Source organism: Pleurodeles waltl, chromosome 12 (assembly GCF_031143425.1).
Source record: "Pleurodeles waltl isolate 20211129_DDA chromosome 12, aPleWal1.hap1.20221129, whole genome shotgun sequence".
NCBI classification, from domain to species: domain Eukaryota; kingdom Metazoa; phylum Chordata; class Amphibia; order Caudata; family Salamandridae; genus Pleurodeles; species Pleurodeles waltl.
Window position 1 is genome coordinate 231,466,707 of NC_090451.1, and position 144,179 is coordinate 231,610,885.

The window sequence follows — 144,179 nt, forward strand, 5'->3', positions numbered from 1 at the left end:
TGCTATTTGGGTGAACGGGTGTAAGATCCAGACGCCTAATTCCGGGGCATAACGGGTGTGGCCTAGTAGCTGCAGACAACCCTTTCCCAAATGCTGCCCATCATGCGAATCGGGAACAGGAAAGTGTTGGGGACCCTGCGCCCCACATTAACAACCTACCCAGCTGGTATCCATAATGCGTGGTCTCAAACAGGGATCTCTCCCAGTTTGGTTCCGCCTCCAACCAGTGGACTGCATTCTGTTGAGCTGCAAAATAATACAGTTCTAGGTCTGGGCCCCTATTCCACCCCTTGCCCCATTCTCTCTTTAACACCTTAAAGCTTACCCTGCATCTAGTGCCCGCCTAGAGAAATGTACCAACAAAGAGTCTATTTCCTGAAACACTTCTTGAGGGATCTTGTACATCGAGCCCTACAGGGTGAATACGTATTTGGGGAGAACCACCATTTTAATTAGAGCTGTGTTCCCCATCAAGGACAATTTACGGGTGTTCCAGAATTTGATAAAATGGTGCAGGTTATGAATCACTCTTCCCAGGTTGAGGTCAAATACTTGTTGTTCTGTATTGGTAACATATACGCCCAGGTGTTTAATTGTGTCTAGCGTCCATGGCAGGTCCACCTAGGGAAGCTGCAGGGTCACCAGGCCCAGCAAGCGACCCACTGGGTACAGGAGAGACTTGGCATTATTAAAGTGGAGCCCTGAACAGTCCCCAAATTCATGCATGACATTGTGTAATAGCGGAACAGTGATGCCTGGCTGACGAAGATATACCATTGCGTCATCAGAATGTGACAAGACAATATGTGAAGAGTTACCTATTTGCATGCCTTATCCATGAAGGGTCTGTGGCAGACAACAGGCAAGTGGTTCTATCATGTTAGCAAAAATCAGCGGAGACAGGCGACAGCCCTGCTGGGTGCCCGCTGCAATTCATTAATGCCTGACACATATTGTCCCGTTCTCACTCTAGCCAAGTCCCATCCTATCTAACACCTGCTACACATAATCCCAACGCACCAAATTGAAAGTCTGTTCTATATCCAAGAATGCCAGCGCATATGGGTCCACCTGCTACTCAGATGCGAGTAGGACATGAGCAAGATGCCACAAGTTATGTAGCATGTTTTTCTGTGGGATAAAGACTGATTGGTTTGCATGTATGAGGCACGGGAGATATGGGAGCAGTCTCTTTGCCAGAATATGGCTCAGGTTTTTCTGATCCACATTTAACATAGAAAGTAGTCTATATGAAGACATCTCTAAGGGGTCCCAGTCCAGCTTAGGAATCATAGCCAGTTCTCAGGACCGCATCCTACACTGGCAGTAATTTATCAAGCAAAAGGCCTATTAAGGATTTACAAAATTCAGCAGGGAGACTGTTATTTCCAGGTGCCTTGGCCGCCTTCAGGTCAGTTACCACGGCAAGGAGTTCCTGCTTGGATTGGGGGGCGGAGGAGGGGCAAGTCCTCGCCATCTGATGGGGCTAAGTGCTGAAAGGGCAAGGTAGTCAAATATTCAGAGAGGGGGCATCCATCAGACCAGTATAAGCATCAAGATAGACTTGTTATAAATGAGTTGCAAATGCCTCATTAATTGCTTGTTGCATGAACCCGGAGCGCTAAAATTGGCTGAGGCACAGATTTGGATCAAATCAGTCGGGCCAGCATTCGCCTGCCTTGTAGTATGCTTTTCAAGTTGATCTAATTAATTTTATGCCTATGTGTACCCCAGGCACCTACCTATTTTAGGTCAGTTAACAGGGCTTTCTTAAGCACCAGCAACTCTTCTTCACTCTTAGCGAAGTCCCTTCTTAGCGCCTCGCGTATGCCGGCCATCGTGGACAGGCACACCCCACGAATCACCCCTTTCATTGCGTCCTACTCTGTTGTCCTGTTATTTGTACTATTCCAATTTTGTTTAAAGTATTGAGATAAGGCATCAGCAAGCGAACGACTAAAATACCTGGTCAGTTAATGAATCAGCGTTAAGGCGCCACAGCGGTATTTTTGGCCAGTGTTGGTCCAAGAAATAATTAAGTTGGGTAGGTGAGTGTTCTGATATGTCACGTGCTAGATATTGTATGTCTAGTAGCCTGTGAGTTGCAGATGTGTGTACAAAGAAGTAATCCAACCGGCTGTGGGTAGCCTCTGCTGGTGTATAACAGGAGTAGGTAAGCATGTGCTGGTGTCCAGGATCTGAGTTCGCTGTGTAATAATATCCATCTTTGTCGCCAAAGCATCGCAGACATCTTGAATCCCTTTCTGGAAAATCAAGTGGCTCAACTTAATGAAACAGTGGAGAAACATACAAATGATATTGAAGTATTAAAGATAACGGGAAAGCAGAATACTGAGCGTCTCGTACTGTTAGAAAACAACGCCAGGAGGAACAACATTAAAATAAGGAATGCCCCGGAGGGAGTTGAGGGGGACAACATTAAAATGTTTGTGGTAGGTCTTCTGAGTCAATGTGGGGTGTGGGAAGGGCCCGATGATTTGCTATCCCAAGATAAACAGAGGGTCCATAGGGACCCTTTTCGGAAATCACCAAATGCCGCTAAGCCAAGAAGGATACTGGTGAATTTTCTCACCTATGTTATTAAGGAAAAGATCCACTCTAGGGCGTTGAAAACCGGAACTTTGAATGCGAGTGGTTTCTCTTTTGAAGTAAGATCTGATGTATCGCGGATGACCTCCAACCGACAATGGGAACTTGGTAAGAGGTTGGAGGAGTTTAGGAAACTGGGGGCCATGGCCCAGTTAAAATTCCCTGCAACTTTGAGAGTGATGAGAGAAAATCGGATGTATAACTTATGGGATCCCCACGAAGCAGACTTGCTCCTTGAGAAATTTAAGAACAACTAAATCACGATGAGATACTTTTTTCCCTCCTTCTTTTTTTTTTTTTGTACGGTGGGGGTCTAGCAGCGCCAAAAGGCTGGATAGCCAAAAATGGGGGGGTTTACCAGGGAGGTGAGAGGGAGGGTACGGGGGAGGGGGTGGGGAAGGTAGGGGGAAGGGTTTTGACAGGGGTGGGGTGGATTAGGCACTGGGAAAAATGTCCTCATTATGAAATGGTTCGACCCGCAGTATTGTCTATTAGAATGCTCATTACCTCAGAAAAAATATATGAGGGATGGCTGCAGGTAATTTCCAGATTCTCTCATGGAATGTGAACGGATTCAGAGTAAAGGTAAGGAGAAGTTATATCTTGCAGTATATCCAGGATTCCCCCGCACAAATTATAATGATTCAGGAGTCTCACTTGTCATCTGTGGAAGTACATGAGATATTTAAACCTCAGGCTTGGGTTAGTTAAGTGACTTGTTCTAATAATACATTGCATTCGAAGGGAGTGGTAATCCTGGTTAAGAGAGCCGCCAATGCCCTGATCATGTGCACTAAATCAGACACAAAAGGTAGATGGGTTATGCCGGATGTTAAAATTAACCAGGCCATGTATACTTTGGTATCCTATTATGGTCCCAATGTGGACGACACGACCTTTCTACAGGAAATATGTAATGAACTCTTAGAAACCCAGTACCCAATCATAATAGCAGGCGATTTTAATGTGGTCTTAAACTATGTCCCTCAAACAACCCTGGCGGTTGACAGAGAAGCGGCGGTCTTACCGCCAACAGGCTGGCGGTAAAAAGTTTGGAATTATGACCATGGCGGTTACCGCCATGGTCATCCGCCACTTCTCTGATCCGACCGCTGGGCTGGAGACCTGGGTCTCCAGCCCGGGAACGTCACAATACCGCCGGCGGTGTCATGACCCGGCTGACCGCCATGGATTTCATGGGGTTTGGAACCGCCATGAAATCCATGGCAGTGAGCACTATCAGTGCCAGGGAATTCCTTCCCTAGCACTGATAGGGGTCTCCCCCACCCCCACCGAATCTTTCCCCTACACCCCCCACCACCCCTGCCACCCCCAAAGGTGGCAGGACCCCCCTCCCCACCCCTACCCCCAACATTACATTACACATTCACACCCGACACGCACGCAGGCACCATCAACACACATACCCGCACACACACCAACATACATGCCAACAGCCACACACACAGTCATACTCACACACCCACATTCAGACATACATGCACACATCCATACAGGCATACAGACAGACACGCACTCATTTCCAAACACACAACATCCCCGCATGCATACACGCACTCACACACCCCCTCTACATACACACACGCACCCCCCCATGCACGCACACAACACACAACACCCCCCCACCCCCCTCCCCTAACGGACGATCAACTTACCTGGTCCGTTGATCCTCCGGGAGGGGACGGGATCCATGGGGGCTGCTCCACCACACCGTCAACAGATCACCGCCACGCCGAATCACAGAACGTGATTCAGTGGGCGGTGTTCTGTTGACGTGGCGGTGGAGGTGGAGCAACCTCCACTTACCCGCCGCCCGCTAGTATGGCTGCTGGCGGCTCTCCGTCCGAAAAGGGACGGAGGTCTGCCAGCAGTCATAATACGTCGAGCGGAAAACCGCCACCACTGGCAGACTTCAGCACGGTGGTCCCTCAGCGGTCTTGTCAAAAGACCGTCGAGGTCGAAATGACCCCCTATGTGTTAGATAAGTTTTCTGGTAGTAAGGCTTGTGGGTCTCGAAAATCTTTGGCGTATATCAAAGTGATGATGGATCAGTATGCTTTGGTTGACATTTGGAGAGAATTGCACGGTCGCTCACGCAGTTTTACCTTCCATAATAACAAATTCAGGCATCATTCTAGGATAGATTATTTTCTACTAGCTAAGACTCTAAGGGCATGTGTGGTGGATGTACAACATATCCCCGCCCATTTATCTGACCATGCCGCAGTTATGGTGACTCTGAAGGAAGATGTCCCACGGCCAGCAAAGAGGTGGACGTTAGATCGTTCCCTATTAAGCAACATGGAGGTTTTGGAATGTTTGTTGAGGGAAACTAGATGGTTTTTTGAAGATAATTGGAACTCTGCAGCACCTCACGTGGTGTGGGATGCATATAAAGCTTCTATTAGGGGAGTTCTGATTTCCATCTCTGCCCGGAGAAACAGGGAGTACAGGTCAGGCATTCAGGATATTGAGAAAGAATTAGAGAGCTTAGAGAAAAAATTGGTTGAGGCTCATTTGGGTGGGAGAGATGAAGATTCGATTATGTTAGAATTGGTGACTAAGCGAGCAGCACTTTCAGCATTAATAAAGACGCGAGTAAGAGAGAAATGGGAGGCAAGCAAATTCACAAATTTTGAGTATGGGGAATGCACGGAGAAATTATTGGCGTGGAAAACAAAGTCTGATCTAATTAGAAATCAAATTTCAGAGATAAGGGACCCTGGTACAGGGGTGGTTGTAACAGACTCCTTAGCAATTCAAAGAGCATTTCAGTTTTTTAAAAAAGTTTTATATAAAGAAGATTTACCAGAAGTGGTGGAAGAAGAGATGCCAAAGGTAGAAGAACTAATGTCAGAGAGACTTGATGAGGAAGGGGTGTCTCTTTTGGAGAAGGAATTTTTGGAGGAAGAAGTAGTACAGGCTATTGCCAAAGCAAAAAAAGGTGAGGCAGCAGGCCCGGATGGCTTACCTGCGGAGTTTTATGTAAAATTAGGTAGTATTTTATCCCCTCTGCTCAAAGATCTTCTTAATGCAATTTGGAGGAGGGAATCTCAACTACCAGGTTCTTGGAATGAAGCAATAATAACTGTCATATTAAAACCCAGGAAAGGTTCTTCGTTTTGTGAATCATATAGGCCAATTTCCCTATTGAATAATGATTATAAAATATTCACAAGCATACTTGCCAGTAGATTAGGGGAGGGTATCGCGCCCCTGATTCATGAAGATCAAAAGGGGTTTTTAAAAAATAGGCATTTGTATCAATTATCCCACAAATTAATTGGGGCAATTGATATAGCATCAGTATTGGGCCTTCCTTTGGCGGTTATTACCCTTGATGCTACTAAGGCGTGTGACCGAGTGAACTGGGGCTATTTAAATTATATTCTAACACTTCTGAATTTCGGGCCAAGGTTCTTGGGGGCAATTAAAAGTATTTATGCCAATCCATCGGCAAGAGTTTTGATAAATGGGAGCTTAACCTCTCTGTTTTCTATTACTCGAGGCACCAGACAGGGCTGTCCTCTCTCCCCTCTGCTCTTTGATGTGTATATAGAGCCGCTTGCCTGTATGATTAAAAAGGATGCTCTAATAAAAGATTTTATATGGGGTGGGAGAAAAAGGTATCCATGTATGCGGATGACATTATCATTTATACTACAGACCTCCCTGCGGCGTTAGATAGAGTGGAAGAGATAACACAAAATTTTGGCCAGATATCAGGGTATCAAATTAATATGTCAAAGACGGAAATCATGACATGGAATATGAATATTCATCATAACCTAATAAAGGAAGAGATAAGATACCTTGGAGTTAAGATACCACAAGATTTGGAGAAAACATCGTTGGTAAACCTGAAATTTTTGATACATCAGATAGATAAACTGTTATTAAGCTGGGTACATCTCCCTTTAACTCTATATGAGAGGGCGAACTTAGTTAAAATGTTTATTCTTCCGAAGCTCACTTTTCTCTTCAACATGATCCCGCTGGAATTTGTGGAAAAACGAATACAGGATATACAATCAAAGATAGATAGTTTTATTTGGGCTCATAAGGGAATTAGGATTGCCAGGAAGAAGCTACGTAGAAGTTATTTTAAGGGAGGGATTGCCCTCCCGGATATCCAGTTATATGTATGGGCATTCCAGTTAAAGAATGTTAAAGATTTATTAGTAGCAGAGGAGGTCTCCCCACAAAAGAAGTCTATGCTCAGTGGCAAAGGGGAAGGGGAGCGTAACTTCTTGTATAAATTCGGCCACCTAAAATTCTACAAAAAAGTAAGGCTGAAATCACTAAAGGCGGCGGCCTCTTTGTGGGCAAGAATCAGGAAAATTACTAATTTATCATATTATAGTACCCACGCTCCCATTTGGGACTCCCCCTGAGTGTTTGCAAGATGCCTTGGCTCGCCCTTTGAAGGAGGCAGGCATCATGGAATGGGGACAAGTATTACAGGTGGGGGGATTGAAACCTTGGAGAACATTTGTCACTAGCCAGTGTTCGATGTCTAGTTTTAAATATTATCAATTACATGCATGGGTAAGATCTTTAAGGGTAGCGGAAAAGGAGACCAATGAGTTAGTGGAGTTGTTACATAGGAATCAGCCATGTAAGAAGGAAGCCGCTGCCTATTATAGAATATTCTTGGACTGTTTGGACAACTCAGATGATGAACAGAATTTTCCTGGCTCCTTATGGGAGGAGGTGGTAAATAAAGATGAGATCAATACATTATGGGTAGGCTCCTGGCAACGTCTTTATAGAGTGGTCAAGACTGCTGCTCTTATAAAGAATCATCTATTTGTTTTGCACAGAGCATATTATACTCTAAAGAAGTTAAATAAATTCAACAAAAATGCCCATGCAGCCTGTAAAAAGTGTGGGTTACTGGTGGCAGATGACATTCATATGTTGATGCTATGTTCTCGGGTTTCAAATTTCTGGGGGGATGTGTTTGAGACTCTGTCTTCTGCGATTCAGGTCCCATTGGTGGCCTCCCCAGCTTTAGTTTTATTTGGTGGTACTTTAGAATCGATAAACCTCTCAAGTGCCCATAGGAATTTGTTATTTTATTTAATACTCTTGGCAAGACGGGAGGTTTGTAGGCATTGGATTTCTCCTACTCCCCCAACCTGGTGGGAATGGGTGGATGCAGCAATGAAAATCTGTCAATTAGATCTTTGTAGAACTGGATCCAATGATGTTAAAGAATTATGGCAATCCTGGGTGAATTGGTATTCTCCAAGTACTAATTCTTGAGTAAATTGTCAAATGATTATTTTCAAGGTATGGGTGGCATATAGTTACTCCCACCCTTCTGCTACGAGTCTTCCGGATAAGGTTGGCCTTTCACCTGATCCAAAAGGGATCTGAGTATATATCGGGTCTGGTCATAATGTAAGTACTATAAGAAATATGAGGAGAAAAAAAAGCATGTGCTAGTGTCTTATCCGCCAAATATCAGCAAGAGATAGGGCAACAAGGGATTGTTGTAGTGCTGCCATCATACGAGGTTTGGTGTCAATGTGTGGGGGAGGATCTGTCCAATCTGCCATCAAGCCCACAGTTAAAGTGGCCCACCAGTAGCACCTCCGTAGAAAGATTAATGTGAGCACCCGCCAGTACTTTACCAAACAACTCTCCATCGTCTGTGTTTGTTGCATATATATTAATGAGGCTGAGTTCATGTGCATCCAAAGTACCCTCGAGGATTATATATTGACCCTCCTCGTCAACGGTAGTGCGGGTGTGCTTAAATGAGACCCAGGGGCCGCCCAAATGAGCACTCCATGAGCGTACCCAGAGCATGACGTAGCATAAACTTAGCCTCGCCATCTCTTCTGAAAATATTTAATACAGTCTTCCCAAATATGCGTTTCTTGCAAAAAGGCCACTGCAACACTAGCGCCGCAGATAAGCATATACTCTGTTCCCTTTCACAGGACTATTTAGGCCTTGGACATTCCAGGTCAGCAACTTACACTGGAAACCCAGGAATTGACAAAGACAAGTGTGCAACCTACAGAATGCATGATTCTACAAGAGCCATTGCACTTGGAAGTGTTTCCTAGCCATAAACCCCATTGACAGCAACTAGAAGTAAAAAAATAGTGCATAGCAATATAAACCCCCTTAGTACCATCCCTCATTCCCACCCACAGGCAGATACTGCTATACCCTCCCAGAATAACCAAATACCAAGAGGAAGCAAATCCTGCCCCACTCACCCTCCTAACCCACTTAAGAAGCAACTAAAAAATAACAGTTCCACCACTAGCGTCGCTACAGTTCGGGTGCTAGGCTTGGCGCAGGCCCCAAACTCTGCGCTGGACCAGCTTCCCCCCTTCCCCCCACCAACAAAACCCATCCCCGCCGCAGATGAGAAGTCGTGCCCAATGCAAGAAAACAGACATTTTGAAAAATGCAGGCGGTCCCAACAACCAAATAGGCAGGGAATAGTAGAAGCTGCTTATATTTAGGGAGCCCAGTGGGAAGCCACCACCCCAGTTGTAGAAGCCAAAACAAATAGGCATAGAGATAGTCTCCGCTGCCAAGAATGTTCCACTCAATCCATCTCTGGTCTGCTGTTCTGGTTCTCCTGCACAAGACATAAAGGAGTTTTGGGAGCCCTCTGAGGTTGCTTCAGTTTGTAGTGTGCCTTCTGGGCACTCTAGGATACGATCCACTTTTGTAGCCGCCGTTGGACCCCGTCAGTCCTCTGCTGCGTGACCCCTGTATGGGTTTTCAGTTGTGCCCCGATTAAAATCCTCCGGGTCCCGTTCCATCTGGTCCCCCTGTCCTATCTCCTGAGGGGCCTGGTCAGGGATAGTGTACTGCACAATTTTATTTGATTGTCCTCCCTTCAGTGCCTTTTCCTTCACCACGTTGCTTGCAGTGTTAACAAATGGGCAAATTCCTCTTTCAGTGAGAGGTGGGAATCTTATGACCGCTCAGTGGGCCCCCAGATAGGATGTGCACAGCAGGGTGGTGTCTGACTATTTAAATGCTGTTTACAGATTTAGGGCCGAGGGGGGGGGGGGCAGCCAGAAGCCAATTATGATCCGTTAAGGGTTTAATTTGGATAGGGTCACATTCTTTCCCCACAGTTCCAGCAAGACCAGGGCCTTAGTTAATCTTGGGTGTTACAGCCTCAGGTGAGGCCAGCCTCCCCCATACACAAATTGGGGCACTGCAGAGTCTTTACCCCAAGGTTGCTCGGCAGGAAAATTAATGTTGCAGGTGTTATATTCTGCAGGAGGATTTACTGAGCATGATGTTCAGGCTGGCGAAAATCAGCACATTTTGCTCCCCCAGGGGTCGGCCACTAGCCCCAGCAAGGCCACGGCAGCACACGCCTATTTTGGGTGCAGGGGCCGCTCGATGCAGAAGCTGCTCTCTCTGCGGCCCCCCTCTTGGAGCCGCCAACAGGGGAAGAGGACAAAAGGAAGTCCAGCCCAGCAAAACAGGCACAAAATTGTCCGCAGTGCCCCTTCGTCCCAGCAGTCTTAGCTGCGACAAGGCACGGGCCACCTCCCTCCGCAGGCGCCCCGTAGCACCAATCAGTCCGGTAAGCTGCTTCTAAACCAAGTCCCAGCAGCTCCCAGGCACCTCTGGTCAGTGGCAGCACTTGATCCAAGTTGTTTGGGGAGTCTGAAGCGCTAGGGCTCTGCAGGATTTGGGAGAATTAATTTTAGTGTGGCAGGAGCAGCGTTAGGACACGCCTGGCCGGCTATCTTGCTTGACCATGCCTCTCAACAACACGTAACTTAGGTTTCTGATGGAATGAAGCTTAGGAAACCAACCTAGAAGGACACTTCGTCCTTCTAGAAATATGGAATGTTACCCCGTCTGGGGCGAAAACTCCTGCTGAAATATCCAGAGCCCTGACATCAAACACTCTGGCAAGAATCCAAACACACTAGCATTGCCAACTTACCTGATAATTGTTTCCTGGATAAGTATTTGTTCTGTGGCCAGGATTGAAACTGGCTTGAAACTGTTGAAGAACCTTATTAACATCCCATATGGAGGAATACCTGGGTTCAGGAGGGACCAATAGTCTCACTCCTCTCATCAATTTCCTCACCAGTAGGTGTTTGCCTACTGGAAGACCTTCAATGGGCAAATGGCTGACCAAAAGGTGTTTGCTGACCTGTAAGCCATCCCTTCCAGAACCAGGGATGACAATAAATTCAAGACATGAGCGATTCCTGATTCCAAGGGATCGGTGTATCTTTGCAAACACCAACGTAACCACCAGCCAGAGCAGACTTGCATCTCTTATTTGTCCCATCTGCCCAGGCTTTGGACAGGAGGCCCTGAAACGCCTCCAAAAGTCCTCGGATCTTCCACCTACTCTGGTAATCTTCCATGCCATAAGAGTTAACTGTCCCACCAGAACCATGCAGTGATGATTTCCCTGAGGATCCCTGTCTCTGGGGTAGACGGATTGGAGACTACCAGGAAAGTTCCATCATCACTAAAAACCATGCTTGAGACCTCCACAACGGTGAAATCACCACCAGCAACGCCTTCTTTCTGAGCAGTTGGGTTGTCAACCTCAAGAGCATTGCGAATGGCGGGAATGCTTAGCCTGTCTCCACACTCCAATCCTGCAGGAAGGCATGCATCGCCGCCAATTGCGGTTCCAGCTTCCAACTGGAGAACTGGGTCAGGTGACAGTTGAGACGAGAGTCGAACATGTCCACTGAATAAGGACCCCAAAGCCTCTGAATCATTCTGAATACCTCCAGATGAAGCTACCAGGCACTGAGATCCCGAAGAGGCCTGGAGTGCCAATCAGCTACCTCGTTGGAGAACCCCAGGAGATACTCCACTGTTACCAAAATCTCCCAATCCAGACAGTACTGCTGGAATTGTTTCACCAGTTACCCTACAGCTGACACTTAGTGCATGTTCAGGAGAACTAAACACTTAACTCGGTCCTTTGTTCAACAATGGACTGCAAAGGAACCTGCCAGCAGTTCCAGGCAATTTATGCACATAGACCGTTTGCCTGAAGACCACTTTTCTCCGATGGACACACCTCCACCACCGACTCCCCAATCGGAAAGACTGTCATCGGACTCGATAACCAGGTCAGGATTGGAACCCAAAATGGCTTGCCCAATCCAGGCGTCCATTTGATCTAGACACCACTGCATTTACTCCTTGGCTTCGTCAGTGAGTGGGATCTGAGCGGCAAAGGACAGACCCTCCTATAAGTGGTGTGCCTTCAAACGTTGTAAAGCCCTGCAGTGGAGAGGACCAGGAAAAATAGCTTGAATAAGGATGCCAGCAGTCTTACTAAGCTGGCCAGATTCCTGAGAGAAATCTGATGACGCGCCGAGGTCTTGCGCAGTTTGTGATGAATCTTCATCATTTTCTTGAAAGGAAGACTCAGAGTGGAGGTCCTAGAATCAATAACAAACACGAGGGAGGTTGTCCTGTGCTCCAGACTGAGCATTAACTTCTGTTCGTTGATGAGGAAACCCAGATTCTCATCTTATCAACTTTATTTTGGTTCAAAGTACCGTAAAAGCACAGTAAAACTGATATAAATTTCATATAACATAGTAAATAAAGTACTTAATCTAGTGCAATGTAATTGATTAATCTAATAATAGTAATAAATAGGTCCCATAGCACAACCAATTGATATGTTGGGTGGAGTGCCCCCAAGAAATAATGACCTACTAGGACAAAGAGCCAGTTAAGCAAAACACCTCAAAGGAAGCCTCAATCTGGCTCCAAAATGAGTCAGTCACAGGAGGCAACTCAAACACCCTGTCACTAAAAGGTAAAGTGTAGTGTGCACTAATGAGATCAAATTTGAGATAAAAACAATATATAAAAAACATAACAGGCAGGGTATGCATAGGGAAATTCCTAAAATGCAATCTGTTAAAAAACAAATAAATTAATTAAAACAAGGATACGTTTCAAATATTTAAGGAGTTCCTTCCATAGGAGTATTATGGGTTGCTCTAGCATTGATCACAAATGGACTTGCTCCACCAAATCTAGGCTGCCTGGAGGTATTTTTCAACCGCAAACACCACTATTCCGGAAGTATCAGTTCTTAAGATTCTTGCAGCAACCAAGTAACTCCGAACAACCAGCAACCCGCATAGAGGTAATAGCCAATTTCTCCTCTGGGCATTGTGCGCTAGGCAAAAATAAAAATAAAGGTAAGTTAGGTCTTCTAAGGGTTCTTTACAGCCTGGACACTCAAAACTCTGTTGATACATACTTGTCCACTTACCACAGAAGGACCTGATTGGTATGTCTAGTATCTGAATTGTAAAGACAGTTTCCTGGCCATGGTGGAAGTAATCTCATCAATCGTGTCCTTATAGCTGGGGGCCAACTTAAACTCCAGAACATCCAGGGCCAGGGGGCCTCTGCTTTGCCTATGATCTCTTGATGTATCATCTGTCAATAGGCTGATTTGATCTAGGTTTGAGCTAGATGTAAGAGCTTCGGGTGTTACCCACAAATGTTCCAACCCCAGCTTCCTAAGCATAGACCTAATATTCATGAGCCAGGGTATCCGCTGAATGCCACAGAGAGCAAGCACATCTCTGAGGAGAGATGCTCTATAAGCATTTAAGGCAGGTGAGGACCAGATTCTGTGCTGATACAGTAAAAGTCGAACCTAGACTTTCCAAGACATTGGCCCTCATTATCGCTTTGGCGGTCTTTTCTCAAGACAGCCGAAGCCACAGGCACCAGAAGACTGCCACGACTGGTGGTCTTCCGACCACCATACTACGCGCACTGAAGGATTTCCGCCACAATTTGGGCGGAAACCCTCCAGTAGTTGTGCTGGCGGTCGGAGGCATAGGGGCGGTTCCAGCACCGGCCCTGCCCTGCCAAAAGGACTCCACCAGCCGTATTACGACCTGTAATACGGCCTGGCGGTGTCCTGATGGCGGGGCGCTGCCGGCAGTGGAAGCACCTGTTTGCTGCTGGACGACCACTTTGCCAGACAAGGTAAGACGATCGTCCGACAAACAGGGAGGTGGGGGGGGGGGGGTGGTTGTGTGAGTGGGTGTTGTATGCGTGTGTGAATGTAAGTGTATATGTGTGTGTATGCGTGTGTGAATGGGTGTTTGAATGCATGTGTGTATGGGTGTGTGAATGCGTGTATGAATGATGAAGTTAGTGCTTGTTGGAATGTTTGTGTGAATGCGTGTATGTAAGTGTTGAATGAGTTTATGCGGTGTGTGTGTGCGTGTATGTGGGGTGGGGGGTTCTGGTATGGAAGGGTGAGGGAGGTGCTGGTATGGAAGGGGGTGCTGGTATGGAGGGGGGTAGTGGGGTATTGAAATTGCAGGGGAGGTTTGGGGTAGTCATTTGCCACTGGGAAACCCTGACGGAAAGCCGACTCATGATACCACCGGCAGTCTTCAGTGGACCACTGGGCCAGAGATGCTGCTCTCCGGCCCGGCTGTCCAACTGCCCTGGCGGTACAAGTGGGGGGACTTTATGGTTTGACAGAGGCCAAATGCCACGCTCATAATGTGGCGGTCTTCACTGCTGGCCCGTCGGCGGTGGAACTGCCAGGGTCATAATGAAAGCCATTGTCTTGAATGCCAGGTCTAAGTACAATGGAACTAGAGGAGGTCTCTTTGGAAGTGCGAACAGCTGCCTGAGAAACCTGTTCTTGGAGTGAGATAGGGCGTTACTGTTGGTAATGTATTTTGTATGTACGATGCTCCCAGAACCTTAGTATTATAAATTTCTATCACTGGCGCGGCTTTCTTACAAAAGGTTTTTTTGAGTAATGATAGCAGTCAAGATAAATAGTGCTAAAGTGAGCAGTTGGCCTTGGAGACCTGCATCGACCAGTCTATGGGGGTGATTCTAAGTCTGGCGGGCGGCAGAGGCCGCCCGCCAGACTTCCCCCTCCAAAATACCGCTCCGCGGTCGGAAGACCACTGAGGGTATTCTGGGTTTTGCACTGGGCTGGCGGGCGACCACCAAAAGGCCGCCCGCCAGCCCAGTGCAAAACTACCTTCCCACGAAGACGCCGGCTCCGAATGGAGCCGGCGGAGTGGGAAGGTGCGACGGGTGCAGTGGCACCCGTCGCGAATTTCACTGTCTGCAATGCAGACAGTGAAATTCTTTGTGGGGCCCTCTTACGGGGGCCCCACGACAACCCATACCGCCATCCTGTTCCTGGCGGGCGAACCGCCAGGAACAGGATGGCGGTATGGGCTGTCAGAATCCCCATGGCGGCGCAGCGAGCTGCGCCGCCATGAAGGATTCAAATGGGCAGCGGAAAACCGGCGGGAGACCGCCGGTTTTCCACTTCTGACCGCGGTCAAACCGCCGCGGTCAGAATGCCCAGCGGGGCACCGTCAGCCTGTTGGCGGTGCCCCCGTCATTTTAGCCCTGGCGGTCTTGGACCGCCAGGGTTAGAATGACCCCCTAAGTTAGGTGTTCGCCTTAACCCCTAGATAGTCGAATCTAAATACTTGGTTAATAGGAGCTGTATCAATGACAAGTTTACATTTGTAAGCTTTAGCTCTGGCTGGATTAAAAAATATACATTTAGTTTTTGCTCTGAGTTCCTAACCCCCGCTCCAGACAAAAAGTGTTAAAATTGTCCAACAGCTGCTGCAATCCTCATAGTGATTTGGAGATGAGAATGGTGTCTCCTAGTCTCCACCCTAGGCAAATCACAGACATCCCTGTCCAGCCTTCTCACAACATCAGGGAAGATATCACTAGGGTTTCATCGTTCCTCCCTACGACTCAATTATAAACATTAATCAGCAACATGGTGTTTCCACTACTAAAACCCACTCTTACGGCCAGCATGTCCAGGGAGCTAGTGGGTAAAATCTTAGCTGAACATGGTAAGCCTGTGTGAATATATGTTGCCAAACCTCCTGAGGGCCTGCCTCTGGGTGAACTGCATAGGAACAAAAAGAAGTATACCCATTCCTAGTGACTGGCCCCAAACTCCAGGTTTCCTGACATAGGCGCATGTCGTAATTTTCTAAAAATTTAGCCTAATCGTCATCTACCTACTTAGTGCCAATCCCAGCGTCATTCCATGACAAAATGTTTATTCTAATGGCTTGGTCAACAGTCGAGCATTTCCTGATGCCACCCCTCGATAACCCGCCCCCAAGCCCCATAAATAAGCTCCTGACTACAAGAAGACATGCTGTACCCACATCCCCCACGACTAATTTTTCCAGTGAATACCTTACAGATCTCAGATTGGTCAATCGCTCACTCCATCTCAGGTATCATGCAATTCAGGGGTTCCTCCCCGGTAACTTTGTGCCAGTTCTCAAGGTTACCTACATAACTGTCCCCCTTGGGAAGTATTACTCAGTCAATCAATGTCCTCCAGGCCACTGCCTGTCATGGTCTCCCCGTGAGTCAGAGCTAGGGACATTCTGCAAGTTTGGTCACCCTATACCAGGTAGGGGTGTGACATATTTTGCGGTTATCCATGGACAATCAGGGGTGTGGAATTTATTAAAATATCTACTTGTCCAGTGGACAGGTTGCTTCTCAAATCTACTTGTCCTGTAAAAAGATCTACTTGTCCCTTTGGTGCCATGTAGTGTGGCGACAAATTATGGCAGCAATCTCATTATGTAAGTGCTCTGATAATAGCCTCTCTGATTATGCCAGGGCTACTACCATAGTAGGGCTTAAATACTTGCAGTTTCAATCCCTACTGTAACAATTTCCTTATTTTGCCACCTTTCTGCAGATCTGCATACTGGGGCTGGAGGAAGCAGTAAGCAATAGTTCTAGGGCTGGAATGCCTTTGAGTCTGCAAACCTACTAACCTGCATGTTTTAAAGATTTTTACCAGCTTCTCTCTAATATTTTCCCATAATAAGAAAGGTTGGACATTTACTCCTGACAATGGCAGAATTAGAACTTCTTCCAGGGTTGGGAAGAAAGTGGCTGGAGGGAAAATGCACTTGCAAATGCTAAATAGATTTTTACATGAGCAAATCTACACATCGAATTTACCCATGCTAAAATACAGTTCACAAATATTTTATAGGGTACAACATATACCATGGGTGCACTTTTGTGACTTTCTTTAAGAATTTGGGGCCACATGTAGGTAGGTTCAGATTTGCGACCTGCAAATTGCGAGTCGCAAATCCGAATGTAGGATGGTGTCCCTGACACCATCTGTGATTCGCAAGGGCTTCGCAAATGCCCACCTCATGAATAATCATAAGGTGGGTCGCAATTTGCGACCCCCTCGCGAATGGCGGCCCTCACAGGGATGGTGGCCTGCTGGAGACAGCAGACCACCATGTCTGTGACTGCTTTTCAATAAAGCAGTTTTTTTTTTTGTAATGCAGCCCGTTTTCCTTAAAGGAAAACGAGATGCATAACAAAAATGAAAAATGAAACGTTTTCGTTTCATTTTTTCAGAGCAGGCAGTGGTCCACAGGACCACTGCCTGCTCTGAAAAAATGCTTACAGTGACATTCACAATGGGGAAGGGGTCCCATGTGGATCCCTTCCCTTTTGCGAAAGTGTTAGCACCCATTTGAAATGGGTGCAAACTGCGATTGGTTTGCACCCGCGTTCGCGGTCACAAAACAATCCTACATTGCACTGTGAGTCGCAATTAGGAAGGGAACACCCCTTACTAATTGCGAGTCGCAAACCTGTTTTGCGATTCGGTAACCAGGTTACCGAATCGCAAAACTGGGTTTGTGCATCGCAGTGTGCTTTTTGCATGTCGCAAACAGCGAAAGTCGCTGTTTGCGACATGCAAAAAGCTACCTACATGTGGGTCTTGGTCCCTAATTAGGTCTGGTGTTAACAAAGACATTTTGTTTTTATTAAACTTCTATTTCTCTCTCTTTCGGCCGGCTTTACTGTGAGTGATCGCATTCTGCTCTTCCACAAGGAGCATATTGCCACACAAAGTAGTTTTGTTCAGTGTCAGGAACTACAGTGGCAATCAGTGACGTAACTAAACTGGAGGGTGCCCCTTTGTAAAGAACATGGAGGAGCCCCCTCTCCAGACTCACTCAGGGCAGGTGCTGTGCTGAAGGGGCCCCCTGGAGGGCGGCTGCGGGGCCTTTGTTATGCCGCTGGTGTGCTTTTAGAGAGTTCAAAAACTTTTTTGGGGGGGTTTGCCAGTGTTTGTTACAATGTTGAGGGCCTGGTAGCTCCCACAACAATAAAGTGTTACAAAAGCCATGTCAAAACAAGACACGCATTGATGAAACTAAAAGACTTATAAAAATATGTCAGATCAGTTGGCTTTGTCAGTGTTTGTTTATTTTCATGCTTCCCATAATCGTGTTGAAAATGGTTACACTGATTTTCCATTAGAAATATTTTTGGGAAATACTAGCATGCATCAACACATTTTACTAAATGACACTTCATTTGCATATAATCAGAGAGCATTCTGGGAGCATTATACTTAGCCTCATAGCCTAAACTTTTCAAACATGTGTATACACGTTTTTTTTTTTTTGTACTGGAACCAACGTCAGTAGTGAAGTGTGACCTTAAAACATTTATTTACAGCACTCACCCTAATAATGAAGACTTTCAAATAATGAACCATAAATACAAGTTCGAACAGCATTATCTTTTGGAAACACATTAACTCAACTGCAGAGAGTTCCACTCTCTGTAATCAGGCAGCCAAAGGGTTTGTGCTGCAGGGGGTTGGGCCTACTTGTCCCAAGGACAAAGTAAACATAAAAACTTGTAGCCCTTGACCCCAAACAAGATGTCCCGGGCGTCGGGCGATAGGAATTCCACATCCCTGACAATAAACCGTTGACCAGCCCACAGTCCCTCAGGGACACACTCACTACGTCCACAGACTTGTCTGGAATTTCAGTGCGCTCTGTTCTTGTGATGTCACATCTGGTAACTGAGAAACATCCCTTAACATACCTTAACCTGTGAAAACTTTATTTACGAAAGAATCCTGGTCTTCCATGCTACAGGGTGTCACCTTTGGAACATCTACCAGGTAGAACTGCGCCTGTTTGTGATTATGCTGCTGGGGTCTTGTGCCCACATGGCTCCCTCTATGGTAATAGCATGGTTGTCCTGATCTATACGAGTCGTAAGCGTGCTGGGTTATGGATATATGCCCCCTATTATTAGTTTCATGTAGAACCTCCCCCGGCCCACCCTTGACAGTCCTGAGTTTTGTGTATTGCCCCATCCAATGCCTGTTCCTTCATATTTCTATGCCCCCACCTACATCCCTGGAGCTTTCAGCATTCAAAAGACTATTAGCAGGTGGGCGGAAGACTGGTTGTGGGAGAGTAGCTTGTTGGGATGGTGGGATAACCCATACCAGGGACAAGGGAATGACCTGGGGAAGGGATGGCAGGCACACTTGCTTTACGCATGCTTGCTTGTGAATTGGAGTCTCAGGTCCCCCCTTAGGCGACGTAATCGTGGCAGAGTTTAAAACCCAACTTGTTGGCCTACCCTCGACAATTTTAGCTTCTAGAGCAGTGGTTCCCAACCTGTGGTCCGGGGACCTCTTGGGGTCCGCGAAACCTTCCAGGGGGTCCGTGACTGCTTAAAAAATGAACTATTATTAACAGATCAATAAAGTGCATATAAAAAAGTGGCTAAATGTACAAATGAACATTTTAAAACATATTGTGACTGTCAAGGAATTGGAAATTGGAGGCTAGAAATTAATCACTTCAGATTAAATTCATGGGAGCAGTGCAGGTGCATGAAACAGAATGTAGTGTGGATGATGTATGGTTTTAACTGAAATTAGAAAAGCTACAACCTACCTATTTTTTTTTTGTTTGTTTTTTGTTTGCAAAACAAATGAAATTTTTTTACATTTGTGTATCCGTTTGATGGAATGATTGTTTCTGTATTTTTTTATATTGTTTTGCAGTTCAAATCACCAACACTATGTAGGCCTGGGTCCCTGACTTCCAGTACTGACTCAGTGGGGGGTTCCCGGATTCCAATAATGATTCAGAAAGGGTCCCCGGGTTCCAGTAATGATAAAGTGGGGGTCCACAGAACTGAAAAACTTGGGAACCACTGTTCTAGAGCTTTTACTAGTTTCCGAGGTTATGGTCTTTCAAGGCCATAACCTCGTTCTTAAGCCCCCCCAGTGGCCTCTAATAGTTTTGCCAAATCAACAGATGCCCCCGGAATATTCAGTGTCTGATCCCCCATCTCTTTGGCACTTGTGTTAGTGTCTGAGGGCTTAGGATGGCAAACCTATTTTCGCAAATAATGTTTGGGTATCCTGTGGACACGCCAATGCCCCCTGCTAGAAGAAGTGCATGATTAGGGGGCTGGGAGGAGTCCATGTTGGAATAAGCAGAAGATGAAGCGGGGCTTGCTTTCCTTATTAACATCTCTGGGACTCTCTTCTTAGCCCTTCTTTACTTTGCATGGCAGGCCTGGGATTTGGGTGAAGCATCATTATTAGAACAGACTGGGGTATTTAGAATCTCATCCACTTCCTCCAAAATATAATCTATCTTGTCCATTACACAGTTTGCACTAGTGGAGCTCAGCCTTTTTTGGGGGGGGAATGGGGTCCTTGAAAGCCTCCATAGCCTTCCGCTTCCCCATGACCAGACTAGGGGAGATGCAGAAGGATTGCAACCTCAGTGGCACAGAGTTGCTTGCTCACCCATAGTGCGGAATGTCAAGGATTGTGGTACGTAATAAAATTCTGACAAATATAAATCTTTGATAACAAAAAACTCACAGTAACTTATGCTAGACGTTGAAGGGGTGGACCAGCCCAGCCTCTGACAGGCACGGATGGGCACGCTCTTAGCCCAGGATTCGCCCGGGCGCGTCCCACACACATCTTGCACCGTGTGATTGCAACGTGTGCTTTATAGCATGTCAGATAAAGCCCCACCCCCTTGCAGTGGCTCTGCAAAGGGAGCTCCTTGTGCTGGGACATCTGGAACGACAAGTCATCTGGTGCCTTCTGGGCCTCAGGGGTGAGGTGGAAAAAGCGGAACCCTGAGGGAAGAATCCTTGAGGTCTAGCCGAACTAGCCAATCCTCTGGACATAGAAGTTTTCTCAGAAGATGGATAACCTCCATCTTGAAGTGGCGGTAAACCAGCCCCCTGTTGAAGTCCCTGAGATTGATCACCGGATGCTGACCTCCATCTCTTTTCTCCACCAGGAAAAGGTTGCTTACGAATCTGCTTGGATGAAGGGATGATGGGACAATAGTCCCTTTGTTGATTAGCACCAAACTTTCCTGGTTGATCAAGGTGGTCTGTTCCCCTGAAAATTCCAAAGGGCGATGTCTGACTGTCTGGACAGAGGTACCCACAAACGCCAGACGATACGCCTGGACAGTCTGAACAACCCAACCATTATTTGTCAACTCTCTCCAGTTTCCCTGGAACAGTGCCAACCGACCTCCCGCTTTTAACTGGGAACAATGGAGAGTCCTTAACTTGGGAGGATCTTTGGGGGGTGGCCACGATAGCTGCCTCTGCCTCCCGAGGCTATTGAAAAACCCCAAACCATGCAGGATCTTGCCACTGGTTTTAACAGGAGTCTTCGCCTTTTTGAAAAGAGGTTGAAAAGAAACAGCCCGACCCCTCCAAAACCTTTGGAAGAAAAATCTTCTTAATTGAGGCTTGAGCCTGGTCTAGGGAATTGAAGGTCTCCACAAACATCCCCAACTCCTTAACAAAGGGGTCCCCGAATAACCCCTCTTGTCCCGCAGGTCCTGCCTTAGAAGACGCCAGGTTGCCCAATTTCGGGTCCACTTTGATAAGGAAAGACTGTCTCCTCTGTGCCGATAAGGCTCAATTGGCGTTGCCCAGGCGAATAACTGCATGTTGGACCCAGTCGGAAAGAATTTCGGGTGGGATAAGGGAGCCTGGTTGTTTGAACTCTTAGGCCATGTCAACTATTTTCATAAGGGTACTGTGAGGTCGAAAGCTTATCTTGGCATGAACGCTAAGAGCGGTCAGTGCCCTTCTTCTGGTCCCTGGTATACTTTGCCAAGAAGATATTCATCCTCTCATCAGTTTCTGGCATTTGAGCTACTTTGCCCTCCAGTGACGGCTGCGGATACTCCCTCCGCAGACGAGATCAAACCTCTTTGTCAGGAGGCTTCCTCAAACGATTTGCCACATAGGCTGCCATCCTTAAACTGGGGGAATCACATGTAAGACCGGGGATAAAGCGAATTCTCTGGGTCCAACAAATCTGCCACCAAGATATCTTGCAGGGTCTGAGACGGCTCCATGGAGGAAGGACATCAGGGCCAAGAAGGACTTGATCACCATCAGAATCACCCTGTGAGTCATCTCCATCCTTTGGGGGTCGGGTCTAAAGGGAAAGATCAAGGGGAGTCCGGTTCTGCAACCGAGGTTGCGACTGAAGGAAGGCCCTCTTAAGACGCTTAGAAGTGTCCTTGTCAATGCCCTGCTCCAGTGGGCACTTAGCCACTGAACAAGAAGGCAATGACTGTTCAGGTGATTTTTAGTCCGCCTGTCCATGGGCCTGAGCAAGACAGTCCAATTTCTTTTCTAAAGGAGCCAGCGCTAAGGAGACTGCGTGCTGAATGGAAGCATCCACCTCCTCACAAAACTCCTCATCAAAAGGCATAAAATAGGTTGTTTCCTCTTTGTAGTATGAGGCCTCAATATCCTCCATTGCAGGAATTAATGTGTGGCTAGGGGAACCTAGTGTGAAATGCGAGCCAGGGGCTATGAGGGGACCACGGGAAACATCCTGAACAATGAGGTCTAAACCACTACTTGCCTGAACCACTACTGCCAGACAACTAAAAAGTCTCCACAACTAAGTACTGAACAACTACTGTCTAAACAACAATTGTGCCTGAATAACAATTGCCTGAACAACTAATTTTAAGGTAAGTTTTTGTTTTTTATGGTTTATTAGTTGCTTAGAATTTATATATATATATATATACATATATATATATATGTGTAAAAAGAAGAAATGTCCTGACAAGCGTGTTATGGCGCACTTATTTCTCCGGTGGTGCTGGTTGAAGGCAGGACGTCCGTATTTCAAAAGAAGGAATTTCTCTTTCTACTTTATCAAGAGAAAAAACCGCACTCCGTCGTTGTGCAAATAATGATTAAACTTTTATTCCATTCGTGAGATTACAAAACAAGGTCCGGTGTGACCGAAATGCGTCAGGGGATTCCTGTCTTGTTTGTTTGTAATCTCACGAATGGAATAAAAGTTTAATCATTATTTGCACAACGACGGAGTGTGTTTTTTTCTCTTGACAAAGTAGAAAGAGAAATCCCTTCTTTATATATATATATATTTTTTAATATATATATACGTTGTTTAGAAAGAAAGAAAAAAATATATATATATATATATTTTTAAAAAACAAAAAGAAAACCTTTGGAGATTGAAGGATTCCCCCAGTAGGAATAGGGATGTACCCCCCTCCCCTCAGGGAGGAGGCAAAAAGAGGGTGTAGCCACCCTCCAGGACAGTATAGCCATTGGCTACTGCCCCCCTGACCTAAACACATCCCTAAAATTAATATTTAGGGGCAACCCTGAACCCAGGAAATCAGATTCCTGCAACCTGCAACAACAAGAAGGACTACTGACCTGAAAGCCCCGCTGAGACGACAACTGACTTGGCCCCATCCCTACCAGCCTGTCTCCAGACTCAAAGAACCTGCACAGCGATGCATCCGACAGGGACCAGCGATCTCTGAGGACTCAGAGGACTGCCCTGAAACTCCAGAGAACAGTGGCACTGTTCAAAAACTGCAACAACTTTGCAACTTTCAAAGAACTCTCTCTTCCCGCCAGAAGCGTGAGACTTCTCACTCTGCACCCGACGCCCCCGGCTCGAGCTCCAGAGAACAAACACTACAGAGAGGACTCCCAGACAACTATGACGACGTGAGTACCCTGAGTCGACCCCCCCTGTACACCCACAGCGACGCCTGCAGAGAGTATCCACAGGCTCCTCCTGACCTCGACTTCCTGGTAACAAGGAACCCGACGCCTATACCAAGCACTGCACCTGCAGCCCCCAGGACCGAGAGGAACCACATTCCAGTACAGGAATGACCAGCAGGTGGCCCTCTTCCTAGCCCAGTCGGTGGCTGGCCAGAGAAGCCCCCCCCCGTACCCTGCCTGCATCGCCTAAGTGACCCCCAGGTCCCTCCGTTGCTTTCTATAGCAAACCTGACGCCTACTTTGTCCACTGCAGCCGGCTGCCCCTTTGCCGCTGAGGGAGTGTTTTGTGTGCCTGTTTGTGTCCCCCCCCCACCACAAGTGCTCTACAAAACCTCGCTTTGAAAATAGCGTATTGCCATTTTAACTAAAACTGTGTGCACTACTGCTTTGAATCAAAGTTTTATACTTACCTGTGTGAAGTACCTTGCATTTTATGTACTTACCGCAATTCTTGAATCTTGTGGTTCTAAAATAAATTAAGAAAATATATTTTTCTATATAAAAACTATTGGCCTAGAGTTAAGTCTTTGAGTGTGTGTTCCTCATTCATTACCTGTGTGTGTACAACAAATGCTTAACACTACCTCTGATAAGCCTACTGCTCGACCACACTACCACAATATAGAGCATTAGAATGATCTAATTTTGCCACTATCAACCTCTAAGGGGAACCCTTGGACTCTGTGCACACTATCTCTCACTTTGAAATAGTATATACAAAGCCAATTTCCTACACAGACCTCGAGGGATGTCTAAGCTCCAGGCTGCCATGGGCAAGCCAAGGCTCCACAAGCTTCCTTATGACCCAAATGTATTCTTTTTAAGCGGTATTGGAAGAGAGCTACCAGCTGAGCTGTAAAGTGTGTGTTTTTAAATAACATTCATAAAAACAATTGCACTACATATAGTCTGGGTAGTACTAAAATGTATATTTTAGAAGTTCTTTTTTATCTTAAAACTTTTTACGCATTTTGTAGCAGCCTATCTTCTACTATGTGTGATGCATTCATAAAATAATGACTTATTTTTTCACAGTGCTCTGTCACAGCCTAGGACCTCGTAGCACTAAACATACACAAGCCAGTATTCTCCACTGCACCAACCAGGGTTCAGTTCTGTGGCTTCCTGTTTATAGACAGACCTTTGCAGTCATTTCATGATGTACGATAGTGTGTTTCCCACTGATCAGCTTAAATTGCATTTATTTTTTAATTTAAGTTGTGTGTTATTTTATATGTACTTACCTGGAGGTGAAAGACCAAAATAAGTTACAGAATGTTTTTTTTTGCCACTCCTTTGACCCCTTCCTCCATGCTCACCCTCCCGCCCATTAGTGCGCAGCATCAAAGTTGCTACACTTTTTAGGTTGATCGCGCAAGCGCTTTGACCTATTGTAAGTACTGTGGGCTTTTAACCATGCCCATCACTTTCTTTCGTTCCAGGGCTTGCTTTTCAAAAGTCAATTGATCTCATTGATAAATGCTTTACATTTGTCCCGCCTTGAGGCTGTTTTTGACACCTTGCAGACTGCACATATTACATGGATTATTGCACGATTGCCGATATACTACAGCGTGGACAAACTATTTTTTTTTCCTTTTGTCTCTCCCCTTCATGCTGCATGGCAGCCATGGAGGTCACAGCGTAAACAGGCACAACAGCTTGAACTCGATCAGAGGTATTGGAGCACTGGTAACATTATGCACAGTTACCTAATCAGAGTAATTTTTTGTGGCTCTTCCCTAAGAAATGATCAACACCAACCTCGTTCATTTCAAGGTTGCTGCTGCCTCCGCAGGCAGCAGCTGATGCTGTAGGAACAGTCTCTGAAATTCTTTTTTTTTTTTTTTTTTTTTAAAGTTTTGCTCTTGTATTTCTTTCCCCACACCTAAAAATATTATTTATTTTGTTTTCTTTTAACTATGCACGCAGAACATTGATATCAAACCAGTTAGATTAAACAATTAACTCCTCCTATATGAAGTGGCAAGTAAGACCTCTAACACACAGACTGTGTTTCTGAAAGGCGGAGGCATTCGCTTTTGATTGTGAGTAGTGTGAATTGTAGTTTTTATGTCTCATAGAAATAAGACAAGATCTATGGGATGCGAGAAACTTGCTTTGAGTCGTTGACGCAGTAGAATAAAATGGTCGAAAGAAAACACCATTGCATTTGAAAGAAAAAGCGGACTGGAGTAACAAAACCAATTCTGGTCTTGAATGTTTTCCATTTGTAGATGAATGAACAGCAATATTGGTATTTTAAAGCGTATCGCACAAAATATTCAACAATACGTAAAACACATAACCAAAACTAGGAGGATCCCTTTATATTATCTAAATGATGTGCTGCTGTCATGCACCTTGTCCAAAATTATAATTGAAAACGAAACAAATTGTTGTATTTGTAAGCAGTTTTTAGTTTACATGAACATTTCTGAATTATGCTAGGGATTGTTAAAATTTTTTTTTTACAATATTAGATTTTGTTTGAGACGTTTTATAGCAATTTATTAATATGCTGTTTTATGGGCACCTTTAATAGTTAAAATAACATTCCAGCATGGCCTCCTCTTTCATTCATCTTTGAGGCAACTGCAGCTTCATGCATTGCTCGAGTCCTTTGTGACTGCTATTTTAAATACTTGTTGCTCTTTGAAATAATTTGCCTCTCCTTGTATCGATACTGAATTTTGGTTCTTCTTTCCATTTTGAGAACATGACGTCTTCAATAAATGTGTGTGAAACCACGTACACGACGAAAAATGTTTGCACGACTAGATACCGAGTTTGAATGCACAAGTTAGCCTCTCGACTGCTAGGGTTTTCACCTCCTGGTGTTGACTTTTTTTCAGGTCAAGCTCGCAAATGCTTTTGCCTGCTGTAAATATTGTGGGCTTTTAACCACGCCCATCTCACACCCATCACTTTCATTCGTTCTTGGGCTTGCCTTTCAAAAATCACTTGATGTTATTAGCAAATGCTTTATGTTTGTCCAGCCTTGAGGCTGTTTTTGTCACGCCTTGCAGACAGCCCCTGTTACATGGATTATTGCACGACTGCCAATATACTTCAGGGTGGGCAAACTATTTTTTTTCCTTTTGCCTCTCCCCTTAGTGCTATATGATGGCTGTGGCGCTCATAGTGCAAACAGCCACGAAAGCGTTAATTCCATCAGTGGTTTTGGAGCGCTAGTCACATTGTTCACAGTTAGCTAATCAGTGTCATTTCTTGTGGCTCTCCCCTTAAAACACTGGAAAGTGGTAAATGCTTTATGTAAAACAGAAATCCTTAAAGTGAAATCATTTCTCCTGGCACAGCTGGAGAGCCGATACTACAATGTTCACTGCACTCGGAAAACTCGCCCTATAATGCTTTGCAGGGTATTACTTTTACAAAACACTTTTGCTCATAACTCAACCTGTGGTGGTCTTTGGACAATGGGACCACCTACAAAATGTTCAGCAGAACGTGCTCTTTCTATCTACATCATCTCTGGGTCCCCACACTAGGTTAGTGGGAACCCCTAAATAATAACCCCTCCCATCATTCAGTGTCTTTTTTTTAGCACTCTCGTGGCTGGAACTTTTGTTTTACAGCTGGGAATAGCTTCTGTGCTAAGGGGCTTGTTTGTAATATCATTGCTATAGGCCTGCTGCCCCTGAAAATGTGTAATGCACTACACTCTCTTGGGGATAAATGTGTGGTTACACTGTATTACTTTCTAACATTCTTTTTTAATGTGGATATGCTCTCTAAGGGCTGACTGTATGGTTATATGACCATGTTTCTTCCAGATGCTATTTTTATTGTGTTTTTTAGGGGCTGTTGTGAGCATTGCAGTCAACAAACTATAATAATTGCTGCACAAAAACTCACCACATAATGCCTTGCAGGGCATTACTTTTACAAAACATTTTTGCTCATAACTCAGCCTGTGTTGGTCCTAGGACCACAGAACTACCTTCAAAACGCTCTTTCTGTCTACATCATCTCTGGGTACCCCCACTAGGTTAATGGGGACCCCTAAATTTTTAACCCATCCCACCATTCAGTGACTTTTAAGCTTTTTCGTGGCTAAAACGTTTGTTTTACAGCTGGGAGAAGTTTTGTTTTAAAGGCCTTGTTTGTAATATCATTGCAGTACGCCTGCTAGCCCTTAAAAATGCCCTCTAAGGGGCTAAGTATATGGTGACACTGCATTAATTTCTCCTTTTTTTCATGGGGTTATACCCTCTAAGGGCTAACAATATGGTTACATGACCATGGGCCAGATATGTCAAGCTCCCGGTTTGCATTTCTTAAATAGCTAATTTTAAGAAATCGCTATTTTAGAAATGCAAAATGGGATGTATCAAAATTGCGAGTCGGTAATTGCGATTTCTTAAAATTTGCAAACACAATTTGCGAGTAGCAAATACCGAATCGCAAATCAATAGCTATTCGATATTTGAAAATCGCAAAATGCGAAAACGGCAAACCGGAACAGGCTGATGACATCACAACCAGGAAGTGAGTCAGCCCCTGCTGTTTCCAGGAGCCACACCCACAGGAGCAAACAGGGAGACATAGCCCAGCACCAGGGACCTAGCTCTGTGAGCCTGCCAGGACCAAACTGCAACATGGCAAATGATGGGAAGGTGAAGGACAAGGGAGGCAGGAAGCGCAAGCTCAAATTCAGTGATCAGGAATTGGAGGTGCTCACTGAGGAGGTGGTCAGGAACCATGACAAACTGTTTGGGAAGAACACACTACAGGTACCTGAAAGTGAGAAAAGGAAACTGTGGTTGGAAATCCAGACAAAAATATGTGCAGTGGGTGTTGCACAGCGCTCTGTGGAGGAGATACGCAAGAGATGGTATGACCTGCTTTCCTGTGCCAAAGTAAGGGTAGCCAGCAGGCTAAAGGAGGCAAGGCGCACCGGAGGAGGACCACCCACCCAGACACCATCCACACCAGTGGAAGACATGGTGGAGTCCACACTGCTTCCTGAAGCTGTCAGTGGTGTCACTGACATTGACACCTCAGGGACACCTAGCACCAGCAAAGGTAAGGCCAGCAATGATGTTTATCCCCATATGTTCATGTACAAATGCCCCCTAGGAAAGAGCTATTACTTAGATGCATTGTGAGTAGTAGTCCATGCCACATCTTACATACAACCCAACTATGCCTTATGGGAGTGGTCTTCCACAACCCAAGGTCAAAAAACCACATTAAAAGCAAGTTGGTGTTCAGCCACATAGAGGAGCAACACACATACATTGTTTTTGCAGATGTCCTGGGCCCTGCTGCAGCAGAAGGTGGAAATGTGGGGGATGTTGAAACATAGCCACAGTCTGACTCCAACACAAGTGAGTCTTTCAGTATCGCACCAGTAGACGCAGGACAAGGGTGTTACCTCTCCCAGAGTACAACCTGGACTCAGATGAAATGCCGGATGAAGTCCCCACACCACCCCCAGAGGCTATATCCACAGGAACACAGCAGTCCCTGCCCCAGCGTCAGTCAACTCCCCTCAGAAGGCGTCACGATGCAGGCAGACAGTGCACAGAGGAAAGAGAGGGCCCATCAATCTTTGGCGGCCTTGAAGCTTCCATGCTGAAAGTGCAGCGCCTGCAATGCAAACACATGAGGTCAATGCACAGGCAGTTGGTGTCAATCAATCAGAACATGGGTGCAATGAACAAGCAGTTGGAGTCTCTGAAGGAGGGACAGTAGCCGAAAACACAAAGGAGTTGACAAATGCCATTAGGGACCTCTGCACTGAGATTCAGCAGGAGCGTGTCAGCCACCGTAGGCGCCATCACCAATTTATGGGAAGGTTTGATGGGTTCTGCAGATCGGTCAATCGGCTTGCTAGCTCAACTGCTTTGATTTCACGATGTGCTGTGGGCATACAGGTGGAGATGGCACACTGCAGTCTGGACGTTGCACAGGGATTAGTGCAAATAACCAATGTCCTGGATGCAATGCAGACAGCACTCAGTGATACAAACAGCGAACTTGGTGGTGGGGATAGTGGGGAGTTCTCTGGCCTCAGAAGTCTTACAGCCCCTGTGATGAATCCTAAGCGTCACAGTACCAGACACAGTACTACCAGTGAACCCGCCTCAAGAGGTGCCAGTGGGGCCACTGAGCACTCAATTGGAATGCGTGGACGTAGGAAGTAATGTTTAGGCCTACAGGGGACTACCGTAACATGTAGCTGTACAGTAATACTATGATGCTAATAGTGTGACACTGTTATTTGCACATGTTAGCCTATGGTTCATGGCTATGTCCTATTGACACATAAGTTACCTGAAGTCAAGGTAATAAAGTTGCTAACTACAGAAACACATAATATTGAAGTGGTGTTGTCATTACTTACATCAGAAATGGTTGTGCGTGATGTCAGCACGTCTTTGCCTGCCCTCTGCTGCACTGGTCCTGTTTACTGGGTGATGGGGTGGTAAGGGATCACTATCTTCATCTGAGCCAGGCTCCATTGGTTCAACTAGTATGCCTCTTCTCGTTGCAATGTTGTGCAACATTACACATGTAGCCAGAATTTTGCAGGTCGTCTCTGGGCTGTACTGTAGTGCACCTCCACTCTTATGGATGCACCTGAAGCGGCTATTTAGCAGTCCGAAGGTCTGCTCCACCACACTCCGAGTTGCCCTGTGTGCAACATTGTACCTCCTCTCTGCTGGAGTTGCACGGCTCATGTAGAGCGTCAGTATATAGGTACGCACTGCGTAGGCACTGTCTCCAGGAATGAACAGAGGGTAAAATGAGTACTGTTGAAATCTGACATCATTATAACATCAATGCAACTTTGTCAACTATTACTTTACACAGTAGGTATCCTTCGCCAAACTTTCCAGCTAGCAGTCTTGTGTGAATCCCGCTGTGGCGAAAGATGTACGAGTCATGTGTGCTACCTGGGTATCTGGCCATGAGATCGGTAATGATGTTAGAGGCATTGCTAATCACCTGTATGTTCCTTGAATGTTGATTCTTACGGTTGCGTTACACATACTCGGTGGCCGATGGTGGACATATTGCTACATGTGTCCCATCGATGGCACCTATGACATGTGGGAATTGTGCCATCTGAGAGAAATTGATTTTCGTTTGTTGTAATTCCAGTGGGGTGTTGGGGAATCGTATATGCTCTTGTATTTTGCTCAGCATGGCATTCAGAAATGCATTGAAGAAGCGTGAGAGGGCACTCTGTGAGACCCCTCCAGCCTTGATAGCTGACGCTCGAACTGTTATTAAAGATTTGCGCATCTTTGTCAATATATTTGCAGTTGCGGCTTTTCATTCGGACCAGGGCCCTGCTTTTGCCTCTAAGGCATTCAGGGACACCATGGCTTCGTTGGGGGTCCAACTCCAATTCTCGTCTCCATTTCATCCCGAGGGAAATTCTGTCGTGGAGCGTTTAAATCGTGATTTAAAGCACTCCTTAACGTCCAGAGTTATAGGTACGGGTCGTGGTTGGCTAGCCCACCTATATGGAGTACAGAGAGCACTTAATAACTTGCCTAGAAGGTCACTGGGGGGTCGTACTTCATATGAGTGCCTGTTTGGAACACGAATGTATGTTCCTGATCTAGATGGTCCTGGTGTGGAGGCGGCAGATACGCCTTTTGACATAAATGATCGTGTCACTGTTTTGCAGGATTTACAACTATTCCATGAAGATAACTCTTCTGCCAGTGCTGCCTCCTCAGGAATTAAGGATGAGCCAGTAACATCTACTGGTTGGATACCCAGGATTGGGGATCTAGTGCGTGAAAAGGTCGCAGTTAAAAAATAATTTGGTCCTTCTTATCGAGAACCTGTCCCTGTGTTGGGGGTGTGCGGCACGAGAACTGTGATTTTACCGCCGCTGCGAGGGGCCAAAGGAAATCGCTTTGTTTCCATTGATAATGTCAAGTTACAACATGTGGCCGATTCTGCACAGCAGACCAAGAGGGACACCCAGTAGTTCCGGAATCCCTCTCACTACTGGGGAGGAAGTCCCGCTGCAGGTGATTTTCACCGACTCTGTTTCCTCTCCGAGCTTGGGGATTGTGGATGATGATCTTGCGATTGTTCCACCGACGGCGATTAATATGGAATCTTGTGATCAAATTGCTGTACGTTCTACTGACGTTTCTGAACATGTGGTTTATAGCGTGCCACGGCGAGAGCCTCCATCTGCTTCTTCGTTCACAGTTGCACCTTTTGCTAGAACTGCTTCTGGCTGCTTCAACGACGCTGATAATGATGGGTCCGGCTCCTCGTCCTCGATGTCTTCTGTCCACGGTCCACGACGGCTGCCGGGTTGGCTTAAACGCACATATTTTGTGTTTCCTTGGAACTATTTTTGGCTGTTTTTGGCCATGATGACTATTTTATTATGGTTGGGATTTGTGGTTACTTTTTTTCTGATCATACATGGTCATTTTCTTCCTGATCGATCTGACATTGAGCACGTGGAGACTGTGTTAAAACCGCATTTTTCGTCTCATATGGTTCGAAGAGACTTGTCCACAGTAAACATTTCTGCTATACCAGTTCCGGATGGAATTGTGTGGGATAAAGTAATGTTTGATATATATAGTCCCACTGAATTGATTCAAATACCGTATGTCCTCAAATTATCAATGAATGATATTGTTATACCTGGCATTGTTTCTGATGATTGGGATGTGAAGACAGTAGATTCTATGCTAACGGATTTGCAATATTATACTGTCTATGACGATGAAGATGCTTACCAGTTTAGAGATAATCATGGTGACATGTTTTGTTACAACTATTATGGACACCACTTTATTCATAAAGCTAGTAGCCCTAAGCCCATGTTTAATTATGTGCAATGGGAACATTGCTCGACTCCTCCACAAGGGAGTTCGAAAACGTGTTATGATAAATTTGCATATTTTTCTGGGCATGATCAACGAAATGCTAAGTTCTACTATTTTAAAGTTGCACCGTATTCTAATAAGCAAATGTTATTGACCGATACTAAATTACTGTATTCCAATTTGTTTGTATCTAAACTTTCGGTCGAGGGATATGAATACTGGTTTAAAACTGTTGACTTGAAAAGTGTTTGGGGTTCGAAAAATTGGCACATGCAAGGCAGGGACACGCTATTTAGAGCATGCATTATCCCTGTGCAGATGATTTTCCTCAATGACACAGTACAACAGACTAGCTGTTTGGGCTTAGCGACAATTAGGGAGTTTACTTTGCCAAGTATACCTGTCCCTTCTAAATTAAAAAATTGGCAGCACTATGTGATTGCTACTTTTAGTGACTTTACACATTGGGTCCTGAATGGTACGCTTAACACTTCATCGTTACATCCAGGCGGGTGGTTATTATGGCCTGTGGACACTAATATGTGTCATCAACGTTTTGTCACCTCTTCAGGGGGGTTCAGGACTAGTAGGGCAGACCCTTGTTACGTTTCACCAGAACATGCTGATATTATAACTACATACAGTGTGGGGAAGCTTTGTCAGCAATGGTTGAAGTCATCCACGCTGGATGTAGTTAAGTCACATCTCACGTTACTGTCTAATGATACTGATTTACAAGATTTTTTGTCAGGTCCCAAAGTACCACGAAAGAAAAGGTTCTTATACGAGGTTTATAATGAGATTTGGAAGCTTTCACAACAGGAGGCTGTAGCCCGGTTGAGGCAGATTGATCAAGAAAATCTGATACAGACTTTGTCTGTTGTTGATAATGGCATGCATACCCTTTCTGACCGTGTTTACACGATTGACAGCATTGTTTCCTCTGCCATTGACATTATTAAATCGGACATGTCTTCTTTATATCATGGGCAGAGTCAGACGCGGTCCATCATGCAGCTGGGTTGGACTCTTCAGACCTTGAAGGCGGGTCACGTTCCATGGCAGCACGTTCGTGCCAGAGAGATCTTTATCTCTTTTAATTTGACTCGTCAACAACAACTGATGGCTAAAAAGGAAGCGACATATGTTATGTTAAATATTGAGAAATTAGAGAAACTGCCTTTCACGGTAGCTGAGATTCCGTCAGCTGAATGGTTGATTCATGGGGTTATTAATTTGCCTATCTCTACTTTGCAATTTACTTCGTGTTTGAAACACATTCCGGTGGGAAGATATGAACTATTGGGAGACAGTTACATACACGAGGCGTGGGACCTTCCCTTTCAGTACAGATGTGTTAATGGTTTGAAGGAGGTTTTTCTTAGCGGCAGCGAATGCGAAGCTTCTGTCAGCCATTCAATGGTTTGTAAACAGCTGTCCTTGCACGGGGCATGTAACGCTTCGATTGCTATCTTAGCTTGTTATCTGAAGGGAGTTCCAGTCCCGGTTATTAAAAACACTTTCCAGGTGCTTTCTAACGGCAGTTACATTGTCCTTAACAGCGAACGCTGCTGTGGCATGCATGCCGGAATAGTTTACATCGTCGTTGTCAACAAGGCCGTTACGTGCTGCGGGAATGTGTTGTTTCCCCCCACTCAAATTAGGGAGGTAGCGGACATCTGGCCTCATATTGCTACTTCCAAGGTTGATTTTGACAAATTGAGTCGGCTAAAAGCTTTATTGTTTCAAAAGCATGTGGCCCTTACATCTGCTAGCGAGACCTACGCACTTCAAGTGGCAAGGTCATCTGCGGAGATACAGTCCCTTTTGAATACTAACTTTCCGAATCACTTCGGTGAACTTGTGGGACGTATATTTAATGCATCCAGCACTGCTGGTATTGCACATTTTTTCAAAGTCATTGGTGTTGGTTTCGCTCACACCTTCTCTTCCATATTCGGTTTGATACCTTCGGCTATACATTCTATTTTCGGAAGCATTTTTGGGGGTTTCCCGATTACTTTGGCTTTATTGGCTGGAGTCTTGCTGTTGTTGCTATTTTTTCGCAATGGCTGTCCCGTCACAACGAGATCCTGTATTGCTGCTCCCGTCAGCGCAGCTGTGTCGTGAACGCATGTTGCAGCATTTTGGAGCGACACTCCTGGGACATTTGGAGTGTGACTGGTCTCTGTCATTCAGACCGGTTTTGGATTGTGTGCAACCCGTGTTTCGGTGCCTTTGGTGCTCGTTTGAACATGCACTGGCTCTCTGTCTCTCATTGCAGCGCCCTCCAATGGTCGATACTGATCTGTTGATGTTCCCGATTGGGGCTCATTCCCAGACTTGTGCACTACGGATGCGCTTGCTTCGTGAGGCAGTTTATGAGATTCCCTTCCTGGAGGAAGATGGTATTGTCTCTTTCATAGGCCCTGCACGGGGTGCCGCCCTGAATGGTTTTGGGGCTTTGGATCACACCTGCTCCATGGTGCTTTGTGGCGTGGATCTTCCGATATTGACATATATCGAAGTGGAGGAACTCCTGCGTTCTATTGCTTCTATCTGACGATTGGATTTTTACGAAATTGACACTATATTGAATTTGGCTTTATGGTCACGTATTACCTAAATTTATGACTTTGTTGTCTTCTCACTTTGTCGAAATAATTGTTTTAGGTATTGTTTATATTTGGGGCATCCTTTTATATTATTGGAACCACTTGCTACCGACAAGGGGAGGGTGTAGTGTGGTTAGTTTTACGTATTCATTGCGCTTTAGCTTCAGGCTTTAGGCCTTTGTGCACTTTGCCCTGAATATATTTTATTCATTTGCTGACAGCTTAGAGCCTCTGTGCACTTTGCTCTACATGCTTTTTATTAGGCTTCGTACTGTTATCTTTCAAATAGCCAGTTCTACAGTGTTGTTTTTTTATTCATATCACACTGTTTTGCCTACTTCAGCACTGGAGTTCTCCATAACATATTTACTCTGTGCTTCAGTCAAGGATACAGTCTGGTACATTGCCGATAGACGTGGTAAGAGTTTAGACTTGGCATTCCTGCGTAGGGACATTTTGTGATCACGATGACATGTTAGTTATAAAATCACTTCCTTGTCCCAATACACGCAAGAGGGAGATTCCGACCAGTGAACCACAACTAGACGCTGACTGCCTCGTTGCAGATGCTGAACCAAGATCACAGGTCTTTGCTCAGGTATGAGGGCTGATGTCTCCACAGTGATTCTAATAGGCAAGCTAGAAGCTTAACATGCTGTGCTCTAAATAGAACAAGCAGAGGAAGAGTAGAAACTGTTAGACAATATGATAGCTTTGTTTTTATGTTTTACTCTCCTGGTGACTATTTCAATCCTACTGTGTTGTATTGTTCTGGTTATTGCGGCTCACGCCTTAATATCTAAAATACAGTTGTTTTATTAAAACATTATATAAAACTTATACTGTCTTTGTCATCTGTATATGAGATCATATTGGAAATAAGAGAGTTGGTTTGGATCTGAGTAACCACGACTTCCCTGAGAAGTTCCAAAGATGTCATGCGCTCGGCTGCCAAATCATTCCTTCCACATGGGAGAAATGAGGCACTGCTAGTTAGCCGGAGCAAAAACCGGATTTAGGGTGACAGAGTTCTTTACACGTGGGTCAGACTCAGTCCCCCACACGGTTATAGATCCTGCTACCCAGAAATCCAGTAGTCTCATTTAGAATTATGAGAGCCCACGCAACAGTAGGTGCAGGGAGCATAATACCTGCACATGGGTGGGTATGCTATTGGTCCTGTGTGTGGTGTGCTGCAGTATGGGTTGTAGATCAGCTATCAGGTCAAGTATCATGGCTGAGCTTAACCTGTACTTCTCATAGATTTCCTCCTCTGTCTGGGCAAATAGGATTACGTGCACTCTCAAAATCCGCTCCTGTCTCCTCCTCCCTCTCCTCAAAACTGCCAAGATCCTCATTCTCCTCGTCATCACGTAGAATGCAGCCATTCTGGAAAAGGGACTGAGTCATTCTGGGCCTCTTTATGTAGGTTGCACCTGGTTACCACCTGATTTGAATTTGTGGTAAATTTCATGTGCAAAAGGCCATTCTGCGAATATTCGCAATTTGCGAATTTTTGATGCTTCGCGTTGCGACATGATTTTGTGTGTCGCAATCAGCGTATCGCAAATTGCGCCAGGATTTTGCAGATCGCTATCTGGGAATCGCAAAACTTTGTCGCAGTTTGCATCTCGCAAATAGTGATTCTGCAAATCATGCTATTTGCGATACGCTGTTTGCGACACACAAAACCATGTAATATTCGCTGATTTAGCGATTCTGTATTTTCACACTGCGAATGCCTTTCATACATCGCAGGGGGCATTTTAGCATTCGCAAACGGACAAATTTTGCGATTCGCACTGTTTGCGAATGCAAAAAAGTTTGATACATCTGGCCCCGTGTTTCTTACAAATGATATTTTCGTTATGGTGTCTTCTAGGGGCTGTTTTAAGCATTACATTCTAATGCCAAAGGTTTATTTCTAATAAAGGTTTATATGATAATTGTATGTTTTAATAATCTCTCTTTATTATATTTATGACCATGATTCAGGTCAATTTATCATCCTTATTACACTATGGTGGTCATTACAACCTTGGCGGTCTTTTAAGAAGACCGCCGAGGGACCGCCGTGCGGAAGACCGCCAGTAGTGGCGGTTTGCCGCTCGGCGTATTATGACCGTTGGCTGCCCTCTGTCGTTTTTCTGACGGAGAGCCGCCAACAGCCATACTTGCGGGCGGCGGGGAAGTGGAGCTTGCTCCACCTCCACCGCCACGCCAACAGAACACCGCCCAACTAATCACGTCCTGTGATTCTGCGCGGCGGTGTTCTGTTGGCGGTCTGGTGTCGGCGGAGCTGCCCCCATGGCTCCCGTCCCCTCCCGGCAGATCGACGGAACAGGTAAGTCGATCGTCCGTTAGGGGAGGGGGGTGTGGGGGTGTTGTGTGGGTGCATGGGGGTGTGCGTCTGTGTATGTAGGGGGGGGTGAGTGCGTGTATGCTTGCGGGGGTGTTGCGTGTTTTGGGAATGAGTGCGTGTATGTCTGTAGGTATGTCTGTGTGGATGTGTGCGTGAATGTGTGAATGTGGGTGTACGTGTCTGACTGTGTGTGTGGATGTTGGCATGTATGTCGGTGTGTGTGCGTGTATGTGTGTTGGTGGTGCGTGCGTGTCGGTGTGTATGTGTAAGGTAATGTCGGGTTCGGGTGGGGAGGGGGGCCCTGCCACCTTTGGGGGGGTGGCAGGGGTGGTGGGGGGTGTAGGGGAGGGAGTCGGGGTGGAGGTTGGGGAGACCCCTATCAGTGCCAGGGAAGGAATTCCCTGGCACTGATAGAGCTTACCGCCATGGATTTCATGGCAGTTCCTACCGCTGGAAATCCACAGCGGTAAGCCGGGTCACAATACCGGTGGCGGTATTGTGACGGCCGCCGGCCTGGAGACCCAGGTCTCCAGCCCAGCGGTTGTCTCCACCCTGGCGGGCGGAACAGAGAAGCGGCGGATGACCATGGCGGTAACCGCCATCGTCATAATACTAAAAAAAAAGACCGCCAGCCTGTTGGCGGTCTTACCGCCGCTTTAACACCGTCCGCCAGGGTTGTAATGACCTCCATATGTCTATTGGAACACTCTTCATAGCTCTGGGTGACCCTTCTAGTTTATTTCTCCTCTTTGACAATCAATATTTTCATTTTTACTGCGGAGAGAGGAAGAAGGTAAATGGAAGTGCTTTAGTTATATGCAGGGCCACTGGCGTTACAAGGTAGGAAAAGATTAATTTATGAGGCAGGTTTGACCAATGTATGTGGCAAGAAAAGTCCAGTTATGAATTTGGTAGGAAAAGATGAAATTATGAGGCAGGTTTGACCAATCTATGTGGCAAGAAAAGTCCAGTTATGAATTTACAATGCCACTAGCTCTAACTCAGGCAAATGCGAGACCTATTGCATTGCAAATGCTTGTTTTAATATGCTTCAATCACTGTTCACACCAGTATGCTGACTGGTACAGAATTTCACAACCGCGCACTTCCACAAGGGCAGACATGAACACGTACAGAGACACATGGTCATGTGCAGATGCACACGTATGATCATGCAAGCAAGGCCACTGATCATTGCCCAGGCACACTCACAAAGCAACACATTCAGGTGCCAACATACAGATGAACACACACATGCGTGAAATCCGGACTCCTACATGGACATTGTGACCACTGCGTGCAATACCACAACCACACAAACGCAAGGTGTTTTACAACTTTGGACAACCATAGGAATAGAAATTTGATTAGGTTGACATCCCAGATTACGCACGTGAAACACCTAGAACATGCCAGTTTGAGGAGCAGCACTCCCACTGTTCTCCTTTGTGACCGGCTGGCCGCTCTCGTCATGCGACGCATGAAGTCACCAGTCGGCTCTTGGTGCCCGTAACCTTGGCTCTCTCCAGCCACATCCTGCACCCCCCACCCCCCGTCCCCACCCTTATAAAGGCGCTCTAGCCCTCATTATCAGTCTCAGCCCTGCGCCTTCAGAAGGTTAGTGTCAATAGCTGGTTGGAGGGGTCAGAGGTCAGGGATTAGGACGGGGAGCCGGCCTTGGCGCTTCTCGGCAGTATGCCTTAGCTTAATAGGAATATAAAATAAGATCTGTCTATCTCGTGGAACATCCGAAGCCAGAAATGTCAGCTAGGAGGCTGGACTAGCTCAGATAAGGACGGCAGGGGAGGAGAAGTGGTGGCGGATAATCACGGAGGAGGAGAATGCAGAAAGAAGGGGGGGGGGGGCATAATTTCAATGAGAACATAAGGAATGCGTACAGCCCCGGGGGTGCTTGTGGAGCCGTCCTCACAACTCATTTTTGATCGATAAAGTCATAGGTGCGTTTTAAAGCACTTTTTCGCAATACATTTACTAAAAACTAAAATGGCAAAAAGTTTAGATAAATATGTGCAGCAGGATCTCATGTAACAGCCTGCCACTTCAAGGTCTGTCACAGAACAGGATCCCTTTTGCTTCACGGCATCAAACACGTTTATGTTTACATCAGAAAACTGTATGGCCGGTGGAAAAACAGACTTCGAAATTAGCCTATTTTGTACAGTGAGAACCCCATTGTCGTCTCGTTTTCTTTAATCTTACCCTTGACCATTTATTCCTGTTTAGTTTGTCTTTGAACACGTCCCTGTTCCATATGTTGTCTGGAAATCCTCACACTCGCCACTAGTTACTTTTGTCTATTTTTGGGCTTCGGGCGAAACGTGTCCTACCAAGGATTACTGTCACTGGTTGGGCATTCCCTGAAGTTACAAAAGGTGTTGAGTCTTGAAGGTCATTGCAAGATTTTTCTACGTTTTTTCTTCATTGACCTTCGAAGAGCCCAGTTGCGCCTAGTATTTATTTTGGAAATTTGGGACTCGCCTGAAAGATTCAATAAAAAAGTGTAAATGTATTATACTGTTCATGCTCGTTTTCTCATGTTTAGATAATATAGAAAGCGTACAATTAGATGTTCGCCAATTAACAGACCACTTTCATTTAGGTTCATCCCACTTTTATTTGTCTATTGACATGTCTCGTACTGGAGGACTCTTTTTTTGGTTAAAACTCCTAGGACACAAACTTCCTTCTGGCAAGAACAAGAGTTCTGGTATTCCGGAGAGCTCTAACAACTTATCTTTTCATATTTATAACTGCTATTTAAATTAATCCTATAAATCGGTAGGTATCTGTGTGTTAAGAGCATCTCTTTTCACTCCGTTCATCAACACTTCATGCTTAACTGCACGAGGCTGCTGTACTGTGGCTAAAACACATCTCCAAACCACATGCAACTCCCTTTGTAAACAATGGCATAATTGAATCATGCACTCCAAGAGGGCACTTGGGAATCTAATTCAAATCAGAGTGCTTCGCAGTTGTATTGTAAAATGCAATCCCCTTCCTTTTTTAAACAAATTCTCTTTGTGCTATCAGTCCTATAGCCTGTTTCATTTTCTTTTGAAACCTTAACCCTGTCCATCCATTTATTTCACCCTTTTTGTAATCATTTCCCTTAACCCTTGTAACGTTCCTGTAGTCTATTTATGATTCTAGATTTTATTACACCAGGGATTTTGTACCACAAAGTAGTTACACTGAGAAAAGGGCATGTCACTGTGAGTGACTTCTGAAAGACACTCAAACTATCAGGTACTCTGCCCATCAGTGACTTGCTGATTGTTACTGGGAGCTAAGGACTAAGGGCATGATTCCTCAGGGAATCAAGAGTTTCAGGGGTCTCCCAGGCAAGAATCTGGATCTGTATTCGCTCAGGAATGCAAGGTTTACAACGGTGGCCTGCCGTGATGCCTAAAGGAGTTACGGATGTGATGGTGCAACCTATAATACTGTACGGATAGGTATGCTTTGTCAGTTTTAGACCTCGATATCCACACACAAAAACACAAGTAGTTCTCCTTAAATTCTGCCCCAGCCCAACCAGTCTGCTCTGATTTCTGGGCTAACCGCTATACTGCATACTGCTAAAACTTGAAAGGCTGCACAACGCAATGCAATTGGGAAAGAAAGAATGATTTTCTTTATGGTCACTGTGGAAAAGATATAGACAGGAATTTCCCTAGCTCTATGTAGATGCAATCAATACATGCCATGAGAATACTTGTGTCCCTTACTGATGAGAAGCTGTGTGTTTGGTTTATGAGGAAGAGCTGGCCTCCCTAGCTGCCCCATATACCTTGCTTGAGGACTGGAGGCCATACAACAATGGAGGTGATGTGAACGTAGAGACTAGGTACAGTAGAACACAAGTTATCACCTTCAAAATAATTATAGCATATCCTGCCAGAATTGTTATTTAGTAAGTATAGCACTTTAATAAAACTGTCCTTTAATGACACAATCCTACAATACAGTAAACATACTAAATATCCATAGTGAATGCAAAGTAGCTGTTCTGGGTCCCGAAATTGCAATCAAAATATGTTGTTTGCATTCATCAGGATGATCGCAATCACAGTGCGGTTCGTAATCACGTTGTTGGAGTTACAAAGAGCGTGATCCTTTCACATAGGAACCAAAGAGCAATGTTATTCGAAGGAGATCTGACTACTGCTTCTCCTGCCAAAAAATGTGGATACCGCTGTGCTGCTCTCTATCACTGAATGATTGCAATCACAAATAAAGTTATGATCAAAAACACAATGTAATGAAGGCCGTCTGTGGACAACTTGAACAAGACATTAACACGTTACTGTCATGATTCTAAGGGGTCACATTTAAGAATTTTTGCATTGGATACATGCTTTGTTGCTTGGTTTAGTATCTTCACAGCACTTTAAACTTTGAGTGCCTCGAGACCAAAAGTTCTAACATTACCAGGCCAATGGCTCATTGTCTAGGAACTGCATATCTTGGTATTATAGTGTTGGGGTGTGGAGTCACACAGAGTTCTTATCCTCTGAAAATCTGGGGTTGCAAACCTAGAAGCAGACCGTATACACACGAGCCATGTTGAGCTTTCTTCTATCTCTGGATCCAGTTTGCTAGCAAGCTCACTACGTACTGAACTGCTGCAAAGGCTACCTGGCATACCCACACAGGGTTGGTCGGCAGCAGTAGTGCAGACCGGCACAGATTCAGCAGAGTATTAGGTTTATTCCCAGCCTTGATGAAATGTGCAGTGCTTAACTCTGCATTGAGGTAGCATTATTGCATAGCCTACATCAATCTGTATCGATATAGTGTTCTGCTTTCTTGCTCTTATCTCATAACCGAGCTTACAGAACCTCTCTGGAATGCACTTCTGAGTTTAAAGAAGACATTTATTGTTATTAATTCTCCACCACGAGGTTCCTGAGAGACGAAATTAGTAGATTGGAAGCACACGTTCAAAAGTAGTCGCAGCAATGAAAGCAAAATATATCAAAGTACTTCTCAGTTGCAATGTACACAGCAAATAGATGTGATTATATTATAGCATAACTTCAAAGCAAAGCATAAAAGTCAAAATTCATCACCGTATGGGCAAGGCTGTAGGGCCCATATTCAGCTTCATCTTTCTGGGGTCTGCAAGTTGATGACTCCGGTCAACTGCGAGAAAGAGATTTTCTACCCAAACGGGAGACCGGCAACTGACGTCTCCGTTCCTGTCTGAAGTCAAGCAGATTCAATCTACCCCTGCTGTAGCCCAGAGTCATCCTTAAAAGCAAACTCAATGTGAGAACAGAAGAACCCTGGAGAGTGGCCAATTCTCCCGAGCTCCCTCGCTCTCAGACTGGATTGCGAGGTAAACACAAAATCTACGTGCTCTTATCAGCTAAGGTCTGGTGTGAAGAACACAGCTTGGTCCATCTTGTGGAAAAACACTGCTTAGAAAAACACAGCTCATATGCAATGTCTCAACTGCAATGTCTAACCCCACGTTAAAGCCAATAGGCAGCTAACCTAAATAGCAGATGTAGGCCCTCATTACGAGCCTGGCGGTCTATGACCGCCAGGCCCGCGGTCGGCGGGAGCACCGCCGACAGCCTGGCGGTGCCCCGCAGGGCATTCTGACCGCGGCGCTTTGGCCGCGGTCAGAAGAGGGAAACTGGCGGTCTCCCGCCAGTTTCCCGCTGCCCCATTGAATCCTCCAAGGCGGCGCAGCTTGCTGCGCCGCCGAGGGGATTCTGACACCCCCTACCGCCATCCTGTTCCTGGCGGTTCGCCCGCCAGGAACAGGATGGCGGTAGGGGGTGTCGCGGGGCCCCTGGGGGCCCCTGCAGTGCCCATGCCAATGGCATGGGCACTGCAGGGGCCCCCGTAAGAGGGCCCCGCTCAGTATTTCACTGTCTGCATTGCAGACAGTGAAATACGCGACGGGTGCTACTGCACCCGTCGCACCTTCCCACTCCGCCGGCTCGATTACGAGCCGGCTTCATCGTGGGAAGGTCGTTTTCCCCTGGGCTGGCGGGCGGCCTTTTGGCGGCCGCCCGCCAGCCCAGGGGAAAACTCAAAATACCCGCCGCGGTCTTGCGACCGCGGTACGGTATTTTGGCGGCTCCCGCCAGGCGCGCGGTCACCGCGTCCGGCGGGAGTCGTAATGACCCCCGTAATGTCTAATGTCATGTCAAAGCCAATAGGCAGCTAAACTGAATACAGAATGTAATGGCTAATGCCATGTCAAAGCCAATAGGCAGCTAAACTGAATACAAAATGTAATGGCTAATGCCATGTTAAAGCCAATAGGCAACTGACTTGAATACAGAATGTAATGGCTAACTCCATGTTAAAGCCAATAGGCAGCTAAACTGAATACAACATGTAATGTGCTACTGGTGAACATTGAGCAACTTAATATGCGCAGTGGTGAAACACAAAGTCATTGGTCAGACACAATTAATAGCATCACATATAGTTATTCAAAGCGTTCAAGTGAGACATTAGCTAATATTCACCATCCTTAGTAGTTGGACAACAGCCCCTGGAAAATAGTTTAGGTGTATTTTACGTGATTTCTTTCCTCAGGGAAGATGCTGAATATAGGAGAATTGGATTGCTCCCAAAATGCAATGTAGAACGTTGTGCAAACATTGAGACCAGTCAGATGTAATCCTCGGGTGTCTGCTATTGAAAAAAAGTTTGTGTGTTGCTCTTCAGTGAAACTCTTTGGTCATAAAAGGAAGAAGTACGGATGTGCCTACTCTTTTGTTTTTCTGTGGGTAGAAGCCAACACACTCAGCCCTCAACATGTGGCAAAAGTTGTACTTGTAATTGCATTTATATATTGCTTACTACCTCTGATGAGGCGTTGAAGCACTTTACGCCAGGCAGCACACTGTTCTGGAATCCAAGATTAGTGGTTAGTCCACTGTTATTAGGTACTGAAGTTAGTCTTGTACACCCAAGCAAACCATTCCATACACTCATTCCAGTTTCATTGTGGTATGTTAAATTAATAGTAGTTAACGTAATCATTAGTGGGAAGGGTGTAAGGTGAGTTAATGCAGATCTTTAATGGAGCTAATAGATGAGCTAGAGGCAATTAGGCATTGTTAGGTTGCTGTGTCATGGCTTTCCAAAAAGAAGAGGTTGTGATATTTGAAATCAGTTGTGTAACAGACATTAAAGCAAAGATGTATGCGACTTAGAGAGGCTGTGTACAGAGAGAGGACACGGAAGGGAAGGAGACAGCCATTTGAAATTTTAAAAAATGAGAGACAGTCAAACATGTTAATTAAACCTTAGTTTTTCATGCAGGAATTAGAATTGTAGAGGATGTTTTTTGGGCTGGCATGCAATTTGAGGATGCAAATACTGAAGAAAGAAACAGCATCATTTACATGTGAAGATAGTGACATAATTAGGTATTTTTGACAGGCACTAGAATCAGGGGAAACAGTCAGTGCACTGCTGGGCTACCATTAGATCACAGCTCAAGGAAGGTCAGTTAATCAGTTCAGGGGTTGAAAGCATCCAGTCATTGCTGTGCGCTTATACTGGGAAGTGTCCAGAGGTTTTGGTTGTGAGCGAACAAAGCAGTAACGTCAGGGTCATAGCAGTGTAAGAAAATATATGGCTAAATAATGAAAACATTGAGAAGGAGATTCTGCAGGTACTAGCTTGGATGTCCTCTGAGGTTCATCCTCAGATAAAACCCACAGTATTAAGTATAAAAACACAGCGGGATCCCTTCGGATACCCCTGGTTGTAACATGACACAAGATGTGGCTGAAGGCTGATTCCCAAGGAAGTAGAGGTGTATTCCTTCCTGTGCCTGCAGGGTGGATATCATCCAGACATTGAGGTGAGAAGGATAGTGACTGGGCTCCCTCGGTTAGCAAGCGGCTGCTTATTAAACGTTTTGAAGCACTTCTCTTTGGCAGATGGGGGAAGTGGTGGGACTGCAGACGCTGTGTGTGCATGGTGAAGGGAACCTTTTAGGCGAGACACAGCCCTTTGTCTTTCTTGAGACCAAAGACTACCCTGTTGTGAGGGGCATCATTACTCAAACGCTGCGCCTGGAGAACTTGAAGAAAAGGACATTTATGTTCTGATACAGGTGGGGTCCCTGTCAGTTATAAATTAGAGCTTCAAGTTGCAGGACAAAGAGGAAAAGCAGTGCAGGGTACAGTAAAGAGTTAATAACGAAATATTTAAAGTGTGATATTCTATGAAACTAACATGAGGGCATTTTGCAGCACTATCTGCTTCAGCACCTAGCGTGTTTGTTATACTGTAACATAAATAACTCTTAGCAAAAATATGTAAAAATAACACACACACCCTTCTTGAGTAAATAAAGTTCATTTATCACCAGAACAGCGCCATAAAAAATCCACCTTAAAACAATACACATTGTCCTTAGGCAATCTGATTAAAAAGGAAATGTCAAGGAACAGAGGTGCAGTTTTCCTCGCTTCATACAATCTTGGGATTGCTTCCTCTACCTAATTTTATATCTAGTTGAGTAAACACCCTAAAATAGTTGTGGTTTTTCATCCAGCCTCAGAATGTCTGACACCACCCAGACTACAAATCTCACAAGTAAAAATAACAGTCACTTACACTGACACAAGACGCTGGTGGCAAGTACTATAAAAACAAGCACCGGCAGAGCCAATGGACTAGGCTTTATTACGCTAATGAATGCTTCCATCATTTGTGCATACCTATGTTTATGTGTAATACGAGGTTAAAGCCAAGCCTATTGGCTTTGCCAGTAATTGTTTTGCTCTGGTGAAGAAGTCAGTTTTTAAGCGACTGGACTACAGATTGAGGAAAACTGAAGATGTACACATCTGGTTCTGACCCACAGCCCTTCATTTCAATGATGCCATTGTTTGAGGCAATCATTTCTGATGTTTGACAAAGGAATAAAAAGTGCAGGATTAGCATTATTTTCCATTTTAAAATGCCACTAGAAAGACAGTAATTGCAAAATAACATTAATTCGGACGAAGAAATTGTAAATTATGTGCTTTTATATCCAAAAGCAAATGTGAAAAACTATACAATTTTGCATTCTGTTAAAGTATTACAAGTGGTGGATGCCTGTCCTACTCAACCATGAATAAACCAGTTTCAAAGTTTCACGTTAGAACGCGTGCTATAGTAATTATTATTTAAAATATATGTACAGAGGTGCTACTAAAGTACAAGTGGACAGGATTGTCAAAAGAATAGAATTCAGACAAAATACGGAATGTTTATGTCGATTTGACATCAGGAATACGTGGCAGTCATTGGAAGTTGTTGCATCCCTAACATTGTTCTGGCATATTTAAACGTTAACGTCACTAAATTAAACAGAACAATATTAAACACCAACGTGATCCTTTTGAAAACAGCTAGATGGTTCCCAATCAAACTTTGACAGTCTAAATATTTGTACAGCCAAATTTTTTAGCAGATGACTCATTGCCATAGTTGAGTACCCCGAACACATTCCTGTCTCACAAGTATTGCCCTGCTGTGAAACACTGTGGGCCTGATTTAGAACTCAGCGAATGGGTTATTCCATCCCAACTGTGACAGATATCCCGTCCGCCAAAACATAAGTCTCATTATAGCACATGGGATTTCGATTTCGGCAGACGGGATATCCGTCACCATTGCGATGGAGTAACCCGTCCGCCAAGTTCTAAATCAAGCCCCCTGTCTTTTTGAAGAGTGGGCAAAACTGACAATGTTTTTTTTAGTTTTTTTTTTTAGCCCAGACAGGCACAAAGCCCCAGAGTGCTTGATCTTTACAGGAGCACTATTCAAGAGCAGAAAGGGAAGTGACACCCATGTGCTGCCAGTAGTGAGAGGGCGTAGACCCTGGGGTTCTCTGATCTATACAGGAACGTCAGGCGAGAACAGGTATGGAAGTAATGGACCCACTCTGCTGGGCACTCTGATTTTTACAAAAGAGCCCAACAGGAGTAGAAAGAGAGGTGCCTCACACACGTAACCGGGCACAAGCAAGCAGAAGTATTGCCGGGAAACTTTAAAAACATATTTTAGAAAACTTCCCACATAATCCCAATACGTGTCTGGTTTAAAATGCCCACCCTAACGTGTTGACCCTTTAGCTAATGGATAGCGTGACCCCAGGATGGCTGATGGCCATCAACACTATACGGTTGCCATTTTAAGGTTGGGCTCACACTTCAGCCCAGACAAAGTCAATAAAAAAAAGAGCCTACCACAATGAAAAGTTTTATAAGATACCTGCCACAGGGAAAAATATCGCATTCTGTATACAATGCATGTATGGGATAAAGAATTTAAAGTGTAATGGTTAGGTATGATTATGAGATGTTAAAGTAGTCCCTCTTGCATTGGAATGCCAGCACTCTATAGAAGGTGGAATGATGCACCACATAGCCCATATCATATGGTGAGAGAAACACTTTTCTGGGGGAGAAGCCAAAGCCCACTCGAAGTATATGTTTAAGTATGGTTAACAATAGGCTATTCCACATATCAGATTGATGTTAGGCAAATCACTACAGCTGGACTCCCTGGTGGTTTTGCTCGCAGACCCTGGTACGAGCAGGTATACATATCCCTTAAAAACTCCACTGGGGAGCCCTATCATGCACCTTCTGATGGCAGCATGTTTTGCCCTTGTCCAGTTCTGGAAACAGCCACCCACTACACCCATGCATATATGGTTGGGCAAGATTTGTATTACATTTCGTATGCTTTGGAGAGGCTTGCGACCTTGGTACTTGACATATGGACAGATTTGAAAAGATATGACTTCCCTTTAAGACCTACATGAAATGGGGTCACTCCCCTGCAGCAATCATGACAGGTGTCCCAGACTTGGTCCACCGTGCAGACCCCCATGTGATGTGTTCTTCTCAACATAGCTCTTCGGATGTGAACTCCATTGCCTAGTACTGCTGTCTTCCACATTCAACATCTATTTATGTGTATGTATCTTGATGCAAAATGTATGATGTTCTCAGAAATCTTTAATATTGTTTAATATTGCTTGGTTCATTCTCGCAGTAGGGAAACAAAACAATCAAAACAAAGGGGGTCATTACAACCCTGGCGGACGGTGTTAAAGTGGCGGAAATACCGCAAACAGGCCGGCGGAACAAAAAAGGGAATTATGACCGTGGCGGAAACCCCCAACATAGACAGCCACTTTAACACTCCGACCGCCACGGCGGTACAGACAAGCAGCACGACGGTCACCGCCAACAGACAGGCGGGAGACAAAGTACCGCCCACAGTATTACAACAGGCCAATCCGCCACCTTTTCCGGGGCGGATTCTCCGTGGATAAAAACACGGCGGAAACAGCTTTGGCAATGGGAAAACGCTCACCTGAACACACTCCACGAGGAAGGAGGATACCATGGAGCCGGAACTCCAAATACTCCCTGCGATTGTGTTCCTGCTCCTCTACGAACATCAGCAACGGCTGCGCCGAAGACAACAGTGAGTACTGCACCTACGACATAGGGGAGGGGGGAGGCAAAAGTCAGGGACACACACACGCAACACCCCCACCCCGACCCTCGCACACTACAACACACACACCAATGCATAACCAAACATCACAGGAACAACCCCCCCGGAAGAATGCAAAGTCAAAAGGAAATGAAGTACAACCATTGTAATGTATCAAAATACAGTAAGCACATATATACATAAATATATACACATTCCAAATATATACATCACGATTAGTAGTGCACTTATGCACATTTCAATGTCCGTGGACCACTGGGCCCAAAATGCATGGGCGAGGCCCACACACGATACCTGTCCAGAAACGGAGAGAACACTGCAGGGGCATCAGATAGAAATACAACAGGCACCTCAGGGGGAAAGGAAGGGGGGGCACCTCAGCCGGATGACAGCACCACGCTAGATCCACGATGGGGCTCCATGCCCATTGATGTATCCTGGGGAGTGCAAAGCCACAGTCTCACAAGTCTTTGCAGTGGGTGGGTTGCCCACTGTTTTATCCTGGGGAGTGCAAAGCCACAGTCTCACAAGTCTTTGCAGTGGGTGGGTTGCCCACTGTTTTATCCTGGGGAGTGCAAAGCCACAGTCTCACAAGTCTTTGCAGTGGGTGGGTTGCCCACTGTTTTATCCTGGGGAGTGCAAAGCCACAGTCTCACAAGTCTTTGCAGTGGATGGGTTGCCCACTGTTTTATCCTGGGGAGTGCAAAGCCAAGGTCTCACAAATCTTTGCAGTGGGTGGGTTGCCCACTGTTTTATCCTGGGGAGTGCAAAGCCACAGTCTCACAAGTCTTTGCAGTGGGTGGGTTGCCCACTGTTTCATCCTGGGGAGTGCAAAGCCACAGTCTCACAAGTCTTTGCAGTGGGTGGGTTGCCCACTGTTTTATCCTGGGGAGTGCAAATCCACAGTCTCACAAGTGGATAACAGTCTACATTGGTTTTGGAGGGGGACTGGTGCCCACAGTGCATCATGCTCCCCGTGACGGTCCCAGTTCCGTCACTGCCCCTGCCGCACATGGGCTAACAATGCTTGAGTTGGCGGTGCTTGCCCTGTTCAGCGGTGCTTGCCCTGTTCAGCGGTGCTTACCATGTTCAGCGGTGCTAGCCATGTTCAGCGGTGCTTGCCATGGCGGTCTTTGCCCTGTTCAGCGGTGCTTGGCCCTGTTCAGCGGTGCTTGGCCTGTTTAGCGGTGCTCGCCATGTTCAGCGGTGCTTGCCATGGCGGTCTTTGCCCTGTTCAGCGGTGCTTAGCCTGTTCAGCGGTGCTTGACTTTGCCGTCTCTGACCTGTGCAGCGGTGTGTGCCATGGCGGTCCCTCATTGCCCAGCAGGGCTGTGGCTGCCGGGGCCCTCCTGGGCACTGACTCTGGCGGTGGTCTTCTGACCAGTGACAATTGTGCTGCCCTCCTGGGCACTGACTCTGGCGGTGGTCTCCTGACCAGTGACGCTTGTGCTGCCCTCCTGGGCACTGACTCTGGCGGTGGTCTCCTGACCAGTGACGATGGGGCTGGCGGTGGCGTCCTGGGTAGTGGGGAGGATGGCGGCCTTCTCCGCCGTGCTGCTCTTCCCAGACTTTGGCAACTTCTTCTGCCCCTTCCCCACCTTGGGAGGAGTCACAGCTGACTCGACACTCCCCCCGGGACCCTTGTGAGCGGCTTTGCCTGCAGGAGTCTTCACCCTCTCCCGTCGGGCACTGTCTAACTTCTGGTGCTTCACAGGGGGTGGACTGGCAGTGCTTTGGCTCCGTGTCACACTGGTTGCCCTGGTGCCCGGTGCACTCCACATACCTCTAACAGCCACCACTGGTACCGGACTTTTTTTGGCTGAGGTGCTATTACGGGACCTATGAATTGGAGGCAAGGGTGGTGGGACAGAGGTCAAGGTTGCTCAGGAAAATTTTCTGACGAACACTGGGACGGGTAGCTGGAGGGGGTCTGGGAGTGGAGGAAGAGGAGGTGGTTGTAGGAGGTGTAACTTTTGATGCTTTGGGTGCAGGTGCATGTTCTGGAGGCTGTCGTGAGGTGGATGGATGTTGGGTGTGTGTGTGCCCGCGTTTGTGTACTTTGGGAGGGGGCGTCACAGACACACTGGGAGAGGACACAGGGGACGTGTAAATGGTAGTGGGGGTGGTGAGTACAGGTGAGCGGGGTGTGGTGCTCAGTGTTCTGTTTCAAGTCCTAGTGGCTGTAGTGGTAGTGCATGCAGGTGAGAGTGTAGACGACACTGGGAGGGAGGAGGGAGACGACGAGGAGGGGGACACAGTGGAGGTAGTGGATGTTGCTGTGTCTGTATGTGGGTGATGCTTGTGTGAGTGCCTGTGGGATGTGTGGTGCCTATGTTTGCCTGAGCTGCCCTTGTGTGTTGACGTGTGTGCAGGCTGGTTTGATGGTGTGCTTGGGATAGGCTGAGGTACAGGGGATTGGGTCTGGGTGGAGGAAGTTGGAGGGGGGAGGCTAGACACAGGGACAATGGCTGCCATCAGTGCTGAGGCCAGAGATTGCAGGGTTCGATGATGGGCAGCCTGACCAGAATGAATGCCCTCCAGGAATGCATTAGTGTGTAGCAACTCCCTTTCTACACCCTGGATGGCATTCACAATGGTAGACTGCCCAACAGTGAGTGACCTGAGGAGGTCAATGGCCTCCTCACTGAGGGCAGCAGGGGTGACAGGGGCACGGGCTGAGGTGCCTGAGGCGAAGGTGATGCCCACCCTCCTGGATGAGCGGGCACCGGGCGAACGCTGAGGGGCTGCTGGGATGGCGGTGCTGGTAGGGGGGGTGGTGGCTGTACCTGTAGGAGTGGGGGGGGCACAGATTTTGCCGCCACCACAAGGGAGCTCCCATCGGAGGACGAGTCCGTGTCGCTGGTTGCTGATCCGGTGACCGCCGTGAAGCTCCCCTCGCCCTCCGTCCCACTCTTGTATTCAGAGTCCGTGGTGTGGCCCTCCATGGCCATGTGGGATGCAGCCCCCTCGTGCTCCGGTGCCCCTGTACCTCCGCCTGATGATGCTGATGCACAAGAGAACAGGGAGAGCACAAAAAGGGGTGGGGAAACAGAAGAAAGACAGGTTGAGTGCATGGCTTACCGCTACCATTGGCGGACAATACAGACACAGCAGCCCCCTGCACTACGCCGCGCTCCTGGGCTCTACAAATGTAGTTCCTGGGATATGGCCTACATGGCTATGATAGACATCTGCACACATAGATGACACAGGGGCATGTATACCTGTACTTGGCACTCTACAGAGGTGGGGTGGAGTGCCACATGGCCTGCATTACGGAGGGGCTTAGCCTACGGAACTCGCCCTGGCCTAGGGAAACCCACAGCCCTCCTCCCCCACCAAGACCCCTCCACTGCGCGCAAAGTCATGAGAATGTGAGTGTACTCACCCCCTTGTGTCTGCTGTGATGCCCTCATGCACCCATCCAACTCAGGGTAGGCCACCGCCAGGTCCGGAACACCAGGGGGGTCATGGTGCGACGGGCTCCCCTCCCACGTTGGGAGGCCATCCCCAGCTGAGCCTCCGCCGTCTTCTTGCTCCAGCGGCGAATGTCCTCCCATCTTTTACGGCAGTGGGTGCTCCGTCTCTGGTGGACCCCCAGGGTCCGGACGTCCTTGGCGATGGCACGCCAAATATCCTTCTTCTGGTGGGCGCTGACCTACATGACATGTACAGGGTAAGATGAGAAGTCATTACCAACTGCACCGTCGAAGTGAGTGGCCCACATCCCTGCCCTTGCCATGTGGCACATACATTCACACTCCTTCATGCTCGCAGAACTCTGCCCCCTTCCTACTTACATCCAGCCCTCTCCACCCAGGAATAGCCCATACAACTTGCACCCTATGTACTCACCTGTTGGTCTGGAGGACCGTAGAGTAGCATGTACTGGGGGAGGACCCCGTCCACGAGCTTCTCCAACTCCTGTGCAGTGAAGGCAGGGGCCCTTTCCCCAGACGCACATGCCATTGTCTCTTCCAGACCGAGGTCACAGCAGCCCTTGCAGTGTAGGTCCTCTCCTGTCGAAGATCAGGTATCGAGTGATTGAACAGATAGAAAATGGCGGTGACGTCCGCGGCAGTGCGTATCATCACCGCCGGCGCACTTCGTCATTGGCTCCTGGGACCCATAGGGTCCTATGTTAACCAATGCAGCATTGCGCCGCGGTCGCCTACCGCGACGGTGTACAACGCCAGTGCAGTTACCTCACATCCCATTGTCCCACTTTAGAGGTCAGGCAGCCGCCATTTCAGGGGCCCACATGGCTTCATTTTCAACTGCGTCACACATACCTAGGCCTGGAGTCAACACACATACAGAAAGTTTTTGGCATTTTGTGTCGTGTTCAGTGTAGCTGTGGGTACATACCTCTGAATTGGTTGAGTCTGTGGTCGCTGTTGTCCTTCCTAGGCACCGTCAGCTGGGACGTGAGGAGATGGCGGAATCCTCTGGTGTACCGACCGCTGGTGGACCTGTTGACAATGGAGGAGCGACATTTAATCATCACCTACAGGTTTGACCGTGCCACAATCCAGGAACCGTGTACCCAGTTGGAGCCAGACCTTATGTCACCAAGCCGCCATCCCACAGGAATCCCCCCTCAAGTGCAGGTGCTATCAGTGCTCCATTTCCTAGCAAGTGGGTCATTTCAAACAACAGTGGCCATGGCATCAGGGATCTCCCAGCCTATGTTTTCCAACGTGTTGTCCAGAGTGTTGTCTGCCCTGCTGAAACACATGAGGAGCTACATCATTTTCCCTCAGGTGGAGGATTTGGCTACAGTTAAAGGTGACTTCTATGCCCTTGGACATATCCCTAACATCATAGGTGCCATTGAAGGGACACATGTAGCTCTGGTCCCCCCCGCAGGAGTGAACAGGTGTACAGGAACCGGAAGAGTTATCATTCGATGAATGTACAGATGGTATGTTTGGCAGACCAGTACATCTCCCAGGTAAATGCTATGTTCCCTGCCTCTGTGCATGACGCCTACATCCTGCGGAATAGCAACATCCCTCATGTGATGGGTCAACTCCAGAGGCACCGGGTGTGGCTATTAGGGGACTCTGGTTACCCCAACGTGTCATGGCTACTGACCCCAGTGAGGAATCCCAGGTCCAGGGCAGAGGAACGCTACAATGATGCCCATGGGCGAACTAGGATAGTGATAGAAAGGACCTTCGGCCTCCTGAAGGCCAGGTTCAGGTGCCTCCATATGATAGGTGGTTCCCTATTCTACTCACCAAGGAAGGTGTACCAGATCATCATCGCCTGCTCTATGCTTCACAATCTTGCTTTGCGACGCCAGGTGCCTTTTCTGCAGGAGGATGGTCCAGATGACAGTGTTGTGGCAGCTGTGGAGCCTGTGGACAGTGATGAGGAGGAAGCTGAGGAAGAAGACATTGACAACAGGGACTCTGTCATACAGAAATATTTCCAGTGACACACAGGTGAGAACAATTTATTTATTAGTACATTTACTTTCACACTTCTACCTCTATCCTGTCTGTCAATTTGAAGCAGTATTTGATAACTGAGTTGTACATTTCCATTACGGTTTCACAGGTGTGGTTACCAACGTGTGTCATCTGCTTGCATCCTTCATGGACTTGTGATGTGTGACATAGGTATGTTTACATTACAATCTTAGAAAAGATTTTGTCATTGTCATAGATAATACAAATTTTAGAAATCACAGACTGACTCCAGATTGTTTTGTGGTTCAAGGGTGTTTATTGGCGTGCTAATTATTGGAGGGGGTGGCAAAATGGTGAGGGGGGATGGTGGAGGAATGTCCATGGCAGAGTCCAGTCTATTAGTCTCACAGGTGCCCTGCCCATATGGGCATAGGAAGTGGAGCTGGGGCAGTTCGAATATGGAAAGGGTAACAATGTGGGACAGTGGGTGCTAATCAGGGTGGTCTAATATCTTGGCGGGGGTCTTGCCATCGTGATCTGTCCTGTTCCTGGATCTCAGGGACCGCTTGCGGGTGGTTCTCCGTCTGCAGGGGGTGGGGTGCTGGTGTGGTGGTCCTGTGGCGGGGCGTCCTGTCCACTAGCGCCGGCGGAGGTGGTGGGCAGTTCATCGTCCATGCTAGTGTCAGGGGCCCCTTGGAGTGCCACGGTGTCCCTCATGGTGTTCTGTATGTCCTTCAGCACCCCTACGATGGTGCCCAGGGCGGAGCTGATGGTTCTGAGCTCCTCCCTGAAGCCCAAATACTGTTCCTCCTGCATGCGCTGGGTCTCCTGAAACTTGGCCAGGACCGTAGCCATCATCTCCTGGGAGTGGTGGTATGCTCCCATGATGGAGGAGAGGGCCTTGTGGAGAGTGGGTTCCCTTGGCCTGTCCGCCCCCTGTCGCACAGCAGCCCTCCCAGTTCCCCTGTGTTCCTGAGCCTCCGTCCCCTGAACCGTGTGCCCACTACCACTGCCCCCAGGTCCCTGTTGTTGTTGGGGTGGTGGGTTATCCTGGGTTCCCTGTAGTGGTGGACACACAGCTGATTGACGTGTCCTAGGGACGGAGGTATGGGCCCGCTGGGTGGGTGCTGTGCTGGTGTTACCAGAGGGTGGAAGGTCAGTGTTGGGCTGTGCCTGTGCGAGGGGAACCCACTGTCCTGAGGCCCACGATGGTCCGGGCTGGTCATCTGGATCCAGTTGGCCAGAGCTGCTGTCGTCACTGTGGGCCTCTTCTGTGGGTGGGGTAGAGATGTCTGGACCCTCCTGTCTGGTGACGTTAGGTAGTGGTCCTGCAGGGGTATAAAAGCATGATTATTGCATGTGTGTGTGTCATGGTGTGCAATGGGTGGGTGAGCGTATACCCCAGTGCTAGCATTCCTATGTGGGGGCTTGTGTGATGATGGTTAGGGGTTGTTATGAGTATGTGCAGTGGGCATGCTTTAATGATGGGTGTCCATGCTTTGTTGTGTCATGCAGGGCTTGGTGTTGGGATGTGTGGTTTGTGTTATTAGTACATTAGTGAGGATTTGGCGTGATAGGGGAGGGGGTGAGGGTGGTGGTGTGTGATAGCATGCAGGTAGGGTGGGGGATATGATAGTTAAGATTTGACTTACCAGTGTCCATTTCTCCACCGACTCCTCCGAGGCCCTCAGGATGCATAATGGTCAAGACCTGCTCCTCCCATGTTGTTAGTTGTGGGGGAGGAGGTGGGGGTCCGCCGCCAGTCCGCTGAACCGCGATGTTATGCCTGGAGACCACGGAACGCACCTTCCCCCGTAGGTCCTTCCACCTCTTCCTGATGTCCTCCCGATTTCTTGGGTGCTGTCCCACTGCGTTGACCCTGTTCACGATTCTTCGCCATAGCTCCATCTTCCTAGCTATAGAGGTGTGCTGCACCTGTGATCCAAATAGCTGTGGCTCTACCCGTACGATTTCCTCCACCATAACCCTGGGCTCCTCCTCCGAAAACCTGGGGTGTCTTTGGCGTGCCATGGGGTGGTGTAGGTGATGTGTGGGGTGGTGTATGTGGTGATGTGTAGTGGTGTGTGGTGTTTTGTGCGTGGATGTTGTGTGGGTGATGGTGTTGTGTGCCTCTGTGTGGTGGGGTTGTCTATTGCTGTGCTCTCTGTCTGTCGCCTTCGTCTCTGATTTTTGGTCGTAGGGGTTTGTGGGTGATGTGGGTGTGTGTTTTATATTGTGTTGGGTGTGTGGGAGTGGTGTGTGCATGTGTATCAGGTTTGTGTATTTGGAATTGTCCTATGTGGCGGTGTTTTAGAGATGTGTGTGTATTTTGAGCGTGGCGGTGTGTACAGCCAATGGAATACCGTGGTTGAAAGACCGCAGCGTGGATTCGTGGGTCGTGATAGCATGGGCGTGTTTCTGTTGGCGTGACGGTGGAGGTTTTGTTATTGCCAGTTTATCACTGACCTTTGGTGTGGCGGACTTGTGTGGGTGTCTGAATTTCGGCAGATTCCGAGATGTGCTTCATAATAGCTGTGACGGAATACCGCGGCCGCAGCGGTGTGTTGGCGGTGTTCTGCACGGCGGTAAGCGGATTTTAGCGCCAATGTTGTAATGACCCCCAAAGTGTTAAAAATAGGTTATTCAACAGATGCGCAGTCAAGCCAGACTTAAAGGAATATATTAATTACCTTTGGTAGCTATCCTTCTGGTGAATACTATACCTACCTGCATATTCCTGAAGTGTAGAATTACCCAGGTATTAGACTGTATCAGGAAATTTCAAAGCTCTGGAAGCTGGTAGTGTGTTCTGGCTCTGAGTCGGCGCCAGAAGTAACGTCTAGCAACATCACTGAAACCATATACCTGCCACTCCAGAGGAACAATGTCATTTTCCATTCATTTGTCTTTCATGCCTTTGAGACAAACAGATGGAGCAACATCTATAACATACATTGTAGTGTAAAACACAAATTGCAACTTTATTATTTCTTTCCCTGCTGCATGCATTCATCAGACAGGGAAGGTCGGTGCAATCCGTGAGAAATCTACAGGTATATAGAGTATCTACCAGAAAGGTAAGAAACTTTTTCTTATGATAGATTCATCTACCTGAAGATTACTCACCTGTTGAACAGATTCCCAAGGTATAATATTCCAGGAGGTTGGCTGATGGATGGTCAGATAAGGAAATCTTGTAGCTCCGAGCTCTCAAAACGACGGTCCCCATGCACTACAGTCAAAAGTGTAGTGCTTGGAAAATGTGTGAAAGGATGCCCACATCACCTCCTTTCAGATCAGTGTGATGAGAACACTTCTTGCAGGAGCTGATGATGATGAATTGGTCCTGGTCGAATGGGCCATGTCGCCTTCAGGCGATTCATTTTTGGCAAGGGCACAGTAGACGTTTTATGCAAATGATGAGCCAGCAGGATAATGTCTCCCTCTCAACCATGTTGTGTTTCCTACTGCAATAATAACCAACTAAGTGCTGGTCATCCAATCTGATGTCTTTTGTGTCATCAAAATAAAAACTAACTTTCTGCCTCGAATCCAGGCAATTAAGATGCTCCTCCTCCTTCTTAGGATGGGGTGGGGAATTTAAAGATTGAAGGGTGATGGACTGAGTCAGATGAAAGGGAGTAACCACTTGGGAAAGAAAGCAGGCCTGGTATGCAACACTAGCTTGTCAGGGAACGGTTGTGAATAGCTTATGGACACTCATTCTACGTAGTTCACTGACCCATCTTTCTAAAGTAATGGGTATCTTAATAGTCAACGGCTGGAACTAGCAAATATAAAGAGGCTCAAATGGAGCTCCCATCAAAAAGAACAAAATTTGGTTCCCACTGGCCATAACAAAATAATTTTTTTTGGGGGGGATGGGTTGTTACAAATGAATGAATGCCTTGAAGAACATCATCAGAGTAGGTTACTTTGAATAGAATGTCTTGAGGAACCTCATCAGAGTAGGCGACTTGAACAGGCAAGACTAGGACTTGGAGACACGAATGCTGGCACTGCTGCAAAATAACCCTTGATAGTAGCTACCACTTACCGGCTCAGAGCTAGAGAATGTGCGAACTAGAGGAATTCTGACAAAAGAGTCTGCAAGGGATGGACGACGTCCGCACACCACAAGTCAAAATTGTGCATCTCCTAGAGCATACAGATTTTATGGAAGGGCGTTGAGCAGACAAGATAAGTCCAGCACCTTAGCCGGCAAGTTTGAGGCTCATTAAGATTGAGGAGCAAGATCAATACCCTACCCCACAACCCCTCCCTGGAAGATGAGCAATACGTATGCATGCCTCAACCAGTCAGTTCAGGGCGATAAGATTGACTTGAACTGGGACTTGGTGGACCTGCCTCAGAACTCAAAAAATGAACAGTATGTCAGAAGTGCTTAGTGAAGTGAAAAGTTCAATCTCAACTGAATTGCATCACCCAAGGCTCCCCTGAATGTATACTGGAGGGTACAGAAGTTCTGGCTTAGAGCAGGGCTTGTTCAGAGGAGACAAACCAGTCCGCTTGAAGAGTACCCACAAAAGAAATATGTTTATGACCACCTCTGGTAGAGGGCGTCACTCATGTTGAGCAAGGTAATGCCAGCTCAAATATTCAGAGACTCCTCCAGGTGACTGCCAGTTAACCACATCCCTTGACGGTGTCCCTAAAACCACACCCTCAACACTTGCTGGCAAAGGAGCCAAGCCCCTAATCCCCACTGTTCACGTACCACATCATAGTCATATTGTCTGTCAGGATCTGGACAGATCAGCTGCAAATGGAAGGGAAGAGGGCTCGGAGCACTAGCCAAATTGCCTGCAGCTCTCGTAGGTTGATATGAAGCACCTGCCATTCTGGAAACATGAAACCCCTGAGCTTCAGATCCTCCATATAGTTTCCCCATCTGAAAGCAGAGGCACCTGTCACTACTTTGGCCACAGCTGGGGACCAGAAGGACATCCCTCAAAGAAGGTTCTCCTTGCTTTCCCCAAAAGATCACATCCACTGCAGTGTGTCAGTGGACCACAACGTTGTGTTACAGACCCCCTTCCTCATGCTGGAACTACTGCCTGCAGGCATGCAAGACCAGGAGTTAAGAGTTATCTGATAGAGACTTCTAGCTGCAGGTAATCACCTTAGAATTCAGGCATCAGATTGGATCTGGAAGATTTTTCGTGTGCAGTACCTCTGCATGCGGGTAAGTGCCGTCATTCAGCTCCACATCATCAGCATCATCCCTGGCACCTATATAGGCGCCACCCAGGTGTGTTGACCAGCACAGATCTGGGAAGAGCTACCCTTTCAGTCACTTTTTGACTATACTTTTTGACGTTTTGTTGAGGATTTGTTTAGTTTTTCCTCCTAGTGTGGCAGGATGTCATAAAAGAAGGCAGGCTTCAAGCCCTGCGTTACCTTTCATCGGCCAACATAGGTGACAGACAGCACCTTGTTTGCCTGTGGTGCCACATGCGTGACCACGGCCCAAAGTTGTGCTCCAACTGCTGTGTGATGAATCCTAAGGCTTTAAAGGAACGCTCCCTCAAGCTGATGGTGCTCTGTCGTGCGACTCCATGCCGGCTGAACTCCCAGTTGAGAAGAAGGTCCCGGAATCAGTTGCTGAGTCTGAGGTCGTTGTCCCATTTGAAATCTTTGGGACATTCCGGTAAATATAGGCACAAGAAGGAAAATACGTCAAAGCGTTGTTTGACTGCTCCGTGTAGATCGGTTAACGAGACGTGGGAGCATCCACATTCTAGGCCTCACTCCGGTTGAGTCTGCAACTATGCAGACTCTGTCCTTCCCTCAGTTTCTGGGAGCTGGAGCAACCCCGCCCAACTAAAGGAATTCTATGCCTCATATTTGTGCCTGACTTCTCTGGCACGCCTTCAGGCCCCGCAGGGTTTGGCAGGGGCCCCAGCTGGTTCTGTGCCTGCGGCTCTGGTGCCAGTGGGGGCCCAAGGATCTACTTCTGGATCCAGACTGGTGCTGGCCATACCACCTCTGCCTTCCCCGGTCCTGAAGCCGATGCTCCAGTCACCACCATCCCCATTTTAATCCCTGACTCCCCGGCTTACTGCTGTATCCAGCATCATCATGAGCCTTGCCTCCCAGATCGATCCTGAGCCCTATTAATACGTACTTGGACTCGGTGAGGAATGGGAGGGGTCACTGAACTCTGAAGAAGTTCAGCATTATAAGCAAGATATGGACTGGTGTGAGGAACTGGGTGAAGCTAGTGGCCTGGATACTTCCCCAGACGCTGGCATGCTTTCTCCCCCTACTGTGGCTGTGAGGAAGGAGCTTCATTTGCAATGGCGGTGCGGAGGTCCTCGACCTTCAGTTGCCCTCAGTGGCAGTCAAGACCATTGTCTTGACAGAGTTTCTTCAGTCAGGCGTCCTCCCATCTGAACTGCTCCTCCCATTTTATAAGATCCTTGTAGATGTCCTTTTGGGTACTTGGTCCAACCCGAACACAGGGGCTCCTGTAAATAGGACAATCGCCCTTCGCACCGCTCGCCTCACCCCAGGGGACCCACGTTGCCTTCTGTAACACCCTACCCCTGAGAGTTTGGTGATCCAAGCTTCCACCTCCCATATCAAACCTAGTCTGTTCCCTATCGCTCCAACAGATAGGGAATCCAAGATACTGGAGACACTTGGGAAGAAGATGTTTTCTTCTGCCAGCCTGGCATTGTGGTCCATGAACACCGCATGCCTTTTGGGTCATTACTCCCACACTCAGTGGGATATGGTTGCACAAGTGCTGCCTAGGTCCCGGAGCAGGCCCAGGTCGGGCTCTCTCAAGCTGCAGCAGACGAGAGAGATGCAGCAAAGTTCACATTTCGAGGTGACTTGACACAACTAACTGGCTGGGCAGAGCAGTTTCATTAACATTGTCTCCTTCAGGCACCACGCCTGGCTTCGTACTACTGGCTTTTTGGGGATGTCACATCTTCTTTGATGGACATGCCCTTCAATGGCTCCCGTCTTCTCAGAAACTAAGCAGACTTGGTGCTCAAATGTTTTAAGGACAGTCGGGCTATGGCTCGGTCCTTGGAGTTATCTTTTGCCCTGCACCACCCCCAGTCCACTTTTCACTCCTTTCATGGCTACGGAAGAGGCTACCAGCTGCTCCAATTCCCCCCAGCCACTGTGCCTCACATGCTCCACAGCCTCTGCATGGCAGAGAACACAGTATCCACAGGCCTTGTGGATCAGGTAGTCAGAGGTCGGGTCATTCCACCCCCTCCTCTCCCCTGTAGCCACCAAACCCTCCTAATCTGCCCTTATATCATCACAGGCATCCAGCTGGCAGCAGGATATGCCATTATCTTCCCCATAGGCAGTCCATAACATCTGATAAGTGGGGTTTGCAGATAGTCCGAAGGGGCTGCTCCCTCCCCTTTGTGGCTACTCCTCCCGTCATGCCACCATCTCAATACAGGCTGATGGAGGATCATTTTTTCCCTTTTCTGCAGGTACACTGTGGCTCTCTTGGGCAGGGGAGCCATATAGAGGGGCCTAACACTAGAAGTAGGTTGTGGTTGTTATTCTTGCTGCTTCTTGGTGCCAAAGAAGGATGGAGGCCTTGAGTTCTATCCTAGACCTGCGGCCCCTCAACTGTTTCCTCAGGAAGAAGAAATTCAAGATGGCTCTGTCTGCCCTGGACCCGAGAGGCTGGATGGTAGCGTCAGACTTGTAGAATACATATTTTCTCATTCCTGTCCTGCCTGTCCACAAGCGTTGCCTGCGGTGCACGTTCGGTCACAATCATTTCCAGTTTGCTGTGCACCCCTTTGGCCTGACCAGCTCCCCACAGGTTTTCACTAAGGTAATGGCGGTGGTTGCAGCTTATCTAGGGAGATCAGGGACATCAGTCTTCCCATAACTAGACTACATGCTTACCCCAGGCTGTCGTCTCCCACCTCCATAGTACGGCGGACCTCCTGCACTCACAGGGGTTCACTATAAACGTGTCAAAGTCACACCTGACTCACTTTCAGACGTTCCCTTTCATCGGAGCTGTCCGGGATGCAGTGCAATTTCGGGCTTATCCTCTCGAGAGGCTAGTCCATAATGTTCAGGCTACGGTACCAATGTTTCAGCCTCGATCCTGGGTTTCAGTGAGACAGACTCTAAGGCTGCTGACTCTTATGGCCTCCTGTATCCTGCTGGTTAGAAACGCATGTTGACATATGCAGACACTACTGTGGGACCTGAGGTTCCAAGGGGCACAGCATCAGGGGAATGTTTCTGACATGATCCTGATCTCGGAGGGAACTCTGAAAGAGCTGCATTGGTGACTAACAAACCGCAATTGGGTCAGAGGCAGACCCCTCTCCTTTCCCTAACCAGATCTCAAGTAGTGATAGATGTGTTACTCCTGGGATGGGGCAGTCATCTGGGGTAGGTGGAGATTAGAGGATTCTGATCTCCGGTGGAATTCAGACTTCACTCAACATGCTGGATGTCTGAGCAATCCTACTGGCATTTAAGGCCTTTCTATCCCCATCAAGGGAAGGCTGGTCCAAGTGTTCACAGACAACACCACTGCCATGTGGTACTCCAACAAACAGCGCAGGGTAGGGTCATGGACTGTTTGTCAGGAGGATGTGTGTCTCTGGACATGGCTGGAACATCAGGAAATATCTCTAGTGGTTCAACACCTGGCAGTTTATCTGAATGCCAGGGCAGACAAACTCAGCTGAAGATGCCTAGCAAATAATGAATGGCATCCCCATCCGGCGGTGGAGCAAGGTCTCTTTCAGCAGTGGGGAGAGCCTTGGTTAGATCTGTTCGCCACCGCTGAGAATGCGCAATGTTGCAGTTTTGCGCACTTGAGTTTCCAAGACACAGCTCTCGCTCAGAGATGCTTTTCGTCTTAAGAGGAGCTCAGGCCTTCTGTATGCTCTTCTGCCAATACCACTCCTGCCCAGAGCTCTCAAAAAGATCCGGAACGACCAGGCCCAAGTTATTCTTGTGGCTCCAGGCTGGGCACGGAGAGTCTGGTATCCTGAGCTACTAATCATGGCAATCAATCCTCCGATTAGGCTGCCTCTTCGGGAGGATATTCTGTCACAGCAGGAGGTGAGGGTTCTCCACCTGAACCTGTTCAGTCTCTGCGTTTTTGCATGGAGACTGAGCAGCGGGATTTGACAGCCATTGACCATCCTCCCTAAGTTTGTGATGTTATTTTGGCAGCCAAGCATTCCTCCACTAAGATGGTATACGCCTGTTGTTAGAAGAAATTTGTGGCTTGGTGCCCTGACAGACATGTTGCTTCCTTTCCACCACCCTTTCTCAGGTTATTTACTTTATTCTACCTCTTGCCCAGCAGCACTCTTCTCTGGGCACTCTTAAGGGCTATCTTTCTGTTAAATCTGCATTCATTAGTTTGGCTGATCAAACCTCTCTCTTTAAATCTACTATTGTACATAGATTCTTAAAAGGCTTGGTTCATCTTTTGCCACCTCCTCCTTTTAGTACAAGACAAAAGAGGGTCCCTGCCGCCAATAAAGTAGCTCAACCAGGGAGATAATAGCTAAAGCTGCAAAGGAATACTAAGAGCTACTCTCGAATACCACTATTCAGATAAATATAAAGAAAAACATCAAGGTTTTGCTTTATAGATAATCTAATATTTAAATCATTGGTGTGGTCTACACATTGTGTGGAAAGTAGTTCTCTCCCTCTCCCCTTGGAAGACTGTTTTTCCTCCATTAAAGCATTTATCTTTATCTATATATATATATATCTGCAGGTAAATATATGATTAATATAACATAATGGGATAAGCAGTATACAGAGGGGCGTGGCCAAGCCGTTGGTAATGGTGGACGTGAGCTGAAGAAGCTCCGCGTCACGCCCGGCTTATCCGGCGCCATCTGGGGGGGGCAGAAGGCCAGTGACGCCTTGCAAGTGACGGGGCAGGAGCCCGAGCGACACCGGATTACTTTGGTGTTGCGCGCCGTCTCGTTGGAGCGGCACGCAGAAGAGTTGGGCCGGGGCCACGTGGGCCGGTGGCCTGGGGTGCTGGGCCGAGAGGCGGTGCGGCCGCGCTGTGTGTGTGCGCGTCGGCGGGACCTGCACACGGGGGCGGCCCCTCGGTGATGCTCCCCCACAAATGCTGATGCCCCGGTGGGGGTGAGGATACGGCGGCAGGTGAGGAGAGTGGGTGGACTGCCGGCGGGCGCCTCCCGGGAGCAGGAAAAGGATCCGGACTGGGCCTGCGGAGCCCTGGGGCCTAGTTGGGGTGCGGTCGCGCCTGGGCCAGACCTGACAGAGGGGGTCGTTTGAAGGAGGGCACCCTGAGGAGTGGGTGCCTCGTCCGGGGCACAACATACATTTTTGTGAATGAGTTGTAAGCGGGGCCGTGTGTATTCACTTGCTGAGGTGGGTGCCTTGGCGCGGCTGGGGCTAAATGGGCCCCGCTGGAACCACGGACTAGCGAATGGGTTTGCCCCTGGCCTAGCTGACCACCTGTGGACTTTGGAGGCTGGTGGTGGGGCCCGTGGAGCTGGAGATCGGCGGTGGGAGCCCAGCGGTGCAGAGACTGAGGGCTGGGCTGCTCGTGCTGCTGCGCGGTAGTGGACTGGTAGCGTCGGCAAGCGGGCCCGGCCCGATTCAAGGTCTGGATCACCGGTGAGAGAGACGGAGCTGAAGGAGTCTGAGTAGTGGACCATTTATTGACAGTGAGGACAGCATTGAGTGGAGGACCTCTTTGGTGCCTGTTACTGTGGAACCAGAGACCAGCGGGCGCTGGTGGTGTGGAGTTGGGAGTGGGCCTTGGGTGTTCCACTTGGCATCGGACTGTTGTACTGTCAGTGGCAGTCTTTTGGCTTGGCTCCTCTGCACCAACTGCGATCAATTAAAGGCACAGAGGGGGTGCAACTGGCGGAGTGGCGGCTGGTGTCAGATTGGGAACAGGTTGGAATCCCTCGTGGCCTGGAGCAAGGCGGGGACGGTACATCTGCGCTCTGGTACTGGAGCTGGGAGGTCGCAGGACGCGGCGGTACAGGACAGCCAGAAGTTGGATGCGGTTCTTGCTGCAGTGGAGCGCATTGGAGACTCGTTGGAGCGGGCCCGCACATCGTTAGAAGCCAAGATAGATAAGGTGACCAGTGACCTTGTACTTTTACATGTGGATCATCGCAAGTTGGCGGACAAAACTGGCGCGATTGAGGCGAGGGTAGATGAGCTGACGCCAATGACATCCCGTTTGAAGTCTGAGATGGAGGGCGTGCTGGCCAGTGTAGCGGAACTGGAGCGTCGGGTGGAGGATGCAGAGGGGTGCTCCAGGAGGAACAATATTCGGGTGGTTGGCTTGCCAGAAGACAGAGGGCCAGGATGCAGTGGCCTATTCGGATACCTGGCTGCGGGGGCTGGTGCCGGCGGGCACGCTAACTTCCTTTTTTTCTGTGGAGCGGGCCCATCGTATTCCCATGCGGCCAAGACCGCCGGGGAGTGGTCCCCGTCCTTTCATCATCCGCCTCCTCCATTATGCGGACAGAGACGTTATACAGAACTGTGAGATCCTCCCCACCCCTTTGGGTGGATGATGCACGGGTCCTGCTGTTTCCGGACTACACTCTGGCAGTGCAGAGGGATCGGGCCTCCTACCTGCCTTTGAAGTGTAGACTCAGAGCTCTCAGCCTGAACTACTCTCTGTTATTTCCCGCCAGGCTTCGTATTGTGGCTGAGAACAAATCACACTTTTTTATTACACCGGAAGCGGCATGGTAGTGGCTCGAGTCAACGGGCCGCGCATCGGGCTGTATGGCGGAGCGAAATGTTCCAGTGTTGCGGAACAAACACAATCGGGCCAGGCGTGCCCGGAAGAGAGGTGAAGTTCGCACGGGGCCCGTGACGTGTGCCTCAGACTTGGAGCAACTCATACAGCAGAGGAGGGAGGCGATTCATTCTGCTGCGGCTATTAGCGCCTCCCCGGTGGCATCAGAGTCGGAGACTGAAATCTTGCAGCCGCCTAGTGATCGACCTATCACGCCGGATCGACTTTCGGAGTTGGGTCTTGCTGAGGACCCGCCCGTAACGCCTGCCACGGCGGACGAACTACGGGAGTTGTGCTAAATGACTGTTTATTGCTGTGGTCGCCCGTCTGGAATGTTGTACTAACTGGACTCTAGTAAGAATGTTTGATGATACAAGTGGACAGCGGGTCTGGTTGTCGAATGTGGGCCCTTGGCCTTGGAGAGTTGAGTGGGCCGCCGCTGGTACTGTGCCTGTCCTTGTTTGCTGTTAGTTCTTGTGGTCGGCTGTTGAGGCCTTCCTTTCTCCCCCCTTCTCTGTTATCCACTATAGCCGGGCTGTATGGTTTGTGTGGAGATTGCTTCCTCGTGGGATTGGCCTACCCCATACTCCTACTAGTGGAGTCTCATAATGTGTGGTTGCGATGTTGCATGCTACTGTTTTTGTTGTTGGGTTTGGGCGGTGACCTGTTGTCTATCTGCTCTGATGGTATTGGTCATGTTTTGGCTATGATGGAAGTCATATGCGGAGCGTCCGATCGGAGGTTGGGAATCTGTTAATGCTGGTGTAGCCCTATGTGGGGGGGTAGAGTGGTTGTGGGTGGGGGATAGCTGGCTCTCTGTGATATGTCTTCATACACTGCGATTACTTGGAATGTGAGGGGCATACATACCCCCAAGCGCCGGTATGCTATATATTCCTATCTTAGAAGGCACTCATTCCATTTCACTTTTCTGCAAGAGACGCACTTGGCGCGCTCATAGATCCCCCGATTGCAGCGGCGCTGGAGAGGGCAGTTATATGCGACAGGTCACTCAGCATATGATAGGGGTACTCTGGTCTGGATTAGAGCAGGCGTTCCCTTTGCGGTGGAAGAGCAGATCATAGACCCACAGGGTAGATTTGTCCTGATTCGAGGGAGGCTGGCGTATCATGCTGTGGTGCTGGGTTCTATCTATGCTCCGAATGTAGACCAGACCTCCTTTCTGCACGGGCTGTCCCAACATTTGGCGGGTTGGAGTGATTTCCCATGGTTGCTGGATGGAGACTTCAATAGTGTACTTGATGTTGACTTGGACTGTTCCTTCCCTCCGCTGCCTACGTCCCAGGTTGTGGCGGCTGCGCGTGGTTTAGTGACTTGGATGCAACACTGGCAGTTGGTAGATATATGGCGGCAGCGGCACGCTGTGGACAGGGTTTATTCGTTCTATTCTGCCCCGCACTCCCTGCATGTGCGCTCAGACAGGATGCTTTGCACTCGGAACCTGGCTTCAGTGATTGCTGACACAGATTATTTGGGGCGTACGCACTTGGATCACAATCCGCAGCTTATGAGGCTGAGCTGGGACTCTTCTCCTCCAGCTGTCCCTACTTAGAGGCTTAGGCCGGACCTGTTAGAAGACGCTGCCTTTAGAGCGTCACTGAGCGCAGCGATCCCAGAGTACTTCGAGCATAATGATGGCACGGCTTCGTCGGGTTTGTTAGAATGGGATGCCTTTAAAGTATTCGTTCGTGGGCATTGCCTTAGGACTCAGTGCAATTTGCGTCGCTCCATCAAATGCGACCTAGCTCGGGTGGAGCTTGTCATGCTGTGACCGGAAAGGGAGGTGGCTGGTAGCTTGGTGGAGGATTCGCTGCTGTCTGCGGCTTGCGCCGAGCGACTGTCGTTACTTGAGCACTTGCGCTGTTTGAATTACGCTGCGCACTCTGCGTGAACCCATGCTTCGGCCGATAAGGCGGGCAGGCTACTGGCCTGGTTGATTCGACGTGACTGCGAGAAGGGACCGATCGTGGAGATTCGTTCGGAAGCAGGGGGAATGGTACATACACCCGGGGAAATACACTCTGAGTCCACGAGGCATTATGAGGCGCTCTATGCCTCAGGTGCGCCTCCCATGGAGAGTCTCTGTAGCGACTTTCTCGCTGGTGTGGATCTTCCGTGTCTGGAGGAGGAGCAGATGGAAGCGCTTGAGGAGCCTCTTGATCTTGAGGAGATAAAGTCCAGTATTGGGGAGCACGCATTAGGTAAAACGCTGGGCCGAGATGGTTTACCAGCTGACTTTTACAAGGTCTTTGCATCCCAACTGGCGCCCCGGTTGCTCCGTGTGTATGAGGAGGCAGTTCAAAGGGGCTGTTTGTCAGCGTCCCAGAGGGAGGCATTACTGGTGTCTCTTCCCAAGCCTGGGAGGGACCCAGTAGAAATGGGTTTGTACCGGCCGCAAGCGATGCTAAACACTGACTACAAAATCCTGGCCAAGGTGCTGGCAGTGCGCCTTGCGCCGAGAGTGCCGGATCTGGTCCACTCGGACCAGAACGGGTTTGTACCGGCTAGAGATACATTGCACAATATCAGACGGCTGTTTCACGTCATGCAATACGCGAGGCAGGATTGGCCGAGGGCGGGATGTCTTGTCCTGGACCTGGAGAAGGCTTTTGACTATCTGGAATGGTATTACCTGTTCAGGGTACTGCGGTGGTTTGGCATGGGACCCTCCTTTATTCGACTGGTTAAGCTGTTATATGCACGACCGCAGGTTCGGGTAAAGCTAGGGGGGCGTGGTATCGGAGCTGGTCCTTGGGTGCAGGGGCATGAGGGAGGGCTGCCCCCTTTCCCCACTGTTGTTTTCTCTCGCCATGGAGCCCCTGGCAGCGGTGTTGCGTGGCGGGGGCTGAATGGGGCATTGCCCTAGGGGACGGCCTGCACGTGGTATCGCTGTATGCCGACGACCTCCTCCTGTATTTTAGGGATGTTACGCGGATCCCTTCGGAGGTCGGGACGCTGTTGCAGCGATTTGCGATTATATCTGGTCTCAGGATCAATTTTTCCAAATCATGCCTCTTTCCTTTTGATCCTGCGCTCACGGATCCAGGGCTCTGTCTTGCTGGGGGTCCTGTTCCGTGGCAGCCACACACCATCCGGTACTTGGGTATCGGTATTTACCATTGAGAGAGGGACCTAGTCGATGGCAATCTTACAAGAGCGGTGTCCTCGATTAAATCTCAGATGATATTCTGGAGGACGCTGCCGCTGTTGGTGGCCAGTAGAATAGCACTTTTGAAAATGGTAGTCCTGCTGCGTCTATTGTATTTCTTTTCAAACCTTCTGCACTATGTTCCCCCCAGCTTCTTTAGGACCTTAGAGTCAGAGTTGAGAGAACGGAGGCCGTTGCAGGGTTGCCCTGAAAAACTGTACTAACCGTCAGAGAGGGGCGGGTTGGCGGTCCCTAACCTAGAGCACTACTACTTGGGTTCTCAGCTTCAGTGGGTGTCCAGGTGGCTGGCGGGCCTTCAGCTGGCTGATACGGCATCTGAGCGGGGTCCTTGGTCTCTGCTGCAAGTTTCGCACTTATTTCATCCACTTGTGCGCGTCGCGGCTCCACGACAACTGTTCCTTAGGGTGGCGTATAGCTGTTTTCATAGATCCCTCCGGCTCACTGGGCGGGTGGTCCTGTTCACGCCGGCCTTAGCGCTGTTGGGCACACCCCGAGGCCCCAGGATTACGTCAGACGTGGAGCTGCGCTCGTGGCATGAAGTGGAGTTGTGTACGCCAGGTGACCTTTATGAGGATGGCCAACTGCTTTCGTTCTCTAGGCTTCAGGAATTGGCACTACCATCAGGGCAGTTTCTGCTATATAATTCATTGTTGAGGGCCCTGAGATCCAAGTGGGGAGATGTCGGTGGCTCCCCCCACGCATTTGCTGATTCAGTACCTGCAGGTGATGGGCGGGGGTTGGCGCTTGATTAGCTGGTTTGCAGATGCATACTGTTCTGGAGTGGGGTGCGTTGCGTGCGGCCTGGGAGTAGGATGCAGGCAGCTCAGTTGGAGGTCAGCTCTTTCTGGCCACCTTAACATACCCCGCAACTCCAGATTTCGTTTAATTCAATTCTACATTATCCACAGAGCCTACCTCACTCCGGCTCGAGTGAACAGATATTTTGCTCATCAGGATGCAGCTTGTCCCCGCTGTTTTTGTGTAGATGTGGATTTGCTCCATATGCTATGGTCTTGTCCTCCTTTGTGTTGCTATTGGAAAGCAGTGGTCGACTGCCTGTCGGAGTGCACGATTCGGCGGGTTCCGTTCACCTGGGAGGCGTATATACTGGGACTTTTTCCCAGAGGCAAGCGGCATAGAGCTGAGGTGCGATTTACGGACCTGGGACTGATCACAGCTAAGCGTCTGGCAACTCATAGGTGGAAGTCGTCCGGCCCTCCGTCGTTGCAGGCTTGGAAATGCTCCTTTGAGGTGTGGGCGGGGGCCGAGGGAGTGGTGTTGAAGAGAGAAGAGGTGTTGGGGCTGCTTACGTTTCCGCTGTCGGCTGGCTGGGAGGAGTTGCTATTGCGCCTGCGGAGTATGAGCGGGGGCACTGCTGTGGAGGAGTCGGTCTAGTGCGGATGGGCATCCGCTGGGGGAATAGTGCGCTGTGATGGGGTGGTGTTTGCCCGTTGGCATGATTTGATGCAGTACTAGTGTGTTGAAGGCCGATGTTGGCCGGGTTCTGCGATTTGGCTCTGCCCCTCCGCCGGTATGCTGGTTTGATGTGGATTAGCTCTCATGACGGTCAGGACACGTTTGAATGGTAATTTGTTGCCTGTATGACTAGTAACCAGCAGTTGTTATTGTTTGTACTGTTTTTTTGTAACCTGTTTACAGTATTTGCCTACCAGCTGGAAATACTCATGTTCAATTATGGGTGGGGGTGTAATGACACTGCGGTCTGATTAGTTAAATCATGCATTTGTTTATCATTCCTCCATGGACGCTCATGCTTTGAGTCCCTGGCGTAAGCATATCTTGCACTTGTGTTGTATATTTGTCAACAATATGCTATGGGAGCTCAGGCTTGACATGGCTTAATGGAAGGATTAGATGCCTGGCTACAACTTGGTATGGCACCTGACTTTTCTCCTTTTCTTTTTATTTTGTGTGGGTATCCAAGTACATTGTAACTGCACAACGATAATTATCCGCATGTCAGAGGTTCCTACTTGGTGTTAAGATGTGATCAAATGCTATTAAACAGATTTATGAAAAAAATGCGATAAGCAGGATACAGATGCTGTAGCTTCACACCTGGTGGAATGAAACTGTGGAATCAATTTGGGTGTTGCATGGTTTGATATGGATCTGTAGATATCACTAGTGATTATTAAGGTTTAAGTGTATGGTGTGGTTTATAGGAATGGGCATGAGGTTGTATCTGTCTCTAACTTGGTGTATGCTTTATCTATGGGTCTCTATCAACATGTATATCTGCATGTTTCACCCTATTAGTCTCATCTTGTTTTGTTCTATTGTATTTACTTTTTCTGTGTGTGTTTTGTGCTATTATATATCCTAGACTTTGGGATATATGGACTCCTCCATTTCAAGGCTGCCCTTTTTGTGTTTTTTGTGTTAGATATCATCTATTGATGTGGGATATATCAAGAAATTGGTGTACTGTTCTGTACGTTTGTCCTTTCTATGACGTTTATATCTACATTTGATCGTATGGTTTGGAACTGCCCTGATGAAGGTGGCCTGCTAATGAGAGGATTACCGAAACACGCGTAGGCTCTGGGTTCCTACTATGTTCTTGCATTATTGTATTAGAATATTGTGACATCAGAGGCTGGGCTTCACAGCTCTTTGTATGTATATATATGTATTAATATTATGTCATTGTGTTACACATTTTTTGATTGTATTATTGTATACTGATGTATATATAACTTTTGCATGAATGTGGGGTGACTGATTTAATGTATTGTCCTTTTTTAATTGTACTTGTTATTATATAATAAAAGATTGTTGAAACAACTTTATGAAATATGATTTGTTGAAGTGAAGGTTATGATATCTATTTAGCCCTGGATTGGAAATACAGCTATTAAATAATTGTTCACGTACATAATAATGTGAATTTATTTATACCTTGATGTTTTTCTTTATATTTATCTGTATAGTGGTATTCGAGAGTAGCTCTTAATATTAATTTGCAGCTTTAGCCACCTTCTCCTTTTGTCATGCCTCAGTGGGACTTAAATCTTGTTCTCCCATTCCTAATCTGCGTTTCTTTTAAGCCACTTCACAATTGTCCTTTGCGGTTGCTCACAATCAAAATGACTTTCCTCATGGCCATCACAGCTGCCCGACGAGTTAGCGAGCTGCAGGACTTGTCATCTAAGCCGATCTATTTATCCATCCATCACCACAAAGTGGTGCTTCGCATGCAGGCCTCCTTTCTTCCGAAAATGGTCACGCCCTTTGATGTAGGTTAGTCAATCACCTTACCTACTTTCTGTGCTCAACCTCACCCTTCCAAGGAAGACGAGTGTCTCCATCGTCTAGACCCCAAATGAGTGCTGTCATTCTACCTTGACCGCACACGGGGATTCCAGGCTGACGATCAATTCGCCGCGGAGTGTGTTGGAGCTGAAAAGGATTGTGCTGTGCAGTAAAGGACCATCTTCAGATGGGTTGTGCTCTGTATTAAACTTTGCTATGCTCTGGCAAGAAGAAACCTGTTGAGGACTTGCAGGCTTCCACCAGAGCCAAAGCTGCGACCACTGTGTTAGCACGTGGAGTTCTAGACTTGGCTATCTGCCAGGCAACGTGAGCCTCCATGCACATGTTTATCTAGCATTACTACCTGGACAGTCAGGTCTGCTGTGACAGTCATTTTGCCTGTTTGGTCCTGCACGACTTCACTCATGAAATTGGTCCGCAGACCCACCTCAGGGGATGGTATCGCTTGGGTATCTATTCTAAGGTGAGAAACCTGCAGCTAGAAGTCTCTATGAGATGAACATGTTACTTACTGTCAATAATGCCTTATTTGGTAGCAACACTATCTAACCGCAGATTCCTTACCAACCCACCCATCCTCCCTGCTCTGCGAACAGATTTCTGAGGACAGTGCTGTATCACTTTCAGGGCCCTAGTTATCCCCACCTGTCTTCTGTTTTTGTCATGGCTCTGTGCTTCTGGCATGGAAAATCGTGAAACTGACATCAGTGCGTCTGGGTGGCACCTAAATAGGCGCCGCAGACGTCACTTCTGGCATAGATGACGCAGTGTGCAGAGGTAGTGCTTATGAAAATAACTTCCAGTTCCAGTTTGATGCCTGGGATAATTCTAAGATGAGGAATCTGCAGCCTGATATAGACTCTACCAGATAAAGCATTACCAAAGATAAGTAACTTTTTTTAAAGGAACCCAGCAAATGCAAGACCTGCAGTACTGGCACTCCTGCGCTATCCCAGAATGAAGGAACCATCGCCTAGATGTCTTGATAACATTTATAATCCCATACAATTCTATAATTTTTCAAAAAAATAGTTTGTGCATGTCATGTTTTTTCAGCACATTTGGAAATACATTTTGAATAAAATGTGTTAATGTCAAATTAGAAACCTAACTGATCCTTGGCGTTTGGTGAGGGAAAATCCAAAATGGCCTTAACTAGACTAAATTAAGCTCCACTCCGTTTTCAAATACTTGAAACCTAAACACCCCACACACTAACCCCCCTCCCTTTTTTTTGCATTCAAGGTAACTGTTTTATCCCTCAAGGAGGTTAAAACCTGCACCATTCTCCTGTAATGTTTCTCTTTGTCCTTGGCAAAAATAGTACATAATCTTGAAAACACTGGCTATATCTTTGAACACATTTTCCATCAAACATTGGAAGACAGTTGACACTAATATTAAGCCAAGAGGCATACATTTGAATCTAAATGGTTTGATTCACAGAGTAGTGTGATCTGATGATATGTAGAAGCCATATTTAAGGTGGAAAAATACTTGCATCCCCCGAAAGTGGTTTTCACTTCCGGGGTCCATGGAGTGTGGGTAGGTCAAATCGACTGTTGTGTCCAGGAGTCAAATTACTTAGTTTAAGGAGCAGCGAACATCTATGATATCCCCTAGGGGTCCGTGTCTGAATCTAGGAGGGTACCCACACTCTAAAGAGTGACATCCTATCAGGAGATACTAAGTTTCATCTAGTTGACAAGGACTATTCTTACTCTCTTAGTGAGGACTAGGTGTTGTATTGTAGGTCCTGATGAATTGCCAATAGATCCTCAGTGAGTAGGCAGGGGCAAAACATGTTGACTAATTGCTCTGTAGTGTAGGTAATACCCACACATAGGCCCTCATTTTGACATTGGCTGTAAATGCCGCTTACCGCCGCGGTGACCGCCGCCAGCATACCATCGCAGTGGTGAACATCCGTTCACCATATTATGAGACACACACACCAAACCGACAGGATACTGCCACAAACACATATCTGCCAGCCCAAAGGTCAGTGTTAAAGTGTCGGTACGAACACCCATACCGTTACGCCAACAAAACAACGCCGACCACATTATTACCCATGAATCACCATGGCGAACATTCAATGGCGGTAAACCATTGGCGGTACACACTGGCGTGCTCAGAATGGCCACCCAAAAACAAAACGACACAACATTGGTCAAAACCAAAAACACACCTGACGCCCATACACACCCCACAGCCACCCACCCACCCACGGCACTATAAAACACACACCCACATCACCCACAAACCTTTACAAATACAAATTATTTCCTCCAGACTGACGCCAAGACCTCTGCGACAACTAGACACACACACCACATTCACCCATACGTCCCTCACGCACCCCACTACACAGTACCCAACACCCACACACTTACACACACCACACAACACCCATGTCCCCACAAAGGCACCCCTGTTTCACAGATGAGGAGTTGCAGGTCATGGTGGAGGAAATAGTCAAGTTAGAGCCGCTGCTCTTTGGACCACAGGTACAGCAAATATCCATTGCCAGGAAGATGGAGCTATGACGGAGATTCGTGCACAGAGTGAACACCGTGGGACAGCATCCAAGAACAAGGGACGACATGAGGAAGAGGTGAAACGACCTACGGGGGAAGGTACGTTCTATAGCAGCAAGGCACCAGCTCGCCATACACAGGACTGGCGGTGGACCCCCACCTCCTCCCCCACAGCTCACAGCATGGGAGGAGTAAGTCTTGGCATTACTGCGTCCTGAGGGACTCACAGGGGTTGCCGGAGGACTGGATACGGATTCATCAACATTTATTACTTATCAACCTCCATGCCATCACACACTCTCACCCTCACTCCCATCATTCCACTCCATGCACAATGCACCTACACATATGACTAACCCAAATGCCAAGCCCTGCAAGCAGTACCAATGCATGGACAGCCCTCCCAACCCTGCATGGACACCCATCACTAAAGCATGCACAGCATAGGGGAAATAACAATCCCACAATACATCAACATACACAAACCAAGGTGGCAGGGCAACAGCAATGATAGAGGGTAAGCTAGGGATGTACAGTATGTCACAGGCGTGAAGCATAATACATTACTTACATCCCCGCAGGTGCTCCAGCCAATGTCAGCGGAGAGGCGGTGCCACGACAAACCAGTCCCCCAACAGAAGATGCCCTCAGTGATGACAGTAACTCTGGAATTCAGGATCTGGATCAACAACCTGGCCCATCAGGGTCCACTGGACAGTCGGTCACCCCAGCCCACTCACTGTCCACCACAGAGCCTCCCCCATCAGTATCCACCACCACAGCAGCCACCCAGCGTCCCCACACCTCTGTCCCCAGGACACGTCAATCAGCAGTGTGCCCACCTACCTGTACAGTGACCCTAGTCCATACCTCACACCCAAGACAATCAGGGACCTGGGATCAGTGACAGTGGGCACACTATTCAGTGGACAGAGGCACAGGGCAACAGGGACACTGGGAGGACAGCTGTGCACCAGGGGGAGGACCGGCCCAGGGAACCGACTCTCCAGGAGGCACTCACCAAGATCCTGGGTGCCTACCAACAATCCCAGGACACGATGGGCCAGATCCTTGACAACATGCAGGAGAGCAAGTGGCTGCAGGAGGAACACCATCAGGAGATCAGGGAGGACTTGCTGGCCCTCAACACCACCATGGTCTCCATGGCAGGGGTGCTGGCAGATATGCCCAGCATCATGAGGGATTTGACAGCACACCAGCGGGTCCCTACCACTAGCCAGCCTACTGACCAGCCCACCACTTCTGCTGCAGCTAAGGGGCAGGAGCCCCCCCACCCCCACAGGCCACCAGCACCCTTTCCTCTGCAATAGGTGAAACACCCCGTAAACGTTCCCTGCGACCCAGGCAGAAGCCAGAGACACTTGCCAAGACCACTGCCAGGAAATTAGACTCTCCTGATTGTCCCCCTTGTATCCCACCCTGTCACCTTGTCCACTTTGAACTGACTGCCTTTGCTTCCCTTCCTATGGCCCATTGGACACTGGACCTGCGCTACAAACAGACTGGAACAGTACCCTGGACTTTCCTCTACCATCACCCCATTCCATTGCACGTTTCCCTCAATTTTATAGCACTACAATAAAAACCCTTTGTAGGAAAATGCCTCTCATGGCATGGTTACCCCCTAACTTTTTGCCTTTTGTTGATGCTAGTTATGATTGAAAGTGTGCTGGGACCCTGCTAACCAGGCCCCAGCACCAGTGTCCTTTCCCTAAACTGTACCTTTGTCTCCACAATTAGCACACCCCTGGCACACGGATAAGTCCTGTGTAAGTGGTACCCCTAGTACAAAGGGCCCTGTGGCCAGGGAAGGTCTCTAAGGGCTGCAGCATGTATTATGCCGCCCTGGGGACCCCTCACTCAGCACATGCACACTGCCTCACAGCTTGTGTGTGTGCTGGTGGGAAGAAAGTGACTAAGTCGACATGGCACTCCCCTCAGAGTGCCATGCCCACATCCCACTGCCTATGGCATAGGTAAGTCATCTCTCTAGAAGACCTTCCAGCCCTAATGCAGGTTGCACTATACCACAGGTGAGGGCATAGTTGCATGAGCACTATACCCCTACAGTGTCTAAGCAACTTCTTAGACATTGTAAGTGCAGGGTAGCCATAAAGAGTTTATGGTCTGGGAGTTTGTCAAACACGAACTCCACACTTCCATAATGGCTGTACTGAATACGGGGAAGTTTGGTATCAAACTTGTCAGCACAATAAATCCACACTGATGCCAGTGTGGGATTTATTGAAAAATGCACACAGAGGGCATCTTAGAGATACCCCCTGTATACCTGTCCAACTACTAGTGTTAGGCTGGCCAGTTTCTGCCAGCCTTCCACATCCAGACGGGTTTCTGGCCACATGGGGTGAGTGCCTTTGTCACTCTGTGGCCAGGAACAAAGCCTGTACTGGGTGGAGGTGCTTCCCACCTCCCCCTGCAGGAACTGTAACACCTGGCGGTGAGCCTCAAAGGCTCAAGCCTGGTGTTACAGCGCCCCAGGGCACTCCAGGTAGTGGAGATGCCCGCCCTTCTGGACACAGCCCCCACTTTTGGCGGCAAGTCCAGAGGAGATAATGAGAAAAACAAGGCGGAGTCACCCACCAGTCAGGACAGCCCCTAAAGTGTCCTGAGCTGAGGTGACCTCTGCATTAGGAAATCCTCCATCTTGTTTTGGAGGATTCCCCCCAATAGGATTAGGGATGTTCCCCCCTCCCCACAGGGAGGAGGCACAAAGAGGGTGTAGCCACCCTCCAGGACAGTAGCCATTGGCTACTGCCCCCCACACCTAAACACCCCCCCTAAATTTTGTATTTAGGGGGCGACCCTGAACGCAGAAAATCAGATTCCTGCAACCTGAAGAAAGAAGAAGGACTGCTGACCGGAAAGCCCCACAGGGTCAACGGAGACAACAACTGACTTGGCCCCAGCCCTACCGGCCTGTCTCCAGATTCAGAGAACATGAACAGCGACACATCCGGCGGGACCAGCGACCTCTGAGGACTCAGAGGACTGACCTGCACCTAAAGGACCAAGAAACTCCGGAGGACAGCGGCTCTGTTCCAAAACTCCAACAAAGTAAGCATCTTTAAAGAAGACTCCAGCGTCACTCCAGAAGCGTAAGTCTTCACACTCTTCCCCCTGACGCGCCTTGCCCGTGTCCAGAGGAACCAACACCTCAGAGAGGACCCCCGGGCGACTCCAACGACGTGGACACCCTAAGTCGACCTCCCTGCACCCCCACAGTGACACCTGCATAGAGGATCCAGAGGCTCCCCCTGACCGCGACTGCCTGGTAACAAAGAAACCCGATGCCTGAGAAGCACTGCACCTGCAGCCCCCAGGACCGAGAGGAACCAACCACTGGTGCAGGAGTGACCAGCAGGCGGCCCTCATACTAACCCAGTCAGTGGCTGGCCCGAGAAGCGCCCCTGTGCCCTGCCTGCATCACCAGAGTGACCCCCAGGTCCCTCTGTTGATTTCAACACAAAACCCAACGCCTTGTTCACACACTGAACCTGGTCGCCCCTGTGCTGCTGAGGGTGTATTTTGTGTGCCTGTTTGGGACCCCCCCAGTGCTCTATAAAACCCCCCTGGTCTCCTCCCTGAGGACGCAGGTACTTACCTGCTAGCAGACTGGAACCAGAGCACCCCTGTTCTCCGTAGGCGCCTATGCTATTTGGGCCCTACGTTGACCTCTGCACCCTGTGTTGCTGGTGCTGGGTGTTTGGGGTTGACTTGAACCCCCAACAGTAGGCTACCTATGCCCAGGAGACTGAACTTCTAAGTGCTTTACTTACCTGAGAAACTAACTATTCCTTATCTCCCCCAGTAACTGTTGATTTTTACAAAGTGTTGACTTTTAAAATAGCTTATTGCCATTTTTGCCAAAACTGTGTACCTTACTGTTTTAAATCAAAGTTCCATACTTACCTGGGTGAAGTACCTTATCATTTATGTACTTACCTAAATTCTGAATCTTGTGGTTCTAAAATAAATTAAGAAAATAATATTTTTCTGTATAAAAAACTATTGGCCGGGAGCTAAGTCTTTGAGTGTGTTTTCTCATTTATTGCCTGTGTGTGTACAACAAATGCTTAACACTACCCTCTGATAAGCCTACGGCTCGACCACACTACCACAAAATAGAGCATTAGTATTATCTATTTTTGCCACTATCAGCCTCTAAGGGGCACCCTTAGACTGTGCACACTATCTCTCACTTTGAGATAGTATATACAAAGCCAACTTCCTACACCCTTGAACACAACTTGACTGATAGTATTTAATGTGTTGAGAATGTGCATTTAGGGGAACAGTCACATCTGATGCAAATGATCTGAACACTGTGATAGCATACAATTAATGACCTGTAACTGTCTGTAGTAATCACATCAGGACACTGTTGTCATATCACCAACATCTGTAAAATGACAAGCCATAGTTGACAGTAAGTTGAGATGCAAAGGAAGTGAATACCATGAAGCTACATTCACACAGATGAATTCAATAGTCATAGCAATGATCAGTTCCTCTGTCTCACCTGTGTGTCATTGGACGTATTGCTATATAACTGATGCTCTGTTGTCCACATCCTCATCCTCATTGTCCTTAGGGTGCACTGCTGCCAAAGGGGCATCTCCAGTCTCCTCCTTCTACAGAAAAGTCACATGTCGTCTGAGGGCCAGGTTGTGCAACATGCAGCATGCCACTACTATCTGGCAGACCTTCCCGGGTGAGTAGCACAGGGATCCACCTGTCAGATTGAGGCACCTAAACCTGGCCTTCAGGAGGCCGAAGGTCCTTTCGATTATTCTTCTGGTTCGTCCATGTGCCTCATTATAACCGTTCTCAGCCCCTTTCCTGACATTCCTCACAGGGGTCAGCAGCCACGATAGGTTTGGGTGGCCAGAGTCACCTGCAAGTATTGAGGGACAAACATTAGCCTAACACAATGCTATGAGGATAACACCTGAAGGCATACACTGACATACAGTGGGTGGAGACTCTGGCTGCCGAGGGAACTAGTGGGACCAAGGGCGAGGGGAGCACCACTATGGACACAGGAGGTGACAACACTGACTCAGATACCTCCTCCGATGGAAGCTCCCTGGTGGTAGCGGACACCTCTTGTGATCGCCCCAGCTGCAGGTACAGCCGCCACCCTGTACCAGCACCTCCCTCCCAGTTGCCTGTCAGCGAGTTGCCCGTGCCCGCTCACCCAGGAGGGTGGGCGTCTTTTTCGTCCCAGACACCTCAGGCCCTGCCCCAGTGAGCACTGCTGCCCTGAGTGAGGAGGCTATTGACCTCCTGCGATCCATCTCTGTAGGGCAGTCAACCATTGTGAATGCCATCCAGGGGCTGGCATCCCAGATGCAGCAATGCAGTGCATTCCTGGAGGGCATCCACAGTGGATTGGCGGTCCAGCAGAGAGAGATTCAGGCTCTGGCCTCCTCTCTGATGGCAGCCATTGTCCCTGTTCCTACTGTCCCCCCTCCAACTACCACGTCCCAGTCTCCTCAACGCCAACCCACCCCATGCACGCATACAGACAAGCATGCACACAAGACATCACACAAGACTGTCACAGTCGAACACAGGCACCACACTTCAGCCCACAAGCACCCAAGTCCAGAAGACTTACTCCTCCAACAACCTCTCCCTCAAACTCCACTCCCATCCCTCTTCCCTCCCCACCTTCTCTATAAGAAGCTTTTCCTTGTCCAACTTGACCTCTTCCCTCCTCCCCCCCCCATCCCAACGACCCAGCCCAGCACCTCAGCCAAACAGTCCATGGGGCAGTGGGGGCACCTCCTAGTCGTGGAGGCAAGACAGTGAAGGATCCCACTCCACCAGCCAGGAAGGGTAAGGATCCCACTCCACCAGCCAGGAAGGGGAAGTATCCCACACCTCCTGCCATGAAAGAGAAGGAAGCCCTCACCTACTGCCATGAAAGGGAATAAGCCCTCAACTCCTGGCATGAAAGGGAAGAATCCCTCACCTCCTGCCATGAAAGGGAAGGAGCCCTCACCTCCAGCTGAGACACAACAGCCCTCATCTCCAACAGAGGCTGCCCAGGAGGCCCCTTTCCCTGCTAAGGCACAGGAGCCCTCACCTCCTGCAGAGGCTGGCAGGGTACCACCTCCACCAGTGGTCACGGAGCCCTCACCTCCAGCTGAGACAGTGCAGCCCTCGCCTCCAGCAGAGGCTGCCCAGGAGGCACCTTCACCTGCTTAGACACTGCAGCCCTCACCTCCAGCAGAGGCTAGCAGGGTACCAGCACCACCACCACCAGTGGTCACGGAGCCCTCACCTCCAGCTGAGACAGTGCAGTCCTCACCTCCAGCAGAGGGCATGTAGGCCACCCTCCAGGGACTGCTGTACAAGGAGCCCCCTCCAGAACCAGTAGGCAAGTCACCTACCTGAGAGACTGTGACCTTGCACTCCCCAGCAAAGATAATGGGCATGGAGCCCCCTCCAGAACCAGTGGGCAAGTCACCTACCTGAGAAACTGACCTTGCATTCCCCAGCAAAGGTAATGGGCATGGAGCCCCCTCTAGAACCAGTGGGCAAGTTCTCGAATTCAGCTGAGGTGCCCCCCAACCCCCTTCCCCATAAGGTGCCAGCCCACTTCTAAACTGATGCCCCTGCAGAGTTCTGTGTGGATGTTGTCTGGTAACAAGTTAGGCCTTTGACTGTGCCATGTGGCCATGTGGGCCCTTTGTGGACAATTGTACATATCTCTTAGTTATCCAATTGGTTCATTTGGTGGCTGTTCCCATTCAATACATTCTCAGTGCTGCCTTATTGTTGTCCTTGCATTATTATGACGTGTGTTGTGTGCCATTGTTTTTCGTCGGCAGCGGGTTATGTGTATGGTGTGTGTGTGTTTGGTGTGTGTTGTGCTTGTGTGTATGTCACTCTCCTTTTCCTCCCTTCCCTCCCTCCCTTGTGTGTTAGGTGGCTGTACTCACCATTGTCGTCTTCGTTGACGTTGGTGTTCCAGGTGGAGCATGGCGTAGAAGAGCATCGGGAAGGCTTGCAGTTCTGGTTCCTATTGCAGCGTTGTTCTTTTCTGTGTCTCTGATGGTGAGTCTTTTGTTTTCTGTACAGTGTTTCTGCAAGGTTTTTGATGGCGTTGGTACTGCCACGGAAATCATGACAGATTGCAGTGTCATGATATGGTGAGCGGTACCTTGTCTTCCGCCTGGCTGTTGATGGCTACCGCCGTGGTGTGTTTGTTAACGCCCTGGTGGATGGTGTGGTACATTTGCTGTCTATGGGAGTTATCACTGCCATGGCCAAAATTTGGCGTGGTATTTGCGCCACTTTATCACTCACAGCCAATGTCATAATGACCACCCTAGTCTTTCTTTTATATACACCTACAGTCAAGGTGATAGATATACACACTTTCACATTTTAGAAAACCACATCATTATAGTCTGTTGATTTCCCTTTCTCTTGTTTTTAATCTTGACATCTGTGTCAGACTATAGTAAAGATTGTCTTTTTGACAATTTTAGCATACTTGCTACAGTTCCTCACACACCCATCCATCACCAGCAGTTGTTTCTAAAAGATCTCCGGCAAAGAGCCCTCTTGAAGGGGCTGTCAGGCATTGCAGTGCGGGCCTGATGAGGAACTTAGTCTGATGATGAAGCATGTCACCTAATGGTGAGTGAAGGCTTTTGTTCCTAAAGAGCAAATGCTTGTGGGGGACCCTTGACTCCCACCCTAATTGGGAATGAAGTGCCCTGTATCTCAGAACAGTGTATCCTGATTCATAGAGAATCAGTCACCTTTAGTCTGTTCTACTGGACTTGTTATTGAAGGAGCAAGCTCCGGCCAGTCTTCAGTCAAAAGTTCAAGGCCACATGGTGGTATCCTTACATACATTTAGTGGTCAAGATTGTACCTTCGACCTCTATTGTGGCCTCTCAACAGTCAATGTTCTCCAGCTTCAGATCCCTTAACCAAGTTAGTTTCTATGACTCAGGAGCTCAGAGACAATTTGAGTTGATGGTTAAACACAGGCAACCTCTTCAAGCACATGAGTATGCCTCAAGAGCCTCCTGTAGTTATCACAACAGATGTCAGTACCCTAGGATGGGGAGCAACTCTTTAGGACAAGTCATGTCAGTTTAGATTGTCCCTTCTAAAACGTTGAAGGTCTTCAAAGTGGAGGAAGTTCATGGCAGTTTTCAGGACCGAAATGTTTCCATCACAGTGTGGTACAGAAGAACGTGCTGATCAGAACAGACAATACTGTCACAGTTTCCTTTATCAATCATCAGGGTAGTACTCATTCCAGGAGCCTCAATCCGATAGCTGACCAATTGGGCTTGTGGGAAGAAAATAATTGGATTCATCCAGCAGTCCATGTCAGAGGAGTAAACAATCTTGCAGCTGATGCGTTTAGCAGGATTTTGCCTTCATCCTAAGATGTGATCCTGTCCAGAGTGAACTTTTGAAAGATTTGCAGGCATTTCTGGACTCTTTCAATGGATCTATTTGCATCGTAAAACAGTGCCCTACTTTGCAGATACTATTCCAGGTTTACAGAGGATGGCTCCTGGGGAGTGGATGCGTTGGTGATAAAGTGGCGAAGACGTCTACTGTACACCTTCCCTCCCTTTCCATTAATCCAGAAAGTTCTCCAGAACTTCCTACGTGAGGGGGAGAGAGAGCTAATCCATACTGGCCTCATAAGTCTTGGTTTCCGCTCCTAAAGTCCCTGGCACTTGAATTCCTTTGACACTTGGTGCTCCTCTCATCTGTCTGCACTGCTTTGTGGATTCTCTTCTGTCTTGCAGTTCTTTCTCGATAGCTTTCATTTGAATCTTTCTGTGTCAGTCCTTAGATCTGAGTGGTGTGCTATCAGATCTGTTAGCAAATTCACTGAGCCTTTGTCAATGGTTGATTAAGTTTTCTGGTGACAGGACCTGGGAGGAATCCCATCTCTCCTTCTTGGGATGTTTCTACAGTGTTGAGAGCCTTACAGTCCCGCTCCCACTTCAGCCCCCCGCTTGTGAGCCTTTAGAAAGTGTATCCTTGACATTTCTCATCTTTAAAGTCCTCTTTAGTTTGCCATTCCATCAGCTCATAGAGTTAGGGAATTGGTGGCTTTCAGATGTTCTCTTTACATGAAGATTATGGATGATGGGGTGGTGTTAAAACTTGATCCTACCTTAGTGCCTAAGGTAAACTCTATCTTTCATAGGTCCAGGAGATAATACTACCCTCTTTCTTTCCTTTCCTTCTCCTTCTAATGCAGAGGAACGGTTATAAAGTACTCTTAATGTTAAACAAGCTCTTTTAATTTATTTTGACAAGTCACAGCAATACAGAAAGACAGATTACCTGTTCGTGCCCTTTGGTCATTCTGGAAGGTATAAGAGAGCATCTACTATCACTCTCAGGCGGTGGCTTAAATCTTCGTTTCTCTTAGCACTGCAAGATCTAGATACAAGTCTTCCTATCCAGCGTAGATCCACCAGGGGAATGGCCATTTCCTGGGCGGAATTGAAGGGAGTATTGATCCAGGAAATTTGTAGAGCGGACACTTGGGACCTTTGTGAGACATTATCGTCTTAATTCTGTTTCAGATTGTCAATTAAAATTGGACACTGCTGTCTTGAATGCAGCTGTATGAGTACATGGTGTATTTTGGTGTTGTACTATTTATTTGATTTACTTTGTGTTTCTTTCTGTTAATGATTTTGTGTGTTGCATCATCAAAGCTTTTGTTTTTTCTAGGACCAAAGGACTTCAGCTTTGGTATACCACACTTGTAACGACTGGGACGAGGAACGCAGGGGTAATGCTCCGTTACTTACTGGTAATCTTAATTACCCTTAGTCCATCTCATCTTTATCACAGCCATTACATCTCACCCACCCTCCCTTCATTCACTCCTTTAACATAGGGGCTTGTATATTTACAGGGGAAGCCAGGAGTGCCAGTCCACTTATGGCACCAAGGCAGGGTGGGTGGGGCTGCCTTCAGGATCCTCCTGCTTTGTTTCTGGTCTGAGGTAAAATCATCTAACTTTTAATGACTGTGACGAGGACAAGATGTACTAAGGGTAATGAAGATTACCGATAAGTAAGTGGGCATTCTTTTATCCAGTGGTACTTTTTTCACCACTTGTACCCCATAACAGTTTCACTTACCCCTTCACACCATTCTCCCACTATCTTTTTTTGCCCATACACCTTCTACTCTTTCATAGTTCTCTCCACTTTCTCCCAACTTCCCCTGCTACCCACCGTTTGCATACTCATTTGTCTCCCCTACACCTTCTCTCTACCTAAAGCATCCCCTGTCCAATATCACTCCCATTTGTTTTCTCCTCTTCGTATGCTCCCTTGTAGCCTTTTCTCTTCTTGAGTCTTAACTGTATTCTCGTTCCCTCCCCGTTACTTTATGCCCTTCTCTGTCTTTCATTGATACCATCTAATCTCAAGTACTACAGCTGTAATCACTGGAAATCAATTCGGAAATACTACCCTCTTGAAGTATTTGAAATTTGGCAATTTTCAAATATACTTGCTAAAATCTATTAACTTTGAAGGGTCTTCCATTAAAGATTCAATGCAAGCCAAACACTCCGAGGTTGGGGCAGGTTACACCAATATTACAGGCTATGGTCTTTGCAGTAGTGATTCTCAAAAGACATATTTTTCTGTCACCTAAACATTTTTTTTTCTGGAAAAATTAACTCAGCTGCCTAAAACAAACATGTATCGTTTTAATTGTGAAAACATAGCCCTAAAATACCAAGTTTCCATTTTTTAATAAATGCTTGTGTAATGCCCAAACACTGATTTGGCATTTTTATATCAAGTATGCATGTATACTACTGCCAAATATGGATAAGGTCTGCCTTGCATGCTCATGTATTACCATCTCATGCCATGGGAGCCCACATTATGCCAGGAATTGACACCATTTTGCTGGGACAAGCATAGTAACAGGGACGAGCATCATCATGTGACTGGTGATGAAACATATACCAAGAATTATCACCATTATGCCATGACTAGTTGTTTAAACCAGGGATGGGCATCATCATGCTCTAGATGACCACACCATGCTTACAATTTCACCAGGAGCAGGATTAACACAGGAGTTATATACTATATACCTGGCACTGACGCACTGGCACTGACTGACGCCTGGCACCTGGCATATACTAAATACCTGACTAGGGCCGCACACTCCCCTGTACTTCCAAATTATACTAAATGGTGCTCAAACACAGGAAAACATATTTGTTGCCCAATATGTATACTGAAAAAAGAGAAAACTTAAGTCAGTAAATGCATATATAAAAAACCTCCTGTGGATCACTCAGAAACTGACATAGTTTGTAAGTCTTAAGTTGTTTCGATACAATGAATTCATGTAAGTTCTAAATTAGTTTGAACCATCATAGAGTCAATATAATATATTCAATGAATTGGATGTGGCAAGGACATATATCAAATATTTAATACATACTAGATAAAACATACAAGGAAAATTGACAACAAAACACACAAATCAATTATTCAAAGTCTATAATAATACAATCCACATTTAAGCATCTCAGTCCGTCCAATATATTTCATTTGTCTGCTTGTAGATCAGAGATTTCATCTCCTAATATAGTCCATCCAAGGAAGATGTTGCTTGTAATCATAGGAATCAACTTAATAGAATCTCCGGACCAGCCGACACGTGTTTCGTCCAACATATGGACTTTATCAAGGCTGATTAAAAGGATAACATATATAGCAATCAAAATATAATTCACAAATAACCAATGTATTGGCAAACGTGATCAATTAATAACCCATCAAACTGTGCTGAAAACATAGACCAAGCCACATAACCCAGTAAACACCGCAAGTGTGAAGTCAACCCAAAGTGCAAGTATTTACAATTAATGAAACTAGTAATTTGAAACTCATAAACAATAACTTGGTAAACCAACGTCCATCTGTGTACATATACATGCAAAGTAAAATTCCTCGATGTTCCAAACCAATCAGAATTTTGAAATATGCAATGAGTACTTTTTACATATGAGCTTTTATCCCAAGAAGTTCCTGAAAATGTCCCACATATGTAAATAGAAATTAGAATCTGTCTCAAATCCATAAAAGTAATGAGCAAAAGCCAAAACTCAAGCAACCTGAAGCCACTGACCTGTACATACTAATCAATCAGTACCAGTAAGACTTTGGTGGTCATTACAACCCTGGCGGACGGTGTTAAAGCAGCGGTAAGACCACCAACAGGCCGGCGGTAAAAAAATTGCAATTACTACCGTGGCGGAAACCGCCAACAAAGACAGCCACTTTAACACTCCTACGGCCACGGCGGTACAAACAAACAGCGCGGCGGTTACCGCCAACAGACAGGCGGAAGACAAAGTACCGCCCACAGTATCACAACCTACCAATCCGCCACCTTTTCCGGGGCGGATTCACCGCAGACAAAAACACGGCAGAAACAGGACTTCGAAGGGAAAACGCTCACCTCTACACACCCCACGAGGAATCCGGACACCATGGAACCAGAGCTGCACATCCTGCCAGCCCTTATCTTCTTGCTACTCTATCAGGAGCACGAACGCCGGCGGCGAAGACAACGGTAAGTACTGCACCTAAGACACAGGGGAGGGGGGAGGGAAAAAATAGGGGGACACACATGCAACACCCCCACCCCCACCCTCACCCACGACAACACACACACCAATAGAGCATGATACATTACAGTTACACCCCCCAACCCCCACCCGGAAGAATGCAAAGACAAAAGGAAATTAGTGTAACCATTGTAATATATTAAAAGAAAGTACGCAAAAATATATATATACACTATAAACAAAATATATACCAAGCTTAGTAGTCCAGGTAGTGCTCCAATGAAGTCCGTGGAACACTGGGCCCACACAGTATGGGCGAGGCCCACACAAGATCCCCGACCATGACGGAGAGAACACTGCAGGGGCATCAGATACCAATAAAACAGGCACCTCAGGGGGAAAGGGGGGGCACCTCAGCCGGTTGAGTGCACAACGCCAAATCCACGAGAGGGCCACATGCCCACTGTACCATCCTGGGGAGTGCAAAGACACAGTCTCACAAGTCTCTACAGTGGCTGGGTTGCCCACAGTTCCATCCTGGGGAGTGCAAAGCCACAGTCTCTCAAGTCTCTACAGTGGCTGGGTTGCCCACTGTTCCATCCTGGGGAGTGCAAATCCACAGTCTCTCAAGTCTCTACAGTGGCTGGGTTGCCCACTGTTCCATCCTGGGGAGTGCAAAGCCACAGTCTCTCAAGTGGATAACAGTCTCCACTGGTTCTGGAGGGGACATTGTTCCCAGAGTGCTTCATCCTGCTAGGGACAGAGGTAGTGGATGATTGTCTCCACTGGTTCTGGAGGGGGCATGGTGCCCAGAGTGCTTCATCCTGCTAAGGACAGAGGTAGTGGATGATAGTCTCCACTGGTTCTGGAGGGGGCATGGTGCCCAGAGTGCTTCATCCTGCTCGTCTTGGACTCCGTAGCGTCAGTGCCCTTGGCGCTCATGGGCCAGCGGTGCTTGAGGCGGCGGTGCCCTGTTCAGCGGTGCTTGTGGCGGCGGTGCCCTCTTCAGCAGTGCTTGAGGCGGCGGTGCCCTGTTCAGCGGTGCTTGTGGCGGCGGTGCCCTGTCAGCGGTGCTTGAGGTGGTGGTGCCCTGTTCAGCGGTGCTTGAGGCGGCGGTGCCCTGTTCAGCGGTGCTTGAGGCGGCGGGTTCCTCTGCAATGACTCCGCTGCTGGCGGTCCTCTCTAGCTCAGCAGGGCTTGTGCTGGCGGTCCTCTCTAGCCCAGCGGGGCTTGTGCTGACGGTCCTCTCTAGCCCAGCGGGGCTTGTGCTGGCGGTCCTCTCTAGCCCAGCGGGTCTTGTGCTGGCGGTCCTCTCTAGCCCAGCGGGTCTTGTGCTGGCGCTCTTTTGTAGCTCAGCGGGGCTTGTTCTGGCGCTCCTCTCTAGCCCATGGGGGCTTGTGCTGGCGGTCCTCTCTAGCTCAGCGGGGCTTGTGCTGGCGGTCCTCTCTAGCTGAGCGGGGCTTGTGCTGGCGGTGGCCTCTTGGGCAGCAGGGCAGGTGCTGGCGGTGGCCTCCTGGGCAGCGGGGATGATGGCAGTGGCCTCCTGGGGAGCAGGGAGGATGGCGGTGGCCTCCTGGGCAACAGGGATGATGGCGGTCTTCTCCGCCGTGCTGTTCTTCCCAGACTTGCCGGGTTTCTTGTGGCCCTTTCCCACCTTGGAAGGTGTTGCAGCTGACTCCACACTCCCACCGGGACCCCTGGGAGCGGCTTTGGTGGCTGGAGTCTTCCCCCCCTCACCCGCTGGGCACTGGCCAACTTTTGATGCTTGACAGGTGGGGGACTGTCCGTACTGTGGCTCCGTGCCACACTGGCTGCCCTGGTGGCCGGTGCACTCCAGATTCCAGTGACTAAAGGCACCACTGGTCCCTGAGATGTTGTGGCTGAGGTGCTAGGTTGGGACCTGGAGAGTCGGGACCTAGGAGACGGACGGGGTGGGGGAGGTGTGGGAAAGAGGTCAAGGTTGGACAGGAAAAGTTTTTGGGAGACACTGGGACGGGTAGCTGGAGGGGGTTTGGGAGTGGAGGCAGAGGTTGTGGTTGTAGGATGTGTTCGTTTGGTGACTTTGGGTGAAGGTGCATGCGCTGGAGGCTGTCGTGAGGTGGATGGCTGTTGGGTGGGTGTGTGCCTGCGTTTGTGTATCTTGGGAGGTGGCGTCACAGACACACTGGGAGAGGACACAGGGGACGTGTGAATGGTAGTGGGGGTGGTGACTGCACGTGAGCGGGTGTGGTGGTGTGTGTGCTGGTGATGACAGTAGTGGCTGTAGATGTATTGCATGCAGGTGTGAGTGTAGACGAGACTGGGAGGGAGGAGGGAGACGAAGAGGAGGGGGACACAGTGGAGGCAGTGGATGTTGGTGTGTCTGCATGTGCCTGATGCTTGTGTGAGTGCCTGTGGGATGTGTGGTGCTTATGTTTGCCTGAGCTTCCCTTGTGTGTTGACGTGTGTGCATGCTGGTCTTTCCTGGGATAGGCTGGGGTACAGGGGATTGGGTCTGGGTGGAGGAAGTTGGAGGGGGGAGGCTAGAGACAATGGCTGCCATCATTGCTGAGGCCAGAGTCTGAAAAGCTCGCTGAAGGGCTGCCTGACCAGAATGAATGCCCTCCAGGAATACATTTGTTTGTTACAACTGCCTTTCTACACCCTGGATGGCATTCAAAATGGTAGACTGCCCAACAGTGAGGGACCTGAGGAGGTCAATGGCCTCCTTACTGAGGGCAGCAGGGGTGACTGGGGCAGGGCCTGAGGTGCCTGGGGCGAAGGTGATGCCCACCCTCCTGGGTGAGCGGGCACGGGGCAAAGGCTGAGGTGCTGCTGGGAGGGCGGTGCTGGTAGGGGGGGTGGCGGCTGTATTAGTTGATGCGGGGGCACAGATGTTGCCGCCACCACAAGGGAGCTCCCATCAGAGGACGAGTCCGTGTCACTGGTGTCAGGTCCTGTCCCCGCCGTGGAGCTCCCCTCGCCCTCCGTCCCACTGGTGAACTCTGAGTCCGTAGTGTCGCCCTCCAGGACCAGGTGGGATGCATCTTCCCTCCTGCTCCGGTGCCACTGCTCCTACGCCTGATGATGCTAATGCACACAAGAACAGGGAGACCACAAAAAAGGAGGGGACGACAGAAGAAAGACATGTTGAGTGCATGCATTACCGCTACCGTTGGCGGACACGACAGACACAGAAGCCCCCTGCACTACGCCGCGCTCTTGGGCTCCTCTGTTCAATCCCTGGGACATGGCCTACAAGGCTATGGACGACATCTGCACACATGGATGACACAAGGGCATGACTAGGTGTACTTGGCAGTCTACAGAGGTGGGGTGCCACATGGCCTGCCTTACGGAGGGACCTTGCCTACTAAACTCGCCCTGGCCTAGGGAAACCCAAAGCCCACCTCCCCCACCCAGACACCTCCACTACGCGCAAAATCAGCAGTATGAGAGTGTACTCACCCTCTTGTGGCTGCTGTGATGCCCTCAAGAGCCCATCCAACTCCGGGTACGCCACCGCCAGGATCCTGAACATCAGGGGGGTCATGGTGCAACGGGCACCCCTCTCACGTTGGGAGGCCATCCCCAGATGAGCCTCCGCCATCTTCTTGCTCCAGCGGCGAATGTCCTCCCATCTTTTCCGGCAGTGGGTGCTCTGTCTGTGGTAGACCCCCAGGGTCCGGACGTCCTTGGCCATGACACCCCAAATATCTTTTTTCTGATGGGCGCTGACCTACATGAATTGTACAGGGGAAGATAAATTTTGTTACCAACTGCACCATCACAGTCATTGGCCCCCATCCCTACTTGCCATGTGGCACATGCATTCATCGTCGTTTCATGCACGTCTCAATCTCCACCCCCACCATCTTTCATCCACCCCACTCCACACAGGCATAGCCCATACTGCATGCTCCCAGTGTACTTACCTGTTTGTCTGGAGGACCGCAGAGTAGCATGTACTGGGGGAGGACCCCATCCACGAGTTTCTCCAACTCCTCCGATGTGAAGGCAGGGGCCCTTTCCCCAGACACTCGAGCCATTGTCTCTTCCAGACCGAGGTCACAGCAGCACTTGCAGTGTAGGTCCTCTCCTGTGGAAGATCAGGCATCGAGTGATTGAACAGATAGAAAATGACGGTCATGTCCGCAGCGGTGCGTACCGTCACCGCCGGCGTACATCGTCATTGGCTCCTGGGGCCCATAGGGTCCAATGTTAACCAATGCAGCATTGCGCCGCGGTCTTGGACCGACTACCGCGACAGTGTACAACGCCAGCGCAGTTACCTCACATCCCATTGTCCCACTTTAGAGGTCAGGCAGCCGCCATTTCAGGGGCCCACATGGCTTAAATTTTAACTGCGTCACACATACCTAGGCCTAGCCTCAACACACATACAGGCCACTTTTCGGATTATGATTCATGTTATGTGTAAGCTGTGGGTACGTACCTCTAAGTTGGTTGACTCTGTGCTCGCTGTTGTCATTCATAGGTACCGTCCGCTGGGACATTTGAGGAGATGGCGGCATCCTCCGGTGTACAGACCGCTGGTGGACCTGTCGACAATGGAGGAAAGACATGTGATCATCACCTACAGGCTTGACCGTGCCACAATCCATGAACTGTGTACCCAGCTGGAGCCAGACCTGATGTCAGCTATCCGCCATCCCACAGGAATCCCCCCTCAAGTGCAGGTGCTGTCAGTACTCCATTTCCTTGCAAGTGGGTCATTTCAAACAACAGTGGCCATAGCATCAGGGATGTCCCAGCCTATGTTTTCCAACGTGTTGTCCAGAGTGTTGTCTGCCCTGCTGAAACACATGCGGAGCTACATCGTTTTCCCTCAGGTGGAGGATTTGCCTACAGGGAAAGGTGATTTCTATGCCCTGGGACATATCCCCAACATCATAGGTGCCATTGATGGGACACATGTGGCTTTGGTCCCCCCGCAGGAGTGAACAGGTGTACAGAAACCGGAAGAGTTATCATTCCATGAATGTGCAGATGGTGTGTTTGGCAGACCAGTACATCTCCCATGTGAATGCCAAGTTCCCTGGCTCAGTGCATGACGCCTACATCCTGTGGAATAGCAGCATCCCTTATGTGATGGGTCAACTCCAGAGGCATCGGGTGTGGCTATTAGGTGAGCACCTGGAAGCAAGACAGTGGGAATGGTTGTCTGGGTCTGGGGATATCCCTACAAGTAAGTGTGTGTCTAACAGTTGTCCCTCGCCATTTGCAGGTGACTCTGGTTACCCCAACCTGTCATGGCTACTGATCCCAGTGAGGAATCCAAGGACAAGGGCAGAGGAACGCTACAATGAGGCCCATGGGTGAACTCGGCGGATTATAGAACGGACCTTCGGCCTCCTGAAGGCCAGGTTCCGGTGCCTCCATATGACATGTGGATCCCTGTTCTACTCACCAAAGAAGGTGTGCCAGATCATCGTGGCCTGCTGTATGCTTCACAACTTAGCTTTGCGATGACAGGTGCCTTTTCTGCAGGAGGATGGTCCAGATGGCGGTGTTGTTGCAGCTGTGGAGCCTGTGGACAGTGAAGACGAGGAAGCAGAAGAAGAGAACATGGACAACAGGAACTCGTTGATCCTGCAATATTTCCAGTGAGACACAGGTAAGAGTACAGACCTGCCTACTACATGTACTTTAACACTACTACCTCTCTACTGTCTGTCGTTTTCACCCAGTGTATGGTCACTGAGTTGTCACTTTCCCTTACGATTTCACAGATGTGGGTCCCGCTGTGTGACATCTGCTTTGTTTCCTCATGGACTAGAGCTGTGTGACATAGGTATGTTGCCATTACAATTGAAAGAGCATTTTGTCACTGTAATTGCTAATACACAATTTTGAAATCACAGACTGACTCCAGATTGTTTTGTGCTTTAAGGGTGTTTATTTAAGTGCTCAATATTGGAGGGGTTTGTAAAATGGTGAGGGGGGATGGTGGAGGAATGTCCATGGCAGAGTCCAGTCTATTAGTCTCACAAGTGCATTGCCCAAATGGGCATATGAAGTGGAGCTGGGGCAGTTTGAGGATGGACAGGGTGACAAAGTGGGACAGAAAGATGACATTCAGGGTGGTCTCATTTCTTGGCGGGGGTCTTGGCATCATTCTCTGTCTTTGTCCTAGATCTCAGGGACCGTTTGCGGGGTGGTTCTCCCTCTGCAGGGGGTGGGGTGCTGGTGTGCTGGTCCTGTGGCGGGGCGTCCTGTCCACTAGCACCGGCGGAGGTGGTGGGCAGTTCATTGTCCATGCTAGTGTCAGGGGCCCCTTGTTGTGCCACAGTGTCCCTCCTGGTGTTGAGGACTTCCTTCAGCACCCCTACGATGGTGCCCAGGGTGGAATTGATGGTTCTGAGTTCCTCCCTGAAGCCCAAATACTGTGCCTCCTGCAGCCGCTGGGTCTTCTGAAACTTGGCCAGTACCATTGCCATCGTCTCCTGGGAGTGGTGGTAGGCTCCCATGATGGAGGAGAGGGCCTCGTGGAGAGTGGATTCCCTTGGCCTGTCCTCCCCCTGTCGCACAGCAGCCCTCCCAGTTCCCCTGTGTTCCTGGGCCTCCGTCCCATGGACCGTGTGCCCACTACCAGTGCTCCCAGGTCCCTGTTGTTGTTGGGGTGGTGGGTTAGCCTGGGTTCCCTGTAGTGGTGGACACACTGCTGCTTGACGTGTCCTGGGGACAGAGGTATGGGCCCGCTGGGTGGGTGCTGTGCTGGTGTTTCCAGAGGGAGGAAGCTCTGTAGTGGCATTTGACTGTGTGAGGGGAACCAACTGTCCAGAGGTCCCCGATGGGCCGGGCTGGTCATCTAGATCGAGTTGGACAGAGGTGCTGTCATCACTGTGGGCCTCTTCTGTTGGTGGTGTGGACATGTGTGGACCCTCCTGTCCGGTGACGTTGGGTAGGGGTCTTGCAGGGGTATAAAAGGATGTTTATTACATCTGTGTGTGGCATTGTCGCGTAGGCTCTCATTATCTGTAGGAAGTTGGCTCTGTATGTACTATTTCAAAGTAAGAAATAGCATGCACAGAGTCCAAGGGTTCCCCATAGAGGTAAGATAGTGGCAAAAAGAGATAATTCTAAATGCTCTATTTTGTGGTAGTGTGGTCGAGCAGTAGGCTTATCAGAGGGTAGTGTTAAGCATTTGTTGTACACACACAGGCAATAAATGAGGAACACACACTCAGACAATTCTAGGCCAATAGGTTTTTATATAGAAAAATATATTTTCTTAGTTTATTTTAAGAACCACAGGTTCAAGATTTACAAACAATACTTTAAATGAACGGTATTTCACTTAGGAACTTTGAATTAGCAAAATAGCATATACAGTTTTCACACAAATGGCAATAAGCTATTTTAAAACTGGACACAGTGCAATTTTCAACAGTTCCTGGGGGAGGTAAGTGTTTGTTAGTTTTGCAGGTAAGTAAACCACCTACAGGGTTCAAAGTTGGGTCCAAGGTAGCCCACCGTTGGGGGTTCAGAGCAACCCCAAAGTTACCACACCAGCAGCTCAGGGCCGGTCAGGTGCAGAGGTCAAAGTGATGCCCAAAACGCATAGGCTTCAATGGAGAAGGGGGTGCCCCGGTTCCAGTCTGCCAGCAGGTAAGTACCCGTGTCTTCGGAGGGCAGACCAGGGGGGTTTTGTAGGGCACCGGGGGGGACACAGGTCAGCACGAAAAGTACACCCTCAGCGGCACGGGGGCAGCCGGGTGCACTGGGCAAACAGGCGTCGGGTTCGCAATGTAGTTCAATGGGAGACCCAGGGGTCTCTTCTGCGATGCAGGCAGGCAAGGGGGGAGGCTCCTCGGGGTAGCCACCACCTGGGCAAGGGAGAGGGCCACCTGGGGGTCGCTCCTGCACTGGAGGTCGGATCCTTCAGGTCCTGGGGGCTGCGGGTGCAGAGTCCTTACCAGGCGTCAGGTTCTTAGAAGCAGGCAGTCGTGGTCAGGGGGAGCCTCTGGATTCCCTCTGCAGGCGTCGCTGTGGGGGTCCAGGGGGGTCAACTCTGGCTACTCACGGGCTCGCAGTCGCCGGGGAGTCCTCCCTGTAGCGTTGGTTCTCCACAAGTCGAGCCGGGGGCGTCGGGTGCAGAGTGCAAAGTCTCACGCTTCCGGCGGGAAACGTGGGGTCTTTCAAAGTTGCTTCTTTGTTGCAAAGATGCTTCTTCCTTGGAGTAGAGCCGGCTACTTCGTGAGTTCTTGGTCCTTTTAGATGCAGGGTAGTCCTCTGAGGCTTCAGAGGTCGCTGGACCCTGTGGAACGCGTCGCTGTTGCAGTTTTTCTCGAAGTGGGGAGACAGGCCGGTAGGGCTGGGGCCAAAGCAGTTGGTGTCTCCGTCTTCTCTGCAGGGCTTTCAGGTCAGCAGTTCTTCTTCGTCTTGAGGTTGCAGGAATCTAGTTACCTAGGTTCTGGGAGCCCTAAATACTCGATTTAGGGGTGTGTTTAGGTCTGGGGGGTTAGTAGCCAATGGCTACTAGCCCTGAGGGTGGCTACACCCTCTTTGTGCCTCCTCCCTGAGGGGAGGGGGGCACATCCCTAATCCTATTGGGGGAATCCTCCATCTGCAAGATGGAGGATTTCTAAAAGTCAGAGTCACCTCAGCTCAGGACACCTTAGGGGCTGTCCTGACTGGCCAGTGACTCCTCCTTGTTTTTCTCATTATCTCCTCCAGCCTTGCCGCCAAATATGGGGCAGTGGCCGGAGGGGCGGGCAACTCCACTACCTGGAGTGCCCTGGGGTGCTGTAACAAAGAGGGTGAGCCTTTGAGGCTCACCGCCAGGTGTTACAGTTCCTGCAGGGGGAGGTGAGAAGCACCTCCACCCAGTACAGGCTTTGTTACTAGCCACAGAGTGACAAAGGCACTCTCCCCATGTGGCCAGCAACATGTCTGGTGTGTGGCAGGCTGCTAAAACTAGTCAGCCCACACTGGTAGTCGGGTATGGTTTCAGGGGGCATCTCTAAGATGCCCTCTGGGGTGTATTTTACAATAAAATGTACACTGGCATCAGTGTGCATTTATTGTGCTGAGAAGTTTGATACCAAACTTCCCAGTTTTCAGTGTAGCCATTATGGTACTGTGGAGTTCGTGCATGACAGACTCCCAGACCATATATTCTTATGGCTACGCTGCACTTACAATGTCTAAGGTTTTGCTTAGACACTGTAGGGGCATAGTGCTCATGCACTTATGCCCTCACCTATGGTATAGTGCACCCTGCCTTAGGGCTGTAAGGCCTGCTAGAGGGGTGACTTATCTATACCTATAGGCAGTGTGAGGTTGGCATGGCACCCTGAGGGGAGTGCCATGTCGACTTAGTCATTTTATCCCCACCAGCACACACAAGCTGGCAAGCAGTGTGTCTGTGCTGAGTGAGGGGTCCCCAGGGTGGCATAGGAAATGCTGCAGCCCTTAGAGACCTTCCCTGGCATCAGGGCCCTTGGTACCAGGGGTACCAGTTACAAGGGACTTACCTGGATGCCAGGGTGTGCCAATTGTGGAAACAAAGGTACAGGTTAGGGAAAGAACACTGGTGCTGGGGCCTGGTTAGCAGGCCTCAGCACACTTTCAAATCATAACTTGGCATCAGCAAAGGCAAAAAGTCAGGGGGTAACCATGCCAAGGAGGCCTTTCCTTACATTATCCTAATGAGACTACTGGATTTTTGGGCTGCAAGATCGTTCACAGTGTGGGGGACTAAGTCTGACCCATAGCGAAGGACCCTTGTCACCCCAAATCCGGGTTGAGCTCCGGCTAACTAGCAGTGCCTTATCTCTCCCAAAGGGAAGAGACAATTGGGCAGCCGAGCGCATGACATCTTAGTGCTTCCCAGGGAAGTCGTGGTCACCCAGGTCACAACCAGTTCTCTCATACACAGTGTGGTCTCATATATAAATGACAAAGGCAGTTTGAGTTTTAAAGATTGGTTTAATAAAACAACTGCATTTTAGATAACAAGGCGTGAGCCGCAATAACCAGAACCATACAACACAGTAAGATTGAAATAGTAACGAGGAGAGTGAAACATAAGAATAATGCTATCATAGTGCAACTAGAGTACGTTCCCTCTCGAAGTTATATTTTGAGCACTGCATGTGAAGCTCTAAGCCTGCCTTTCAGGTTCCCCCGGGAGGACATCGACCCTCATACCTGAGCAAAGGCCTGTGATCTGGATCAGCATCTGCAACAGGGCAGTCAGCGTCTAGTTGTGGGTTCCTGGTCGGAATCTCCCTCTTACGTGTACTGGGACTAGAAAGTGTTTTTATACTATTGATGTGAACTAACACCCCGATGTTCCTGCGTAAGAATGTGTACTGTCTACGAACCATAAAGACTAAACTTCTACCACGTCTATCGGCAATGTACCAGACTGTATCCTTGACTGAAGCACAGAGTGAGCAAGAATGTATTGCTTGCGAACACAGCGCGGAAGTAAGCTAAACAGTGTGATAGAAGGAAATAAAACAAGACCGCGAAACTGGTTATTGTAAAATAACAGTGCGAGGCTAAATAAAATGCATCTAGGGCAAAGTGCACAGAGGCCTAATAGGTTAAGCTAACGCGCATGAAGCTATAATAAAATGGCCACACTACAGCATGGTGTGCAATGGGTGGGTGACCGTGTACCCCAGTGCTTCCATTCCTGTGTGGGACCTTGTGTGATGATGGTTTAGGGGGGTGCATGGGTATGTGCAGTGGCCATGCTTTGGTGATGGGTGTCCATGCTTTGTTGTTGCATGCAGGGCTTGGTGTTGGGATGGGTAGTTTGTGAAATCGGGACATTTGTGAGGAGTTGGAGCGATGGGGTGAGGGTGGGGGTATGTGATGGCATGCAGGTAGGGTGGGGGATGTAATAGTAAAGCTTTGACTTACCAGAGTCCATTCCTCCATCTACTCCTGCGAGGCCCTCAGGATGCAGAATCACCAAGACCTGCTCCTCCCATGTTGTTAGTTGTGGGGGAGGAGGTGTGGGTCCGCCGCCAGTCCGCTGAACCGCAAGGTGGTGTCTTGAGACCACGGAACGCACCTTCCCCCATAGGTCGTTCCACCTCTTCCTGATGTCATCCCGATTTCTTGGGTGCTATCCCACTGCGTTGACCCTGTCCACTATTCTTCGCCATAGCTCCATCTTCCTAGCTATGGAGGTGTGCCTCACCTGTGCTCCGAATAGATGTGGCTCTACCCGGACGATTTCCTCCACCATGACCCTGAGCTCCTCCTCAGAGAACTTGGGGTGTCTTTGCCGCGCCATGGGGTGGTGTGGGTGATGTGTGGGGTGGTGTGTGTGGTGATAGGTGTGCTGATATGTAGTGGTGTGTTGTGTGAGGTGCGTGGAAGTTTTGTTGGTGATGGTATTTTGTGCCTGTGGATGCTTGGTTGTGGATTGTAGTATCTCTCTCTGGCCTTCTCTCTGTAATGTTGTCGTAAGGGTTTGTGGGTGATGTCGGTGTGTGTTTTATATTGTATTGGGTGTGTGGGAGTGGTGTGTGTATGTGTATCAGGTGTGTGTATTTGGAATTGTCCAATGTGGTAGTGTTTTGTAAATGTGTGTGTATTTTGAGCACAGCAGTGTGTACCGCCAATGTAATACCGCGGTTGAAAGACCGCCGCGTGGATTCGTGTGTCGCGATAGTGTGGGCGTATTTCTGTTGGCGTGACGGTGGAGGATTTGTTTTCAACAGTTTATGGTGTGACGGACTTGTGTGGGTGTCTGAATTTTGGCGGATTCCGTGCTGTGGGTCATAATAGCTGTGGTGGATTTCCGCAGCGGTGTGTTGGCGGTCTTCTGCACGGCGGTAAGCGGCTTTTACCGCCAATGTTGTAATGACCGCTGTTTGTTTTTTTCCCCTTCTTTTTATATAAGGGGTCTACACGAAGAGTAATAAACTGCTGCTTGTCCTTTCTCTGAATAAGACGACAGATCGTAAGTGATCCTTTTTGAACATTATGAGGAAATGGATATGACAGGTTCCTTTTTTTCCAAGATGGCGCCCGCATTTTCCACGAGCAGGCTAACAATGCCCTTTTTCAGTTTCTTCTTTTTTGAACGCGTAGTCCTTTGTCCTATGTTTGTTTTTCCCCTTTTTTGTATATAAGGGGCTTATACGGAGAGCAACAAACTGCTGCTTGTTCATTTTCCGAATACGATCATGGATCGTTAAGGACCCCTTTGCACCTTATGAGGTAATGGATTGGACGATACATAAACATGTTGATTTGGTCACTGAGTGTAGATATGCTACAATTAGCTTAAATAATGACATATTTTACCGCTACATACTTGTATCAATATGCGGGTTTACTTATACCTTTAGCATACCGTAACAAAGTCTCTTTGTATTTTTACTTTGGATACGGTTAGACAGTTTAAACGGATACTGTGTAATGATAACTTTTGGTTTGAATACTGGATACTATGGCCCTCATTCTGACCTTGGCGGTCTTTTCGCAAGACCGCCGAGTTACCGCCGCGGTGAAGACCGCCGACCGCGGCGGTATGCCGCTGTGCGCATTCTGACCGCTGGGAGCGTTCCGCCGGAAAACCGCCAGCAGCCACACTGGCGGTCGGCGGGAAAGTGGAGACTGGTCAACCTCCACCGCCACGCCAGCAGAACACCGCCCACAGAATTACGACCCACATTTCTGTGTGGCGGTCTTCTGTTGGCGGTCTTCTGTTGGCGGTCACCTCCCCATGGCTCCTGTCACCTCCCGGAGGACCAACGCACAAGGTAAGTTGATCGTCCGTGAGGGGAGGGGGTGGGGGGGTGTTGTGTGATGTGTGCGTGCATGGGGGTGTGCGTGGGAGTGTGTAGAGGGGGTGTGTGAGTGCGTGCATGCGGGCGGGGAGTGCTGCTGTGCCTATGGGCAATGTGTGTAGTTCGGCGGATGCGCATGTCGGCATGTATGTGTGCGGGTATGTGTCCCCGTTGTGTATGTGTGTGTGTGTAGGGGGTGTGTGCATGTCGGGGTGCGTGTATGTGCATGTCGGGTGGGGGTGGGGAGGGGGTTCGTACCACCTCTGGGGGGTGGCAGGGGGGTGGAGGGTGTGGGGGGAGGACTCGGGGGGGCAGTGGGGGGTGGGGGAGACCCCTATCAGTGCCAGGGAAGGAATTCCCTGGCCCCGATAGTGCCTACCGCCATGGTTCGCATGGCGGTTCCCGACCGCCAGAAACCGCGGCGGTAAGCAGGGTCATGATACCGTTGGCGGTCTTGGGTCGACCGCCGGACCGGAGTGCGCAGACTCCAGCCCGTCGGTCATGACCGCCGTGGCTGTCGGAGTGGGGAAGTGGCGGTCGGTCGCGGCGGTGACCGCCGCGGTCAGAATGCCATTTTTAATACCGCCGGTCTGTTCGCGGTCCGACCGCCGTCTCTCCGCCGACCGCCAAGGTCAGAATGAGGGCCTATGTGTCGACTTTATGGAGCCTCGGTGACCAAAGAAAGTTTTGTACTAACTCCTTCAATCTTTTGACATTTTTTTCTTAGAACAAATTGACATCGGATCGATTAAATTGCCCTGGAGATGACTGATTGTGTGAATGTTCTTAGTATACCGATAGCCTTATGGAGATAAAGTCTTACTGGTACTGATTGATTTGTATGTACAGGTCAGTGGCTTCAGGTTGCTTGAGTTTTGGCTTTTGCTCATTACTTTTATGGATTTGAGACAGAGTCTAATTTCTATTTATATATGTGGGACATTTTCAGGAGCTTCTTGGGATAAAAGCTCATATATAAAAAGTACTCATTGCATCTTTCAAAGTTCTGATTGGTTTGGAACTTCGAGGACTATTGCTTTGCATGTATATGTACACAGATGGACGTTGGTTTACTAAGTTATTGTTTATGAGTTTCAAATTACTAGTTTCATTAATTGTAAACACTTGCACTTTGGGTTGACTTCACACTTGGGGTGTTTACTGGGTTATGTGGATTGGTCTATGTTTTCAGCACAGTTTGATGGGTGATTAATTGATCACGTTTACCAATACATTGGTTATTTGTGAATTATATTTTGATTGCTATATATGTTATCATTTTAATCAGCCTTGATAAAGTCCATATTCTGGACGAAACACGTGTCGGCTGGTCCGGAGATTCTATTAAGTTGATTCCTATGATTACAAGCAGCATCTTCCTTGGATGGACTATATTAGGAGATGAAATCTCTGATCTACAAGCAGACAAATGAAATATTATGGACGGACTGAGTTGCTTAAATGTGGATTGTATTATTATAGACTTTGAATAATTGATTTTTGTGTTTTGTTGTAAATTTTCCTTGTATGTTTTATCTAGTATGTATTAAATATTTGATATATGTCCTTGCCACATCCAATTCATTGAATATAATATTATATTGACTCTATGATGGTTCAAACTAATTTAGAACTTACATGAATTCATTGTATCGAAACAACTTAAGACTTACAAACTATGTCAGTTTCTGAGTGATCCACAGGAGGTTTTTTATATATTAACACAGGAGTTGTCATCAAAATTGAATTGATGCCTACAATATGCAAATAATTACCACCATTGCTATGGTCAACATTTGTTAGTGGTCGGTTCAGTCATGCGTTTCATGTCCATACAATTTTTTTTTAAACACATTTTTATTAATTTCTCGTATATTCAGTTTGATACAAAACATTCTGAAATAGTCACAGTTTCATCACACCCATTAATGGAAACATCCTAATATTGGTATTCATCTCAATTCACATAAGTCAGGATCAGGTTGTGTGGCCTGTGAGCTAGCCTACCTCCATTGCTTCCCCTCTTCACACACACTAGTTGTCAAGTATTAATGATCAAAAGCGCTAGTTAGTGCTGCCGAGGTGTTGTCTAGTGTTTGGTGTATAACTGCCATGTTACCTAACTCTAAACACCCCTCTATTTCCCCGCAAACTCCCCCTCCCTGCGCCCTACTAGGAATAGCCTGCAATCTCTCCCCGAACTGCCCCTGTGTCTCAACGATCCCGCAGAGTGGGATGATCAGGTGTGCTCCTTGCTTTGATCAGTGACCCTTTCAGGAGCTGTTGTGTGCAGTGTCTTGTTAGTCAATGGATGTGGGAACTAATTCTGCACCCCCCATGGAGGGGGGTCCGGGCCCCTCCCGCAGCTTAATCAGGAGCTGGTCCCAGGCCTTCTTCAACTCTTGGGAACCTCCACCCCTCCTAAGGTCTATGTGTATAGCCAGTCCCTCGCTCTCTGACCACTTTCAAAGCTCCCTTCTCCAACCAGGAAGGCGGGGGCCAGCCACGCTCTTCCAGTTCTTTGTCAGTTCTCGTTTGGCCAGTATGAATGCTAGATCTTGAAATCTACTAGTTGCTCGGTTTTTGGGGGTGTGGGGAAACCAGTGTAATAAGCAGTGCGTGGCATCAACAGGGACCTTGCGGTCTATGACTACTGCCACTTCATTCACCACTGAGCTCCAGTATGCCCCCAGCTTAGGGCAAGACCAGAGCATATGGAAAGATTCTGCTGCCTCTGTCCCACAATGAGGGCATTTTGCATCTAGGATCTGAAAATGATCTCGGAGCATCGGGGTGAGGTATGCTCTGTGTATGAAGTAAAATTGGATGAGCTAAAATCGTGAGTTCCTGGATATCTTCGGGACCCTCCCCAGGACCTGTTCCCAGTCATCTTCCGGGATCTGGGTCCACAGGTCTGTCTCCCATTTGTGGTTCAGATCCACTAGAGGCCTCTGTGACCCAGCAGTAATTGCTCTGTATAGGTTGTTATCGCCCTTCGCGTGCCGTCCGAAGTTATAATGTAGGTGCTCGGGCAATGGAGTGCAGGTTCTTTGGCTCCCATCTGCCAATACGCCCGAACCCCTTGAGTAATCGCCTGGTGTAAGAAGAACAGGCCCCGCAATAGGCTGTGTTCCTGTCGAAAGTCCTCAAAGGGCAAGAGGGTACCCTCTCTATAGAGGTCCCCCATCTCCAGAGCTCCAGCTTCCTCCCATGCCAGCAGTCCTCTCCAGTCCTCAGCCCTAGGTAGCCATCGAAGCCAAGTCATCGGGATCTCCAGCACGTAGGGCACCGCCAATCTGGAGCGCCGGAGACAGCGCCTCCAGCATCGAGCCAGCACTCCAGCCTCAGGGGAGAGCCCGAGTCCCAGGGCAGCGCGGCCCAGAAACATCCCCACCAACAAGGATTCAGGAGGAGAAGAGGTGTCCTCGCCCCCCTCTCCGGCCCTTCTTGCTGCCACCCATCGGGTCAACCATTGCAGCTGAGCTGCCATATAATAGGACTCAAAATCAGGAACCGCCAAGCCTCCTCCCACTCGGGGTCGCTTAAGCTTAGCTAGCGCCACTCCGTATCTCCCCTTTCCCCAGATAAATGTCGTAAGCATTGAGTCCAGCTCTCTGAATATTGCTGCGGGGATCCAGACCGGCAGTGTTGCAAAGTAATAGAGTAGGCGTGAGAGTGCCACCATCTTAATGACCGGCACTCTCCCCGCAACTGAGAGCGGGAGTATGCTCCAGAAAGCCATGCTGGATCTCAAAGCCCTTATGGCGTTGCCGATGTTGCCATCAAATAGGTCAGAGCTGGAGTGATATATTTTAACCCCCAGGTATGGCATACACCATGGCTCCCACGGCACACTCCCCAGCCCTTCCGATGGGTCATCATTTGCAGAAAGGGGGAACAGGAACCATTTCTGCCAATTGACCTTTAAGCCTGTCAGTCGGCCAAATAATGCTAAAAGGGACTGGGCTCCCTCCAATTCACTACCAGTGTTCTGTAGAACGAGCAAAAGATCATCTGCATATAGTGCAATGGTATGCCTCCTTGTGCCCTGCTGTAGCCCCTGATACCAGGCCGCGGTCCTAGCCTGAGCAGCCAATGGCTCCATCGCCAGTGCGAATTAAAGTGGCAAGAGGGGGCATCCCTGCCTAGTACCCCTCTCCACTGGGTATTGTTCTGATATGGTAGCCCCTGTTCTAACTCTCGCCTTTGGGTTTGTGTATAGGAGCTTTGTCCAGCGGACGAAGCCCTTGCCCAGTCCCATGCGGAGAATAACCGCGTAAAGGTAATCCCATTCGAGGCTGTCAAATGCCTTCTCGACGTCCACCGCCAGTACAGCGGATTCTGCCATCAGTGGGGCAATAGTATCCATGATGTGTATGACTCTCCTGATATTTTGGGCTGTATTCCTGGAAGGTATAAATCCTGCCTGATCAGGATGTACTATGCGAGACATGTATGGGAGCAACCTGGATGCTAAAATTTTGCTCAGTATCTTGTAGTCAGTATTTAACATAGATAGGTGTCTATATGCCCTGCTGTCGCTAGGGGACTTGCCTGGTATGAGCAGTGGGATAATCAGAGCCTCCCCGGTGGACTGCGGAAGATATTCTGCTGCCCGCGCTGCACTAAACAGCTGCTCAAGCTCGGGGGTCATTTCCCGGCCATATGTGGCATAAAACACGGCCGGTAGGCCGACAGTCCCAGGCGTTTTCCCCCGAGCTAGACCTCTTATGGCTTGGCTGATTTCTAGGGCCGTTATTTCACCCCTCAGCACCCCTCTCTCCTCCTCACTAACATTTGGGCACAGAAGTGCATCTAAGAAGGTCTCCAGTTCCTCCCCCTCTCCTCTCAGAGTGCTAGCGTACAAAGAGGCGTAGTATTCAAGAAAGTGGCGATTAATATCATCCTGTCGATAGAGCCTAACACCCCCCTGGGCAGTAAATTCGGTGATAAGGGAGCCCCGTCGAGCCGGATTGGCCACCCACGCCAATAGTGCTCCTGCTTTGTCTCTTTCTGCATGGGCCCTGGCCATGTATCTTTTGTAATCCAAGCAGGGAAGCTTCTCCGTATTCTCGGCCACCACCTCCCTAGCTGCCTGGAGTTCGTCCCATAATCCGGGGTCTCCGGGGACCCGTTTTTCCAGCCTGCGCAGAGCGTCCTCATCCCTCTCTATTTCCCTCAGTAAGGTTTTTCTAACCCCCATGGTCTCAGCTATACACCGCCCTCGTATCACTACCTCGAATGCCTCCCAAAGCATGTGAGGGGATGGCGCCGTTGGTTCATTAGTCTCAAAATATTGTGTGATATGTTCTCTTATTTGGTCCCGGTATGCTGGGTCTTCTAGTGAGTCTGGTTTAAGCCTCCACGTCGGGATGCTAGCAGTGGCTCTTGCCCATGAAATGTGCATCAGCACGAGACTATGATCTGAGAGGGTCCTCCCCATGTACTCTATGTTGCGTATCTGAGCGTGTATTTCTGTTGTACATAGGAAAGTATTGAGTCTCACATGCAAGTCGTGTACTGCAGAGTAATAGGAGTATTCCTGGGTTTGTGGGTAGAGGGTCCTCCAGGAATATAATAACTGCCAACCTGTCTGCCACTCAAGGAACCTCTTAGCCAGGGTGTTCACTAAAGAGTCCCTCAGTGAGGGGTGTGACCTGTCCAGGTCCGGAGCGGCTATACAATGTTTCATGTCCATACTATGACAGAAATTACCATGGGGAAGATGGAATCAGACCTGTGGTGGGCACCATCTCACCATAAATGCCCACAACATTCTAAGGATTACCATTATGCCAGAACCAACATTATTACAAGTATTCACAGGTCATATTCACAATCTGACTCACACAGAGATGTATATTATGCACACATATACTTGCATCAGACTCATACATGCAGCAGCAGCAGCATTCAAGCCTTTCTTAACCTGGAAGAGTTGTGATGCATTCAGCTCTGGCTGCTTGCTTGCCACATCTTTCCTTTGTATCCCTCAGCTCGGTACCCAGTTCCAGTTCCACCTCATGGCCGTCCTTGCATGAACTTCTTAAGGATCATGGGAGCCCTGGGCCAAATATAATCTGCGGCTCCTTGCTAAGCACAACTATGAGTGTAGTATACATTTTCAGCTCATTCACACCCTTGGCCACTATGGTGGGATCATTGACAACCCTCTTCCTTGGGCAGCCTACGTCTGGACCCAACTCTGCAACAAACAGTTTCTCTCTGGCTGTCTTGCACCAGAGAAGCAGAAAGACAAGTGACATGAATATGCCTGCTGCATGTGGTACAGTGGACTGGTGTCCCATCTTTTTGGGCCTGTGCATACATAGGGTGCATTATTGTTTAATGCATCTCCAGTCCCTGCTGTCCAAGGAACAGTGATTCTGAATCATTGGCATTAAACTGTGATTACAGTGACCCAGCAGTGGTTGCACAAGGACGGTGCATTCATGAAGGGAGCATAAAATGCAGCTCTGCACTACATATTGACAAGTGAACTACCCTGGGCCCTACCTTGGTGCAAGCAGTCTCCAGTTGGACTCAGCTAAAAAAGCAGAAAGACTAGTGGTCTGACCAAGTCTTCCACCCACTTTATGTGGTGTAGTTTCTGTCAGCACCATTCAGGCATACGGTATTGGTGGGTGCTTTTGTCTTCTACAATACCTGTGCTCTGTGGGACAGTTAATCAGATTGTTGTGGCACTAGCTGTGATCGCTCCTGTCTTGCAGTAGCTCCACAAGAATGATGCAGTTATAGAGGGAGCACATAATGCCAGTCATTACTGCACAGTACGTGGCACAAACCTTTATTTATAAACCATATACAGTCTAGGACTGTCACAAAAGCCTAACAAGGGAGGCCCTTGAATGATGGGGGTTCTGAGTCTCAGCCTGTTTTGCCTATGCCGTAAACATCTTTGAGCCCTTGCAGCATGAGTGACAGCACATGGTCTATAATACTGGAAACCACTATAAGTCTTGAACCATATAATGAATTGCTGTGTTACAGGCCTTGCACTTTAAATCACAATGTGAGTATGATTCAGGGTCTCTCTGCATTTGAAACAGTGTCGTTCAGTGCTTTGTAGTAAGCGGTTGGTTGCAATTTCACAACCCATATGCTAGCAAAGCTCAAATGCACCGCCACTCCAAAACAGAGAAATTGTGGAAATGCAGTGGACTATGCATGAGTTGTCGGCCCATTATACATGAAATGACCCAGCACAACTTCAGATCGTCAGTGGTATGAAATATGTAGGGTGGGGAACCACCTAAAGCTCCTAGTCGGTGACCCATCCCTGATGTTTAGCGCTAAATGTTCTGAACAAGGTGTTCCTCAAGATAACTTCCCACTGCTAGGAAGTGTGAGAGACCCTTTGTAAGGAAATGGCTCCCTGTTGCAATTACCCCCCACTTTTTGCCTGATACTGATGCTGACTTAACTGAGAAGTGTGCTGGGACCCTGCTAACCAGGCCCCAGCACCAGTGTTCTTTCACCTAAAATGTACCATTGTCTCCACAATTGGCACAACCCTGGCACCCAGGTAAGTCCCTTGTAACTGGTACCCCTGGTACCAAGGGCCCTGATGCCAGGGAAGGTCTCTAAGGGCTGCAGCATGTCTTATGCCACCCTAGGGACCCCTCACTCAGCAAAGACACACTGCTTGCCAGCTTGTGTGTGCTGGTGGGGAGAAAATGACTAAGTCGACATGGCACTCCCCTTAGAGTGCCATGCCAACCTCACACTGCCTGTGGCATAGGTAAGTCACCCCTCTAGCAGGCCTTACAGCCCTAAGGCAGGGTGCACTATACCACAGGTGAGGGCATAGGTGCATGAGCACTATGCCCCAACAGTGTCTAAGCAAAACCTTAGACATTGTAAGTGCAGGGTAGCCACAGCTCCATAATGGCTACACTGAATACTGGGAAGTTTGGTATCAACCTTCTCAGAATAATAAACCCACACTGATGCCAGTGTTGGATTTATTAAAAAATGCACACAGAGGGCATCTTATTTTACCCAATTGTTCAGTGCAGGACTGACTGGTCTGTGCCAGCCTGCTGCTGAGAGACGAGTTTCTGACCCCATGTGGTGAGGGCCTTTGTGCTCTCTGGGGACAGAAACAGAAGCCTGCTCTGGGTGGAGATGCTTCACACCTCCCCCCCTGCAGGAACTGTAACACCTAGCAGTGAGCCTCAAAGGCTCAGGCTTCGTGTTACAATGCCCCAGGGCACTCCAGCTAGTGGAGATGCCCGCCCCCTGGACACAGCCCCCACTTTTGGTGGCAAGTCCAGGAGAGATAATGAGAAAAACAAGGAGGAGTCACTGGCCAGTCAGGACAGCCCCTAAGGTGCCCTGAGCTGAGGTGACGCTGACTTTTAGAAATCCTCCATCTTGCAGATGGAGGATTCCCCCAATAGGATTAGGGATGTGCCCCCCTTCCCTCAGGGAGGAGGCACAAAGAGGGTGTAGACACCCTCAGGGCTAGTAGCCATTGGCTACTAACCCCCGACCTAAACACACCCCTAAATTGAGTATTTAGGGGCTCCCAGAACCTAGCAAGATAGATTCCTGCAACCTAAGACGAAGAAGGACTGCTGAGCTGAAAAACCTGCAGAGAAGACGGAGACACCAACTGCTTTGGCCCCAGCTCTACCGGCCTGTCTCCCCACTTCAAAAGAACTGCTCCGGCAATGCGTTCCACAGGGTCCAGCAACCTCTGAAGCCTCAGAGGACTACCCTGCATCTAAAAGGACCCTGAACTCCCGATGACAGCGGCTCTGCTCCAAGAAAGATGCATCTTTGCAACAAAGAAGCAACTTTGAAAGAACAACGTTTCCCGCCGGAAGCGTGAGACTTTGCACTCTGCACCCGACGCCCCCGGCTCGACTTGTGGAGAAACAACGCTACAGGGAGGACTCCCCGGCGACTGTGAGCCCGTGAGTAGCCAGAGTTGACCCCCTTGAGCCCCCACAGCGACGCCTGCAGAGGGAATCCAGAGGCTCCCCCTGACCGCGACTGCCTGCTTCAAAGACCCAACGCCTGGTAAGGACACTGCACCCGCAGGCCCCAGGACCTGAAGGATCCGACCTCCAGTGCAGGAGCGACCCCCAGGTGGCCCTCTCCCTTGCCCAGGTGGTGGCTACCCCGAGGAGCCCCCCCCCCCTTGCCTGCATCGCTGAAGAGACCCCTAGGTCTCCTATTGAACTCCATTGCAAACCTGACGCCTGTTTGCACACTGCACCCGGCCGCCCCGTGCCGCTGAGGGTGTACTTTTTGTGCTGACTTGTGTCCCCCCCGGTGCCCTACAAAACCCCCCTGGTCTGCCCTCCGAAGACGCGGGTACTTACCTGCTGGTAGACTAGAACCAGGACACCCCCTTCTCCATTGAAGCCCATGCGTTTTGGGCACAACTTTGACCTCTGCACCTGACCGACCCTGAGCTGCTGGTGTGGTAACTTTGGGGTTGCTCTGAACCCCCAACGGTGGGCTACCTTGGACCCAACTTTGAACCCTGTAGGTGGTTTACTTACCTGCAAAACTAACAAACACTTACCTCCCCCAGGAACTGTTGAAAATTGCAGTGTTCAGTTTTAAAATAGCTTATTGCCATTTGTGTGAAAACTGTATATGCTATTTTGCTAATTCAAAGTTCCTAAAGTTCCTAAGTGAAATACCTTTCATTTAAAGTATTGTTTGTAAATCTTGAACCTGTGGTTCTTAAAATAAACTAAGAAAATATATTTTTCTATATAAAAACCTATTGGCCTGGAATTGTCTTTGAGTGTGTGTTCCTCATTTATTGCCTGTGGGTGTACAACAAATGCTTAACACTACCCTCTGATAAGCCTACTGCTCGACCACACTACCACAAAATAGAGCATTAGAATTATCTCTTTTTGCCACTATCTTACCTCTAAGGGGAACCCTTGGACTCTGTGCATGCTGTTTCTTACTTTGAAATAGTACATACAGAGCCAACTTCCTACACCTTTCCCATGACCAGAGGGATGAAATGATGAGACCTGGTGCTTTTTCATAATTCTGGGGGGTTAGTCGCAACATATGCTAAAATACCCACATTCCGTTATGTTTTTCTTCGGAGTTTATATATTGCATTATTTATTTTTAATTGCCCTGATACTAATGGGAGTAATTTCTTCTTCTGGAGTGGATGGCATTTGCAGACTGAAACTAATGAAGCAATATTTCCATTGGCATTCATATCACTGGGCAAAGCCATCAGTGGGGCAGCTGGTGTAGTGCCACCGAGGCCCAGAGTGGAAGGGAGCCACTGTGCCTTGTATCAGATATTGTTTCCCTAAAAGGATGACTGCACAGATCCTTTTTTAAGGTAGAGCCTACAAAAGCATGCACCAGCGCATGCATCTGCCTTGCGAGCCACTGTTGTTATTAAAAGGGTCTTGGAACCCATACGTTGTTTACTATTTGTTAGCCTTCCTGGCACTCTTCTTTACAACCTCATAATTTGTCACTGCAAGCCTAGCATCATTTCAGTTTCTCTCCATGGAGCAGGGACCAAGCACTGATTGGTTCTACTAATCAGTGCCCTTCGGCTGCTCCCTACGTGATTGACGTACTGTTTGTTCTTTTTAATTTTTAGTGCCATGCAGGGTGTGTGACTGGCAAACACGTGCCCAACAGGACAAACAAAATTGCAAAAAATGTATACATTTCTTTTACTTTGCCTAGTTTTCTTTTCTCCCTTTGCACTCATGTTTTCTTTTGTTTTTGCTCATGGGCACTGTTCTCAAAAGATGAGGATTATCTTGTTCTAAATATTACAAAGCAACAATGTTTCTTATGTGTCATTTCTGAAATGATTCTTTATCACATAATCATGCAGTACACTCCAATCTACCCCACTCAGTCCAGTCCACCCCAGACCAATCCAGTCCGCCCCACTCTAATCCAATCCAGTCATCCTAATGCAATCCACTCCAGTCCTCCCAACCCACCCCCTCCAATCTGCCCCACTCCAATCTTCAGCACTGCAATCTGCTCCACTCTAATTCAAAACAATCTGCCCCACTCCAATCCAAACAATCTGACCCACTCCAATCCAAAACAATCTGCCCCACTCCAATCTTCTCCACTCCAAACAATCTGCCCCACTTCAGTCCGAAACAGTATGTCCCACTCCAATCTGCTCCACTCCAATCCAAAACAACCTGCCCCACTCCAATCCAAAACAGTCTCCCCTGCTCTAAATCATCCCACTCTAATCTTCTCCCACTCCAATCCAAAACAATTTGCCACATTCCAATACGCCCCACTACAATCCGCCCTACTCAAATCCAAAACAACCTGCCCCACTCCTAAACAATCTGTCTGTTCCAATCTGCCCACTTCAATCCAAAACAATTTACCCCACTTCAATCCAAAACAATCTGCCCCACTCCAATCTAAAAAATCTGCCCCACTCCAATCCAAAACAATCCGCCCCACTCCAGTCCAAAACAGTCTGTCCCGCTCTAATTCATCCCACTCCAATCTTACCCACTCCAATCCAAAACAGTCTGCAACACTCCAATATTCCCTCTACAATCTGCCCTACTCCAGTCCATAACAATCTGCCCCACTCCAATTCAAACAGTCTGCTCACTCCAATCTTCCCCACTCCAACCCAACAGAATTGGACCTACTCCAATCCATCCCACTCAAATCTTCCCCACTCCAATCCAAAACAATCTGCCCCACTCCAATCCTCCCCAGTCCATCTTACCTAACCCCAGTCCACCCACTCCTATCCACCTCACTCCAATCCAAACCTCCTCACACCAATCCAATCCACCCCAATGCAATCTACCCCACTTCCTCTCCAATTCACCCCACTCCAATTCAATCCATCAAAATCCACCCCACTCCAATCCAAAACTGTCTGAACCAAACAAATCTGCCCCTGTCCAATCCAGAACAATCTGCCCTATTCCTATCCAAAACAATCTATCCCACGCCATTCCAAACCCATCTGCCCCACTCCAATCCCAAACAATCTGCCACACTTGAATCCAAAACAACCCACTGAACCACTGCACTCTAGTCCCCTCTACTCCCCTACTCCAATCTATGACACTCTACTCCAACAAATCTAGTCTACGACAGTCTACTCCAACAAATCCAGTCTACGACACTGGTGTACAACATGGCAAAAACACGCTGTCAAAGCCATTAGGTCTTGTATAGGCGAGACCTACTGACTTTGCCAGTGCTTGTCCTTTGCTTGCCCAGGGCCTGGCCCTGTGTTAGCTGTTTGAAGGAGGTGGTACTGGGGGTAGGACCATCACAAGCATAAAGAAAGAAAGCATGGAGAGGTATAAAGGGGAAAATAAAGATAGGTGAAAGAATAAGGAGATAAAGGAGAGAATGGATAAGTACAGGAGAAGTGGACAGGCAATGAAGAACAAACTGATGCAGGGGACAAGAGAAAGGAGAGTGGTATCGTTAAAGGGTAGTTCATCATCATCTTTATTGGGTGATTACCAAAAAATCGTTGCAAAATGCACATAATATAGCAAGTTAAATATAAGTGTTTTTGTGATAACTCATGATCTGTTTAGGAAAAGAAACACTCTTTCAATATTAGACATCAGCTAGTAATTCAAGAAGTAAGCCACTGTTGAATAGTATTAACAAGTCTTAACTGGTAAAACCGTTAAATTTAGAACCCCTTATATAAATATAAAACTTGAGAAATGAGAGGTGCAAAGAAAGATGATAAAACTTGATGAGTTCCTGGCGTCGTAGTTATAAAATATAATATTAATTTATAACTATTAAAATAGTTAAAAATTGAATCAGATGGACGTGCAATTTTGCTTGCAGCTGCGAGATGAATTTCCCAAATTTGGCCAGTTCTGCTGGCTCACTTAGAGTGAATACCAAAGAGAGGTCTTAGTAAAGTGTGTTGTGAGTTCAACAGTACCGGGCAGCAGCATAGTAGATTAATAAATGTCTCTGTTTTATAGCTGCAGAGCCAGCATCAGTTTATGTTTTGAGAGAGCACCATTTTGGATTCAGTTCCTTTATTTTTAGGCCGAGCAGTCTAGCAAAAGTAATCTGTGTCAGGCAGGCCTTCCTAATTGTTCAAGCTAGATAGGGCTAAGGTGCCAGATACTGTGTGTCATTCTTATAGGATGCCACCATCACTCTTTGCACTGGAGTGTTGCTCAGTTTTCCCAGGTCACATGCACGGGAGAGTGTTTTTATCTGCCTTTTCAAGACCGCCTTGGTGGATATTTGTGACTGTGCCAGTTTTATCAATTCTGCTTGATCGATTTGTAGGCTCGTTAGTGCTGTGGTTAAGTATTGTGACCAGGGATTTGTCTTTATTTAAAAAATGTGGAAAAGAGCTGATTTCAGAGTATTAGTTGGTGCCATGATTATTTTATTTCTAACCTTATCAGGTTTCTCCTTAAATATTGTGGAAACTTGAACACTCTTTTATAGATTCTCCCTTGGGAGCTTTTCTGTCAGCGGCAGTGCTTAACTTGTGCTTGTTGTTTCCGGTACGGAGCACAGGCACTTATTTTTGAGGGCCGGTGCCTATTTCTCTACCTCAACAATCTACTGCAAGCAAAAGACACATATGGGAAAGACAAGGAAGAGAAGGACGAAAAAACTTCACATTAGGAGAAAGCAGAAAGCTGCAAGAGTGACCTGAAGGGGAGGGAGTGGCTTTAAATGGATTTCAGAGGCCCCAACTGGCTTCAGGATTATGCTGACTCAGTATTCCCTGTGCGCACATTTAATTGCAGCAGCTGCATATTTAAGAGGAGGGCTTTGGGCACCGGCACGTTTTTTATTTACAACTTGGGCACTGGTCGGCGTGGTGAGTTGGCCTGGATAGGCCTCCGGTCCGTAATTTAATGGTGGAAGAAAAGAACCTTTAGGAACTTGGAGAATCAGTCTGGCAGTCAGGCTTTCCATGAAGTTGTTTAGCTGGCATTTTCTAGTTATTATGAAGTCGGCTGTTGCCTTTAGATGGTGAAGGTGAACTTTGGGCTTTCTTTTTGCCAATAACCAGACGCCCAGGTAGTTGTAGGTATCAGTGCTGCTGATGTTGAGTGGCTCCATTTTCCAGTGGGAGTGCCGATGTTTCAATAACCCACCAAATATTACTACTTTAGTTTTTGAGGGATTCACCGTCATTTTGTTTGCAATGTCATAGCAATGCAAAGCAGTTAGAGCTTTTTGTAGGCCAGTTTTTGAGTGGCCCAACAAGACGACTGTAGGAAGGTGGCTCTGTATATACTATCTCAAAGTGAGAGATAGTGTGCACAGAGTCCAAGGGTTCCCCTTCGAGGTTGATAGTGGCAAAATTAAAATAATACCAATGTTCTATTTTGTGGTAGTGTGTTCGAGCAGTAGGCTTATCAGAGGGTAGTGTTAAGCATTTGTTGTACACACACCGGCAATAAACGAAAACACACACTCAAAGACTTAACTCCAGGCCAATAGGTTTTTATTTAGAAAAATATTATTTTCTTAATTTATTTTAGAACCACAAGATTCAGAATTCGAGTAAGTTTATAAAATATAAGGTACTTGGCATAGGTAAATATGGAACTTTGAATTAAAGCAGTAATGTACACAGTTTTGGCAAAAATGGCAATAAGCTATTTTGAAAGTAGACACTGCAAAAATCAACAGTTCCTGAGGGAGGTAACTAAAGGTTAGTTTTTCAGGTAAGTAAATCACTTACAAGTTCAGTCTCCGGGACATAGGCAGCCCACCTTTGGGGGTTCAAGTCAACCCCAAACACCCAGCACCAGCAACACAGGGCCGGTCAGGTGCAGAGGTCAAAGTAGGCCCCAAATAACAAAGGTACCTATAGAGACTAGGGGTGGTCCGGGTCCAGTCTGCTAGCAGGTAAGTACCTGCATCCTTGGGGAGCAGACCAGGAGGGTTTTTGTAGAGCACTGGGGGGGTAACAAACAGGCACACACAATACACCCTCAGCGGCACAGGGGCGGCCGGGTGCAGTGTGCAAACAAGGTGTTGGGTTTTGTATTGGAATCAATGGAGGGACCAGGGGGTCACTCTGGCGATGCAGGCAGGGCACGGGGGGCTTCTCGCGCCAGCCACCGACTGGGCAAAGATGATGGCCGTCTGGTGCAGTGCTTCTTCCAGGCATCGGGTTCTTTGTTATTGGGCAGTCCCTGTCAGGGGGGGTCCTCTGGGGATGCAGGGAGGTCGTCTCAGGGTGGACATGTCGTTGGAGTCACCTGGGGGCCCTCTCTGTGGTGTTGGCTTCTCTTGACACGGGCCGGGGACATCGGTGCAGAGTGGGGGGGACTCACGCTCCAGGAGTGAGTTGAGAGTCCCTTTAAAGATGATTTCTTCTTTGTTGCTTTAGACACAGCCGCTGTCCACAGGAGTTTCTTAGTCCTTTGGATTTGCAGGGCAGTCCTCTGAGTCGGCAGAAGTCGCTGGGCCCCGCTGGATGCGTCGCTGTTGCAGGTTCTTTGAATCTAGAGACAGGCTGGTAGGGCTGGGGCCAAAGCAGTTGTTGTCCCCTTCTTCTCTGCTGGATTTTCAGGTCAGCAGTCCTTCTTCTTATTAGGTGATCAGGAATCTGAAATCCTGGGGTCAGGGGTGCCCGTAAATACTGAATTTAGGGGTGTGTTAGGGCTGGAGGGCAGTAGCCAATGGCTACTGTCCTTGAGGGTGGCTACATCCTCCTTGTGCTCCCTCCCTTTGGGGAGGGGAGCACTTCCCTATTGGGCTAAATCCTCCAAAACAAGATGGAGGATTTTCTAAGGAGGGGGTCCTCTCAGCTCTGGTCACCTTAAGGGGGACCTGGCTAAGGGGGTGACTCCTCCTTGTTTTTCTCATTATCTCCCTGGACTTGCCACCAAAAGTAGGGGCTGTGTCCGTGGGGGGGGGGTGGCATCTCCACTAGCTGGAGTGCCCTGGAACATTGTAACACGAAGCCTGAGCCTTTGAGGCCCACTGCTAGGTGTTACAGTTCCTGCAGGTCGGAGGTGTGAAGCACCTCCACCCAGTGCAGGCTTTGTTTCTGGCCCCAGAGAGCACAAAGGCTCTTACCCCAGGGGGTCAGAAACTTGTCTGGATGTGGCAGGGTGGCAGAAACTGGTCAGCCTTGCACTAGTAGTTGAGCTGGTATACAGGGGGCATCTTTGTGTGCATTTTTTAATAAATCCAGCACTGGCATCAGCATGGGTTTATTATTCTGAGACGTTTGATACCAAACTTCCCAGTGTTCGGTGCAGCCATTATGGAACTCTGGAGTTCGTTTTGATAAACTTCCAGACTGTATACTTAATATGGCCACACCATAAGTACAATGTCTGAGAATAGACTTAGACACTGTAGGGGCATATTGCTCATGCAGCTGTGCCCTCACCTGTGGCATAGTGCACCCTGCCTTAGGGCTTTGAGTCCTGCTAGAGGGGTGACTTACCTATGCCACAGGCAGTATTTTGTGTGCATGGCATTCTGAGGGGGATGCCATGTTGACTTTGCCTTTTTCTCCCCACTGTAGGAGGCTGGCCTGGCTTGTAGTGGGTACCAGAGGTACTTACACCTTGTGCCAGGTCCAGTTATCCCTTATTAGTGTAGAAGAGGTGTTTCTAACAGCTTAGGCTGATAGAAGGTAGCTATGGCAAAGCAGCTTAGGCTGAACTAGGAGACATGTAAAGCTCCTACTATACCACTGGTGTCATATGCACAATATCATAAGAAAACACAATACACAGAAGTACTAAAAATAAAGGTACTTTATTTTTATGACAATATGCCAAAAGTATCTCAGTGAGTACCCTCAGTATGAGGATAAGTTATATACACAAGATATATGTACACAAACCAAAATTATGCAGGTAATAGCAAGAAAAGTAATGCAAGCAGTGTAAAGTTACAGTAGATTGCAATAGGAGCACATAGGTATAGGGGCAACACAAACCATATACTCCAAAAGTGGAATGCGAACCCGAATGGACCCCAAACCTATGTGAGCTTGTAGAGGGTCGCTGGGACTGTAAGAAAACAGTGAGGGTTAGAAAAATAGCCCACCCCAAGACCCAGAAAGGTAGGTGTAAAGTGCACCTACTACCCCCAGAGAGCACAGAAGTCGTGATAGGGGGTTTCGGCAGGAAGAACAAACACCAGCAATGCAACAACAGTGGATTTCCGGACCTGAGTACCTGTAAGACAAGGGGACCAAGTCCAATAGTCACGACAGTGTCGAGAGTGGGCAGGAGCCCAGGAAATGCCAACTGAGGGTGCAAAGAAGCTGCCACCTGTTGGAAGAAGCTTGGAGTTCTGCAAGAAAGAAGAGAGCTAGGAACTTCTCCTTTGGAGGATGGATGTCCCACGTCGCGATGAAGCTTGCAGAGGTGTTCCCACGCACAAAGACCGCAACCAAGCCTTGCTAGCTGCAAGGGTCGCGGTAGAGGTTTTTGGGTGCTGCTGTGGCCCACGAGGGACCAGGATGTTGCCACTTGGAAGAGGAGACAGAGGGGGCGGCCAGCAACTCAGGGAGCCCTCACAGAAGCAGGCAGCACCTGCAGAAGTACCTGAACAGGCACTTGGAAGAAAAGTGAACCGGAGTCCACCCGAAGTCACAAAAGGGAGTCCCACGACGCCGGAGGACAACTCAGAAGGCTGTGCACTGCAGGAAGGAGTGTCGGGGACCCAGACTTGGCTGTGCACGAAGGAAATCCTGGAAGAGTGCACAGGAGCCGGAGCAGCTGCAAATCACGAGGTACCCAGCAATGCAGTCTAGCGTGGGGAGGCAAGGACTTACCTCCACCAAACTTGGACTGAAGAGTCACTGGACTGTGGGAGTCACTTGGACAGAGTTGCTGAGTTCCAGGGACCACGCTCGTCGTGCTGAGAGGGGACCCAGAGGACCAGTGATGCAGTCTTTTGGTGCCTGCGGTTGCAGGGGGAAGATTCCGTCGACCCACTGGAGATTTCTTCAGAGCTCCTGGTGCAGGGAGGAGGCAGGCTACCCCCAGAGCATGCACCACCTGGAAACAGTCGAGAAAGCTGGCAGGATGAAGCGACACAAGGTTGCTAGTAGTCGTCTTGCTACTTTGTTGCGGTTTTTCAGGCGTCCTGAGTAGTCAGCGGTCGATCCTTTGGCAGAAGGTGAAGAGGGAGATGCAGAGGAACTCTGGTGAGCTCTTGCATTCGTTATCTAAATAATTCCCCACAGCAGAGACCCTAAATAGCCAGAAAAGGAGGTTTGGCTGCCCAGGAAGGAGGATTGGCTACCAAGAGAGGTAAGAGCCTATCAGAAGGAGCTTCTGACATCACCTGCTGGCACTGGCCACTCAGAGCAGTCCAGTGTACCCCCAACACCTCTGTTTCCAAGATGGCAGAGGTCTGGGACACACTGGAGGAGCTCTGGGCACCTCCCCTGGGAGGTGCAGGTCAGGGGAGTGGTCACTCCCCTTTCCTTTGTCCAGTTTCGCGCCAGAGCAGGGCTGGGGTATCCCTGAACCGGTGTAGACTGGCTTATGCAGAGATGGGCACCATCTGTGCCCATCAAAGCATTTCCAGAGGCTGGGGGAGGCTACTCCTCCCCAACCCTCACACCTATTTCCAAAGGGAGAGGGTGTTACACCCTGTCTCAGAGGAAGTCCTTTGTTCTGCCTTCCTGGGCCAGGGCTGCCTGGACCCCAGGAGGGCAGAAACCTGTCTGAGGGGTTGGCAGCAGCAGCAGCTGCAGTGGAGACCCCGGAAAGGCAGTTTGGCAGTACCCGGGTACTATGCTAGAGACCCGGGGGATTATGGAATTGCATTTGGGTGACAATTACATGATCTTAGACATGTTACATGGCCATGTTCGGAGTTACCATTGTGACGCTATACATAGGTAGTGACCTATGTATAGTGCACGCGTGTAATGGTGTCCCCGCACTCACAAAGTCCGGGGAATTTGCCCTGAACGATGTGGGGGCACCTTGGTTAGTGCCAGGGTGCCCACACACTAAGTAACTTTGCACCCAACCTTCACCAGGTGAAGGTTAGACATATAGGTGACTTATAAGTTACTTAAGTGCAGTGGTAAATGGCTGTGAAATAACGTGGATGTTATTTCACTCAGGCTGCACTGGCAGGCCTGTGTAAGAATTGTCAGAGCTCCCTACGGGTGGCAAAAGAAATGCTGCAGCCCATAGGGATCTCCTGGAGACCCAATACCCTGGTACCTCATTATGTGGGTGTATCAGTATGCCAATGTGAATTGGTAAATTTAGTCACTAGCTTGTTAGTGACAAATTTGTAAAGCAGAGAGAGCATAACCACTGAGGTTCTGGTTAGCAGAGCCTCAGTGAGACAGTTAGGCATCACACAGGGAACACATACATATAGGCCACAAACTTATGAGCACTGGGGTCCTGGCTAGCAGGATCCCAGTGACACATAACAACCACACTTACAACATAGGGTTTTCACTATGAACACTGGGCCCTGGCTAGCAGGATCCCAGTGAGACAGTGAAAACACCCTGACATATACTCACAAACAGGCCAAAAGTGGGGGTAACAAGGCTAGAAAGAGGCTACTTTCTCACACCCACCAACACACACAATCTGCAATGGCAGTGTGCATGTGTTAGGTGAGGGGTCCCTTAGGGTGGCACAATACATGCTGCAGCCCTTAGGGACCTTCCCTGGTCACAGGGCCCTTGGTACCTTGTACAAGGGACTTATCTGTGTGCCAATTGTGGAAACAATGGTACATTTTTAGTAAAAGAACACTAGTGCTGGGGCCTGGTTAGCAGGGTCCCAGCACACTTTCAATCATAACTAGTATCAACAAAAGGTAAAAAGTTAGGGGGTAACCATGCCAACAGTGGCATTATCCTGCACAACCATCTGCCCCCAAGTGAAAGAGGATGAGACTAACCTTTCCCAAGAGAGTCTTCATTTTCTAAGTGGAAGAACCTGGAAAGGCCATCTGCATTGGCATGGGCAGACCCAGGTCTGTGTTCCACTACAAGGTCCATTTCATGTAGGGATATGGACCACCTCAACAGTTTAGAGTTCTTTCCTTTCATTTACATAAGCTATCTGAGAGGTCTGTGGTCAGTTTGAACTATGAAGTGAGTACCAAACAGGTATAGTCTCATCTTCTTCAGGGACCAAACCACAGCAAAGGCCTCCCTCTCAATGGCACTCCAATGCTGCTCCCTGGGGAGTAACCTCCTGCTAATAAAGCCAACAGGCTGGTCAAGGCCATCATCATTGGTTTGGGATAGAATGGCCCCTCTCCCATGTTCAGAAGCACCGGTCTGCACAATGAATTGCTTAGAATAATCTGGCGCTTTCAAAACTGGTGCTGAGCACATAGCTTCTTTCAGGGTGTCAAATGCCTTTTGACAGTCCAAGGTCCAATTCACTTTTCTGGGCATTTTCTTGGAGGTAAGTTCTGTGAGGGGTGTCACTATTGATCCATATCCCAACCTCCTATAGTAGCCAGTCAAGCCAAGGAATGCCCCGACTTGAGTCTGGGTTTTTGGAGCTTCCCAGTCCAGAATAGTCTGGATCTTGGGTTGTAATGGCTGAACTTAGCCTCCTCCTACAAGGTGTCCCAAGTAAACCACGGTACCCTGCCCTATCTGACATTTAGATGCCTTGAAAGAGAGGCCTGCTGCTTGCAGGGCCTGCAAAACCTTCTTCAGGTGGACCAGGTGATCCTGCCAGTTGGAGCTAAAGACAGCAATATCATCTAGATATGCTGCACTAAAGGACTCCAAGCCAGCAAGGACTTGATTCACCAACCTTTGGAAGGTGGCAGGCGCATTCTTTAAGCCAACGGGCATACCAGTAAACTGATAATGCCAAAAGGTGTAGAGAATGCTGTCTTTCCTTTTGCTCCAGCTGCCATTTTGATTTGCCAGTACCCTGCTGTCAAGTCAAAGGTACTTAAGTATTTGGCTGCACCTAAATTGTCAATCAATGCATCTTCCCTTGATATGGGGTGAGCATCTGTCTTGGTGACAGAGTTGAACCCTCTGTAATCCACACAAAACCTCATCTCTCTTTCTCCATCCTTGGTGTGAGGTTTGGGGACCAAGACCACAGTACTCTATCACTCCCAATTCCAGCATCTTATGGACCTCCACCTTTATACTTTCCTTGACTTGGTCAGACTGTCTGAATACTTTATTCTTGACAGGTAAACTGTCTCCTGTGTCCACATCATGGGTACAAGGGTCAAAGAAAAGAGCTCAGCAAACTGATGTAGGACTTGCCTGCAGTCAGCTTGCAGTTGGCCAGAGAGGGTGTCTGAGTAGACAACTCCATCCAATGAGCCATCTTTAGGGTCAGTCGAGAGGAGGTCAGGGAGAGGTTCACTCTCTGCTTCCTGATCCTCATCAGTAACCATCAGCATTGTTAAGTCTGCCCTATCATTGTAGAGTTTAAGGCGGTTAACATAGATCACCCTCTTGGGTGTCCTGCTAGTGCCCAGGTCCACTAAGTGGCCTGACTCTTCTTTTCTAGCACTAGGTAAGGGCCACTCCCTCCATCTGTCCTAGAGTGCCCTGGGAGCCACAGGCCCTAGAACCCAGACTTTCTGCCTTGGCTGAAACTCAACCATTGCAGCCTTTTGGTCATACCACAACTTCTGGAGTTGTTGGCTTACCTCAAGGTTTTTGCTTGCCTTTTCCATGTACTCTGCCATCCTGGAACAGAGGCCTAGTACATAGTCCACAACAGCTTGCTTAGGCTCATGGAGAGGTCTCTCCCAGCCTTCTTTCACAAGTGCCTGTGGTCCCCTTACAGGATGGCCAAACAGAAGCTAAAAGGGGGGAAAACCCTACTCCCTTCTGTGGCACCTCTCTGTAGGCGAAAAGCAGGCATGGCAGGAGGATATCCCATCTCTCTTTGAGTTTTTCAGGAAGCCCCATGATCATGCCCTTCAATGTCTTGTTAAACCTTTCTACAAAACCATTGGCTTGTGGATGGTATGGTGTGGTGAACTTGTAGGTCACCCCACACTCATTCCACATATGTTTTAGGTAAGCTGACATGAAGTTGGTACCTCTGTCAGTAACCAACTCCTTTGGAAATCCCACTCGGGTAAAAATACCAATGAGTGCTTTGGCTACTGCAGGGGCAGTAGTGGACCTAAGGGGAATTGCCTCAGGGTACCTGGTAGCATAATCCACTACTACCAGTATATATTGGTTCCCTGATGCTATGGGAGGTTCAGGTGGACCCACTATGTCCACTCCCACTCTCTCAAAGGGGACCCCCACCACTGGAAGTGGAATGAGGGAGGGCTTTGGATTGCCACCTGTCTTGCCACTTGCTTGACAGGTGACACAGGAGTTGCAAAACTCCGTAACCTTCTGGGACATATTGGGCCAATAGAAATGGATGACTAATCTCTCCCAAGTCTTGGTTTGTCCCAAATGCCACGCAAGGGGAATGTCATGGGCTAAGGTTAGAATGAACTCTCTAAACTCCTGAGGCACTACCACTCTCCTAGTGGCACCAGGTTTGGGATCGCTTGCCTCTGTGTAAAGGAGTCCCATCTTCTCAATAGACCTTGTGGGTTCCATTGACACTACCTTTTTCTTGCTCAGCTGATTGCTGTCATAGGCCTTCAAGAGTGGGACAAGTCTTTTGTCCCTGACACAGCTGTTCCCTTGAGGGTCCCTCTGGGCCGAAGAACAATACCTGGTAAGGTCCCAGCTCCATGGACTCAGTTCCCTCAAGGGATATGACATCTTCCTGAGAAGAGAGGTCCTGTTTCTTGTGCTGTGAAGAAGCTGGTCCCCCAGTCTTCTTTCCTTTCTTCTTGGAAGGTTGGGCCATTATTCCAGACTCCAACACTTTGTTTTCACCCTGTGCTCTGTATTTTGCTCTAGTCTTGACACACACCAGTTCAGGGATACCCAGTATGGCTGCATGGGTCTTGAGCTCTACCTCAGCCCATGCAGAGGACTCCAGATCATTCCCTAACAAACACTCTACTGGGATTGCAGAGGAGACTACCACCTGTTTCAGGCCAGTGACCCCTCCCCATTCTAAAGTTACCATTGCCATGGGATGGACTTTAGTTTCATTGTCAGCATTTGTGACTGGATATGTCTGCCCAGCCAGATACTGTCCTGGGGAAACCAGTTTGTCTGTCACCATGGTGGCACTGGCACATGTATCCCTCAGGGCTTCTACCTTATTCCCATTTATCAAGAGCTGATGCCTGTATTTTTGCATGTTAGGTGCCCCCCCCATCCTCCCCGAACCTAATCCTGTACTCCTCAGTTGAGAATCCAAAGCCCTCAATCAGGGTAGCCTTCATGAGGTCATAAGATTCTGCATCCTTACCAGAGAGTGTGAGGAGTCTATTCTTACACTTTCCAGTGAACATTCCCCGAAGGAGAGCTCCCCAGTGAGATCTGCTTACTTTTCTGATTGCACAAGCCCTCAAAAGCTGTGAACCATTTGGTGATGTCATCACTTTCTTCATATTTAGTTACAATCCCTTTGGGGATTTTTAAGATGCCAGTATTCTCTCTGACCCTATTTAAGTTGCTGCCACCATTTATGGGTGTTAAACCCATTTATTTTCTTTCCCTTTCTATAGCTAGGAGCTGCTTCTCCAAAGCTAATCTCTTGGCCATCCTTGTTAAAAGGATGCCCTCTTCATTGAGGCTGCCCTCAATGCTTATAGAGGTACTGAACTCCCCTGTGGAAGAACCAGGCTCTCTGACTATGATTTGTGGAGACAAGATTCTAGGAGCCCTGTTCTCCCTAATTAAGACAGGAGGGGCGAGTTCATCCTCCTGTTCACTGATTTCCCCATCTGAGAAAGGACCCTGCATATCAGATGGGTGGTCCCTTATAAACTCTGCCAAGAGCTCCTGGAGCTTTGCCTTGGTAGGGTTGGGCCCAGTTTTTATCTTTTTGATCATACAGGGAGACCTTAACTCTGACATCCCTAGATGCAGGTAAAGGGTGAGGTTGAGTTCCACCACCATCTCATCTCTATTACTCATTATGATTCAAAAAGTTGGGATTACTTTTTAAGAAACTAAAAACTACTTCTAGGACTTAAATCCTAACTTTTACAAACTTTTAAACTTAAAAATAAATGCTAACTGGGACTTACACAAGGCCCTAGCATGACATTTAAAAATTTAGAAAAGTAGTCAAAAATTCAAAAATCAGTTTCTAATGACAATTTTTTCAATTTTATCGTGTGATCAGGTAGTGCATACTTCTCAGTCAAGTCAGCATCAATGTCAGGCAAAAAGTGGGGGAGTAACTGCAACAAGGAGCCATTTTCCTACACTTTGTCACCCCAAACCCTCGCCCTGACCTCCATTCTGCTCTGTTCGACCTGCTCAGCCCTGCTCCTTTGGGTCGTCTTCGTCTCCTCTTTGACTCCTCTTAATCACCGTTTGATCTCTCCTGGAGATGGGGGCAGGTCGGCAGTCGACGGTAGGGTGGTGGGGTGGTAGGGTGGTAGAGTGCTGGGCAGGCTGAGTGCCATTTCGCTGTTCTGCGTGTTACGTTGCTGCACCTTGTCACCTCATCAACTACCAGCCTTTCTGCCTCTGTTCTGTTCCGGGTGCACCACTATGCACCCAGCCTTCTGTCCGCCGTCCGCCCATCTGCGGGTTCCTGCGTATGGACCGCGGCAGCTGGAGGCCTCTGCGGAGCAAGCTGGATCGTCGCAAGTCTTCCTCCGAGGAGCGCCACACGGGCTGTACGCTGCGTCTACCTGAAAGCGTAGTTCTCCTCCAGGGGAATCTTCGTTATGTTCACAAGCAATGAATAGTCCCATACAGGGTCTTGGAGCACTTTCTCAAAAAGCTGAAACCTTCCCATAACGTTGGGTAATGCCGCTATCATTGAAGGGTGTAGAAATAAATGTGTGAATGAGAGACATGACCGTATGGAGAGATGCAGATGACAGTGGAGAGGTAATCGGCAGATTGAATGTAGGGTTAGAGAGTTACGAGGACAAGTTAGAGAAGAGCAGAGAGAGATGGAAGGGAGAATAAAGAAGTAGGTGGGAGAACAAATGAAAAGGAGGAGTGATGTATATAGTAAGAAAAATGACGCTTGATGCAAGGAAGTATAGAGAGAAACTGAAGGTGGAGTTGAGTTAAATATATACATAAATGAAAAACAGATGAGAGTAGAAAGAAATGACTAGTTAAACCGAAGAGAGAATAGATACAGTGGAGAGTGGAATGAGGGTGAAAAGTAGAAAAAGAGATACAGATGTAATGCGTGGAGGAGAAAGTTAGGAAATATAAAAATGGATGTAAAGATCGAGTCAGTTGCTCAGTGAACTAATACATCTACTCCAGCGATCAGTGTCTGACCTAATGGTCAGGCTCAAATCTCGCCGGCCCTTATGCGTCCAGCCGTCAGTGGTTCAGTGGTGTAAAGTGGCTAGATACAAGTGGATACTGAGATGTAGGAGGCAGTGGAGAAAAGCAAAGCGGCTAGATGCAGATGAATAGCGCCATAAGTGGTGACTGACAGAGAACGGAAGGTAGCGAGATACATATAGATAAGAAGATGGGCGAGTGATGGAGAGCAAAAAAAACAAACTTCCAGATAGAGGTGCGACCCGAGCTACAGGGTAGAGGGTAAAGTAACATTATGCAGATGAATAGCGAAATAGAGGGGAGAGAGCCAAAGGCAGTAAACAGCTAGATACAGATGGATAGCAAGATGTAGGGATGAGTGGGGAGAGCAACTATCAAACAGCTCGATGTAGATAGATGCAAAAATGCGGGGAGAGTACAAGGTGTGAAGAAGATAGATACAGATGGATAGAAATAAAACAGGCGAGCGCAGAGGGCGCAAAACAGCCACATACACATTGATATCAAGATACTGAGGCGAATGGGAGAAAATAGGAAAGGGAAGAAAAGGTACTAGGCTGACGAATTAGACAAGAAAAAGAGAAGACGGTCTTGTTACGGACCAGAATGGAAAGCGGTAAAGAATGTAGAGGTACGGGTGGGAATGGGGAAATGCAAGGTAAAAAGTGGCGAAACGCAGAGGAAGCTAGAGGAGGGTAGAGTGGAGATATGCACGGACGGACGTAAATATGAAAGAGGAATAAGGAAGAGATGGGGAAAGTGAAGCAGTACAGGAGGCAGAGAGGTACAAGTTGGATGCAGCTAAAAAGGGGAGAGGGGACTGTTGAATTATAATAACCATCAGTAACAAACGAAGGGAAGATGGGAAGTGGCCGGTAGCGTGACACAGGACATGAAACAGGAGGAGAAGCTGGAGCTATCCGAGGAATGATGTAGTGGTGAGGGAAATGAAGAGATTGGAACAGGAGTATAACTATCATTTGTGCAACAGGTACAGTGGTGCAGGATTCATTGCAGCTCAGTTTTGTTTTGTCTCTCTTACTACCTAGCAATTGGGATAGGTCCTGTTTTATTAACCTTCATTAGGGCCCATGGCAGCCTTGCTACACCACTGAACATAGGCTAGTATGTATGTCTATGACTTTTGGGATTTACTAATGCACAATAAGGCATCTCATTTATCTCTACGTCCTGTCTTGAAGGGAGACTGGTGATTAGTAACAATGGCTCCTTTCTGCAACTGACATTTTTTAATCAATCTGAAGCTATTCAGAGAAAGCTAAAACGTGCATCTGCGACCTCAAGCGCAACCGCTTGAAGCACAACTTCCTGGAAAGGATAAAACACTGAAAACTCGGAACACACGTGTGCTTGTTCTCGAAGTCAGGGACTATCTGTCCCCCCTGGGACGTTTACCAGCGCGGAGCATCTGAGAGACCCCGGCCAGGAATGAAGAAGCCCACTTGACACCGGAAAAAGCACCTTGTATGTTTTCCATCCTGGCAAGGCGAGTTTCATTTCTGTGGGGAGTCTGCACAGTCAAGGAATGTAAGCAGAGCACAGGCGAGAACTGCCACTTTTGTATATGAGTACCTGGCCAGAAGAAGTGTTTTGTGTGTTTCTTTTTTAATTTGTGCTTTCAGCTCACCTTAAACAGCAGCTCAGAAGAGGTCAGATGAAACAAGGCGTCGGCTCAACATGCTTTGTGGGCAAATCAGGTAATCTCCCCCAGCCTACCAAAAATGAATGTATCCTTGTGTAATGTAACTGGTGCTCATGTAAAGCGATATATAAAGAAAAACTGCAACAATAAAAAAAAGCTAGCCCTCTGCGGACATCTAGCCAAAAGTGACTGGAAGAAGCTGGCTCTATAAAAGTGCACTAAAATGAAATACGCTGTGCAAACCATATCTTCTGGTACATCGGGCTGCTGTCATTGAGGAGAATAATACTGCTGATAATACTCCTCTTCATCCTCTTGACACTTAACATGGAGTTGGGAAGGGCCATGGGCTGTCCCAAACAGCCCATCATCATCAGAATCTTCCTCCAAAAGATAAGTTGGGATTAACGGTGTTACCTTACTTGGGGATGTAGCTCTTGGAGTTATATCTCCTCTCCCAGAAAAAAAACTGCGTTTTTCTTCTCATCGACGATGCTGTCGATGACGTCTTCGACGAAGTCGTGTCCAATAGTCCTGCTGCACCAACCCCCGTCGACGGTGTGGCCGATGATAGCGTAGGCGTAGGAATCCTCGCCGTCGATGGTGTCGTTGACGGTGTTGTCGACGAAGACGTTGTCGGAATCATCGTCGACAATGACATTTTGATCTTCAACGTCAACGGCCTAGATTTCGTTCCCGTCGACATGGATGTCGTCGACGAGCAGGAAGCCACCATCGAGAGACTGGTTACAGTCGCCGTCGTCGATGCAGCCGCCGTGTAAGTTCTAGTGGAATCGTCGTCGACGGTCTGTCTTCAGGAGCTGAAGAAGGCTTTCTGAACACCGTCAGAACCTTTGGAGGAGGCGTAGAAGGCTCTGAGGAAGGTTTAGACACCTCCTTTGATGTTGAAGGCCGATGCTTGGACTTAGAGTAGGATGAGAGACTGCAGCCTTCCCCAGACCCCTGTGAGGTCTTTTTGGACGTCTTTGAGGGTTGTTTTTAACCATTTTCAGAATGAGGTGATCTTTGCCTCTTTTGTGATCTCTTAGAAGACCATGAAAACTCCTCACTGTCAGAGTCTGAGACAGGGTTCTTTCTTGATTTAAGCATCTGGAGCCATATTAACAATCTCCCCTCTCTATCCTTCAAAGTCTTTGAGGAAAAGGTGCAACATACCTTACAGTCAGTAGCAGAATGTTCAGGCTAGAGGCAATATATACAATCTGTATGAGGATCTTCTGAATGGAGCCTTTTCTTCCCACAAGAGCTGCAGGCTCTAAAGAGACTTTTTCTTTCTCTGTCAGACATTATGCTGGTATAACAGGTTCCAGAAAGTATGAGTTTAAATCACTCAATAAGCAAGTAGAAATTCAGATGTAGTGACTAAATCTTCTTCCACAAGAATAAACTGAGCAGAGCTCAGAGGAGACTCCCTAGCACGACGTGCAGTAGAAAATCTGAGGTGCTGGAGCTTCTCTCAGAAGGGTTCTAGAGGGTGGGGCACTCTGATTGGCTGAGGCTCAAGTTTGTTCCTTTTTGCATAAGGACTTGGATAGATTACTAAAATGTAGAGTTTTTAATGATATAGCTACTATGTCTTTGGGGACATTGGTCTTTTCTAAGATACCGGGGACTCCCATCTTGACGACGTGGAATGATTCAAGCATGTGAATCTATGAAAGATTCCAATACTGGAGAACTATAGTTACAGGTAAGTAACTTATTTTCTTGTGGTAGTGCGGGCGAGCAGTTAGGCTTATCAAGGAGCCATGTTAGTCATTTGTTGTACTCACAGAGGCACTAACCGAGAAACACACTTAATTATTGAATCCAAAACCAATTTAGAAATATAACATTTGCTTTTATATATGCTTTCAGCCAAAGAACTTTGTTATAAGGTAATCAGCTTTAAAAACATAAATACTTTGCAGTTTAAAAAATCAACACAGTGCAATTTTTCACTTCAGCAATGTTAACCTGTGGGAGGAAACATGAATGCAGTATTACTGCAAATCCAGTCTTTGGGATTTTAGGTCAATACCAGACAAGGTTCAAATTAGTACCAAGAGTGCACCTACAGTGGCCCAGGGGCTGCCGGGTGCAGAGATCAAAAGCAGAGTTGGGTGCCCAATGTTAACTAAATGAAGTCTGGCAAGTGAACAAAGATGCGCTGCTCACAGGTGAGTGAAGCAGTGTCAGGTGTTGATCTCCTGGGGTTGAAGTAAGCACAAAGGGGGCCACAAGGCAGCACCAAATGTACTCACTCTTCACCTGGCACGGGGCTGGCGGGGTGCCGAGTGCCAACACAGCGTCGAGCCCCCAATGTTAACCAATGGAGACTAGGGATAACCAAAGATGCGCTGCTCCCAGGTGAGTAAAGTGGTGCCAGAGGTGGATCTCCTGGATTTGAGGTAAGCATGGGGGGCCAAAAGCAGCACCAAACTTACATCATCAGCGGCATAGGGGCAGCTGGGTGCAGAGTGCCAACACAATGTCGGGCACCCAATGCAAGTCAAGGGGGGAGATCAGTTTTGGAAAAAGGCTGGAGGCTCGGGCCAGGAGGCTGAACGAAGAAAACCCACAACGGCCCAGATACGTTCTGATGCTAGGGGATGTAGGGACACCAATGGCCCAGCTCCCCAAGACCCAGGGGCTCTGGGTGCAGGGGTGTCTCTTGGCCCTGGGAACAGCTCATCAGGCAGGTCACGGCTAGGGGAAGTCTTCAGTTTGAGGCTGCAGGCTTTGAGCAGGGTCTGGCAGGGGTCAGCCCATGTTGGACTCTGATTCAGAATTGCTAGAGAACCTTTACAGGACCAGTGGGCCACTTGGACTCAGACTGTGGGTGTTGGGTGCAGAGGTGGGTCCGGAGGCGGTTTCGCAGTTCCTCAGGGCAGAATTCCTTTCTTTTAAAGTTGGTTTCTTCTTAAACAGGTTCACTGTTCTTGGGAGATCTTGATCTTTGTTGAAGGCAGGCAGTCCTCCCAAAGCTTTGAAGGTTGCTGGATTGTAGGACGAGTTGTCTTTTGGTGCAGGATCGTCAAGGGCTGCAGACAGGCCGGTAGGGTTGGGGCCAAATCAGTTGGTGCCTGCAGTCTTCTCTGCTGATGCGACTCTGTAGCATCCAGTTCTTCTTAGGTTGTCAGGAATCTAAGTCTAGGTTTAGGGGTGCCACCTAAATACTGAATTTAGGGACATTACGGGGAGTGTCAGGTGGTAGCCAATGGGCAACTCACCTTTAGGGTGACTACACACTTTTTATGACTACTTCCGTTGGGAAGTGGGCATAACACTAACCCCAGTGGCCTAATTCCTTCCAAACAAAATGGAGGAATTTGAAAAGTAGTGTCCACTTCAGCTCATCCACCTTAGGGGTGGGACTGGCATGAAGTGGGCACGCCTTCTAATTTAATTAATTTTCCCACCTGTGCTCCACCAAAAGCGGGGTCAGGACAGGAATGTTGGTCATCCCCATCATCTGGAGAGTCCTTGGTCGCATAACAAAGGTGGCAAGGCCTTTGAAGCTCCCTGTCCTGGAATGTACATCCTGCCTGGGAGAGGAGGTAACACTTCTGCCTAGTGCAGGTTTTTGCCTCTGGGCCTCCAGAGCAATGGCTGTCACCGTTGGGGTCCAGAAACGTGTCTATGGTGGCTGAACTGTCCAACACACTAGTAGCTGGTAGGTATTCAGGGGGCACCTCCAAGATTCCCTCTGTGTAAATTTGTTTAAGAAATCCAGCACTGGGGTCAGTGAGAGTTTATTATTATGAGATGTTTGATACCAAACATCCCAGGATTCAGAGCAGCCATCATGTAGCTGGAAAACTCGTAATGGCCAGTGTCCAGCACATGAATTGAAAATGGCTACCCTGTACACTTCCTATGTCTGAGAATTGACAAAGACATATCAGAGGCATATCTGCTCATGCAGATATGCCATCATGCCTTAGGGCTGTAAGGCTTGCTAGAGAGGTGACTTACATATATTGCATGCAATGTTTAGGGGACATGGCACCCAGGCTGGGTGGCATGTTCTGTTTTCAATTTTGAAAGCACCTTGTCAAGCAGTCTGCAATGGCAGTCTGCACAAGGTTAGTGCTGGGTCCCTCAGAGTGGCACAAGTTGTGCTGTAGCTCTGGAGGGGCCCTCTTCAGTACCCTTGCCTTCGGATACCAGTGGTACCATTTACTAGGGACTTAAAGGGGGCTGAAGGGCCTCGTTACTTGGCGATCAAGTGACCATGTGTCTTGTTTTATGGAAGGAACACTGGCACTGTAGACCTGGCTAGCAGGAACCCAGTGCACATCAGTTGAAGTGCATCTAAAAACCAGGCAAAAAGTGGGGGGGCGATACTGCAACCAGAACTCAGCTCGCCACAGTGACAACTTCGCATGGAAGCAGCTTCCCGTCCCTGGGATATATATACACAGGAGTGTGCACTAAAGAGCTCTATGGTCCACGCTCCTTCCTGCAGCGAGAAATAAGACTGTCTGATGACTCTTGTAATCTTATGATGCCCCACGCATCAATGGATTTAGAGGGCTGGGAGACACTGCAGCGACAACTGCATCCAGTTTGTTCCACCCTGGTTTGATTCTGAACCTCTCTTGATTCAGGAAGAACTAATGAGCGCTACTAGCAGCATAAAGAAATTATTCAACTACACCCCTGGCAATTCTCCTAACCTAAACTATTCTACAGTGGAGGGCCGACAACCAGCATTCAGGTCCTGTAGAACTTACTAGTGGACATAAATATCTGTTACCTTTGGTCAACACCCTGCAGCTTCTGCCACTGGCCTATAACCTGTGGTCCAGGGATTGTAGGGACATTGCCAGGAAACAATACAGATCAGCATTGGCGAAACCAATAGGTCTTGCCTTCGGCACATTCTGCATTTGCCAATGATTTTTAGCTAGGCTGTACAGCATCCCCAATATTGTGCAGCATGGCTTAAGGCAATTAACTTTTAAAACACGACACTATGATGCACTAGACTAGTAATTATACAGGCATGCACATGCATTTTTTATTTTTTTTTATTGAAGTTACAGTGGGGGGCAAGTATCACAGAGGGCAGGCTTGGGGGCGGAGGGTGTGGGTGGCAGGGAAAGCAATTCACAGGTTGGAAGCAACATGGAGTGCGAGGGTGGGGAGTAGAAGCAGCGGGCAAGAGAGCAATGTGGATCGTAGGGGGAGCAAATGGGCAAAGAGAAATGGGGAACAGACAAGTGAGACCACATGGGTGAGAAGCATAGGGTGCCAAGTGCATCACAGAAGGGGCAGGGAGAAGCACACAGTGACAGGCGGGGGCTGTCAAGAGAAGTACACAATGAAGACAGGTGGAAAAAACATACATTTTTGTGGATTGCTTAAGTCAAAAGAAAAAAAGTAGCTCCCTAAAAGTGAGAAATGGAAGGACACAAGTAAATGAACAATGCTCCAGGGGAAGGGCAGACACAAGAAGGACATGGCAAACCATTAGGGGGCAAATGAGAGTGACAGGGAAACCAACCAATGCTAAACAATGGTCAGACTCTAAGCATCCCACTATTTGCTGTTAAAGTGTAATGGCATGAGTCTCTTGTTCTTCTCATAGTCCCTTAGCAGTTACCTATTTGCTGCTGAGAGACAAAAGGATAGACAATGTGTACCAACTTTTCTTTCATTTGCAATGTTATCAGGAACTGGCAGGAGAAAAAGTCCGTCAAGGAGGTTTTTAATGTCAAGGCGAAAGGAGTCTGATTATGGCAGGGGCCAGTATCTTCAGCTTCCTCCTGAGTTTGTTTACCACCTGCTGTGGACTCCACCAGAAGGAGGAAATGCTGAAAACAAGTCTGATGGGAAGACAAGCTCTATTGCAGAGAGCAATATGTAAAAATGTCCAAGGTTTTCAGCATCTTCCTTGTAGCAGCAGCAGGGCTAGGCGGGGGAAGAATTGGTCTCTTGCCACTAGTTAATAGTAGGGGAACATATTAGGACCTAAAGCTGCTGTTTGCCTGAAGGCCAGGTTGCATCATAGATCTGATGACCTTCGAACTCACACTGTGCCACCGTATGACAAACTATATCAGCCCCCCTTCCCACTGTATCTCACTGACATGCAATATCACACAGTGACAGAAAAGATGAAGTGGAAAGCCCCTCACAAAGTGGGTTTCCAGTTCATATTTCAAGGTCGTGCACAGCTGGTGTTCATTATAGGGTGTGGAAGTCCCAATGACATCAGTGGGAGGCTTAGAAGCTTTTTTGTTTGATTGTTTGTTTTAGTGGAGGGGTCAGGCAGCTAGAAGTGCTTTAGCCTGTGTTCAGCACTATTACCTGGTCCTTTAAGGTCCCAACCCTCCGCACGTGGTGACATTTTTTGAGAAGTTAGCAGGTCTAGATCTCAGTAGAATGCCCTGCTGCTTTGCCCTAGCCTTAGCAGTGGTAGCACTCCCTTAAGGGCTCTAGGGATACAGCCTCCTTGTTATCAGTCCTGTTTTTATTATCAAGAGTGAATAATATTCTATGTTCGATGGCATGTGTAGCTGCAGATACACATGCTGTGCACATCCCGCCATCTGGTGTTGGGCTCGGAGTGTTACAAGTTGTTTTTCTTCGAAGAAGTCTTTTCGAGTCACGAGACCGAGGGACTCCTCCCATTTCGAGCCCATTGCGCATGGGCGTCGACTCCATCTTAGATTGTTTTTTTTCCGCCATCGGGTTCGGACGTGTTCCTTTTCGCTCCGTGTTTCGGGTCGGAAAGTTAGTTAGAATCTCGGAAAAATTGTCGGTATTGTTTGCGTTCGGTATCGGGTTAGTTACAACAGATCGACACCGAATTAAGAAGAGCTCCGGTGGCCCTTTGGGGTTTTCTTCCATCCCCATCGGGGCCTGGTCAGCCCGGCCACGTGTCTCTTCAAGGCTGATGGAACGGACCCCATTCCGCTTCTGTCCAGAATGCCATAACAAGTATCCATATACAGATCAACATCTGGTCTGTAACTTGTGTTTGTCACCAGAACACAAGGAGGATACTTGTGAGGCCTGTCGAGTGTTTCGGTCCAGGAAGACACTCAGGGACCGAAGAGCAAGAAGACTGCAAATGGCGTCGGCGCCGACAGGACAAGAGTGTTTCGAGGAGGAGGAAGAAACATTCTCCACCCAAGAGTCGGACTCTGAGGAGATCGATCCCGAGGAAATGCCGAAAACCGTGAGTAAGACGTCGAAAACAAGAACTCACGAGAAGAGCGCTAAAGCCCAGGGGACGCCACCGCCAACAGGCCACGGCTTAACCCGAAAATTAGACCGTTCATCGGCACCGAAAAAGGGCTAGCTGATGTCGAAGTCATCCGACTCCGGTCGAGATACCGGCACACAGCAATCTCGGGCCCGAGATAGTGGCTCAGAGAAGATTCGGCACCGAGACAGCGGCACCGAAATGGGTCGGCACCGAGAGAGCACGACGCCGAAAGTAAAAGGTTTCGTCGGAGCCGAAAAAAGCAGCCGAAAAGGTTTTGGTACCGAAATATCCGGCCTCGGAACCGAAAACAAGTTCCTACACTGAGGAACAAGGACTGTCCACACAAATGAAGACAAATAGATTTGGACAGGAATTACAGGCAATAGAGCCAGATCACACACAAAGACGGCTCTTTATTCAAAAAGATACAGGGAAGATCAGCACTCTTCCTCCAGTCAAAATGAAACACAAGCTTGCCTTCCAAGACAAAGACAAACAGCCACACGCAAAGGTGGCTAAACAAGTAACACCACCACCATCCCCACATCACTCTCCGCAACCATCACCGGTAGCCACTCCACCAATGATGCAATCCCCAACTCATACAGGAATGAGTCAAGATGACCCTGACGCATGGGACCTTTATGACGCACCAGTGTCAGATAATAGTCCAGAATGCTATCCAGCTAAACCATCGCCACCAGAGGATAGTACAGGCTACGCACAGGTGGTGTCAAGAGCAACTGCATTTCATAATGTCAGCCTTCATTCAGAGCCCATTGAAGATGACTTTCTTTTTAATACACTGTCGTCCACACACAGCCAATATCAGAGTCTTCCTATGCTACCCGGAATGCTAAAACACTCCAAACAAGTGTTTGAGGAGCCTGTTAAAGGGAGAGCCATTACTCCAAGAGTAGATAAAAAATATAAACCGCCACCAACAGACCCAGTGTACATTACACAACAGCTAACACCAGACTCTGTTGTAGTGGGAGCAGCGCGCAAAAGAGCCAACTCTCATACTTCAGGAGATGCACCACCTCCAGATAAAGAAAGTCGAAAATTCGATGCTGCAGGCAAAAGGGTGGCGGCACAGGCAGCAAACCAGTGGCGTATTGCAAATTCGCAAGCTTTGCTAGCCAGATATGATAGGGCCCATTGGGATGAGATGCAACACCTTATTGAACATTTACTCAAGGAGTTCCAAAAAAGAGCGCAGCAAGTAGTAGAAGAAGGACAGGGTATCTCAAATAATCAGATACGGTCAGCAATGGATGCTGCAGACACAGCTGCTAGAACTGTCAACACAGCTGTAACAATAAGGAGACAGGCATGGCTGCGTACATCAGGATTTAAACCTGAGATACAGCAAGCTGTGCTGAATATGCCATTCAACGGACAGCAGTTGTTTGGGCCGGAGGTGGACACTGCGATCGAAAAACTTAAAAAAGACACTGACACGGCCAAAGCCATGGGCGCACTCTACTCCCCACAGAGCAGAGGCACATTTCGAAAGACACAATTTCGAGGGGGGTTTCGAGGGCAAACCACAGAAGCCACAACCTCACAAACAAAGCCCACTTACCAGAGCCAGTATCAGCAGGGAGGTTTTCGGGGACAATATAGAGGGGGACAATTTCAAAGGAACAGAGGAAAGTTCCAAAGTCCCAAAACTCCTCCAAACAAGCAGTGACTTCAAGGTCACAAATCCCCAACACATAACACCTGTGGGGGGGAGACTAACCAAGTTTTACAAACATTGGGAGGAAATAACAACAGACACTTGGGTCTTAGCAATTATCCAGCATGGTTATTGCATAGAATTTATCAAATTCCCTCCAAACATCCCACCGAAAACACACAATATGTCAAAACAACATATAGATCTTCTAGGACTAGAAGTTCAGGAATTGCTACAAAAAGAAGCAATAGAGTTAGTACCAAAACAACAAATAAACACAGGAGTTTACTCCCTGTACTTTCTAAAACCCAAAAAAGACAAGAGTCTGAGACCTATACTAGATCTCAGAACATTAAATACCTACATCAAATCAGATCACTTTCACATGGTTACATTACAAGACGTAATCCCACTGCTCAAACAACAAGACTACATGACAACACTAGACCTAAAGGATGCATATTTCCATATACCAATAAATCCTTCACACAGAAAGTACCTAAGGTTTGTATTCCAAGGGATACATTACCAATTCAAAGTGTTGCCATTCGGAATAACAACTGCACCAAGAGTTTTTACAAAATGCCTAGCAGTAGTAGCTGCACATATCAGAAGGCAGCAAATACATGTGTTCCCGTACCTAGACGATTGGTTAATCAAAACCAACACGCTAAGACGGTGTTCACAACATACAAAATATGTCATAGAAATCCTCCACAAACTAGGTTTCTCAATCAATTACACAAAGTCACACCTTCTGCCGTGTCAAACACAGCAATACTTAGGAGCAACAATCAACACAGCAAAAGGGATTGCCACTCCAAGTCCACAAAGAGTTCACACATTTCACAATGTGATACAGACCATGTATCCAAATCAAAAGATACAAGTCAAACTGGTGATGAAACTACTAGGCATGATGTCTTCATGCATAGCCATTGTCCCAAACGCAAGGTTGCACATGCGGCCCTTACAACAGTGCCTAGCATCACAATGGTCACAAGCACAGGGTCAGCTTCTAGATCTGGTGTTGATAGACCGCCAAACATACATCTCGCTTCAATGGTGGAACAGTATAAATTTAAACCAAGGGCGGCCTTTCCAAGACCCAGTGCCAGAATACGTGATAACAACAGATGCTTCCATGATAGGGTGGGGAGCACACTTCAATCAACACAGCATCCAAGGACAATGGGACATACAGCAAAAACAGTTTCACATAAATCACTTAGAACTGTTAGCGGTATTTCTAGCGCTCAAAGCATTTCAACCCATAATAAGACACAAACACATTCTTGTAAAAACAGACAACATGACAACAATGTATTACCTAAACAAACAGGGAGGCACACACTCAACACAGTTGTGTCTCCTAACACAGAAAATATGGCATTGGGCGATTCACAACCACATTCGCCTAATAGCACAATTTATTCCAGGAATTCAGAACCAGTTAGCAGACAATCTCTCTCGGGATCACCAACAGATCCACGAATGGGAGATTCACCCCCAAATACTAAACACTTACTTCCAAATGTGGGGAATACCACAAATAGATCTATTTGCAACAAAAGAAAACTCAAAATGCCAAAACTTCGCATCCAGGTACCCACAACATCAGTCTCAGGGCAATGCACTATGGATGAACTGGTCAGGGATATTTGCGTACGCTTTTCCCCCTCTCCCACTTCTTCCATATCTAGTAAACAAGTTGAGTCAAAACAAACTCAAACTCATACTAATAGCACCAACATGGGCAAGGCAACCTTGGTACACAACACTACTAGACCTTTCAGTAGTACCTCATGTCAAACTGCCAAACAGGCCAGATCTGTTAACACAACACAAACAACAGATCAGACATCCAAATCCAGCATCGTTGAATCTAGCAATTTGGCTCCTGAAATCCTAGAATTCGGGCACTTAGACCTCACACAGGAATGTATGGAGGTCATAAAACAAGCTAGAAAACCTACCACTAGACACTGCTATGCAAATAAGTGGAAAAGATTTGTTTATTACTGCCATAATAATCAAATTCAACCTTTACACGCATCTGCAAAAGAAATAGTAGGATACTTACTACATTTGCAAAAATCTAACCTAGCTTTCTCTTCCATTAAAATACATCTTACGGCAATTTCTGCTTACCTACAAATTACGCACTCAATTTCATTGTTTAGGATACCAGTCATAAAGGCATTTATGGAAGGCCTAAAGAGAATTATACCACCAAGAACACCACCAGTTCCTTCATGGAACCTCAACATTGTTCTTACACGACTCATGGGTCCACCTTTTGAGCCCATGCACTCTTGTGAAATGCAATACTTAACGTGGAAAGTTGCATTTTTAATTGCCATCACATCTCTAAGAAGAGTGAGTGAAATTCAAGCATTTACCATTCAAGAACCATTTATTCAAATACACAAAAATAAAGTTGTTCTACGGACCAATCCTAAATTTTTACCAAAAGTAATCTCACCGTTCCACTTAAATCAAACGGAAGAATTACCAGTGTTCTTCCCACAGCCAGATTCTGTAGCTGAAAGAGCACTACATACATTAGACATCAAAAGAGCACTAATGTACTACATTGACAGAACAAAACTAATTCGAAAGACAAAACAACTATTTATCGCCTTTCAAAAACCTCATACAGGAAATCCAATTTCAAAACAAGGCATTGCTATATGGATAGTTAAGTGCATTCAAACCTGCTATCTTAAAGCTAAAAGAGAACTGCCTATTACACCAAAGGCACACTCAACCAGAAAGAAAGGTGCTACCATGGCCTTTCTAGGAAATATTCCAATGAACGAAATATGTAAGGCAGCAACATGGTCTACGCCTCATACATTTACTAAGCACTACTGTGTAGATGTGCTAACTGCACAACAAGCAACAGTAGGTCAAGCTGTATTAAGAACATTATTTCAAACTACTTCAACTCCTACAGGCTGAACCACCGCTTTTGGGGAGATAACTGCTTACTAGTCTATGCACAGCATGTGTATCTGCAGCTACACATGCCATTGAACGGAAAATGTCACTTACCCAGTGTACATCTGTTCGTGGCATTAGTCGCTGCAGATTCACATGCTCCCACCCGCCTCCCCGGGAGCCTGTAGCCGTTTAGAAGTAGATCTTAAACATTTGTACATTTGTAAATATATTACTTAAAACTTTATTATGTACATACGCATTCACTCCATTGAATGGGCACTATTACTAGCATACACAACTCCTACCTCACCCTCTGCGGGCAAAACAATCTAAGATGGAGTCGACGCCCATGCGCAATGGAGTCGAAATGGGAGGAGTCCCTCGGTCTCGTGACTTGAAAAGACTTCTTCGAAGAAAAACAACTTGTAACACTCCGAGCCCAACACCAGATGGCGGGATGTGCACAGCATGTGAATCTGCAGCGACTAATGCCACGAACAGATGTACACTGGGTAAGTGACATTTTCCTTTTCACTCATGTTATAAGAAAAAAATGCCACCCAGCAACAGCCTCAGGCAACTAGTGACACAGTCTGATAGCTGACGCAGGGCACCTGCACCAGCCATCAAATAGATTATTTGAGGCTGGTGGAATCCAAGCCCTAGCATGCATCAGTGCCACTACAATCTGTGATGTGCTAAAGCATTAAAGCTAAAGGTAGGCATGGGTGCTGTGCCCATTGCTATACAGCAATCAGCCAGTCAACCCAACCTTTCCCAACTCGTCACAGAATTTGGAAAAGGTGGGATGAAGGAGCAGAGACTGAAACCTCGAATCTTAGACTACGAAGATTCGAGGTTTCCGTTTCATACTCCAGCGCTGGAAGGAAAAAGAAGCAACATTAGTCCAAATGGGACCAGCGCAGGCAGCAAGGTAAGTAAAAATAAAAATGTGTGCAAATGAGTGAGTGTGTCTGAGAAAGCAAGGGTCTGTGTGTGAGTCAAGTGAGAGAGAGTGGAGTGAGCCAGAGTGAGTGAAAATGATTGATAGGAAGAGTGGGAATAAACGAGCGTGAGGGAGAATGTTAGTGATTGTAATAGAGTGAGACTGTGAGGCGGCAGGAATCAAAATGAGTCACAATCTGAGTTTTAGTAAACAACAGTCTGTGTGAGTCTTGGTGAGTCAGAGAATTAGTGAGTGAGACAAAGAGTCAGTGAATCAAAATGAGTGGGACTGTCAAAATGAGTCAAACACAGTGGGCATAAGTGAGTCAAAGTGTGATTGAGTGAATTGGAATGAGTGGGACTCAGTGAGAATGAGTAAGACTGAATGAGTCAAGAGTGAGATTAAATGAGTCAGGATGAATGAGAATGAGTGGATGGGAATGAGTGGAAATGAGTGAATCTTAGCCAGAATAAGGGATAGTTAGGGAGACTGACTGAGAATGAGTAATACTGAGTGAGACAGAATGAATAGGAATTAGTGACTATTAATGAAACTGAGTGAGTTTAAGTGAACTGGAATGAGTGGGACTGAGTGAATTAGTGAGACTGAGTGAGACAGAAGGAGACTGAGTGGAAGCGAGCATGAGTGAACTCTCTGAGAAGAAGTCAGGCTCACTCACTGGAACTTGAACCAAGTATTATGCCCCACCACTTTCAAACATCACCAGTTTTCATTGGCCCTAGTTGGCCGAAAAAGTTTGTACTGGGTAGACTGGAGCATTTCCTGCCCTCAAGGATCAAACTGAGGTCCACCAACCTAAGATATTTATGAAGGACAACTGTGGAAGACAGTCTGCACCAGAAACATGTGACCTGACACACAAATGCCTGAAGGACTGTAACTGCTATTGAGCCTGTACTAACCCACTTGACCTGCACTCTGTACACCCATCTCATAGGCTGGTGGTGAGCTTCTTGGCCCATGATGTGGAGGTGGTTAGAAGCAGGGCCGAAAGTAGCCATCTGAGTGTGTTTCAACCTTGCAGAAACCTGTGATAACCCTCTTATAGTCTCAGAAGAGCTAAGGTTTACTCCTTTCACACTAATGCTCTTGGGGGAGTGTTTCCTTGGCTGAGACTGGCCATCTTGAACCTAGAACCTCAAGTTAGTGCATAGAAGTCTGGCATGTGCTTAATGTAAAAATAGCCAGAAAGCATTCAATTAAAGCAAGTCGATTGCCTTAACAGGTCAGAGCTTTGCCTCTGATCGGTTGGAACATGTAGTGCTGAAACCCATACACTTTGGTGCTAGATTCTTAATGCAAGTAAAATAAGCAAAGCAAATGCCAGGCTATTGCCAAGCAGAGATGCTGTTGAATAAACAGAATGATACCAAAAAGGCAAGAATGGGAATTGGTGACATTATTTAATTATTTATGCATTAAAGGCAGGGATAATGCCCACTGCTCAATAAATACACCCTAAAAAGGAGGAAGGAAGTTGAAGAGCAATCAAGGTTGGCAACACAAGGAGAAACTAAAACTATAAAAGGGCCAGATTCCACCTACTCCTGCCAACATTTTGAGGAAGGGTTTATGTCCAAGATGTTCTGAATCTCTTGAAGGCTTTTGAAGGTGGTCAGTTACAGGTTGAGTGAGCCCTAGGCGGGCTGTGGCCCAGACCCCAGCCACAATGGCACCCTGCACATGATAAAGTGTAAGGGAATTTTACCTGCACGGGATTCCTGTTGTTGTTGCACTTCTTAGCCTCCAGTCTAGCCGCACTTAGAAGGTAAAAAAAGACTTGTGTCACTCAAGACAGTAGAAATAGAGGGAGGACAAACAAACATGTGCACCCAGGAACCATTAGAACTTCCCTTAGGCATGTGCCTTATTTTAAAAAGCAGAAAGCGAAAGAAGACGCGGAGAGCACGAGGAAGCCCACAGCATCAGTAGACTGAGGAGAGCATGCACTTCCTGTAGGTGCCAGGAGGCTGGGGAGAACCTGCTGGGACTGACAGATGAGGGGGATGTGCAGAAGCCGACAGAGGTGGGAAGCTCTGGGAAGAAAAACGGAATGTGGAAGGAAAACTTGTTTTATTTGTATTTTCTATATTTTCTCTATTAATAATACTTAGTGTCTACTTTTCCGAAGTCTGTTGGGGTAGTTGAGGTCCTCTAGCCAGCGTGCTTGTCTTTGTACCTAGATGGAAGACAAGAAAGAATTCAGCACAAAATAATCCAGAGCCTAAGACACCCAACTCCTGCAGCTCCCTAAAGATCCTACCCCCAGAGCTGACTCTTCTGCTAAGAGATTTCTTCTAGTACTCTAGGGATAATAAAGTGCACTTGAGATCTGACATACCCAGTTTTCAATAGTGCTCTTTTAACCCACATCTCACACAAAGCACTTGGTAGATTGCTGCCTTGACAATGCAAGAGTGAATTGGCCTGCCTCCTGTTAGACTTCTGCACTCCCTTCAAAATTCCAGGCCAGTACTTTTCTTGGATCCCAGAGACCCTTGTTCTTTCTTGTTTGCATAAAGAATCTTCTCTCCATTCATAGTCATAAGCACTGAATAGTCCTGCCCACGTGCGAGAATCCTGGAGCACTTTTCCAAGGTATAACTTCTTAAGTGTGGGTGCTCGCCTTTCTTCAGGAAGGCTTGCAGAATCACTTAGAAGAAAAACATGATGCAGCCTATAGAAACAGGCTACAGTAGCCACATTCTTCAGATTGTACTTAAAAAAGGGTCAAGAAACCTATAAATAATATATAATTTAGTGGTGATATTCTGTAAAACAGTTTAAATATCTTTAACAAACCTTTTTTTGAAAACGTAGAGAGATGAAGGATAGCATGGCATTGTAGGTAGCCCCATAAGCTGCCATTATGTGAGATTAGAAGACCAAGGGACCACCAGTATCCTATCATGCTCAGCAGGCGGCAGTTGCTTCAGTTCTTTTTTCCGGCTCCTGGTGACAGGATCATGGAGCCCCGAGCTCAGCCTTTTTGAGCTTTTTCTCTTAAAAAATCACTGGTGGGTTTATGTGACAATATTCAAAATTTTTCATCTTTACCTACATTTTTTGACAGAAAATGGTGGTATTCTGTCAAATAAAATGCCTTCTTTATTTGACAAGTGCCCTGCCTGTGGGAGAAAGAAGGCCAAATCAGACCCTCACTATGTCTGTGTTATTTGTCTTCCACAGAGCCATGTTCCTGATAAATGCCAGTCCTGCAAGAAGTTTTCAAGGCGCACTTTCAGGAAGAGAGAGATGATTTATCTCCAGGCACCAGGTACAGTCTGAAGATGGGACATCAGAGCGTGGAGAGGGTCAGTCCTCTATCAGGGCTGTCCCATCTACCTCAGTGGACCCCAGGCGTGAAAGGTCCAATAAGAGGAGTTCAGCCCCAAAACAACATTGTTCCAGGTCAATGTCAAGAGGATTGACATCGAGACAATGTACTGTACCTACTTGTTCACCATCGAGGACTGGGTTGATGTCATGTAAGAGGTGACAGTCGATGTTGAAACAGGGTAGGTCGGCGTCAAAGACCTGCTGTGGAGAAGAAGTTGAACATCGAGGAGTATATCAGCATTAAGGAGAAGGTTGACGTCGAGGAGCCTGTCAAGGCGTAGGAAGAGGTCGACATCGAGGAGAATTTTGACATCTAGGACATCACAACATGAGGAAAGAAGGAAGCGAAGACACATTTCTACCTACATCTCTTGATTCCGAATACTCCAGT